The following is a 121,896-nucleotide window of genomic DNA, read 5'->3' as shown; positions in this document are numbered from 1 at the left end:
GACTCTGTGCCCCAGCCAGCTGCACCAGCGCAGGTGAAGGATGATCTCCAGAAACAGCCGTCATTATCATCGTAGCTGGTTAAGGGATCACCTGTAGCAGCGTTTGACATGGTGTCCTCCCTCCCACCACCACTTCTCTAACCCATGTTATTTTCATTAGCAAAATCCTTCTCCCCAGAATCTCCCTCTACTTTTTCCATTTTCAGGCACAGGTGGACACCACTCTTCCTTTCAGCTTCCCTGGATCAGAATCCCACTTAGGCCCAGTGGCAAAGTGTGGCAGAAAATACACTCCCCAAGAAGATGTCCACATGCTAATCCCTGGGTCCTGTGAGTACCTGTCAGGAGGCACAGGGGAATTAAGGTTGCTCATCATCTGACCTTAACATAGGGAGAGTAGCGTGGATCATCCACGCGGGTCCGATGCAATCACAAAGGTTCCTGGAAGAGACAGGCAGAAGAGGATGAGGAAGCGTTGTATGGTGAGAAGGACTCAAATCCCCGCTGGCTGCCTTTGAAGATGGAGGAAGGGGCCGCAAGCCCCTCGCAGCTGGAAAAGGCAAGTAAACGGATTCCCCCCTGGAACCTACTGAAAGAATGCGGTCCTGTCAGCACCTTGGTTTTCACCCAGTGAGACCCACATCGGACTTCCGACCTACAGGACTGTGAGATAATAAATGTGTTGTTTTCAGCCACTGAGTTTAATTTGTTGGAGCAGCAATAGGAAATGAATGCATGAGATTTGACTAATACATGACTTTTCTGAGTCTAAAAGACCCGGGGGTCTCCAGTGCTCTGTGGACACCTGAGATCACGTGGCTGCTGCGTCCAGCCGGCCCCCAAGATTGAAGCTGCACTCTCAGACGCAACCCACAGGGCCGTGACCACATCCCTCTCTGAGGCAGACTTGTGCAATCTGATGGCTGTAAGTCCGCTTCACCCCTAGAGGGCTCTCTTTTCTTTCCTATTAAAATAACAAAGCAAAGCAAACAGACTGAGCCCACGCTCTGCAGGAAGCCCAGAGCCCTCGGCACTATCTGCAAGTACCGTTCTGTGGGAGGGGTCTAGGCCGGGTGGCTCTCCTTTCTCCTGAGCCTCCACTGCTGCAGACCTTAGGCCTCTCCACCCCCAAGGAAACCCTCTGGCCTCTCACTCTTCAATCTCACCCCAAGCTTGACACCATCCTCTTCTGTTTTTTCTCTGAAGCACATCCACCCCATGTCACAGCACAGAGCAGGAGACAACTCCGAATTCAATGTCTAGCCTCCCTATTATAAAACCGTTGGCTGGACCCCACGCCTGGGGAATTTCGCCCTCCAGAGGTTTCTGTCTCTGTACCTGCCACGTTCACAAAGCTCCTCTCTGTCCGTAAAATCATCACAGCTGCCCTTTACCCGCATTCTTGGCCTCTCACTCTCTTCTCCGGAGCTGTGTCCCTCAGTTGAGAGGTCCTTCCCTTATGATTATTTGGAGTAAGTCAGCTCCCTCTTACTCTCTGCTTCCCAAGCAGGCTAAGTCCAGGGGCCTCCCTTTTGTGTCAAAAAAAAAGCCCACCAAGCACTACACCAAACCAGAGTTCTTGCACAGCAAAGGAAACCATTGGCCAAACAAAAACACAACCTACTGAGTCGGGGAAGATAGTCACCAGTGACACACCTCATAAGGGGTTAAGATTCAAAATATATAAGGAACTCACACAATTTTACACCAAAAAAACAAAGTTCATTTTTAAAAATGGGCAAAGGATCTAAATAGACATTTCTCCAAAAGGACATACAGATGGCCAATAGCTGTATGAAAAGATGCTCAATATCACTAACCATCAGGGAAATGCAAATTAAAATCACCACGAGGTATCACCTCACACCAGTTAGAATGGCTGTCGTCAGTAAATCAAGAAACAACAAGTGCTGGTGAGGGTGTGGAGAAAGGGGAACCCTTGTGCACTTTTGGTGAGATTGAAAATCGGTGCAGCCACTATGGAAAAAATATGGAGGTTCCTCAAAAATTAAAAAATAGACCTACCATATGATCAAGCAATTCCACTTCTGTGTATTTATCTGAAGAAACCTGAAACACTAATTGGAAAAGACATGCACCCCTATGTTTATTTCAGCGTTATTACAATAGGCAGGATGTGGAAGTAACCTAAGTGTCCATCAACAGACAAACGGATAAAGAAGATGTGGCACATATACGTAAACAATGGAATATTACTTAGCCATAAAAATGAATGAAGTCTTGCCATTTGTGACAATATAGAGGGGCCTAGAGAGTATTATACTAAGTAACTTAAGTTAGACAGAGAAAGACAAATAACATATGATTTCACTTATGTGTGGCATCTAAAACAAACAAACAAAGAAGCAAAACAGAAACAAATTTACACAGAGAACATGTTGATAGTTTACAGATGGTGGCAGGGGAATGGGAGAAAAAGGAGAAGGGATTGAGATGTACATGTTGCCGGCCATAAAAACAGTCACAGGGAGGAAGTACAGCGCAGGGAACACAGGGAATGATGCTGCAACAACTGCACATGGGGTCGGATGGCCACCGGATCTACCGGGTGACCACTTCACAAGGTGTACAAATGTCTAATCACTACATTGTGCACCTGAAACTAATATAACATTGTATATCAACTGTAATTGAAAAATTAAATTTTTTTAAAAGGCCTTCCAAGGCATTTTCTTAGAGAAGTCACAAATCCAAGAGGGGGATTTTTTGACCTCCCTAGATAATATCATCCATAGAACCTGGAAACCGGAACCCCTGCCCTAAGCTTCTTTTTTTTGAGGTCCCCACATACCAGAAACACACAAACAGTGAGATACTGCTGTGCATCTGTTAGAACAGCTAAAAACAAAACCCAGCAATGCCAAACCTGGTCAGAATTTTGGGAGTTGGTGGAACTGTTCTGTTGTCTTGGCCATAGTGGTAGTTATACATTTATACCCATTTGTCAGTAAAACCCAGAAGAGTGGCCTTTGCTCTATGTAAATTTACAAATAAAAAGGATGCATGGGTGCCTCCTTCACCTGGGGTCTGGCTTTCTGCACTGGCACCATTCAACCCACAACTCTGACCACTTTGGTAACTAACTCCATTTAGGCCACAGAGAATGTGTTTCCCTTCTCTAGTCCCGTGTCCTCAGACAAAAGATAACTGAGTCTGAACTCCGTCAGCGTCGGTGGGCTATGTGGCTCTAAACCTTGGAACACGGGGAGGATTGGAACTTCGGAAATGAGAGAAAAGACAGCTTGTTGAGTTTATCCCGTCACCAGCTCAGATAGTAGAAAAAGCAGGCACGTCATGCTGAGCATGGTTGGGCTAGTGTTCCGCTTCAGGGTTCTGGGGGTGAGGTGGAGTTAATAGCAACAGTTGCAACAACAGCTGAGAAACATTTGTTTCTTAAACAATGTGAAGTGCTCTTTAAAGCATAGACAATGGTGCCTCGGTCCTCATCATTTGTTCATTCTGACGAGTGGCGAGCCAGCGACGATGGATGAAGCACGTTCTCTTGCAGGGTGGCTCGTGACTCCTAGAAGTTTTGGCAAAACTGACAAGTGGTGAGCAAGCGCCAAGTGCTGAATCTTTTTTTTCTCACTAAAACGCGATGAGTACCAGGCTGGACAAGTTCTGAAGCTGTCGAGTACTGAGGTACCACTATGTGTGTATATAATATACACTATATATGGTGTATCTATATACATACCAGTACATATATCTGTATATAGAGAAACATGTGTGAAGGATAATGCCAATTCTTCACATCGACTACTAGAATTGTCAATAACTTTTTTGTAACAGTGGTTTATAAAATTTAACAAAACTTTCAAAGAAGTGAGTTAATATTTTCAGGTTCACTTATATTATTTTTATTTAAAACTGATATTTGATAATTACATAGTCCCTTTTATTTTAATAAGAACTTTGAATGTTTTAGAAAAAGAACTCTTGAAAATATACATGGACATAATTTAAATTTTTTATGGTTTTCATTTAATTTACATTTTGATACAAATAACATTTACATTTGTTCACTTTGAATTGTTACATTATATTTTCAAGCCTTCAGATAAGCTCTGTCCAGTAGAAACATAATTACAAGCCATGTGTGCAATTTTAATTTTCCCAGTAGTCACATCAAAGAGTAAAAACTCCCTGGCTGGGTGGTTCAGTTAGTTGGAGCACCGTCCAGCACACCAAAATGTTGTGGGTTCAAATCTCGGTCAGGGCACATACCTAGGTTTCAGGTTCGACCCCATGTTGGAGCGTGCACAGAGATCACCAATCAATGTTTGTGTCTCACATCAGCGTCTCTCTTCCTCGCTCTGTCTTCTCCCCTTTCTCTCTCTCTAAAATCAATAAACATATCCTCGGCTGAGGATTTTTTAAAAAAAGATAAAGATTCAGCTTTTTTACAAAAAAAAGAAGAAAGGTGAAATTAAATTTGAAAATGTATTTTATTTAACTGACTATACCCCAAATATTACCATTTTAATATGTAATCAATATGGAAAATTATTGAGATATTTGGCATTCTTTTTTTCATACCAAGTCTGGAAATCTGTGCATATTTCACACTTACAGCACATCTGAACTTGGAGCAGCCACAGTTCAGCTGCTCAATAGCCCCATGGGCCTGCTGGCTCCCACTCAGATAGCTCAGGTCTAGGTCACTGGAAACAGGACAAGTCAGTGGGGTGACAGGAGCTTGGGAAGGGGGCTTCCATTTGTCCTACTGCCTGGGCCCGACCTACCTACTTCCCACTGGATGGCCACAGATCTTCCCTCTTCCTGTGTCTGGGCTGTCGGCAGTTCTTAAATCCTGTTTTATGGGCACCTGGCGGCTTGCTGGCAGCTGGCCAGGCTACATCTGCTGTGGAGCTGTCACTCTTGACTCTGATAGCCTAGCACCTGAGGTCATTGTGTTTGAAGAGAAGGCCCAAGGGCCAAGGATGTTTCTCTGAAATCGATACCTCTGTGCAACATCCTGGCTGTCAAAATACTGGGAGTGCTTGCTGCCAGCCTCCTGCTGGGGGCTCTGAAACCCGCAGGACCCAGGGCGTGGGCTGTGGGCTGTGTGCTGGGGTCCCCTCAGAGCCCCCCTTTCCCAGGAGACTGAGTGCCATTTGAGCCCTGCTCCAGTCTGTCAGTGATCTCAGCAAATGGGTCAATTGTGTCTCTATTAGCAGCAGCTCTGTCTTCCCACCAGGACTTATTTATTTTACAGATAGATATCTATTTCCTCTTCACGGCTTGTTAATGTATCAAAGTGACATTGATGAGGCCTGACAGGGTGATTAGTTGTGTATGTGGGAGGCAGGAGAGCAGAGGAGTGAAGGGAGGGTGCTTTGAAAACATAAGGACTTGGGTGCAAATCCTGCCCCTCTACCTAGCTCTGAGTTGGCACAAGTCTCTTAACTTCTTTGAGCCTGTCCTCTTGTCCGTACATTGGGAGCAGTAACATCTACTGTAGGGGTTTCGGGAGGATTAAGTAAGATCTGCATGCAAGCTCTTGGCTTCCACTAAGCAGCCAATGCATACTAGCCATTACTGTTCTTTTTCTCACTCTGCCTCAGCTCTGGTTAATTGTTTATGTCCCACTGGATGGATGAAGAAATCCCTAAAGAAGGTTAAATTAATAGACCGCTGGGTTGGGATCTGAAATCTCCCTGTGGATTCAGCAGACATTTGCTGAGGCGAGGCCCTACTCTGTGCCCAGGCCCTGTTCTGGACGCCGACGGCTGGACAGGGAGGCAGGAAATCAGGGCCTGCCTTGGTGTCCTTACTGCGCAGTGGGGAAGCAGACCTCTAAGCACACACTGGCAGCCCAGTGGGTGAGGGCTGTGATGGGGAGTGCACAGAGGCTGCCAAAAAGGCCAGGAGCCCCAGGAAAGACACTCAGAAAAGGCCCACCTTGGCACTGGAGGAAGAAGGCTGGATGGGCATGTCAGGTGGTAATGTGCCATCAGCCGTGTACCCAGTAGGCACTCAACAAGTACTTGTACAGAGAGCGATACTACCCCAAAGTGCCGTGGACATTTTACTCACAGTTCGATGATAGGCATTAACCAACCCGTGTTTGTTCAGCCAAGACAGGGACCTTGTGCCAATTCCGATTCCATTTCAGAGGCATTGTCTGGAAGGGAATAATAATAATAATAATAATAATAATAATAATAATACACAGGTGGGGCTGAGCTGGACCCCTGGACTGATCAGTCAGGGCCCAACATGTGACAGAATTCACCGGCACGTTTTAAATGAAAAGATGTTAATAAGAGGACTGCATACAGAGTGTGAGCACGGTTAAGGGAACCACCAAGGGATGCTGAAGCACCCAGGAAGTAGACGCAGTGGAAAGCCCGGGGACACAGATGTGGCAGCGACCCAGCTTCAGCCTGGAAGATGAGGAAAGCCCTCTCAGGAGTGGCAGAGCAGCAAGGTGGAAGGAACCCGGGACCCTCCCTGCATGACCTCTTAGAGTTGAGTCACCTCACCGGACTGGACTGTCCACCTATCCCTGTACAGTGAGGTGAGAGAGAAATAAGCAGCTGTCTGCTTAAGCCACTGGGTTTTGGAGTCTCTGTTACAATAACCTAGTCTGCACCCCAAAGCATTCGAAGTCTTGTGTGGTTGAAACAGAGAGAGGGAGAGAATGTTAGCAGATGAGGGTCTAGATCCCATGAGGCCTGGTGGCCATGGCAGGAGCTTGGATTTTTTTCTAAGAAGGATGGCTATGTGACCTGATTTGCATTTTAAGAAGAACACTCTGACTGTTACCAGGGGAACGGGCATGGTGAACAAAAATAGACATAACTTTTCCCCCACATGAGATATTGGTGGGTTACATTAGGAGAGAAACTCACGTGTTATTAAGCGACTCACCACTTCGGTGCCTGTGCACATGGCCTGGGCCTGTCGCCGAGGTTAGTCTCAGGGAGGGGGGTTGGGACCCAAAGGGACCCAACAGTTGCAGTCGGTCCGGCTCCAAACAGACAGAAAACGCACTTGCTCTGCCCATCCTGGTACGGCACCTGTATGGGCTAGGCAGTGTGGTAGAAACTGAGGGAGAAGTAACAAGACAGACCATGTCACTGCCCTCATGTTGCTGCTATTCTTGTCACTGGGAGATCCAAAAAAAGTGTGTTTTTCTTTAGTTCTTCCAACCTTCCCCACGGGCCCCTCCTGGCTCTGCTGGGAATTGAGGACACTTAAATGTGACAAATAATAAGATCCAAGTCTCTTCCCAGTTAAAGGCTCGAGCTCTCAGAATTCTCATCTCTTGCCCAAAACAGCTTATGGATGCACATCAGGGTTTATTGCAGGAGCCAGGTTGGGGAAGGGCCTTATGCTGTGGGACCCCTTAAGCCTGGCTGCTGCTCCTGTTGAACAAAATGACCTCCTTCCAGAGGCCTAAATGGGTAAAGCGCAAAGCCCCTGTCCCCGCTACATACGCGTGTGCGCACACTTTTCAGTTTGCCCTGGGACATTGTCTTAGACTCTGGACTTAGAGAAGGAAGGCCACCACCCAGAGGCCTCCCTGTCAGCCGCCATCCCCTTCTTTTCTCCTTCACCCCCCTCTCTTTTCCTCTCTCACCGGAGCATGCTCGGGCCCTCCTCCTGCTGGATTTGGCCTCTTCTCCCCACTTCTGTGGCCATAATGGAAAAACAACTACCAGGTAGGGCTGACTGACTTACAAATCCATTTGTAGTATCAGTATGTCCTCTGAAATATTTGTAACATATCTATACTAAAAAAGTATTTGTTTCAAAAACAAAAAGAAACTGAGCAAACAACTAGAACAGGAACAGAATCACTGAAATGGAGATCACATGGAGGGCTATCAACAGGGAGGGGGAGGAGGGAAGAATGGGGGGAAAGGTACAGAGAATAAGTAGCATAATAGTAGATAAAAAATAGACAGAGGGAGGTTAAGAATAGTATAGGAAATGTAGATGCCAAAGAACTTGTATATATGACCCATGGGCATGAACTAAGGTGGGGGAATGCCGGAGGGAAGGGGGGGGCATGCAGGGTGGAGGGGGAGAAGGGGGAGAAAAAATGGAACAAGTATAATAGCATAATCAGTAAAATATACTTAAAATTATTTGTTTCTTAGCTGAAATTCAATTTTAACTGGTGTCCTACATTTTATCTGACAACCTTACTTCTGACGAACTTGCTTATGGGGGAATGGAATGAAAAGCATAACCATTTAGTATTTTCAAAACATTATGCCCACTATAGAGGCTTAGCCCCTGCTGGTTTCTTGGTCAGCAGACTTAGGGGGGCTTCGGAAAAAAGAATGCGGTCCCCCTACCTCCCCAGTAAGGCCTATTGCCAGTCCCTGGGAAGAACCCAGCATGTGGGCCGTGTTGGGGGCAGAGGGGGTGGGGAGGAACCCACTCTGGCTTCCTGCCCTTCCTCCCCCCCCCCCCCCCATTCACACCAGGCAGGCCTCCCCGGGATGTGGGTAGCCCCATCCTGCTGGCAAAGCGATTGCTTACCTAGAACTTTTATGAGGACGTTTTTATTGAGCTGTAATTGAAAAGGAAAAAAACTCCAAGACATTCCAGACTTTTCTCATAAGCCTGCTTCGGCATTTGTGTGTGTGTGCCCGCGCTTCACAGACTGGGGCCAGACCACACCAGAGTTTTCATTGAAAAAATGAAGAGGTTTTTGTGTGTGAGAGAGACATTCAACTTTTTTCTCTTCGCCCCTAAATTAACCATCAGAATAAAGATGAGCTGGGAGTCTGGAGAGCTTGTAAAACCTCTTTTCATTAAGCAAGTATTCCAGTGTTTGGAGAACCAGGGCTTTATGTAAGGGGCTCCATTTGTCATCATAGCCTCATATCCTAATGTGAGTTTACAGCCGTATTGAAGAAACCTGTAATGGAATGCAGAGCCTCTTATGTATGTAAAACTGCTTGGCAAAAGTTTATAAATCATACACATCTATTTTAAAAGACATGGAAGTGAATCCAGATGATGGCCTTTCAGAACCTGGCTGGTTGCGAGTGCCCTGTGGCGCCCCGTTGCTGTCCTGGGAAGCTGCAGGGAAAGACGGGTCTCCACTGGGGTCTGTGTGACCAGTCCTCCCAGCGCCCACCTCCAGAAAGGACGCAGCTCCAGATCGTCCTTCCCAAGCCCCTGGTTGTCTAAGCAGAAAGGAAAGAAATTCAAATTTTCTTGAGCACCTATTATGTGCCAGGCACTGGGCTGTTCTTCTATGTCCATTCTCACGACAGACCCGGGCAACGCTGTCATCTGTCCCATTTTTGCACTGGAGAAATGTGAGGGTCAGGAGAGTTAACCATCTGCTGGGCCCACGCAGCCGTGCAAAGGAGGGAATCTGAATGACACGCTGACCCTGTGTGTCCACGACTCTTGTTCTTCCTGCCACTCCATTCCCACCCCCGGCAGCTCTGCTTGGTGGTGGTGATAGTGCACTGTGCTATGACCTCCTTGGCTGGAGATGTATTGCTACTTCCCAGGAGGGACAAGGATGGACGGAGAGGGACATCGGTCAGGCCAGGCACTTCTGTGTGGTGGCCACTTCTGAGACAGACCTGAACTCACTGACTGGTCGTTGTCCTGCCAAAGGGTCTCATTCTTGTCAGGTGATGCCTGTGGTCTGGCTGAAATTTGCAAGATAAACAGATGAGGTTTTTCAGGTGCTAAAAGATAACACAATCACACGACCTCAGAGATTCATTGTAAAACTGGATGACAAGGAGCCTCCTGGGAAATGGGATATCTCCCAAGATACATTGTGACTCCAGTGAGCAGGCTGACGTGAGGTCTCATCAGGCCCAGGCTGCCCCTCAGGCCAGCGCTCTGGCTCTGTGGGGACTCGGCTCTCCTCCTCGGCTTTGACATTCCTATCTCTGCCAGCTGGCTCTTCACGCTCACCCTCCTTGAGATTTCTGCTTCTGTGGCTCCTGCTTCCTGACTTCTCTCCGGGTACCTCCCCACCCATCCTGCTACCTCCAACTTTGTTTCTCACTCAAACTCTCTAAGACAGAGGACCTCACCAGGTCAGCAGTCTTGTCTAGGAAAAAGCAGAGTCAATGGCAACACTTCATTTCAGACTTCCTCATGGGCCTCTGGCCACCTGTGGGTCAGGAAATTCAACACTTGAGACCACATTTGGCTGCAGGTAGCAGAGACCTGAAAAATAGTGACTTGGATGAGGTAGGCATTTCTCTCTCTCTCATGTCAAGAAAGTGAGGAGGCAGAGGCAGTCCAGGCCTGGCAGGGAGCCCAGCCAATGTCATTCACACTCCAGGCCACACCATGAGGGGTCCAAGGACACATCACTTCCCCTTTAAAACACTCATCAGAAGGTTCACATAACTATATCTTATTGGTTAGAACATAGTCACTTACTTGATCACATTTACCTGCAAGGGAGGCTGGGAGAGGTTCTACTGTAACTGGGTGCATTGTCAAGTGTTCTTTACCAAAGTAATAGGGGAAGACGCACACCGGGAGCAAGTTGAAGTCTGAACCCAGGCGCCCATCCTGGTGCAGCCATCTGGGGCCAGGAGAGCAGAGCCACATGGCTGAGAGCCTATGACACCAGGAATCCCTAAGAGCAGTGAGCTGGCACGATGGGGCCCTTACCAGGGTGCCACAGAGTGAAAATCTGGATCTGTGAGATGCGGTCTAAAAGGAACCAGAAGGTCCCCTCACGCCACTCCCAAGTTGCCCCTCAGTAGTCCTGCCTACAAGTTCATCATTTAAGGGAAGCAGTGCCTTTCCCAGCACCCCTTTTAAAGCACTCACGTAACCCTGGGAAAATTTGCCTGTCCTCGGTTCTGTATACTTGTGTGTATATTTTCTCAGGTCTGCCTAATCAGCAACCCTCTTTCCTGGTCACTGCTAAAGTCAGGATGGCCCTAGAGGTCAGAAGCACCAAGCTAGACCCCTGGGAGGCTTGAAAGCTAGTCTGACCAGGTCCCAGTTGAGGACCCCAGGAGGCCCTTGGTCGGCCCAGATGGTACAGGAGGCCACGCCAGAATGACTGTACAGCCATGTAAACGGGGAGCATTCTGAGGGAGGGAGGGCACATGGTGGACTGATGGAAGGTTCTGAGGTAGCAGCTGAGGAGCAGGAATTCTCAGAGGAGGGGAAATTCTAGCGGTTCCCAAGGAGAGAGTGACCAAATGTCAAATGGCTCAGGAAGCGTAAACCTGGGGAATAACCCGGAAAGAGCAGAGTGATCTGAAAAAAGGAGAATGGTGGCAGCTGGTTCCTCCTGCCAGCCAGGGCGGGCAATACCTGGGTACACAGGGGTGGGTGTGATATTTCCCTATGAGTTTTCCTCAAACCAGGGTTCCCCAAGATCCCAGTGGCTGCAGAGTCCGTACTGTGTCTGCTCACCCCAGCCTGGATGTGGGAGGAGACGGTGGTCAAGGGCAAGCTGGGAGCTAGAGGTCAGCAGACCTACAGGGGTCTCCTGGTGCCCAGGAGTCTGTTGGCCTGGAAGGTAGGGTGGCTGGGGCTTAGGAGAGCGCTTGGGAGAGAGGTGAGGAGCTGGGCATTCCCTTTCTGGTAGCCTCTCTACCCTGCTCACCTCAAGAACTTTGCCTCTAACATTTTCCTTAGGCCCCTAACCCTCTCCCAGGCTCCAGGAAGGCTCTGAGCAGACAGAAGCCAGGGCTCTATTGTCACCTTCATTCCTCTGTGGATGTGGAACCTCATCACCATGCACTCAGCCTGGGTGTGGACGGAGGCAGCTGCTCTGTTCTTTTCTCATCCACCCATCCCTCCAAAAGGTTCACTGAGTGACTGAAAGCCAGGGCTTTTAATTAGAACTGGCTCTTCCACTGTTCTGGTTATCTACTGACATGTAACAAACTACCCCCAAATTTAGTGACTTAAAAATGAGAGCATTTTCTTAGATCCCGTGGATTCCTGGGTCCTTAATTCAGGCAGGCTGCACGGGCGGGTCTTCCATTTCACACGGCACTGACAGAGGTCACTCGCTGGTATTCGGCTGGCAGATGTGTTGGTCTGGAGGAGCCAAAAAAAGGGTCGCTCAGATGTCTTGTGCCTTGGCAGGGAGGCTGGAAGGGTGGACTCAGAGGAGACTGTCAGCCAGTTGCCTCCCCAAGGCCTCTCTAGCACGGCGGTTTGGGGGCAGCCAGGCTCCTACCTGTAGCTCGGGGCTCCAGAGAGAGTGTTCCGAAGACCGCAGTAGACGCTGCAAGGCACCCTGTGAGCCAGCTTCAGAAGTCCCTGAATGCCGTGTCTGTGGCAAAATCTGATGGCAAGCAAGTCACTAAGGCCTACTCAGAATGGAGACTCAGGAAGTGTTTATGAAACAGACTTGCTGACCGAGCCTGTGGTATGATTCTATCACTTCTAAGTAACCTTGAGAAAGTTTATTTAAACTCCTTGAGCCCCGGTTTTCTTACAAAAGAATTTGTAAAATGGGAATGTTAATAATAGTATCTACCTCTTATGCTTATGAGAATTAAATGATTATTTATGTCTCATATCAACACCTGCTATGGAAAAGCAGTGATCATCACCAACGCTCATGAGCACCAACATTTGCCGTTTCCTCTTCCTGGGCCCCTGCTGGACCACCTTTCCCAGCCTCCCCTGTAGTTAGGTGTGGCCATGTGACTGAGTTCTAGGTCATGGAACTAAAAGAGAAGTGATATACCTGGCCTCTTATATCCCTTCCGTGTTCACTGCCCCCACATTACACCAACCTGTATTGTGAGAGAGAAGTAAAGTTGTGTTTCTCAGAGCCATGAGCCTACCGTGCCTATGCACTGGTACATAATAAACTCCCAGTTAAAGCCGGCTGCTCTCTGGCCTAATCCCTCTGCACCTGCGTTCCCACCCGTACAGTGAGGGGATAAGATTAAATGAAATAATGTGTCATCTGAGGTACTGGCTTAGCTTCCCTTCCATCACAGACATTTCATCTAAACACTATAAGCTGGGTCATCATTACCTTTTTCTTGAAGCAATATTATCCACAATGAAACCTTTTGAAGGCTTAAATTCACATGTCAAAAGGATAACATGTGAATTTGCAATATTTTAGATGCCAGTTCTAATGCTACCATTTTAATTCAGAATACTTCCTAAAATACACAATGATGAATTCGATTAGGGTGTTTCTAATTTTAAACACTGGTCAATTTATTTTTGTTTTTTAAATTAGGAAATATTTTTAAAATATAAAAAAGGTAAAACACTTATTTTCCCAAAACTCAATATGGTCAAATCTTAACATTCTGCTGAATTTGTGTTTTTCTAAAGAAATGACACATTATGGATGAAACTGAAAAAAAAGAATGAGAAATGCTGCATCTAAAGCACTTCATATAGGGCCTGGCAGAGGTGAAGCAGTTGGTAATTGTTGGTAATTTTTCTACAACTTTATTTTAAACAAGTTCACACTTACAGGGACTTATAAGACAGGGGAGATGCTCGGTGCGCACCCATCACCCAGCTCCCTCGGATGTCCAGTGCTCACGGGACCACAGCGCATGCGCCAGAGGGCAAGCCCTGCTGCCACGCTGTTCCCTGAACCGCAGACTCACTTCAGGTTGCATTGGTCTCTCTGCTTATGTCCTTTTTCTGCTCCGGAATCCCGTCCAGGATACCATGCTGCATTTAGGTGAGCTGGTTTTTAATTTTTCATTTATTCAGCACACTGACAGTGCTACCAGCTTTTAGTCCGAAAGCTGGGTTAGTCCAAGAGTACAAGTCCAAGGCTCTGAGTAGCAGGCGATGCCAGGGGGCCCGATACTGTGTACTGACGATAGCCACAGATCTCACTTCTGAAAGCTTGCCACGTGTTGTACAAAGAACCTTCTATGTTCTGCCATGTAACCTTTACAACAACCCTATAGACAGCTACTGTTACTCCCATGATGCAGTTGGGGAAATGGAGGTGCGGAGAGGCTGAGGGCAGAGGGAGGGTTTGAATCTAGGTAATCTGGCCCCAAAGTCATGCTCCTAACAATACCCCACTCACGAGGCTGCTCCAGAAAAGAGGGCAAGTAGACTTCCTGGGGCAAGTGTAGCAGGCAGGAAAACCTTCCTGGTAGACATACCCATCTGGAGTTCAATCTCTGTTTTGTGGGGTACTCTCAAAAATGTCTGACTCTCCCCCACCTGCTTTCTCAGGGACTTCCCTGTTTCGTTCCCCTGCAGCCCTAGATTCTGAGCCTCAGCCTCAGAGCCCCAGGGAAGTGGCCTGTTGAAACTCAAGTCCCAGGGTGTGGCTCAGCCTTTGGGTGCCTCACCCCAGCCGGCAGAGGCTGGTGGCCCACACTCACAGGCCCAGATGCTGATTTACAGGTTGGCTTCTGGAGCCACTATTCTGGGCCCTGCTGACAGTGCATGAGCAAGAAATAGCAACAAGGGCTGAGCTGTCAGGCAGAAGGGGGATCCAAGAGAATTGGGGGTGGGCAGATTGAGCCACTCAGTGGGGACTAGCTTTGTCTGCTTGGGAGATTTACAGTTCTCAACAACCAGAGGACAAACTGAAAATGGTTTTCAATTCCTGGATTGGAGAGGGAACCTGCTCTGTTGGGAGCAGCAGCCGCAGACCTCCTGCCATCGTCCAGCTTTGGAAAAGGCTCAGAGAGCACCTGTGGCAGCCAACAGCCAGATGGAGGGATCAGGGCCAACCAAGTGCTGCAGGGAGGGGAGCACAGGAGCTGCCTGGGCAGCACCGGCTCCGTGAGCCAGAGCCCAGAGATCCCAAATCCAGGCCGCAGCATTCCAGCCCCATTTCATCTTATCTGCATCTCAGTTTGTTCATCTGTAAAATGGGGATACTAATCCTTCCATCCCAAACCAGACGGCCTGTGTTTGTGCAGCTTGTGGATTGCAGGAGGAGGGAATGGGGGCTAAACCACCTCCTGCCCTCAGCTCGCTCTGTCCCTTGATCGCCTGGACTTGGAGCTCTGTCTGCTTGGGAGGAGGAGGCGCCTTTTTCCTGACCAAGCCCAGGAGGGCTTCTGCCCGAAAGGCCTCTTTACTCAGAGGGGGGCACCTTTTTAGTTTCAACAAAGGAAAAGCACTTTCTCTCTGGAAATAGACCAGGTGGCAAGGAAGGGGAAAATGTCCTTCAGTCCCCAAGAGAGGACAGAGCTGGCCCCAGAGAGCCTTGGTGAGGAGTCAGGGCAGGCGGATGGGTGGGGCAGGTTGCTGTCAAAGGGAGCCCAAGGGAACAAGATGAGCTGGGAAGAGAGTGTCAAGGTAACCAAATGATGAGATGCACGCAGAGGGAGCTGGAAGAGAACAGACACCCTCTGGAGGAAGGCCAGTCCTGGGCCAGCTGGGATCCACTCCCCTGGTGGCCTCTGTAGAGAGGACCAAGTGGCAGTGGTGCCATCCTATGGCTGCTGTCCTCAGAAACATGGGGCTGTGCCTGATGCAATGTCATAACCAGGGAGTGTGGGAGCCATGGGGAAGGGACACCGAGCCCAGGAAAAGCCTGGTCAGAGACAGCAGTGGGAAGAGAACCACAAGGCACCAGGCGATTTTAATTCAGAGTGAATATCCTAAGAGGTCGATGGACATTTTGGTAGCCCGGGGAGGAGCACTTCTCTCAGACTGGGGGTGTCTAGGAGAGCTTCCCAGGAGAGAGAACTAAACTGAAACTTCAAGGAGACCACAGTGAAGGGCAGTGAGAGTGGTGCACTCAGGGGGTGCAGCCGGAGCATATGCAAATCACCAGAGGTCAGAGAGTGTGGTGCTCGTGGACCTGCTGCCTCTTGATTACGTGGTGTGCGTGAGAGCAGGACTGCAAGAACTACAACGGGAGATACGAGGAGTTCTCAGATAATGAAGCATAATTATACTTTGTGAAGATGTTTGTACTTCAGGGGCTGCAAGGAGAGGAGGGGTGTGATCAGATTTTCACTTTAGAATGCTCAGTAGAGAAGGGAGGGGCCAGGCAGGAGACAGAGATAGTTGTAGGAGTCCAGGCGAGAGGTGAGCTTAGCTTGAACTTGAGTAGTCAACAAACATGAAGTTAAGTGAGGAGATCCAAGCTGTATTTAGAAAGAGGAATCAAAGGCTAATTGGATGAGAGGCAGGAGTCCAGGGAGATGCCCATCGCTGATGTGGGCAACAGTGGCTGTCACACTAGGAAGAGAAGTGGATCTGGGTGGGGAAGGGTGATGAAAAGCTCAGCAGAATTTGAAGTTCAAGGGCAGTATTCAAATGGAGGTGGCTGGTGGGGTACAGAAGCTTTGAGCTCAGAAGAGAGAACTGGGCCAGCTTTAGGGGTTGGGGAGTCACCAGACTCGAGGTGTGAACTGAGGCTGTGGGAGCAAGAGAGTCCCCCAGGAAGGCAGGGGCCCTAAGGGAGAGAAAAGGCAGAGGACAGAACCTGACAAACCTTGACCTTTATGGGTCAGCTGGAGGAGGCAAGGGCTGAAAAGGGGCAACCAGAGAAGAAGAAAAGGCACCTCATTCAATCCTTGTAATACCTTGTACTACATGCAGGCGAGGAACCTGCAGGCTTTTATATAGTTTTATTAGGGCACAAGTACAAAGAAACTCAGAACTAAATGTTTCACTCCATCATATAACCTTCACCTGGGATTTCCTATCCCCTTGTTTAATGCCTCTGTGTTCTAGGTGTCTGTAGTTTCAGGCAGGCCTTCTGAAAGGAGAGTGTAAACAAAAAGGTTGACTGGATTCAAGAGGCACTATATTTGTGCACAGAGTTTTCATTGTCCTTTTTTGATAGGGTGGCCTGGAGAGGACAGTGATGCACCAAACTCTGGTCATCGTCCAGGCAACGTGGCATCGCCCGAGGGTGGTGGTATGAGGACGACAAGATGAAGAAAGGCCAGCTAATTCTGAGCGCTTGTACCCCCCACCCCTTCCTCTTGCACCAGGGGTGGGGTCACTGACTGGCTCGGCGGGGTCACTGACTGGCTCTCACGTGTCCTCCCCGCTCATGCAGCCTTGACAGGGACTTGGGCCCCTCCTCCAGGCACCGCCACACTGAGGCAGAGCTGGCCAGCTTTCTGGGATATCATGGCCTCCCCTGGAGTGAGCCACCACCCCACAAACCACCAGAAGGTCTCGTGTTTTTATGATGATGAATCTTTTATTATAGAGACAGACAACTCTTTTGCATAAAGAATCTCTGGATTGGGTCAGGGAAATCCACCCGCTAAAGGTTGCCCCCAGCTCTCCCTGCCTCTGCCTCAGCTAAGCCCATTTGCTATGTACATCTCAGGGTGACTGGAAACGGCAGAGGCTGCCGTCCCCAGGGCCAGGCTGGTTGGGTTGGGCCATGCTGGCCAGAGGGTCAGGGCTCCCGGCTGTCCACCAGGTCAGCGTCGCTCCGTCTCCCGCCTGAGGCGGTTGTCCAGAACTTGGAGCTGCCGGAGGAAGCCCGAGTTGGGGCAGATGTCACGGTGGGCCTGCACCGTCTGGATGGCCTCCACCAGCGTCAGGTTCTCGTAGATCATGAGGAAGGCCAGGACGACCGTGGCCGAGCGGCTCACCCCCATGGCGCAGTGTACCAGCACGCGGCCTGCAGAGAGACAGACCCAGCCTGGCGTCAACTAGCTGCCCTCGTGCCACCCACCCATCTGGGCAGCAGAGACACTTCTGGATTTCCTTCAGCACCCCCATCACGGTCCTGGAACACAGACACAGTGTTCACTGCCGGCTGGGGCCAAGGAGGCCCAGAGAGGACCTGGCTCAAGGTCACACAGCAAGTGAGCAGCTGGGTCAAGGTGCTTCCTCCGGCATCCCCTGCAACTCTGGTGAGTCGGTGGGAGTGAGACGAGCACAGTACTCCTGGAATCCCCTGGTCTGTGGCAGATTCCAGGGGCTGTGTCACTTCCCCTGAGTTCTGCCCTCTCCCGGTCCCCGCAGGCCTATGTCAAAGCTTCATTTTAGAGGAGCCAGCTCAAGAGGCTTTCCTAGGTCCTGTACCCTCTGCCCAACCCCAGGTCTCTCACTGAGGGATGTGGTTACACCGATGACCACTCTGGACCTTGCTTATGTCTGTGGTTGTTGGTTTCCACAGTGTCTCTGAAGGAGATGCTAAGTGGCAGTGGCTATTTGCCCCATGGGGAGGGAGGGTTGTTGGAGAGGCTTGTGGCTCAGGACACTCCACCTATCAGTGCTACTGGAAAGATGGAGAGCCCGAGACCCCACCCCCAACCCTCACACCTCCACCCTGGTCCCTTCCCCAGCAGCTCACCTTGGGGAACGCTGAGGGCAGTTCGGATGTATCGAGCAACAGGCAGAAAGTAGACACTGAGGTTGAAGAAGGGGTTGTCTTCTGCCTCAATGCCGTAGTACTCCAGGGGCATCCCGTGGTAGAACTTGGCACCTGTGTCCACCTGAAACTTGCCCGCAGCAACATTCACAACGTGGGTGATGCCCAGCTGGGTCAGCTTGCTCCTGTCCCGGGCTGCGTGCCTGGGGAGTGGGCACCAGGTGGTGGGAATTGGGAGGTGGGGACAGAGCTCCCTGGCTCAGTCCTGGCTGGGCCGGAACTTGTCGCCTCCCCTCCTCTGCCGCCTCTCCCAAGGGCAGAGACTGGAACCAGGGAGCCGGCCTGGGGGGAAGGGACTCCTCTAGTCAGAGGTCAAGAGTCCCTTCCACTCAGGCTGACTTTTCTGGAGAGCGATGCGCCTGCAGGCATCAAAAGCCTTAAAAATGTAGATAGACTTTGTCCAGCAAATCTCCTTCTAGCCACTTAAAGAATCTGAACGGTGCCCACAGATACCTGTAAATTGGATCTAATGATATTTAAGATGGTGAAAACTTGGGGGGAAATTACTACATGTCCTCCAGTAGAAGACTATGTGCAGGTAAACGAAATGCTATGCGAGCGCTGAAACGTGGTGTTGGATAGAGGTGAACAAGGAGAGCCATTTGCGCTCTGTTAAGAACCTGTGAAAAATGCAGAATGCAAACCAGAATGGTGTTCAAGGAGGTTTTAAAAACACACGGTTTGATTCCACTTAAAAAGCTTTTTATATGAAGCAGAATACAAAATGGGATTATAAAGTGATACCGCTTTTGTGAAACAACGTGAAAAGCAGTTACATATGTGTGTGCGTGCACTTTTTAAAAGTCAACGAGGATTCTGTTACCGGTTACCTGAGGGGGGACAGCCTGTCTGCCGTGTTGGTACCACGATACTGATCCCTAGTCTCTAAATATTAAGGGAAATTTCTAAAATCCACATATATTGGTCCATATGTTCTAAATTTTAAGAAAAAGTTTAAGAAAAAATGCCTCCATCTTGCTGCCTGTATACACCCTAGAGAAACTCGCCTGCGTGTGACCAGGACACACATACTGGAATGTCTCTGGCATCACGGCTCCCGAAAGTGGGACATCTCGCGTGTTTGTGTGCGATCAGATGGACAGACTGTGGGGTGTCTGCGCAGTCGAATAGTTGCAGCAATAAAGAAAGGAATGACCTTTCGCTGCATATAGTAACATGGGTGAATCTCATAATTCTTAGTGAATTATGCCAGGCACAAAGCACACACAACATGGTTCCATTCACCTGACTTTGACAGACAGACAAAACTAACTACGTTGCCAGGTGTATGGCGAGAGTTCGGAAGGGGGAAGGGGCGTTGCAGGCACAAGAAGTGCCCTGTGTCTTGACCTGGGTGGTGAAACTGTTCGTATAAGCTCTATGTGCTTTTTTCATGAGGGTTCTACTTCCACAGTTAAAAGAATAATTTCTGTAAAAGGGAAGAAACACGTGGAAAGAGATCCTGGGAGGCAAAGAGGGTGTCACCTGTGCCCACAGAGAGCTCTGGGAGAGAGGCTCCCCTCCCACTCCCCACCCTCCCACAAGGGTCGCACTCACGCATCTCCCAGGAAGAGGTTGGGCCAGACCTCGTTGACGTGGCTCAGTGTGGTGGCCCGACGGGCCCACAGCAAGCGCTGCAGCGAGGACAGCGTCGGCGGCTGGTAGGGGGACACTGGGCCTGTCCTGTGGATCTTGGGCCTCCGGAGATCCTGCTTTTGCAGGGAGTCCATCCTAGAACAGGGTGGACACCGCCATGGCTGCAGGCATGCTCCCAGAAGGTGGGTCCACCTGACCCACAGGCCCAGGAGTGGTGCAGAACCCAGGTGGCAGTGGGATGAGGTGGGAAGGGCCTCAGCTAGTTTGTATGAGGTTATTAACCAGCTCAGCTGCGGCTGAGGCCTTGACCCTTTCCCAAGGAACAATCAACCCCTTGTTGCTCTCTCTCCTGCCTTCTCCAGAGGCTCCTGAAGTCAGAAACTGGCCAAGGGGTCCTTGGAATTCCTCGTCTGTGGCAATGAGTCAGTGCAGACCCAACCCCTTAAGTTGCAGGTCACTTAAGACTTTGTAGCACGGAGACCTCAGATGGCCGTGGCTCCTCACAATGGGGGCGGCTCATCTCAAGCCCCCTCCTCTGCTCCTTCCAGGGCTGGCCCTCAGGTCCCCACACCCTCTCATTTTCAGGTGCTTGGAGAGCAGAGCCCCACCCTGGAGTGAGGAGCCTGGGCTATGAATGACATAGCATTCCCATCCTGGGTGAGCTAATGCCTTTTAGGGGCCTAGCGCCTCACCTGTGGCACTAGGAGGAGCTGAAGCTCAGGGGGAAATTTTTTAAGTGATACCCCAAACCGCATGGCTGATATGTAGCAAACCTGTGGTTTCAATCCAGTTCTGTGGTCCTGCAGTTCAGTCCCCAAGCCTCCCAGTTACCATCCTTGGGGACTCCAGAGAGCGGCCACTAACCCACCACCCAGCTCCTCAGACTCCTCAGAGGAGCCTGATGTTGCTGTTACATGTGTGCCTGAAAGTCCTGGGCCTTCCCTCCTTACCCCCTCGACTCAGGCCAGCGCTGCAGGTCAGGTCTCACCAAGGTGGGGTGGGCGGTCTCAGGAGTCTGCTGGGTGAGGGATCTCAGGGGCACCAGAACTTGGGTCTGGTGCCGTGCTGGGAAGGAGTGCCTATCTTGGCTAACAGTCCTTGGCCCCCTCAGCCAGTATCTAGGGAGGGCACAAACTGGAAAAAACATCTTTTCTCTTTGGTAGGCGGTGCCAGGACCGGAAAGAGAAACAGGCACCCAGGAGGCCACTGGCTTGGCCAAGCTCACACAGCGGGCAGCCGGCGGGCAGGGCGGAAGTGAAGAGCCAGCGTTCCCCCTCATCCTGCACTGTGATCTCTCAGGGCAGGCTGAGTGGCCTGCCCCCTACCTAGGGCATGGTCTAGGGCCAGGAGTAGGGGAGTAGGGACAGGGACAGGACTAGCACTGGAGCGGAATGGGGCTGGGGTGGTTCCGCCCAGAACACAAATGCTGTGAAGCGGCTAGAATTCCAGGTCCTCCTCTTGGATCCCATGGGGGTGGGGCCTGAGAGCAGACCTAGGCCTCTATGGAGGGAAGCACAGCCCTGCCAAACCACAGGCTTTCTCTCTGCGGAACAGCTCTTTGGGGTTAAAGGCTCTTGGGACTAGAACTCCCCATGGAGTTGGGAGGCTGCCACCTGAATTGGTGGGAAGAGAACTTTGGAGAGAAGGAGGAGAGTCCGGCCACCATCTATTCTGTGGCCTCGAGCAAGGCTTTGCTCCTGTCTTGGCCACATTTCTCTTCTCGTGTTAAAATACCCTGGTCTCGCTTGACTTGAGGAGTCTCTGGCTGTCTGACCTGAGAATAAGAGAGGAGTGGCTGGGTATGCAGCAACTACAGGGTAGACAGCCCTGTAGTGTGTTAGGGTGGAGTAAGCCCCCAGGCCCCAGGGTCACCCAAAGCCACACTGGTCTGGAGCCACCAGCTGGTGCTCAAGCCTCAAGCAGAGCAGATGGGACTTTAGGAAGCCTGGCAAGCGTGGGCTCAGTCTTTTGGGCTTGGCATGGGGTAAGGCTGCCCCCCAGTGGTCAATAGGTGCCTTGCAGGCTTCAGTTGAGAGAGCTGGACCTGTCTCCTCCCCGGAGGCTCCTGGGCAGAAGAGGAGATAGCAGAGGGATCAAGGATTGAGGGCTCCTAAACCGGGGGCTCCTAAACCACGGGCTCCTAGAGGACCTATGCCCAGGTTTGAAAGATGGCGCTTTTCCATTGGATTAAGGAGTACTACTTGTCAGGTCCCATCTGAGCCTCCTTCCTGATGCTCATGGATGCAGCCCCCACCTGCTGCTCCATCCCACTTTTGCCAACTGAGTCAGGCCCAGACCCTTGCCCTCAGACTCATCCTTCAATCTCCATGCACACCCAAGGAAGGAGAGTTGGTGGCTGCTGCAGCTCCCCTGGTTTCAGCCACCCCACACACCTGGACTGTCAGGGACCCTGCCCAACACTTCCTCCCACAACTCCTCGGCCACCTGAGGGCCCAACCTTTAGCCCGGACAGGTCTGGCTTGGCTTTTCTCCCCATTCACTCTAGCCCTCATTCGGCCTCCTTCTTGCATCTCCCTCTAAGCTGAATAGCTGCCTCTGTAGGCAGCAGCTTGCCTGCTGTTGTGCTGCTGCGTTGCTGCTGTGGACAAGTTCAGACACTTGTTTTCTGTCTCTGTATCTCTCCTCCTCTCTGTGTCGCTCTCCTGGCTGCCTCTGCCTCCAACCCTCTCATGGGAGCTCCTGCTGCTCCAAGCCTCCCAGCACACCCTGCATGCCGGTGGGCTCAGGCCAAGGCAGAGGCCTTCTTGGAGGGGGTGGCTGTTTGCCACCCACCTCCTCAGCCCCAGAAGATACTCCCTCGGCCTTCCCTGCTGCTCAATCCCTCTGCCTCCTCCTCTCCAGGCAGATCAGATGGGACTGTGAGCACAGGACGGAGATCTTTGGTCCAGAGATCTCTTGGCTCCAGATGGGGCCATAGATCTCTGAGGAGTCTGGCGAAGGAAGCCTTGGGGAGGGAGGCAGGCAGGCCCACTGCCCATGATGACCTGCCAGTGGGTGTGTTACTTGGCATGTGGACCTTGCAGGAGGGCAGACCTGGGCAGAGTTCTTAGGTCTGGTGTTTGTAGTTTGTACCTGTGTGATTCTCTTCAGCCAGCATCCTCGGTGGGGCCGTGGTGAGAATCCCATGAGGTCATTAGTGTAAGGCACTTCCCACAAGGTCTGCCTCACGGCAGATGCCCAATAAACGCACATCTTACAATACTGTTATTATTGCTACTATTATTATCATTACCTATTCAAGCCTCAGCCATATTCTGTGTAAAGGGTGACTTTCCCAAGGGACAGTGAAGTTTGGTCTTTATGTCTGTGTTTCCTGATGTTCCTTTCTCTGCCTGGTGATGATGATTATTATACTCACAACTCACTAAAGATGTACTAGGTACTAGACAGAGCTAAGTGCTTCCATTTTCTCATTGAATTCTTATAGTACCCTTATGAGGCAGGTAATATTATCCTCATTTTACAGATAAGGAAACTGATACTCAGAGAGATTAAGCAACATACCCAAGGTCACACAGCCAGTAAGTGTGGGAGCCAAGATTGAAGCTCAGGTCTTTCTGACTCTACTATACTTTGTGCTCCTGTCTCTGATCTAGTCCATCCCCCAGTCCAGTCCCATGCCCTCCCTGCCCCCAACACAATACACACAGGCACAGGTGCCCTGGCCCTCACTGCCCAGCAAGCTCTGTGTCCCCCTGAAATAGGGGCACTCACCCACCTGTGGGGGTATCTGGCCCAGGCTGCGGTCTTCTCTGACAGGCACTTTGTGCTGCCGACTTCCAGCCGCTTGTCTCCGCACACTTGATGCTGTTTCTATTTTTTGATTTGAGTTTAATTATAAAGCATGATGTGCTGCTCCCCTCTTCTGGCCTCCACCTGCTACTCCCCACTCACACACTGACCCCATGGCATGGTCAGGGCCATACTCAGCCGGGCACCTGGCCCTGCTCCGGCCGAGGCGGCCCGGTGGAGGGGGGTGGGGCCTGCGGTGTGCACGGATGTGCATGTTGATCGCAGGGCTATCTTAAAAGCTCCCTTGGCCTTCGAGGGTGGTGAGGAGAAAGGGCAGAAAGTTAAAGCTGGAAGGAACTTCCATGGAGGAGGACAGGGAGGAGACCAGCCAAAATCACACACAAACTGGCGGCACTGCCGACATCGGAAGCCAGGTCCGAGGGCTTTAGTTTGGGGCTCAGGATTCTAGGACTGGCCCAGGATTCAGACCTAGAAGACCTAGGCTGCGGGAAGTGTGGGAAGACAGACAAAGGTGTAAGTGGGGTTCAGAGCAGGTCTTCAGGCCAGCCCTGGCCGGCAGTCAGGAGCTGTGTGTCCAGAAGCCACTCTGCCCTCTGTCAAGGTCCTCCTTCCCCCAGGAGGCTTTCCTTGCCCGGGTCCCACTCTCCCTTGAGGCCAGTGAGATGGTTTTTAAGGTTTCTAAGGTTAACTGTTATTATTTTGAGACCTTGTATTTGGGCCTACTAAGAACCTTCCCTGCTCTGCAGAGCCCCTCCCCATGTACCCAAGCTTCAGTACTCTTTCCCACTCCCACTCCCACTCCCAGATGACATGCGCACAGAGACATGCATCCCTGCAGCCATCCCTATGAGGGTCTTGGAAGTCCGAGCTCCGGGCAGTAAGGCTCAGCCCCTGCTGGGGCTCCCTGAGCCCCGTGGAGAACAGGTGGGAGGGGCCATGGCCAAGGGCTATCATGCACAATCACAATCCCCCCCTCTCCTCCCATGTTCTCCCCACCCCCATCCAAGGGACCTTGGGGTCCCTGGCCAAGAAGCCTCAGGGCTTGGCTGAGAGGGCAGCCCATTCCCACCTATGGAGACTGAAGACAGTGGCTGGGAGGAAGTGCAGGCAGCTGGAGGAAGTGGACGGAGTAGCAGGCCATAGGGTGGACCCCACACTGGGCTCTTACCAACTTCTGGGTATCCACGTGGGCCAGAGCCTCCAGCAGCACCAGCAGGGCCAGTGCCAGGGTGGCAAAGCAGTAGACCCCTGTGGCGGGAAGTGAGGACCAGGTCTGGGGGAGAGATGAGCTCCATGTCACAGGCAGGTAAACCAAGGCCCAGACTGACTGGGGCCATATCACAGTGACAGGGCAGGAGCTGCCATCTAAACCTGCTTCTGCTTTGAGTCCTCTGGGTAAAGCCAAGAAGTGCTGGGAGAGATGAGGAGCCAGGCTGGGGGCCCGGGGCTCACAGAGAGAGATGACCTCCCCCCACAGCCCCTCACCGTTCCGAGTGCCAGCCCCCACCTGCTGTGTGTGGCTGCACGGACTGTGCACTGCGCACTCCTGGAGGCCCGGTGACACAGATGGTTTGGGGGATGACACCCTCAGGAATGTGAAGTGCTGTAGCCCAAATGACTCCCTCCAAGCCAGCTGCCTGACAGGAAAGAAGCTGAGGTTCAAGGTCAGGATTTTTAAGAGCCTCAGGCTGAGGAAGTAGGGTGACTAGGCATGATCAGAGATCTGCTGGTCTGCCAGGTTCCTGAAACCTGTTGAGAGGAAAGAGAGCAGGGCAGGAACATGCCTTCCTGCCCTCCTCTTGGTTCCCCATACCAGCAGGGGTCCCTACAGTTTCCCACCAGCTGAGCCCCAAACTTAGTCCCAACTCCAGCCATAACCCTAATTTTCTTCCATTGCACTCACCCCCAAATTCTAAACCTAGCCCTTCTTCCTGCCCTAATCACCATCCCCAAGGTGCTCCTCCTCCTCATGAGGGTAGGGGGCGTGGGGGGTGGAATTGCTAATGTGCTCCCCCTTGGTTGGGCTGGCTAGGCAGTTTGAGACCAAAGCAGCTTTTTTGGGTTGGTGGGTGAGGGAGGATTCAGGCCATGCCCTGGGAAGTTCTTGGCAGGAGGAGAAATCTGTCGCTCTCCCAGCTGCTAGGAGAGCCTAGGCCAGTCACCCACTCACTTCTGACAGCCCCTCCGAGCTAGTGGGTGGTGTGTGGCACAGCAAAGTTGAGGGAGGGAGCAGTGTGGGTAGCAGGAGTAGAGACGTAGACAGCAGCTCTGGAGGCCTAACCCTCCAGCTGACGGCCCTTGTCGGGGTGGATGTGAGTGTGAAGAAGGCAGGCTGTTGAGGCCAGCCGGGGACAGACCCTGCCAGGGTGTGGTGGGAGAAGGGCAGTAGGTACTCTGCAGCTCCCTCGCAATCCTGGTGCCATTCCAGCAAGAGACACCCTCGCCTCCTCCCAACGGAGCTGGAGGAAAACACAGGGCTGCTGCCAGAGAAATTAAAGCAGCACCTCGGCGAGCACTGGAGGGCCTGAGCAGCAGTGCTGCTGCTGGGGGAGCCCAACTCCTTCCACTGGGCAGCTGGGGACCCTGCAGCCTCCGGCAGAAGGGAAGCGGCTTGGGAGAGGAGGTGATAGGGATCGGTTCCCCTTGTGCCATCGCTCCAAAGGCACTGGACACAGACCAAGAAGGCAGGGTACACGGGAACAGGAAGGAGCCTGGAGAGGCTTCAGGAAGACTTTAGGTCGTAAAGGGGTCCCTGGAACCGGAGGGCGAGGCAGGTTAGGGAGGGTCCTTCTGCTGATCTCTGAGATCAGATTGGGTGGGGGCAGGTAGGGAGCGGGGTGCTGCGTCTGAGGCAGAGAATGGATTGGTGTGACGACAGGGAACTTCACATCAGCAGGGCTGTGTGAGGCGGTCATGGCTGGTGGCAGGAACACCTGTCCTTCACCACGTGAGAATGGTGTGGCCAGGCTGACATAGGAATTGACTAAACTCAGAGCTGCACCCCACTTTTTCCTCAGGGCTGAAGGAAGGCGTGCAGAGGTGTGGGGAGATTCAGACAGTCACAGGCACCAGGACTGCCTGGGCCACCACCGTGGTGGGGTCAGGTGAGCTGCCCCATAGGCTTTTGATCAAGGAGGCAGGGCAGGTCAGCCTCAGAGCCAGGTAGGAGGGTCTCTCTGCTTCCATTTTGTGTTCCTCTTTCCTAGTCTTTCCATCCTCTCTGGGGTCTGGAGAGTCTGGGTAGGCTGGGAGAGAGGGGGATCCAGAGACATCTTGGCTGGGCCCTGATAAGTCCTTGGGGTGGTGAAGGGAGCCCAGCAGTTTGGAGAGTGAGCCACGTCCAGCCAGACACAGCCCTGGCAACTGACCTCTGAGCTGGTCCCACCCCATGTTCCCTACCAGCCCTCACCTGATCTTTCACTTCCAGCCCTCCCTGGCCCCCCCTCCATGTTCCCTGCCCAGCTCTCACATGACCTCTCACTTCTAACTGCACCCAGCCTTGCCCCCTTGTCCCCTCATACCCGACCTGGCCCTCACCTGGCCCCTCAGCTCTGGCCTGCACCTCGCAGCTTCTGGTCCAGTTGGCAGAGCTGGTGAAGAAAGCCTCGGTTGGGGAAGACCCATCGGTGCTGCCTCACGGTGACCACCGCCTGGCGTAGGGACATCTGCTGGCGCAGCATGAGGTAGGCCAGGACCAGTGTGGCAGAGCGGCTTACACCTACCACGCAGTGCACCAGCACCTTGGCTGAAGAAGACATCCTGGTGAAAGACCCTTTCCCACCAGCAGGCCCACCCAGGTGCTGGGGTGGGGACCCGAGTTCCTTTCCCTGCTCTGCCTTAGGTTTACTCCATGACAAACCCCGGACATATCATTCAAGCTTCATATCAAAGCTTTATGTCTTGATCTGTCAAATGGGTAAACCAACACCTATTTTGCCTGCCCTTGAGATGGGGTCTAAAGTCCTTAGCATAGCTTACGAGAGAGACCCTCCATGAAGTGGCCCCTGCTGATCCTGCAGCTTTATCTCAGGCTGTCCTAAATCAGCCTTCAGCTCTGGGAAGACAGGATAATCTTCAGTTTCTTGAAGCTGTCATGGTCTCTGACCTCTGGCCTTAGCACATGCTTTTCCAACTCCTTGCAAACCTTTTTCCCTCCCCTTGGTCTGACTAACATCGACTTCTCATCGTCAGGTTTCAGCTGAGAGGTGACTTCCTCACACAGGCTTTCCTGACCACTCATGGCATCACCTGAGTAACAGAGCAGCTCATCCTTTGCGCCCGCGGCCCAGTGACCACTGCCGTAGAGGGAAGTCGCCCCACTGCCTTGATCCTCTGAATGGAGCACCCCAGCCCTGTGCCCCCATAGCTCTTCACATCTGCCCACTTCGATGAGTGGCACTCATTCTTTACATTTTTGACTGCCTTCCCCCCCGAAAATACAATAAGCTCCGCAAGGGCAGGCACCCTGCCTTATCTAAGTGTAAATTCCTAGCATCTAGCTCAGTGCCTGACACAGAGAAGATAAGAAATAGCTGGTGAGTGACTGGGTGAAGAGCAAATGAATGTCAAAGTGCTTTGGGTATGAAGAAGTGCCTTGAGCCATACATGGTCTTGTCTCTCCCATTACACTGATGAGAAACTGGAGTCCAAAGAGGGAGGCTGGCTTGCCCAGGTTCAAGGACCGAGGGACACAGCTCTCACCCAGAACAAACACATAATAGGGGCTCAGCTTTCCCCAGGTCACTTATTGTCCCCTGGGCATTAGTTTTGTTTTGTTTTGTTTTCCACTTAATAGTACTTTGGGGCAGAAACCAGACAACTAGCTACCAAATGGCCAATTCCCAAGGCCGAGTCATGCAGAGAAAAAACTGTTTTGCTGTTTGGGAGGCCTGGCTTTCAGCCCCAGGGCTGCTCCTAACTCGTGGCCTGGCCTTGTATTCTGAGCCTCAGTTTCCCCATATGTGCAGCACTGTGGTTGGATAAATGACTGAAGCACTGAGCAGAGGGCTTTAAAAAACCTGACGGCTTTTTAAAAACTAGGGATGTTTGGGGTCCACCCTTGGGGCCTTCGGCGGAGGCCCTCCAGACAGAGGACCCAGTGGGGCTCTCTCCGTGGAGCACACCACGCCCTTCCCAGCCCCCTTCCCCAGGCTGTTTTCCTTGCCTCTCTCCCGGGCTCCAGGGGGCCCTTCTTTCACCTCAGCAGCTTGTTTCCTGAGCCTGTTTCTTCTACTGCTCACTACTTCCATCTCTGTGACTTTCTGGATGAACTTTCTCTTATAGTTTTAGAAAACAAGCAAGCAAACAAACAAACTAGGGATAGGAGGGCACTGATGTTTGAAGGGAAACTAGACATCCCCTCAGGATGGAATGTAAGATCAGACCCCAAGTCCTACCCCCGGGTGTGTTGAGTGCACGGTGAATGAAGTCGGCTGCAGAAGAGAAGTAGGTGCTGATGTCGAATTCAGGAAGGTCGTGGGCTGGCACTCCCAGATAGCTCACACTGCTGCCGTAGAAGTCAGGGCCGCCCTGGCAGTAGAGGCCCCCGTGGGCAGCGTTCAGCACGTGGGTGATGCCCAGCTTCCATAGCTCAAAGCGGTTATTTGCTGTGGCCCTGGGGAACCAGGGAAAGGGGCCGGATGCTGGTTGAGCCTTGGGGTCCAGCAAGGGGGTTTTCCCAGGTTCCCTGGCTCCCTACTTCAGAAGGATGGAGCCACTATGGTCCAAAGGGAGCCGGAAGGAACCTAGTAAGTGTGAGCTGAGATCCACAGCTCCCAGTGCCACCCTCAGAGCTTTCTGGTGGGATAGTTGGTATTATGGGAAGTATCTTGAGCCCCTCTTTGCTTCCTGAGGTCATTGCCCCTGCCTTGGCTAGAACAGGAAGGAGAGGATTGCCTCACCCCTGGGACCTGGCTGCCCCTCCTTTCCTTCCTGCCCCACGCCTTCCCACACATTTCCCACCTCTCCTGGCCACTACCTCATACCTACTTCTACTCTGAAACTGTTTAGAGGTGACATCCTTCCTGATTCACCTTTAGTCAGCCTTCCTCACTCATTCTGTGTCCAGAGGAGAGAGGCTGGGACCAGGAAGGGAAGTTCTCTGTCCAATACATTTCATACCCTTAATCACCATTCCTCAGGCGCCCGCCCACCAAACTCCTTAGTTGTCCTGATTTATTTGCCAGCAGACTTCTAGGTCCCCTCTTTCTGGCTGGCAAAGTCTCTGCTCCCCCTGGTGGCCACATATGGTCACTACACTGTCCCCAGGATACAGGGGTCCTGGAGAAAGTCCCTGACCTAGGATGCTCATTGCATAACTATTTCTCTGTGTTCCCTTCCCACCTCTATCTCTGGTAAAGAGCCCAAGAACTGTTTCTTGTTCTTCCCACCCCCACATTCTTTGGGCCAGCTACCACTCACGCGTCTCCTATGTAAAGGTTGGGCCAAACTTCATCCACTCGGCTGCAAGAAGAAATTTTCCCTGCCCTCAGAAGTTCCTCCAGTTCCAGGACACTGGGACAAGGAGTGGCTTCAGTATGTCCCCTCAGGTCTGGGAGCGAGGCCTCAGCCATGGGCCAGCCCACCCACTCCTCTGTCTCTGCAGTCACTTGTCTCTGCCTCTCCAGTGTCATTTCTCCTTCCCAGAGATTGGCAGAGACAGGTGGAATAGAAGGAAGTGACTCAGCAAGTCACAGGGGCCTCCAGATAGAACAGGACATTTGCTTCCCTCCAGGTCACCCTCCCAACCCCAGCCTCCGTGACCACATGGAATCAGACATACCTCTGCAAACCACTTTACCTCTTCACCTTTGTTTCTTCAGCCACAAATTAAGGATAATTATACCTGCCTCAAAGAATTGTGAGAATTAAATGAAACAAAGGATATTCTGTCTCTAACACATAGTATATGTTTAAGAAACATTTTTTAATAGGTTTAGAGGCCTGAATAGGCTATCTGATTCTTAGGACTGAGTTAAAGTAGAGATCCAGGGTGGAGAGGAGGCAGTTGACTCCAAGGATGAATGATAGAAAAAATTCAGCAGGTCTGGGTGGGAACCTTTGGCTGTTGGATGAGTCTCTAGATTTTTAGGGCTCAGAGGAAGTTTCCTGAGTTGTAGAGTCAGAGAACTATGGAGGACCTCATCTAAAGGGTGCTCACAGGGCTAATGGGTGAAGGTTTGAACAATGATTCTGTAATGAAGATCACTGATTTCTTGAAAGAGAAGGCTGAAATGGGCCATGTACGTCAACAGGGAAGAAGGGAGGTGAATGTCACCCCAGACTTTCTCAAGATCCTAACAGCCTGTTACCAGTAACATTTTGGGGTTGGGAGGGAGATTCCCCTAATTACAAGGACTTTTGTCTCCACAATAGAAACTGGGAAAGGACTATATCTGCCCTTCTGCCAGAGTTAGTTATTGGCTGAACAGCTGAGATGTCTTGCCACTCTCAGATGACTTTGTAAAGGCCCTGGTGGGGCTGGGAGAAGTACCAGCTGCAGTGGGAAGCCTCCCTGCTGCCCCTGGCCTTGAGTCCAGCTTGAGGGTAAAGTTCACCAGGACATCCCTTGTAAGCATGTCCACCCCAGAACCTGTCCCCACCCCCATCAGAGCCACTGAAGTCTGCCTTGCACTGCTTGGGGATGCAAGGCCAAGGGAGAGGCTGGAGCCTAGATCTCAGGTGGTTTGGGAGTTGGTTTATAGCAATGCTGGCACAGGTTGGGGAGTTCCTGTAGGGTAGTATAGTGGAGTGGGAAGAGCATGGGTTCTAAAGTTAAACAGATTTGACTGACTTTGGCACAAGGATTAAGTGAAATATTTATTTTTATGTCATTTGGACTGAGAGTAAAGGGGCAATAAATGGCAACAATGATCATTGTGAACTGGTTCCTGGAGAGCAGCTGGCTCCCTCCAGAGGAATTAGGGTAAATTCCCTTTGTTCTCAAACCCCATTTACCATTCCCGTCGACCTCGCCTCATATCCCCGAGCCTTCTTCTTGGTCCTCATCATCTCGCTTTGGGCTTGACGCATGCGCTCTTGATTTTTTTTTTTTTTTTTTTGACGTCGTCTCGCTCTCCACCCGAGGCACGCGTATCTTCCGGCTTTGGCACCGCCCCCCACCCTTAGAGCTCCGCCTCCCGCCAGCGGGGCCCCGCCTCCCGAAGCAGTTCCGGTTTGAATTGAGAGCAGTTGCCTCATCTGCGGACACTTGGGCAGGAGCAATGCCTGCGCGCAGCCGCCACCGTCCGCGCCTCCACTCCAGGTCTCCTCCCCGGGCTCCGCCCCCGCCGCTCGAGGCAGTGGACTCCGGCGGGGCTCGGAGGGCCCCGGACTCCGACGGCGGCTCGGAAGCCGACTCGGAGGTGGGTCTGGGCAGTCCTCCTCGGACGGCGGAGGTGAGTGGGAGCTGAGGCTGAGGAGAGGTGAATTTGGGAGGCACCTGCAGCCAGGGGTGAGTTGGGTGTCAGAGATGAAGCCTAGGGCTGCCGAGGATAGGTTCCGGAGGGGCCACGGGAGACGGTTGAGGGAGCCCGGAGAGGCAGCTCTAGAATGGAATCTGAGGGAAATGGAGGTTGTTGAGCGAGGGCCCGAGGGGGAGTGGCGACGGCCGGAGACTGAGGGGTAAGTAGAGGTTCGGGGTAAGAGGGAGTGGGAGACTGGGGCAGACGTAGGCTCGAAAAGACAAGGGCTTGGAGGTTTTTGAAAGCAGGGTAGCGAGAGGAGATTGAAGGGGTCCCGCCGGAACGTGGAGCCGGAGGAAGAGATGCTCTGGGATTTGGCAGTGGGGAGGAAGGATCGGAGGAGCGGGAGCAGGGCCGAGGTTACCGCGAGGCGAGAGACAGAACCGGGTTGGGACGCGCGAGATAGCTGACCAAAGTGGGGCGGTGGTAATTAGAGGAAGGATTTGGGTTTGACTGGAAGAGGAAGGGGTCTCGGGTGGGAAGCAGTCTTGCCCAAAGGGCCAGGAAAAAAAGAATTGGAATTAAAAAGAAAAGGAGCCCTTGGGGACCTAATTTAGGGCTTGGGCATCATCACAGGTGTCTTTCAAAGCATCGAAGATCACTAAGGTAATATACTTGGATTGTGGGGCTTTCTCGTTTGTGGGCAGTGGATCCTCTTAAAACCTAGGGGGAAGGAGCCGTGTTTTGCGGAAAGGACTAGGGAAATTGTGAAAAGGGAAATGATGTTAGGAAACATAGTGAAAGGCGTGATTCTGAAAATAAAGATACCATTTAGATTTCTTTTAACAGCCTGTTTCTTTTTTCTTTGTTATGTCTTCTTAAAATTTAAGTTTATATTAAATACCAGAGAATTTTACATCTTCAAAGAATGTTTAATGCATTACCTTTACATTTAAAAATAGAGCTTGGAATAAAAATGCGGACACCTAGATTTTATAGATAGTCAGCATTGAGTGGCTCCAATTCAACAGCTTGAATCACACGTACTTAACCACAGGGCGAAAATCTGGTCGATGCAGGTGTCCGGGCACATAAAACTGTATGGGAAATCACCGCAGTCCGGGGCCTACCGGATCTTCCTCTTACTCGCAACTCCAGGGTTGGAGTTATCTCTTGAAAATTGGAGGGGTACTCTTGGCAGATTTGCAGGACCAATATTAATGCAATTTTGCAGGTATTATATGAATAATATTTTTAGTAACGTGATCTAGAAAAACAAGAATAGAGGATGCTTGTAGTTGGGTGTTAACGGAACTAGGATAGATGGACACACAGTTTTTTATAGAAGAAATGGTACCAAAGCCGTAATTGTGCCAGAAAAATAATGATTGTAATATTTCCATTTGCTTTAATATAAATAAGTTAACTTCCTTTTGTAGTTATTAACTTATAAGGTTACTTTATGAAATCTTTGACTTTAGCCACATCTCATGTTGTTTTACCTTTACAACTTCTATCTGATAATAAGTTTTGCAAAGCTGTTGACCATTCAAAACAAACTTCCCATCAAGTATTTCTACTCTAAATCGGTATTAACCTGTTTATTCTTTGTGAGATAATTTACCGATTGCAACACACTTTTAGTTTATATGTATAGAGTATATATGTCATACTTTCAAATGCTTAGTGGACTAGTAATTATCTCCTTAAAAGAGAGATGAATTCTTTGCTTTCAGCTGTTGTCAAAAGATTAACTCCCTTTTCTTTAATTGGTCTTTAATTGAAGAAGTTTCCGTAGTATTTCTGTTGTTTATGTTTCAGTTTACCCTCAGCGACTAAGATCCTGTAGAGGATCTACATAGTACTTAGTTCTGAATAAATCTTGGCGTGTAAAAGTTTAGGTAACATCTATTGCACAGATGGGAAACACAAGGCCTGAAGGCTGAATCTGGCCCTCCACCTTGTTTTATCTGGCCTGGCACCTTGTTTCTACCTGGCAGCAGTGCCAGCTCCTTGCCCCTAGTTAAGGAGCAGTTACATTTATACAATCCTAAAATGACATTTGGCCCTTGAAGGCAACTGAGAGTCTGATGCCCCCCAGCGAAAATGAGTTTGACACCCCTGGTCTGTTGAGTAGCATCTTAATGTTATAGCAAAATTAAAGAAAGAAACCGTTAGATGAAGTTGTACAATTAATGTATCTCATCATGCCTAATAGTTATTTTGTTTTTGTTTCCCTTTGATGGTTCTCAAAATCACTTAGTTGTAAAGAAAGTCAGTTTAATGGTAGAGCACTTTCTCTAAGGCAAGAAAATCTCTTACTCCAGAAGAAGCCATCAGGACTGCAAGCGCAGAACATTCAGGTGTATTTAGATGAATCAGTTTTGATTTCAGTGGCACATATTCTGTTCTTCAAAGAGTCATCCAGACTGAAGCATTTTTATTTTGCTAATCACTAGAAGTTCAGTGCTTTTTCAAAACTTTGCCATAGTTTTGCTCATTTAGAGACATTGTCACAGTTTTTCTGAGAATTGAAATTTGGACATTGTTTATGAGAACTGTTGAATCAGATATTGTAATGAATATTGTTATTTTTTTTAATAAGAGTGACCATATTAACCAGCTATTCCTTTAAAATTCTTGTCCACAGGCCTGATATAATGTTTGGTTTTAATTGTAGGGCATACCTAGCACAGCCGTTAAGTTATGGATAAAAATGTTTCTGCCTTCATTTTTTTATACAGTGGTATATTGATAGTGAAAGTTGAATTCACTTTTTAAATTAAAAGCTCCTGTAGCTTTGGTTCTTTTTGTACATCAGACTGACTTATCTGAGATATGAATACAAATCTGTATCCTGCTAAATTACCAATGAAGTTCTTTGTAAAGATTGTGGCATTAGTGGGAGAGTACAGGATGAGCTGAGTGCAATTCTTTTCATGAATGTAGGTTACAGGGAGGGACTACACTGTCGTGCCCAGATTAAACGTTTTAGTTTTTGCAGAAATTGGGGGCATTGAGATTTGTTTTCATTTTCTCTTGAGTGCTTGTATTTGCTTATAAATAAGATGTTACCTATTTATATAATGCTGTACCTTTGTGTTTTAAAATTTTTGCTTGCATGTGGTTTTGGAAACTTTTGAAATCTAGTTTTGTTTTCTTTTTTCTTTAAGGATATGATGTAAGATATTGAGTTATAATAGTTGGACAAGAACAGAAAGAGCCCTTTGACTAAGGGTAATCATGACAGTGATTCTTACTTTAGGTCTTCGAGGTTCTCTTGGCTTTGAGAAATCAAGAAGTTAACTAAAAATAGGAGAGCGTGGTCAGGCTCTCTTGACTTGGAGAACAATTCAGTGTTTACATGCCACCTCTGGTTAATTTGCTTCTAAATATGTGGCAATGGATTTGTGACAGACCCATGGTATAAATACTCCTGTGCTCCCTCCTCTCGTTCACATAGCACCATCACTGGATCTTAAGCTGAGTCTGCACTTCATGCTTCCATATTGAAATGCTCTGTTAATTTACCACACATTGGGTCCTCCCAGTAATGTAATTACTTCAGTACGGAATGTAACATAATGTGAGTCTGTCCTGGCTTTTGCAGAGGATGGCAGCAACTAAGAAAACTTGGTTATATTGATTTCATTATAAAACAGTGTTTTATGATATGTACCTCAATAGAATGTTGTGGAGTCAATGACCTATCTTTGCATTTGCCTTAAATTTTTATTGTGGATTTTTTGTAAAGCTTTTGAGTTATGGCAAAGACAAAAAAAGTGGTAATATGTCTATAGACCCTTTTTCTGTTTTCTTAAAATTCTAGGTGGGAAATTCTAGAAGGAGGTGAGAATCATGCTAAGTAACAGTCTTCCTTTAAGTTAAACTGTATCACAGTTATTAGAAATGCCAGCGAATTGGTTTTAGCTTGGAAACTTTGAGACTAAGTTAAATCAATATCATTTTCATTAACAAACTATTGGCATGAAAGTCAAAGGCTGCCAAAACCATACATTAAATTTTGGGTCCAAATCCAATATATTTTCACAATATCGTAATGGAATTTGAAATCTTAAGCCAATTTCTCATTTTCCAATATGTTGATTTGATTTGGAGTATATCATATTTAAAAATAATGATCTTACCCTGACCACTGTGGCTCAGTTGGTTGGGTGTCATCCTACAAAGCAAAAAGGGCATGTGACTGGGTTGTGGGTTTGGTCCCCAGTTGGGGTACATACGAGAGGCAACCCTGATCGATGTTTCACTCCTTCTCTTCCTCTCTCCCTTTTCCTCTCTCTAAAATAAATAAATATAATCTCTAAAATATAAAAATAAAAAATAAATTAAAATAATGATTTTTTTTTACCAATGAATATGTTAAAGTTAGCCTGCCCAAATATTATTTTAGTGATTAGAATAAGAATTGTAATTTTATATGCTTGGCGTCTTTACTGATGTGCTTTGGCATGCAGGCAGGTCAAGCCTTTCATTAAGTTTACCACTAAATCTTGATTATATAAAAACTTTTATTTAATTATAAAACTTATAATTTCATTATAAAACAGTGTTTTATGATATGTACCTCAATAGAATGTACCTCAATATAAACTGGATGGTGTTACTTATTAGATTATTATTCATGGAGTTGGGATAGTTCTAGATGTGTTATAGAATTAAGTGCAATGTGATAGTTGTGTATCATTTAGTTTAAGGCAAGTTGGAGCCAGAAAGGGTTTGTGCTCATTAAAAAAATATATTAAAAAATAAATAATACATTGAGTGCATGGTCCCTGCAGCAAAAAATACCCCAGAACTTAGGTGCAGAATGATGATATAAGTGAGGAGGCTATTTGATTTCTTCAAATGTGCTGTCCCAAATTCTGCTCAGAAGTAGAATATAGTAGAACAGTAAAAAATCACAGGTACAGTGTCAAAAATGGGGGGTAGGAATTGGTTCACTGTTTGAAATTATTGTGTAATTATAGCAGATTTCATAGATGTTTTAGAAAAAAATGACCTGTGCTCACTAAGAAAAAATAAGCAATTTTTGATAATGATCAGGAGAAAAGAATAGTTTGTGTTTGCTCTCTGAAAATATTTTAATTTAGGATTAAAAATTAGTGTTTTAATTTTTAATCCTAAAAAGAGAATGAGTGTTTTGTGTATATGCACATACCATCAGGTGAAACTACAAGAAAAATCCGGTGTATTTAAATCACTACAATCACCACCTGAACATGGACATTGGCTCTGTAAACCTTTACATAGAGTAAAGTTTTCATTTTGTTGATATATCCTCTGAATTCTAAAGATTGCCTAATGATAAATTAGAAACCATTTAGTCTTGTGTGTGTTTGCATAATTAAGCTAATAGAATAGTTTGTGTCTTTCCACTTACTGATTCTTGTCACATTAGGAAATTTCCCCAATCTCCTCCAAAATTCTTAAAGTGCTTTTAGGTATCAATAATAATCAGTTACATATGACATACTTTTTAAAAATGTTGGTGAGTGCAGTGCTCCTGTTGAATTTGATATTAAATGATATGAGAAACTCATATAAATGAGAAACTCATGTTCATGTGTAGAATTCTGCATTAGTTAACTGAAATCACTATTGTCTTGCTATTCTGTTTCTCAGTTAATGTTACTTGATTACATCGTTGTTTTGCTGAAAGTTAATTCCACCCTGAGCAAAGCTGTATGAGATTTAAAAGTGGTTTTCAAATGCCTGTATTTATTAACCCAAAGGTTTCCAGAATTAAGAGTAGGTGTAACTATTAGTTGACAGATGATACTCATAATGATTGAATTTCAGGCCTGCAACACTAGCAGAAAGGAGTTAATATGTGATGGCAATACTAGCTTACATTTATTGAGCAGTTTCTATTTGCCAAGGATTATTATAAATGCATTACATGTATATTCCGTGTAATCTTCACAATAAGCCTATGGTATAGGGACTAGTATTCTCTTCATTTTACAGATAAAAATACTGAGGCCCAATGAGGTTAAGTAACTGCTGCAAGGTCACATAACAAGTGATAAATCCACAGTTTGAACTTAGGCAGTTTGATTCCAGAGCCAGCATTGTTAATTACTGTGCTTTCTGGATTTTATATCAGATTCTGTTGTGGAATAGCTGTCTGAAGGTTATTTAACTCTTTAGTCTTAATTTCTTCAGATATAAATTAAAGAATTGTACCAGATCCTCCCATGTTGCTTACAATTCTAACATTTAGAATTTTGTTATTCTAATTTGCAAAGTATGATGTGTTCAATGTCTCTGATTAGTTTGTTTATAATCTCTTAAAGTATAAAGGTTAAGTCATTTTCCAAAGTCACACTGTTTTATGGCAGAGGGAAGTGAATCTATAATCACACCTACTGTTGAATTTACTGATCTTGCTAGTTGCCTCACTATTTCTTATCTCTTATTTAGTGTGTATATCCAAACAGGGGTTAATAATTGAATTTAATTGATTTTCTTAATTTTCTATTCCTATCTGTTTATTTTTTAAAGTGGCATTTTTAAAAATTATGTTTTTTTAAACTATTACAGTTGACCCAGCTTTCCCCCTATACCCCTATCTACCCAGCAACCCCACTCCCTCAGGCAATCCTCACACCACTGTTCATGGGTCATGTGTTTAAGTTCTTTTGCTACTACTCCATTTCCTATGCTGTACTTTACATCCCCATGGCTATTCTTTAACTATGTACCTATTTGTACTTCTTAATCCCCTCATCTCTTCACTCATTCCTCCACATCCCTTCCCATCTGGCAACATCAAACACTCTCCATGTCCATGATTCTGTCTCTGTTCTATGCTTAGTCTGTTTCTTTGATTCAATTGTTGATAGGTATGTATTTACTGCCATTTTATTATTCATAGTTTTGATCTTTTTATTTTTAAAAAAATATTTTATTTATTTTTATAGAGAGGGGAAGGGAAGGAGAAAGGGGGAGAAACATCAGTGTGTGGTTGCCTCTCCTGTGCCCCATTCTGGGGACGCCCCAAGCTGGGTTATCAAGGTGCATCCTCTGTGTGTTCTGAGTACACCCGCCTCTTATAGTTGAGCCTTAACTGCTTGCTGTTGGCACATCAATGGAAGGGATTAACCCAGGCTAGTTGGCTGCAAGGACTGGCTATAACCACTGATCACCAATTTCTGCTGTCTGGGTAGGATCACCTGTGTAGGGGCCAGGTACTGGTGCTCTAATATGGTCTGTAGCTATCCACTGGGTGCACTGGCCCTAGGGTTTCCCTGGTGGTGCAGGCCAGGGTCAGCCCCCACCTGCGTTCTGCCCAGAGTCACATTTTCTGAGCTATAAATCAATCTGAGATGGCTGCTAGTTGTATTGGACTTGGAGATTCCCAGGTGAAGCCAACCTGTGAGTCCAGACTGATTGCTGCTAGTTTTGGGCCTGGGTCTACTTAGCAAGAGGTGCAGGGGTTGGGGCCTCACTACGGCCGGCTGTAGCTTGTCTGAGAGGATGTAAGAAGTTGTAAAGCAGGAGCCAAGACCAGCCATTCATATGGAAAAATCACCGTTAACAGCGTGGGTGGGCCTGTAAATTGGGTGGCACTGAATTTCAGGGGATTTTCAGGGTGAGGCAAACAGTGTTAGCTAGGTTGATGGAGTCTCAGATATGGTACCTTCCTGCTGACTGTGTGGCAAGAGCGTTCAGAAAAGGGACAGTGGCCTCTGCCTGCCTTTCTTTCTGAGAGAAAGCTGTCCCCTGCTCTCCTCTTGATACCAGACACCTCAGTTATTTCCTGTATGCCTCTGGTGCCTTTCAAGATCTACTCTGGTGCTGGAGCTCAGAGGGAGTGAGTCTGAGTAGGTGAGTCCATGTGTGGATTCTTTAAGAGGAACTGCTTGGGACTCCAGAAGTTTCTTACACAGACTCAATATCCACTGGTTTTTATAGCCAGAAGTAATGGGGACTTATCTTCCTGGCACTGGAACCCTGGGTAGGGGTTCTAGTGTTGGGCTGGGACTCCTCCCCCTGGGATATCTCTCCCAAATTTTGTTTTTAAATGTTGAGCATCCAAAAATTCATGGTTTTTTATATTTGAAGAATTTCATAATTAAACACAACCAAACTGTACATTTTACAATCACATTCTATTAGTAAATAGTTAAAAGCTACTGACTTGTTTTGCATCATAGGGCACAAACAGAATCAAGGCAATGAAATGATGGCAAATTCAGTGGTAAACTTTTTACCCTTGTTTAGTCTGTTCTTTGACTAAATAAACATTATAGTATCATTTGTGGGCAAAAAAAGGGAGGAGGAGAGAAAGAAATTGTAAAAATGGTGTAACTCGTTAGCTTGCAACAACATTTAAAATTGTCTATGCAATGAACAATTCTGTAAACCCAATACCTTGTTTACAGGATGCATAGTTACTGGTTTCAGCTTTAAGGCACAACAGTTAAGCATTAACACAGCCGTGAGAGCAGAAATAGAGAGCCACTTGATGGCATTACAAAAATTATTACCTATTGATCATTAGCAAACCATCATCATTCACTAATAAAAAGAGTATCTGAAAGCAGGATGTCAAACCCCAGCTTAAAGTGTTTTTTTGTTTTTTTTCTTTTTCTTTTTTTGGCAGAGAAAATGAACAGAACAGTATGTAGTATCAGTGCTAAATGGGGTTTTCCTTTTTTCCTACAAGAAACTAAAAGGAATTCTTTTTAAACTGGGGAACTGGTTTTCCTGAGAACCATGCTCTTGGATTTAGGACAGGAATAGAAAACAAAAGAACATGGCCAAATGCTGCTCCTTTTTCCCAGAGATAGAAAGCAACTTTTAAGTCATCCTCCATTTCTTTTGTCTTTTCAATTTTTTTAAATGATGGAAGAATAAACAATGAAGAGAGGCTTAGGAACCTATGTGGGACAGTTTTAAGCGCTATAACATCTGAATCATAGAGGTGCCAGAAAGAGAACAAGAGCAAGAAATTGAAAACATATTTGAACAAATAAAGGAGGAAAACTTCCTCAGTCTGGCCAAGGAAATAGACTTCCAGAATGTCTAGGAAGCTCAGAGAGTCCCAAAGAATTGGACCCAAGGAAGCACACACCAAGGCACATCATTATTAAGTAGCCCAAGATTAAAGTGGCAAGGAGAGAATATTACAAGCATCAAGAGAAAAAGAGAGAATTATCTACGAAGGAGTTCCCATGAGATTATCAGCTGATTTCTCCAAAGAAACCTTGCAGGCAAGAAGGAGTTGGAAAGTATTTGAAGTCATTAAAGGCAAGGACCTACATGCAAGATTACTCTATCCAGCAAAGCTATCATTTACAATGGAAGGGCAGATAAAGTGCTTCCCATATAAGGTAAAGTTAAAGGAGTTCATCATTACCAAGCCCTTATATGAAATGTTAAAGGGACTTATTTAAGAAATAGAAGAAGATTAGAAACTATGAACAGGAAAATGACAACAAATTCATAACTATCAACAACTGAACCTAAAAAAAAAACAAGTAAGCAAATAACTACAACAGGAACAGAACCAGAGAAATGGAAATCATATGCAGGGTTTTCAGTGGGGGGGGAGGGGAAGAATGGGGGAAAGGTACAGGGAATAAGAAGCATAATTGGTAGGCATAAAATGGATGGGGGAGGTTAATAATAGCATAGGAAACTGAGAAACCAAAGAACTTATATGTACAACCCATGGACATGAACTAAGGGGTAGGGGCATGCTGGAGGGTGGGTAGGTGCAGGGTGGAGGGGGACAAAGTGGAGAAAAATGGGAAAACTGTAACAGCATAATCAATAAAACATACTTTTTATTAAAAAGTATAAATAAGCCCTGGCTGGCATAGCTCAGTGGATTGAGCGCCAACTGGGAACCAAAGTGTCCCAGGGTCGATTCCCAGCCAGAGTACATGCCTGGGTTGCAGGCCATAACCCCCAGCAACCACACATTGATGTTTCTCTCTCTCTCTCTCTATCTCCCTCCCTTCCCTCTCTAAAAATAAATAAATAAAATCTTTTAAAAAATCTTTAAAAAAAAAGTATAAATAGTAGGTACAAAATAGACAGAAGGAGGTTAGGAATAGTATGGGAAATGGAGAAGCCAAAGAACTTATATGTACAACCCACGGCCATGAACTAAGGTGGGGGAATGCTGGTGGGGGAGGACATGCAGGGCAGAGGAGAATAAAGAGGAGAAAAAAAATGGGACAACTATAATAGCATAATCACTAAAATATGTATTTTTAAAAATCTGTAAAGAAGAAAGTTCAACCTGTGAGTCTTCAAAATAAGATAAAAAGCCTATTTAAAGTTCAGGGCCCATCTTGGGTGGCAGTTGGGCTGCAAATCACAGCTGTGGCCTCAGTTTTATAACATGAAGAAACAGTGCAATACTTTCATTTATAATCCTAAATCGGCATCATAACGTGATCTCAAATTCCATAACACCACAGTAAGGTAGGAGGACATCAAGGCATATTAGAGAGCGTATACCTTCAGAACATTTTGCTCCCTGATTTATTTTTAAGATTTTTATGTATTTATTTTTAGAGAGAGGAGAAGGGAAGGAGAAAGAAAGAGAAACATCAATGTGTGGTTGCCTCTCGCATGCCCTCTACCAGGGACTTGGCCAGCAACCCAGGCATATGCCCTGACTGGGAATTGAACCCGCAGCCCTGTGCTTCTCATTCTGTCACTTAATCCACCGAGCCACACCAGCCAGGGCTTTCTCCCAAATTTTTATCCACCACACATGGGTATGGGACCAGCCTGTTATGCATCTCTGCCCCTTCTATCAGTCTGGATGGCTGTGGTTTCTTTTATTCCATAGTCAGACTTGTATTCAACTCATTTTCTGATGGTTCTCCATGATGGTTGTTCTATAATTTAGTTGTGATTTTGATGTTTTGCGAGAAGGTGAGCCATGTATTTCTATGCTGCCATCTTGATCAGAAGTCCCCATATCTATTTAAGTGTGATGTACTTCAGTGAAAAATAAAATGTGTTCATTTTCTTAAAAAGGACTTTTCCCTTCTGTTTATTAAGCATTATATGCTCATTGTATAACATTTAGAAATTTTAGAAATATTTAATTTAGGGAGTGAGAGAGTCCACTGGAGGACTAGCTATTAATAGTTTGATTACTTTATTTATTTGAAAATATGCACATGTGCTATTTTTAGGACATTTTCCTCTTTTAAAAAACAAACCTTACTTTTTATTTTGAAATAATTCTAGATTCACAGGAAGTTACAAAGATAGAGCAGAAGGATCTCATGCACCTTTTACCCAGTTTCCTGCAATGGTTGCATCTTACATAATTACAGTACAGCATCAAGTCCAGGAAATTGACATTTGTTTAATTTGTGCGTCTAGTTGTGTATCATTTTATCATTAGTCGACTTGTGTAACTATTGCCCCGATCAAGATACAGAATTATTTTACCACTATAAAGATGTTTCTTGGCCTACCCCTTTATTGTTGCCCTCCTACACCCCAACATACACTGTATCTTACCCCTGACAACTCTTATCTGTTTTCCATCTATAGAATTTTGTCATTTCGAAGATGTTATATAAATGGAATCATACCACATATGACCTTTTGATATTGGCTTTTTTCACTCAGCATGATGCCCATGAAGCCCACCTAAGTTATTGTGTGTATCTATAGTTCATTCATTTTTTATTGCCGAGTAGTATTCCATCCTATGAAAGCACCACAGTTTGTTTAACTCCTCACATATTATGGGACATTTTGGTCTTTTACACCTTCCAGCTATTACAAATAATGCTGTTGTGAACATTTGTAGAGAGGTTTTTGTGTGCTCATACATTTTTATTTCTCTGGGATAATGCCCAAGAGTACAATTGCTAGGTTGTACAGTAGTATATGTTTCATTTTTTAAGAAATTGTCAACCTCTGTCCAGAATGGATATACAATTTTACTTTCCCACCCGCAGTGTGTGAGAGATCCAGTTTCTCCACATTCTTGCTGTCATTCATATTGTCATATTTATTTTAGCTGTTCTAATAGGTGTGTAGTGATACCTCAGCATAATCTTAAATTTGCATTTCCCTAGTAGCTAATGTTGTTGAGCATTTTTTTCATGTGTTTATCTGCCACTCATATATCCTCTTCGGTGACATGCCTCTTTATGTCTTTTGCCCATTTGCTAATTGGATTTGTGTTTTTTTTACTGTTGAATTTGGGTAATTTTTTATACGTTCTAGATATATATTGTTTCCCAGGTTTGCAAATATTTTCTCCCAGTCTGTAGCTTGTCTTTGCATTCTCTTGACAGGGTCTTTTGTAGAGTAAAAGTTTTTAATTTTGTTGAAGTCTAATTTATCATTTTTATTGTTTTGTATTGTGCTTTTGAGTATCAGGTTTAGATCTTCACCCTAGGTCCTGAAGATTTTCTTCTATGTTATTGTCTAAAAGTTTTGTAGTTTTACACCCTGGCTGGTGTGGCTCAGTGGCTTGAGTGCTGGACTGCAAACCAATGGGTCGCTAGTTCGATTCCCAGTCAAGGCACATGCCCGGGTTGCAGGCCAGGTGCCTAGTAGGGGGTGTTCAAGAGGCAGTTACATATTGATGCTTCTCTCCCTCCCTTCCCCTCTCTAAAAACAAATAAGTAAAATCTCTAAAAATAAATAAAAGTTTTATAGTTTTATACTTTACATTTAAATTTATGATATATTTTTAATGAAATTATGCATAAGATGTGAGATTTGGTTAAGGTTGTTTTTGTTTTTTGGGGTTTTGTTTTGTTTTTTTGTTTTTGCCTATGGATATCAAGTTGCTCTGACACTGTTTTTCAACTACCAAACATTGAATTATTTTTTCAATTTTGTCAAAAATCAGTTGGCCATACTCTCGCAGGGCTATTTCTTAGTATTCTATTCTGTTCAGTTCATCTCTGAGTCTGTCCTTCTACCAGTATCACATAGTCTTGATTGCTTCAGTTAAATCTTGAAATTGTGTAGAGTGATTTCCTCCACTATATTCTTGTTCAGAACTGATTTAACTATTCAGATTTCTTTACCTTTCTATATAGGTTTTTGGACAGTCTTGTCTATATTGTTGGCATTTTTATAATAATTACGTTAAACTTATGTATAAATTTGAGGAGATTGACATTTTTACCATGTCGAGTTGGATAATCCATGAATATCTCCATTTATTTAGGCCTTCTTTGATTTCTTTCATCAGCATGTTCAATATATAGATCCTATACATGTTTTAGATTTATCTAGATATTTCTTCTTTGTGATTATAAGTGGTATTATATGTTAAATTTCTTTGTCCATGTATTTATTGCTAACATACAGAAATACAATTGAATTTTGTATGTTGCTTTTGTAATCTTACTGAACTCATATATTAGTTTTAGGATGTTTGGGGTTTTCTTTTTGTAGATTCCTTGGATTTTCTATTGTAGACTGTCATGTCACCTGCAAATAGGAAAATTTTTATTTCCTCATTCCCAATGTGTACGCTTTTTATTTCCTTCCTTACCTTATTGTTCTGGCCAGAACTTCAGTCCTATGTTGAATAGCAATATGGATAGTGGACATCCTTGCCTTTCTTGATCCTTAGGGGAAAGCATTCAGTTTTTCACCATTACATATGATGTTAACTATAGGTTTTTATAGATATTCTTTACCAAATTGAGAATTTCCCCTCTATTCCTAGTTTTCTGAAAGTTTTTTTTAATCTTATTTTATTTTAAAGATTATTTACTTATTTTAGAGGGGCAGGGAAGAAGAGAGAGAAACATCAATGTGTGGTGGCCTCTTGCACACCCCCTACTGGGTAATTGGCCTGCAACTCAGGCATGTGCCCCAAATGGGGAATCACACCAGTGACCCTTTGGCTTGCAGGCCAGCACTCAGTCCACTGAGCCACACCAGCCGGGGCTGAAAAGTTTTTTTAAAATCATGAATGAGTGCTCATGATAAATTTTTTGTCAGATGGTTTTTCTGCATGAACTGATACAATCTTGTGCTTTTTCTTCTTTAGCTGCTTTACATAGTGGACTATTACATTGTTTGATTTTTTATATTGAACCAGTCTTGCATCCTTGGGATAAACCCCACGTACTCATGGTGTTTATATACATAAATATATATTTACATATTGCCGAATTTTATTTGCTAATAGTTTGTTAAGGATTTTTCATCTATATTCATGGATGATATTAGTCACTCATATTGTAACTTTCTACAGGTGCCCCCTCCTTAGTGCCAAGTAGAGGTTCAGGTTTTCTAGTTTAGTAGCTAAGACGGTGTGGGGGGACCTCATTATTATTCCCCTTAGTGGAGGAAGTGGGAAGGGGGGATGTGCTTGGCCTCCTCACTACTGGGCACCAGTGGGCATTGGTGTTAGCTCTGATTCTCCACTAGGACTTGTCTGACCACACCTTAGCAAGGAGTGGGGAGGGGGAGCCTCATCAGTGCTGAGTGGGATCCAGGTTCCCCTTATGCTCTACACTAATACCATGTTAAGAAATGGGGAGGGACTTGTTACTGCTAGGCAATTATGACCAACTGGCTCCCTACTTGGCTTTCTGTTATATCATCAGGTGGCAAGGGAAGGGATGGCCTAGTTGCAACTTGACACAGTTAGAAATCTAGGCTTTCCACTCAGCCTCTGCTAGTGGAGGTGGGGCCATAGTTTTTTCTATAATATTTGACTGGAATAGAGCAGTTATTGTTTAAAAGGTTTTTCTTGCTAGGCTGCCTCTTTTCTGGTCCTTTGGGTGGGGAAAACAGGCTTTTTAGGGACTTTATGTGAGCACCTATTGTCATTTCCAGGTTTCTGGCTTTTCCAGTATCCACTCTGGGATATTCGTGCAAAATAAACAAAAACATGCAGACAGCCCTGGCTGGAGTGGCTCAGTTGGTTAGGCATTGTCCCGAAAACCAAAAGGTCATGGGTTTGGTTTCTGGTCAGGGTATGTGCCTAGGTTGAGGGTTTTGGTCGCCAGTCAGGGCACATATGACAATCGATGTTTCTCTTTCACGTTGATGTTTCTCTTTCTCTCTTTATCCCTCCTTTCCCCCACTCTCTCTTTAAAAAAAAAACCCACCCTGACAACTCACCGTTGTGTTCTTTTTCTTCTGTTCCAAGGTGCCTAGCTAGTCTGCCTTCCTGTCTTCACATTTCAGTCATCTTAATGTTTGTTTTATACATGATGCTCAGGGTGTAACAGGGAAAAACATGTTTACTCCTTTTTCACAAGCAGATGTTCACATAATGCTCTTTTTAAAAATGTACCTGTTGGAAAGTTTGAGTTCAAACAGTTGTGTCCTTTCATCTACTGTAGTATTCCCTTCATCCTATGTCTCCACTTTTTAGAAGCTGTTTCCTTTATTCAGCTTGTCATTACTTTTCATTCTAGCTCCAAACTTCATTATTTATTTTAAACTCTTCTAACAATTATTCTTGTATCTCTATCTCTATACACAGTTTCACCCCTTCCTTAAGACTTAGCTCAAATGCCTTTTTCAAGTTCCCTTCTCTGATCATACCAACTGGTTATAACTTTTTTCCTCCAACACCCTGAACTTTCCAGGTTTTTAAACAAACTACAAAAGTAAAGGTTTTATTAGTGTTGTTTTGAAGATTGAGTAAGCTAATGTATATAAGAACTAGCAGCTGTAATATTGTTTAACTTTTTAAAACTTTCTTTAGTATCCCTTTCTAGACTAAAATCATTGCGGATAGGATCTGTTTCAGATTCATCTAAGTAAATGTCACATTGTCTAGTGCAATATGCTTCACATTATAAGTGCAATGAATATTTAATAGGTAAATAAATTTACCATGAGGGCATCTTAAGACTCTCTGTCACTGGGGAATGCCTTAGTGCCTGACATCTGTATATCACAGACAGTAAATGTGTGAGCCTGAACAGTGCAAACCTCTGATTCAAAAAGCCTTCACTAGTAGGCAGTTTCATTGATATAATCTTTGTCTGATATAAGAAGACTGTTGATAAATTCCTTTGCTGATCATTAGAAAATATGTAATATATGTGAGATTCATTCCCTACAGTAGCACAGGATCCCTTAGCTCATGTGAGGTGATATGGTGTAGCGTAGAAGAACATGGACTTTGAGATGAGATTGCCTGGGTTGAAAACTTGTCTGTACTAGTTACTAGTACAAGTTCATCTTGGGCAAGTTACTTAACCCATCTGTGTCAGGTATCTGTAAAGTAAGGAAGATAATACCTGCTTAATACAGTTTTTGTAAGGATATTTGAGCATACAAGTAAAACACATAGCATAGTTCCTGGCACTTTGTAAATGTTTTAAGTGTTAGCTAATCTAATTGTTACTTGTTGTCATTTCCTGAAAATGCACTGAACATAGTTCAGAATGTAAGGAGTGTGTGAATTAGGATATGTACAGTATTCTTTTAAAGGAACAGCAGTCTGCAAATATCAAATATCTTATACCTACACATCCTGCTTCCTGTATTCCTGCATCAAGAGGTATTGATTGTATAGCTGGTAATCCTTATTATCTCATTGTGCTTGTCATACAAAAGTTAAATGAGTCCTTTTGGAATTTTTCAGCTCAGAAAAGATTGATTAGTTCACCCCAAGGAAGAATATGTACTCTTGTCTTCCTTGGAAGGATACGATAACAAATTTATTAGTTCCAGTTGAATATGCTTTCCCTTTTAGTGCAGTTAACTCTTCCTACCTGATATAACCTTTGTTTTGTCTTCATGAGCAAATTAAAATGACTATCATTTCCTTTGTCACTTTTAATCTTACGTTTGTTTTTATTCTTTTCATTTTAAAATTATTTTAGTTGCAAATTTATTCTTGTTTTAATTTTCCTGTTTGTCCCTAGTTGAAAATCCTATGTCAGTCCTCCAAATAGGATTTTTTAAGAATATTTTTTAAAAATGTAAAATGCTTTCAAAACAGGTGACATTCAATATTGTATTAGCCTCAGGTGTACAACATAGTGGTTAGACATTTATATAAATTAAAGAAGTGATTTCCCCTAATAAGTCTAGTGCTTCTAGTACCATACATAGTTACGGTGCTTTAGTTATTGCCATATTATTGACTATATTCCCTGTGCTGTATTTTACATCCCTGTAGCTATTTTGTAACTGCCAATTTTAAATTCTTTTTTTTTAGTGCCGTTCCAATCAGATGTTCTCTGCTATTTTGTCTTCCAAATGGCTGATTTGCTCCTCTGCTCCATCTAATCAGATGTTGATTCCTTCTAGCATATCCTTCATTTCAGATACTATATTCTCCATTTCTGACTAGTTCTTTTTTTCATGGTTTCTGTTTTTTTTTATGTTTACTGTTTGATTAAGTTCTCACTGAGTGTATATATTTGTCCCCTAAGTTCCTTGAGCATTCTTAAAACCTTTGTTTTGAACTTGGTTAGTTTGCCTTCCTTCATTTAGTTTACTTCTTTTTTGGGACATTTCTTCTGTCCTTTGATTTGGGGCATGTTTCTTCGTCTCCCCATTTTGGCTGTCTCTTTGTATTTGCTTCCGTGTATTAGGTAGATCTACTACGTCTTAGTAGCATGACCTTATATAGGAGATGTTCTGTGGGACTCAGTCATGCAATTTCCCTGATCACCTGAGCTAGGTGTTCCAGGAATGCCCCTTATGTGAGCCCCTCTGTTGTAGCTTAGTCTTGATTGCTTTTGGACCGTCCATGTGTGGGGTTGACCCTTCAGCTGGCTGTGAAGACTGACCTTGACCACAGTGTTCGAGTTGCTGTGCAGAGCTGACCCTATGGAACGGAATTTTCCCCAGCTGGTTCTGGTGCCTGTCAAGATCTATCTTTGGGTGTACCACTTATGAAGCTAATCGGGTTGTGCTCTGATGTGATCTGAAGCCAGGCACTGGGTGTGTTGGTTCTGGTGCCTCTTGGGAGGGACTCCAGTGTATTTCAATGTCAGATACTGCCTGTGACTAGCCGTGGGCTGCATGTTAGGAGCTATTGTACAAAGTGATCTACTGTTGGTGGCTGCCTCTCCTGGTCCTGGGTGTGCATGGGAGGGGCTAAGCTATGTATCAAATTTGTCTTCCACTGTCCTGAACCTGGGTCTGGGTAGCAAAAGGCCCAAGGCACCACGAGATCCACCTCCATCTGCCAGCTTCCTATTAGGCTCAGGCTCTGAACAAGCCTCTAGTGGTATGTGAGTTGCATGAGGCAGGTCCTTGTGAGTCACCAGGTAGAGGTGAGTGGCGGTTACCAGGCTGATACAGGTTCAAACTCCACATCAGAGCCTTAGGTCATACCAAAGCCAGCTGTCTCCTGCCTGGGGACTTTGCAGTGGGGTGGGGTCTCAGGGAGTTGTCCAGGTGGGGCCAGTAGAGTTTATCAGGTTAAAACAGATTAAGATATGGCTCTAGGGAGGGAGGGCTCTCCACAAGACCAGTGGCAGTGGTTGGGGCAGTGGAACAAATATGGCCCTTGCCTGAAAGCCACACAATTTAATCTCTACCTGTGTGTTTCTGATATTCCCAGGGTCTGCCCTGACCTCTTTGAGATCTTTCCAAGAAGCTCTGCAGTGGTCCCAGGCTGTCTGCAGCCAGCTGGTTCCTCTCCAGGGTGCCAGTTTGGCAAGGCAGGGCCACTGGGAGTCTGGAGGGTGGGGCTAGCGCATCACCATGGGCTGATGCCTAACAGAGCCGAGTGCTCAACTCCAGAAATATGGCATCTCTGGGTGATGTGGAAGAGGGATTGCTTTCCTTCATTTTGTTTACTTTTTCTGGGCATTTCTTCTGTCATTTGATTTGGGGCATGTCCCTCCAGCCCTCTTCCTGAAGGCACTCAACTCAGTTTTTCCCTCTATGACTCCAGTCCACTCTGAGCTACCGTCCCTCTGCTGGACTCAGAGTGAGTGAGAACAAGATTTTGTGCCCTGGCCCTTTAAAAAAGTGCTTGGGTTTTTAGCAGTCTTCCATCTCACCCTGGCAGATGGAATCTCTGCTGATTTTCACAGCCAGATGTTACGTGAACTCCTCTTTCTGGCACTAGTGTTCCAGGCTGGGGTGTACAGTGTGGAACTGAGACTCCTTGCTTCTCGGGGGGACCTTTGCAGCTGAGATATCCCTCCAGATTCTCAGCCACCGCACATGAATATAGCGCCAGTCCTTTTAGTTTCTCCATCCTTGCTGTCACAGCAAGGCTGTCACAGTCTTGCTGTGACTTCTTTTATATATCATTAGTTGTAAGACTTCTGTTCAGCTATACAGGTTGATTGTTCTATAACTTAGTTGTAAACCTTAGTTTCTTCCTGGAGGAGGTGAGTGAAACTTTCACCTACTCTGCTGCTATCTTAGATCTCCTATTTTAACTTAATTTTATTTTATTTTTGTTTTTCCATTACAGTTTACACTTAATATTTTGTATTAGTTTCAGGTGTACAGCATAGTGGACAATTACATATATTAAAATATTGACTATATTCCCTATGCTGTACTTTACATCCCTGTGACTATTTCATTACTACTAATTTGTACTTAATTCCTTCACCTTTCTCACCCAGCCTCCTAACCCCCTCCCCCGGTAACCATCAGTCTATTTTCTGTATCTATGAGTATTTTGCTTGTTCATTTCTTTTTTCTTCAAATTCTACATATATGTGAAATCGTTTGATATTTATCTTTCTTTGATGTTTTTTACTTAACACCCTCTACATCCTTCCATGCTGTCACAAATGGTAAGATGTTCTTTTTTATGGCATCCTCTTTTTCTATATATATATATATATATATATATATAAAGATTTTAAAGATTTTATTTATTTTTAGAGAGGGAAGGGAGGGAGAGAGAGAGAGAGAGAAACATCAATGTGTGGTTGCTGGGGGTCATGGCCTGCAACCCAGGCATGTACGCTGGCTGGGAATCGAACCTGCGACACTTTGGTTCGCAGCCCGCGCTCAATCCACTGAGCTACGCCAGCCGGGGCTGGCATCCTCTTTAAAAAAAAAAAAATTATCTTCACTCGAGGACATTTTTCATTGCTTTTAGAGAGAGAGGAACGGAGAGAGAAACATTAATGTGAGAGAGAAACATCAATTGATTGCCTCCTGTACACCCTGTACCAGAGATCATGTGGGCCCAGATTGGGAATCGAACCCAGAACCTAAGTGTGTGCCCTAGCTGGGAATTGAACCCACAATGTTTTGGTTATGGTACAGTGCTCTAACCAGCTGAGCCACAACTGGCCAGGGTCTGTTCTATTTTTAATAATCCTGTTTGGAAGGGGATTGGGAAACTGAGTTACTAAATTATTTTGGTTGTCACTTCCTTTTTTATACAATATTTAATAATGCTTACTGAGGACTTATTATTTGCTAATCACATAGGCCTTAGTGATCTTCTTAGTAATCCCTATTGTCTTCTCTAAAAATAAAACAAAATATTCTGACAAAAACTCAGTCCTCATTATGCCTTATGTGCTAGACACTTTTTTCCTCTATACCTTCTTATTTTCTTTTTTCTCTCCCCCTTTTTTTATTTTTAGTGTGGTATTTGTTTATTTCTTATTTTTGATACTGTTGAACATATTTAATAGATGAAATGACCAGATCATAGCCCTTGTTTTAAGTTATTAATGGGATTTTTTAGTACTCAAGTCTTTTTTCACTGACACAATATGCTATGTTGATAAAAAATTAGCTGTAGAACTTACTGCAATAAATCTTGTCATTTATTCCAAAGGTTATGCAAGAACATACATATTTAATGAGAAGAGAGGATAAAAACCATAATCTGCTTAATTAATTTCCCAGAAAATGCAAGGAAACAACAGAATTACTTTGCCTTGCCTATAATTGAACCAGAATGTGGACTTTATGAGAGAACTTGAAGCCTTTAATTGGGGTACTTCACTGGCTTTGAAAGATGGCAACCTGAAGGGCCTTTACTGGTGTATTCAATCAGTGTTCACTTGCAAGAAACAAACTACTCCAGGCTCTGGGGTGGGCTGCTAGGGATGACTTGTAGAACAAGATTCAAACTGGTGTGTCAGAGGAGTGCTACTTTGCCACAGTCTGCAGAGGTATTAGGGTGTTAGAAGGCCAACGTAAAACTATTAGTTTAAGAACATACCATTTCAGCCCTATGTGGGTAGCTCAGTTGGTTAGTCATTCTGTTACACCAAGGTTGCAGGTTCAGTCCTGGGTCAGGACACAGACAACAATCAACCAGTGAATGTATAAATAAGTGGAACAACAAATTGATCTCTCTCTCTCTCTTTTTTTCTCTCTTTCTCTCTTCTCTCTTTTCCACTCCCCCTCCCTCTCCCTCTCTCTAGAAATCAATTTAAAAAACACCAACAAAAACCAAACAATCCAATTCAAAAATGGGCAAAGGACTTGAATCGACATTTCTCTAAAGACATACAAATGTCCAATAAATATGTGAAAAGATGCTCAGTATCCCTAATCATTATGGAAATCAAATCAAAACCACAATGAGATACCACTTCATACAAGTTAGAATAACTATTATTAAAAAAACAACAATAAAGAAAAAAACTAACAGGATGTTGACAAGAATGTGGAAAACTTAGAACACTTGTGCATTGCTTATGGGACTGAGTATAAAATGGTGTAGCTGCTTTGAAAATGGTGTGGTGATTCTTGAAAAAAATTAAACAGTTGCTAAATGACCCAGCAATTTCACTTATGGTTATATACTCAAAAGAAGTGAAAGCAGGATTCGAAGTAACCCAAATGCCCACTGATGGATGAGTGGATAAACAAAACATGATGTATACAATGTAATATTATTCTGCCTTAAAAAGGAAGGAAATTCTCTCCCATGCTAGAACTTGATGTACCTTGAAGATACTGTGCTAAGGGAAACAAGCCAGGCACAAAAGGACAAGTATTGCATGATTCTACTTATTTGAGGAATCTAGAATAGTCAAATTCATAAAGATAAAGTGCAGTAGTGGTTGCCAGGAATTGGAGCGAAGGTACAATGGGGAATTATTGTTTAATGAACACAAAGTTTCCATTTGAGCTGATGAAAAAGTTCTGGTAATGGATGGTGGGTGGTGGTGGTTGCAATGTGAATGTACTTAATACCACTGAACTATATTTTTAAACATGGTTAAAATAATAAGATTTGCTCTGTATAGTTTAATATACACACAAAAAGAACACATTTATCTGTAATACAGGTATAGGAAGCCAGTACTGCTTCTCTATAACTATAACTGATTCCTAACACTTAGAAAGTTATGACTTAAAATGGAGAATTGCATGTGTGCACACACACAACCAGGATTTTCACAACCTCTTGAATCACCAAAACCTTAGTAAAATGACCACAACTTCACTTCACTTTCATGTTCCACATCTCATTTTGGAAAATCTAGCTGGCTGAACTTAATTCATATTTAGAACTCTTCTTGCAAGGGATCCTATGGAATAATTTTTAGTTTCCAACCTCTGTAGTAGCAGAAAACAATTAGAGGGAGATTGAAATGAGTGCTAAGTGCCAAGTCATCATATTAGTCACAGATTCAGAGTCAATAGTGATTCATAGCTGTCATAGCTAATACTTCTTTAAGTCATGCCATCATTTCCAGTAGTGGTGAGATTGTCCTGGTCAGTGGTGGGTCAGTCAACAGAGGTAGCAAATAGCTTCAACAAGGAGAATAGGAAAGGGTTTGTTGATAGTCATTATCTCCTTGCGCAGTTCTGAGCTTATTGTGCTTAGTTCGTTAAACCTGGCATACAGTACTTACAGTTTTAATATGGTAGAACACAACTTGAGTTATTTATATTATTATGAAGAGATTTGGGTTCCTCTAATGGGATTCACTATAGGCACATTAATTAAAGGGCATACCATATTTAATGCCATAATGTTAAGGAATACCATGTTTAAAGTTCTTATATTTATGGTAACCTTTTTCGTTTTATTAAGTATGAAGATAAGAACATCATAGGAAATATACTGATCTCTTTTGCTCTCAGGCTGCTGAAATCTCTAATTAGTATGAACTAAATTTGGAACCAAAGAAAGAAATTTGCTAGTAAATAAAAGAGTTGATGTGCTCAAAACTGCATTTTTAAAAATCTCTTTAAAAAATTTCTAGCCATGGTCCACCCAGTAGATAAGATATCTTTTGTTCAGCTTTGTACGGAACAATCAGCTGCTTTTGTTTATTCATTATCTATGACTTGGAACTGAGTTGGATTAATGATTCTGCCTGAGTACACTGTACTCTCAGTGCTTTGATAAAATAGTATCAACCTTTTATAATTAAGTAATTTCTTAGTTGCTTATATTTCAGAATAAACTTTTAAAAATTTTATCTCAAATTGAAATGTTTTCTTTATATATACAAATTCACATTTGGGACAAGTACCAAGCTTTATGTGTAATGCTTTGAAATGTGGATCAAAGTTTTGTGACGTACGTCAGAGTTGTCCTTGATACAGTTTCCCACTTCTAGAAATTTAACCTAAGGCACTGTAGTACTATTTGTAAGAGTAATAAAATTCTGAACAATTGCCAACAGTGGGGAGATGGACAAATTTTATTATTGTATAGCCATGCAATGGAATGTCCTCAGAGGATAATTTAATACCATTAGACAAGATTCATGCAGTAATGTTAAGTTAAATGATACAGAATTATTTATGGTATGATTTCTGATATAGAACATTCTGTGAAAATTTATATATAACAAATTAAAAGCAATAATTCTTGGGTAATTTAAAAATTTTTAAATGTTCTTCAATGAATATATATTGCTTCTATGTACTTTTCTTTTTATTATAGAAATATGTTGAAAGAGTTATACAGTGCAGAAGTTTGTAGATTAAAAATCATAAAAGTTCATTAGTCCCCTATGCAGACAGATGAAGTCCAGTTTATCAATTTGCTCTTTTGATAGAGCTTGCTTTTGTGTCATGTAAGAAATCTTTATCTAACCTACGGTCAGAAGGATTTTCTCCTATGTTTTCTTCTAGAAGTTTTCTATTTTTAGGTTTTACATTAGGTCTATTTTGAGTTAATTTTTATGTGATGAGAGGTATAGATTGATACTTTTAACATATGGATATCCGTTTGTCCCAGTACCATTTGATAAAAAGGATATCCTTTCTCCATTGAATTACTTTTGCACATTTGTAGAAAATGAGACATTCATATACATGTAGGTCCATTTCTTGATTCTCTGTTCTCTTCTATTGATTTGTTTATCTTAGCCAGTACTGCTTTATGTTGATTAGGGTAGTGTGATAAAGTTCTAAAATGCCCTCCATGGGAGGAGTCTGTGAATGTGGTAGACAGTCACTCCTGTGATTAGGTTATATTTTCTTCCACAGTTGACTAAGAAAGGGAGATTGTCCTCACTGGACTTGACCGAATCAAGCAAGCCCTTAAAAAGGACTGGGCTTTTCCTGGAGAAAGAGATTCCGAGTACATGGAATATTCAACACAGGAGAAGTTGCTGGTTTTTGGAATAAAAGGAAGAAATATGGGTGGTCAGTATTTGTTGCAGTACTGTATAAGATAGCGTTAGGGTGGTCAGTGACATGGGCTGTGAAAGAATCCACAAAGAGAAGAAAGTGCAGAGAATCTAGTTTTTATTCACTCTCCAAGAAAGGAAAGGGGCATGGTGTGGAGGGATACACTAGCATTGAGGGGTGGGAGCTTTGAGGTTTTGTTGGATTACAATTGGATTAAAAAAGAGTGGAGGGTTGCTGTTGTGAGGCCCCTGGGCAGTAGAGGGTTGTTACCAGGCTGCAGTTTGTTCCAGTGTTATCTTCTGCCCATGGCTGTAGGGATTGGTCAGTTCTGTTCTTGCTTTCCAGTAATTTCCAGCCCTGGGGATAAGCTCAGAAGAGTACGATGGCAGTCATGTTTTTAACAAGGTCACAGGCCTGCTCAGCAAATGGTGCCAGGATAGCAATGGCTCTGGCTTCACGCTTTCAGATAGCTGTATGACAAATCTTGAAATCAGCTGTCTAATTTTGTTCTTTTTCAAAGTTGTTTTGGGTATTCTGGGTCCTTTGCATTTCCATATGAACTTTGGAAATATAGCCATGTGCTACAAAATGACAGTTTTGGTCAACAATGGACTCCACATACCACTGTAGTCCCATAACGTTATAACGAAGCTGAAAAATTCCTATTGCCTAGTGACATCGTAGCTGTTATAATGTTGTAGCACAACAGTTGTGAGGTGGTGTAAACACATCCACCTCACTGCTAGTCATATGAAAGTATAGCACATACAACTATGTTACTGAGATTATATACTAACTATACTTTTAATCATTATATTACTTATAAAAAAAGTTTACTGCAAAACAGTATGCCATGTTAAACCTCGTATATTTCGTGTTGATTGCTTCACTTTCTTTCATGCATGATTTAATCTCGTGTTTTATAAATTTAGTGTGGCATAAATATGCAATGTTTATAAAGTCTATAGTACTGTACAGTACTGCAGTGTCCTAGGTCTTCACATTCATTCACCATTCACTCACTCACTGACTCACCGAGAGCAACTTCCAGTCCTTCAGGCTCCATTCATAATTAAGTGCCCTATACAAGTGTCCAATTTTTTAGTCTTTTATATCATATTTTCTCTATGTTTAGATACACAAATACATACAGTTGTGTTATGGTTGCCTGAAGTATTCCGTACAGGTTTTAGCCTAGGAGGAATAGGCTATGCCATGTAACGTAGATGTGTAGTAGGCTGTACCATCTAGGATTATGTAAACACATTCTGATGTTTGCACAATGAAATTGCCTAATGATACATTTCTCAGAATGTGTCCCATTGTTAAATAACACATGACTGTAAGTTTATCAATAGCAACAAAAAGCCTGTTGGGATTTTGATTGGAATTGCACTGAATTGGTAGGTAAAATTTGGGAAGAATTGACATCTTAGTAGTATTGAGTCTTCTGAACCACTCATCTCTCATTATAGATTTCTAATTTCTTTTAGCAGTATTTTATTATGATTTTTAGTATGAAGGTCTTTCCCATATTTAGTCAGATTTATCCTTGAGTATTTCATATATTTGATGCTATTGTTAATGGTAGTGTTTACAAATTTTATTTTTGATTGTTTATTGCTACTATACAGAAACACAGTTGGTTTTTGTATGTTGATCTTATATCCAGCAATCTTGCTAAAATAACTTACTACTCAAGTAGCTTTTTTGGTTTAGATTTCATTGAACATTTTACGTGAATGATCATATTGTCTGCAAATAACAGTTTTACTTCTTCCTTTCTAATCTGTCTGCCTCTTATTTCTTTTTCTTGCCTTTCTGCTGGCCAGGACGTCCAGTGTTTTATAGAAATGGTGAGAGCAGACAGTCTTACCTTGTTTCTGATATTAGGGGGGAAGCATTCAGTCTTTCATCATTAAGAATGAATGTTAGCTATAGGTTTTTCAAAGATATCATACTGTACCTTTATGAAGTTTATGAAGTTTCTCTCTATGCCTAGATTGGTGAGAGTTTTTATCAGGAGTAAATAATGGATTTTGTCAAATGTTTTTTTGCGTGTGTATGTCTTTTGAAATGATCATATGATATCCTAGTTTTAGCTTATTAATAAGGTGAACTGTAATTTTCAAGAGGTAAACTAACTGCATTTGTGGGATAAACACCTCTTGGTTATGATGTATTATCTTTTAAAAATATCGTTGGTTTTTATTTGCTAAGATTTGCTTAAAATTTTTGCATCTGTGTACTTCAGGGGATATCAGGCAATAGTTTTCTTTTTTATTGTTTTTTTGTAATACTTTTTAATTATATTTTATTGATTATGCTATTACAGTTATCCTGATTTTTTCCCCCTTTGCCCCCCTCCACTGAACGCCCCCACTCCCTCAGGCAGTGCCCCCATTCTTGTTCATGTCCATGGGTCATGCATATAAGTTCTTTGGCTACTCCATTTCCTCTACTGTACTTTGCATCCCCATGGCTATTCTGCAACTAACTATTTGTACTTCCTAATCCCCTCAACTTCACCCCTCCCCTACAATCCTCTCCTATCTGGCAACCATCAAAATGCTCTCATATCCATGATTCTGTCTCTGTTCTTGTTTGTTTAGTTTGTTTTGTAGATTCAATTGTTGATAGACATGTATTTTTGCCATTTTATTGTTCATAGTTTTGATCTTATTTTTCTTAAATAAGTCCCTTAATATTTCATATAATAATGGTTTGATAATGATAACTGCTTTAGTTTTATCTTGTCTGGGAAGCATTTTATCTGCCCTTCCATTCTAAATGATATCTTTGCTGGGTAGAGCAATCTTGGCTGTTGGTCTCTGCTTTTCATAATTGAATATTTGTTGCCAGTCCCTTCTTGCTTGCAAAGTTTCTTTTGAGAAATCAGCTGACAGTCTTATGGGAACTCCCCTGTAGGGAGGTAACTTCTTTTCTTTTGCTGCTTTTAAGATTCTCTCTTTATCTTTAACCTTTGGCATTTTAATTATGGTGTGTCTTGGAGTGGTCCTCTTTACATCTGTTTGGGTCTCTCTGTGATCCTGGACTTGCATGTTTATGTCCTTCACCAAATTAGGGAAGTTTTCTTTCATTATTTTTTCAAATAGATTTCCAATATCTTGCTCTTTCTCTTCTCTTTCTGACACTCCTATGATGTGAATGTTGGACCTCTTGAAGTTGTCCCAGAGGCTGCTTATACTATCCTCATTTTTTTGGATTCCTTTTTCTTCTTGTTCTGATTTCTTGTTTTTTGCACCTTATGTTCCAAATCATTGACTTGATTCTTAGCTTCATCTACTCCACTGTTGTTTCCCTGTAAATTGTTATTTATTTCAATTAATGTCTAACTGTATCTTTTTTATGCTGCTGAGATCCCCACTATGTCCCTTGGTTATCCTTATAACCAAGTACTTTGAACTCTGCATCTGATAGGTTGCTTATATCCATTTTGTTTAGCTCTTTTTCTGGAGTTTTGATCTCTTCTTTCATTTGGGCCATGTTTCTTTGACTCCTCATTTTGGCAGCCTCCCTGTGTTTGTCTCTGTGTATTAGATAGAACAGCTTTGACTCAGTGTTTTGGTAGTGTGGCCTACAGTTGTAGGTGTCCTTTCAGGCCCAGTGGTACAGCCTCCCCTATCACCTAAGTTGGGTACTCAAGGTGTGTCTTTCTTGGGGGCTGAGTACATCCTCCGCTTGTAGTTGAGCCTTGGTTGCTGTTGGCAGATCAATGGGAGGGGTTTACCCCAGCCAGTCAGCTGTAAGGATTGGCTGTGAGCACTTCACCACCAACCTCTGCCCTCCATGGAGGATTTAGCTGTGCAGGGACAGGGTAGTGGTGCTCCTACATGGTCTATAGCTGTCCACTGAGGGCACTGGCCTTGGGGTTTCCCTGATGGTGGCAAGCCAAGGTCAGCCCCCACATGTGTTTTGCTTGGGGCCATCCTGCCTGAGCTATAAAGCAATCTGAGATGGCTGTTACCTGTGCTGGGTTTGGAGATTCCCAGGCAAAGCCAAGCTATGAATCTAGGCTGGCTGCTGCTAGAGCTGGGCTGGGCCTGGGGCTCACTTAGTCCAGCTGTTGCTTGTTTGAGAGGATTTTGGAAGTTGTTCCGCATGAGCCAAGACCAACCATTCATGTAGAAAAGCAGCTTGGGTGGGACCGAGTCTGTGGGGACCTCCAAGGAGGGTCAAACAGTGTTAGCCAGGTTGATGGAGTCCTCAGGTATGGCCCAGTTTGCCAGCTTGGTGGCTCTGTTGGGGGAAGGTTTAGAAAAGGGACAATGGCCTCTGCTTGCCTTGAGCCAGACACTTCAATTTTTCCCAGTATGCCACTGCTACCCCAGTGCTGGAGCTCAGAGGGAGTGAGTCTGAGTAGATGAGTCCGTGTGTGGGTTCTTCAAGAGGAACTGCTTGGGGCTCCAGAAGTTTCTTCCACCTACTTAATCCCCACTGGTTTTTGCATCCAGAAGTTGTGGGTACTTATCTTCCTGGTACTGGAACCCTGGGCTAGGGGGCCTGGTGTAGGTCTGGGACTCCTCACTCCTGAGATTTCCTCTTCCAATTTTTATCCACCGCACTGGGTGTGGGATCAGCATGTTCTGTGTCTGCACCCCTTCTACCAATCTGGGTAGATGTGGTTTCTTTAATTCTGTCATCGTTCGACTTCCATTCAACTTGACTTCTGACGGTTCTGAGTGATGGTTGTTCTGTATTTTAGTTGTAATTTTTATGTGGTTGTGCGAATAAGTGAACTGTGTCTGCCCACGCTGCCATCTTGATTGGAAATCTAGTTTTATTTTCTTTGGTGTCTTAGTCTGGCTTTGGTATTAGGGTAATGCTGGCCTCATGGAATGAATTAAAAAATACTCCTCCTTTTCTGAAGAGTGTTATTTTAAGTCTATTTCCCCCAAATTCTGTGCTATTATTGACGTGTATTTTACTGATGTATTTTTTCATATAGCTACCCTTACAGAGGTCTTTAGTGCTTTGCGTCTAGATTCCTATTTTCATATGGTAACAATTTCATTTTGCCTAAAGAACTTCCTTTAACATTTCTGGTAGTGCAGCTTTGCTTGTGATAAAACTGGCTTTTATGAGTCTAAAAATATTTGTTTTACCTTTGTTTTTGAAAGATATTCCTCCAGACATAGAAAACGGTTGACTGTTTTTTTCTCACTACTTGAAAGATGTTTCGCTGTTCACTAGCTGCCATTATTCCTAGTGAAAAATCTACTGTCATTCTTTTCTTTCTTCCTATGTACATAATGTTTATTTTTTCTTTTTGTTTTTAAGATTTTCTCATTGTCACTGGTTTTGAGCAATTTGATTATTATATGGCCTGGTGTAGTTTTTTTCTTTGTGTTTGGAGTTTATTATGCTTTTTAGGTATATGTGTTCATAGTTTTCACTAAATTTGGAAAATGTTATTGTTATTTCAAATGTTTTTCTGTCCTCTCCCTCTTATTTTTGGGGGACTACAAGTACACCTCTTCTAGGCTCTTTGAAGTGGTCCCACCTATCACTGATGTTCTTTTGATTTTTTTATTATGGTAAAATAAACAAAACAAATCTGTTTTAACCATTTTTAAGTTCAGTGGCATTAAGTACATTCATATTGTGCAGTTATCACAGCCATCCTATTTTAGAACTTTTTCATTATCCCAAATGGAAACTCTGTACCATTAAATAATAACTCGCCATTGTTTCCTACCTCCAGTCCCTGGAAACCACCATTTTACTTCCTGTAACTGTGAATTTAACTACCCTTAAGTACCTCATCTATGTGAATCATACAATATTTGTCCTTTGTATCTGGCTTATTTCAGTTAAGGTACTTCAAGGTTCCTTTTAAAGGCAGAAAAATATTCTCTTAATTTTTTAAAAATCTCTTCTTGGGTTTCATTTGTACTATTTCTATTGTTATGTCTTCAATTTTATTATTCTTCTGCAATGTCTAATCAAATATTAATCCTATTGAGTGTGTATTTCATTACATATATTGTCACTTAATCTGCAGAATTTCCTTCTTTGGTCTGTTATCTGCTTTAATTTATATTGATTTTCTACTCATCATATATAAATTTTTCTACTTCATGCCTGATCATCTTTTTTTTTTTTATCCTCACCTGAGGACATTTTTTCATTGCTTTTAGAGAGAGAGGAAGGGAGAGAGAAACATTAATGCAAGAAGGAAGCATCTATTGGTTGCCTCCTGTACTTGCGTGGACCAAGGATGAAACCCACAACCCAGGAATGTGCCCTGACCAGGAATTGAACCCACAACCTTTTGTTTACAGTGTTCCAACTGAGTCACGCTGGCCAGGGCCATGCCTGATGATCTTTGATTGGATGCCAGACATTATGAATTTTACCTGTTGGGTGCTGAGTACTTTTTATTCTTACTAATGTTCTTGTTGTGGAGTGTAGTTATGTTTCTTAAAAACAAGGTGATCCTTTTGAGTCTTGTTTTTAAAATTTTTTCTGCTGTACTAGAGATGTGGTGAGTCTAGGTCAGGGTTTCTTAATATCAGAACTACAACATTTTGGGTCAGATAATTCTTTTTTGTGAGGGGCTGTCCTGTGCTTGGTAGAATGTTTAACAGCATCCCTAGCCTCTACTCTTTAGATGACCCCCCCCGAAGTTGTGTCTCCAGAACTTGCAGTATGTTTTTTGGCAAGCCGCCCCCCACTTATTGAGAATTACTGTTTTAGGGTTAATTTTGCCTTAGCACTATGACAAGATCTTCCTATATACTTTACCCAGTGCCCCGTGAATCATGAAAAATTTTTTTCAGTCTGTTTGCTGTAGGCACTTTTATTGGCCTTGTGGGGGTACTATGCCCTGTTCTCTGTAATCTTTCTGGATGGTTCTTTTTTCTTTCATTCTTGTTTGATTTCCTCACATATATGCACTGGTCAGCATTCAGCTGCATATTCAAGGGAGACATTCTGCAGATCTCTGGAGTTCCATCTTAGTCTGTTCAGGCTGCTATAAAAAAATACCATGGGTTGCTTGAAAACCACACATTTATTTCTCATAGTTCTGGAGGCTGAGTCCAAGATCAAAATGCCAGCAGATTTTGTGTCTAGTGAAGTCCCACTTCCTGGCTTATAAATGGTCCTCTTCTCTCTTCACAGGGCTGAAGGGGTGAGAACTTTCTGGGGTATCTCTAATAGGGGCACTGATTCCATTCATAAGGGTTCTGCCCTCATGACTTAGTCACCTCCTAATACCACCCCACTGGGGGTGAGAATTTCAACGTGAATTTGCGGGGGAGGGACACAGACATTCAATCCATAACAAGTTCTCTGTGCATCTTTCTCCTCTCTAGTATTCTATCCCATGAACACTAGCCACCTTGATCTCTTCAGACTCTCAGCTCTATCTTCTCAATTTAGCGAGTGGCCGGGCCTCATACTGTTTCTGGCAGGTGCCACTCACGGCCTAAAAACTCTCAAGGTAGAAGGGCTCACCAGCACCTGTCTCTCAGGGATCTCCTTTGTTGTCTGATGGCCAGGGTCTTGAAATTGTTCCCCACCTTCATATGTTTTGTCTGTTTTTTGGTCGTTTCAAATGGGAGGGTAAATCTGGTTCCTCTTGGTACATTTTGGTTAGAAGCAGAAATCTCCTTAACTGATAATTGGTTCATATTAATTATTGGTTAAAGCAGAAAGTGTTCTTAAACATTTACTAACCTAATTTCTTCATTTTGTGGATTTGCTGTCATGTTCTGTTTCAAAGTCTCCTGTTCCCTGTAGTTTTTATGGCACAACATAAGTATTAAGTTGGCCCTAAAACCTGACAATTTTTAATATACCTCTTCAATGCAGGTTTTCATGGTGTTCGCTAAATGTGGGCCCCTAACTATATGTAGTAGCCTTCAATTAAAGGACATGCCCTAACCTGATGAAGCACAACTGTGGAATGCATCATGTTTTGAGGGCATGGCCACAGCAGGCTCACAGACTTCCAGGAGACTTCCTGTATGATAATTCATTTTCTAGCAGTTGAAACACTACCATCAAAGCCTGTTTGTTAGTCTGATTGAGAGCGTAAATAACTGGTGATACAAGACAGAAAAAATAATGAAGTAGAAGATTGTTTTGAGCAGTCTCTGATACAAACTGTACTGGAGAATAATGCAACAAGGATGGGCGTGACTTGGAATCCATCTGTGGTAAGCTGTTGGAGAAAGGGGAAAGGTAGCAAAATAGAAATAAAATGACAGAAGTTGGGCCTTGTTTTGTATGAGATAAACTTCTCAAATTTGCCGCATCGTAACTGCTGCAGAGTTTGTAGCTTGTGTTTGTTGGATATTCAAGGATGAAGTAATTTATTCAGAGCATACCTTAGGGAAAAGATATGTCCTGTCTGTAGCGGGTAGTATGAAACCATCTGGCTATGTAGATGAACTAAAGAATAGTGAAATCCGATGTTAATGGAATCATATGTTTATATAATTAATGATATACATCAATGTGTATAAATTCCATGTGTTAAAGTGAATAAATCATAATTCTTTGGATTTTAAGGTGGTGGTTATATGCTATACCTAAAAAAAGAGTTGAGTAAGAGTTTTTTTGGAGTTCTCCAGTATAAGAATTAGACAGCCTTTTAAAACATGCAGATAACTTAAAGATGGGTGTGCTGTTAATTTTCTGAGACTGAAAAGTTATTGTTTATTGATAATATTAAACACTCTGTTTGGAAACAATATATGATTTAAGGCTTCCAAGAACTAGGAAGCTTTTTAGTAATTAAGAAATAAATATTTAATGAGCGTATTTCTTGTTTGCCAAATATTTTTGATGGTGTAAGTGGTGCTCACATAGTTAAGTATCTGCCTTTTTCAAGTGATTATGTCTTAATGGCAAGAGTTTGTGTGAATAGGGAGAGAATGAAGAACAGTAGCAGCTTTTTACTTTTCCTCAGCCTAAGGAAGCATAGCAGCTTTTTCATAGCCCAAAATGCAAGTTATAAGAGAATGGTAAACACCAAAATCAGTAATTATTACATCTGGGAGGAGAGGAAGGAGATGCTATCAGGGAAAGACATTCACTTGTATTGATGTTTTGTTTTGGTTTTAAAAGCAAACGTTTTAAATAAAATTTAATATATAGAGAGAAAAGTGTAGAATAGAGCATAAGTATCTAGCATGATGAATTTTCACAAAATGAACATACCTGTAAACTAATACCCAGGCTGAGAAACAGAACATTTGTATTGGATCTGTTTAATTTTTTTCAGATAGTGTAGTGGGCACGTGGGTGTTTGTTGTATACGTCTTTATTCTTTTTTGAAATAGTTTAAAGGTTGCCTATATATTTTATAAAAATTATCTCAGAAGGGAATATGATTTTGAGAGATCTGGAAAAATGTCAGAAAACCAATAGGCTTTAGTAGTTGAGAAAGTACGTTAGGGAAATAGTTTTTTTTACATGTAGGCCTTTGTCTCCTGTGTATCTGATAAAGTTTATAAACCTGATACTGGCCCAAGTAACTGAAAGTTTCAAAGTGGAAAAAGAACATAAATAGCGTTGTGTGGGGTCAAAGTAGTAAAAATTATTTCTACTTTTTGTAATACTACATTATTAGCCTTTTATAATTTGCAGTATAAAACTGGGTCCTCATATTTATGGGTACATTGAGATGACAGTTTTGTTTTAAAATTTTTATAACTAAAATCTCAATGATTGTTTAAGAAGGAAATTATTTAGTTTTATAATGAAATATTCAAAGTACAGAGAGAACTGGGCTAATAAGATATTTGTAGATCTTTATATCTAGTTTAAAAGCTTTATGTCTGTTAGAAATTGTTATTTGTATAGTCCATTGAAATATGCTTAATATAGGGGTTTTCTGAAATTATCTGTCTGCCTTTGTGGTATTGTTTTTTTTTTCTTTTGGGGGGCAGATACTTATTCCACAAACATGAAGATTTCTGAAATTTTATTTTTACATATAACAAATCTTTCTATGTATATCTCATTTTATGAAAAATATTAAAATGGATTTTTTCCCCATTGTTTTCAACATTAGGCTTTATCTAATTAAGTTATAGCTGCTAGCTATTGTGTGGAAGAGCCATTTGGAAGAGTGTTTTTTTTTTTTTTTTTAAGATTTTATTTATTTATTTTTAGAGAGGGAAGGGAGGGAGATAGAGAGAGACAGAGAGAGAGAGACATCAATGTGTGGTTGCTAGGGGTTCTGGCCTGCAACCCAGGAATGTACCCTGGCTGGGAATTGAACCTGGGACACTTTGGTTCCCAGCCTGCGCTCAATCCACTGAGCTACGCCAGCCAGGGCTTTGGAAGAGTGTTTTGTAAAAACATTTAGTTATTAGCCTCCTTTCTGCCACTGGTGTTATATGCATAAAATTATTAGAATGTTAATCTATTGAGAACTCACTACTAAATAATAATTGTTTTTTACTCTCTTCTAGAAGCCAATAGGGCAGCATAGGTAAATTACAGTTTCCGGTGTGTTTATGTTTATTTGGTCTTCACAGGAGTTGTTGGGACACACTGAAATTTTTGTTTTGTTTTCCTGTCTTCCCTTGATAGACAGTGCAGGAGGAAATGGCTGGTCCTAATCAACTCTGCATTCGCCGCTGGACTACCAAGCACGTAGCTGTGTGGCTGAAGGATGAAGGCTTCTTTGAATATGTGGACATATTGTGCAACAAGCACCGGCTTGATGGAATCACATTGCTAACATTGACTGAATATGATCTCCGGTCTCCTCCTCTGGAAATCAAAATCTTAGGGGACATTAAACGGTTAATGCTTTCTGTCCGAAAATTGCAGAAAATACATATTGATGTTTTAGAAGAGATGGGATACAACAGTGACAGTCCCATGAGTCCCATGACCCCTTTCATCAGTGCTCTTCAGAACGCAGAGTGGCTGTGCAATGGGGAGCCTTCGCATGACTGTGATGGACCCATTGCTGATTTGAATTCTGATCAATACCAGTACATGAATGGTAAAAACAAACATTCTGTTCGAAGACTGGACCCAGAGTACTGGAAGACCATATTAAGTTGTATATATGTTTTTATAGTATTTGGATTTACATCTTTCGTTATGGTTATAGTCCATGAGCGAGTGCCTGACATGCAGACCTACCCACCACTCCCAGATATATTCTTAGACAGGTAAGTTTTGTTTTCAGTTGCCAAATTTGTGGAAGATTGCTATAACAGCAATGATAAGAGCATATTTATGATAACTGTTGTTTATTATTGTTGTTTTGCTTGATATACACTTTCCATTTGCTTTATCTAATAGTATAGAAAGATATGCTCTGAAATTGCCTCTTTCTCTTCGAACAAATTAGACCTTAACCCTAGGTGAGTGGAAAAGACCACTATTAAATTTATTTTTCTATAATTACAGCTCCATAATATATATGGTACTTAAGATTTTAAAGGGGTTTTCCAGAATGTTGTTTGTAATAAATGGAATTTGGTTACTTTAATGATTGGGGTTCTACTCTTCCAAAAATTTGGGGAGTTCCCTGTATCACCAATAAATTGGAATTATCACAAATAGTACAAACTGATTCACTGATAGTATTCTGTTGTTTATATGAAATTCTGAATGCATTAAAAAAGAATAGTCTGTATATTTGGAAAATAAGACTAGAACAAACCTCAAAATGTTAGTTTTTATATTTATGATTTTAAAAATTCTTTTTAAAGCTTGTAGTGCTTTTTTGGTTTATTTTATAAAGTGTTTTGCCCTTCTGAAAGTGCCTTATGGTATATGGGGTTTTTTTTATTGTATGTTTTTCCATTACTATTTATCCCCCTTATATCCTCTTCCACATCCATAATTATATATTTTAATCAAATAGATTAAAATGTCCACATTAAGATGGCAAAATGACATACATATCACATTTTATCCCCTCTCAAACCCCAACTGAAAGCATAGTCAAGAGGTTCTTAATGTTTGTTTGCTTTACATTGTAAGCTCACAAGAATCAGGCAGATAGGAGAGGAGAATATAGCTGCACATTTTTGGAAGTTTGAAAGCAGATGGATGAGTGGCAACTAGCAGACCTAAAATAACCTAATTCTAAAACAGCAGTCAGGAAAACCGAGAACCAACCCAGTCTATGTTTCAGATTTCTCAAAGCTCTGGATATTGGAGGTGAAAGGGTGGTGCTAAAATAAGGAGCATCAGATGAAAGCTGTTTAAGAAGCTGGTAGATCCTCTATCTCCTTCCCTCTTCTATACAGTGTTCCCATCTGTAAACAAAGACCCCAAGGAAGTAAGGAAGATGTGGATAGCTAGGAATGAGTACTCTAGGCAGAGGAAACAGCAAAGTGCAACAATCCAGAATTGGTAGTGCACTTTAGCATGTTTAAGGAACACCAACTGAAGGATGGGATAACAACAGTTGCCGATGAGGTGTTGAGAGAAGACCAGAATCTAGATTGTGTTAGAGACTGTTGTAAGGACTTACAGATTTCATTTTGAGTGAAAAGGGAAGCCACTGGGAAATATTTAAGAGAAGAGTAGAGTGAACTAACTTCCATTTTAGTGGTTTCCTCTAGTTGTATTAAGAATAGCCTGGAGGTGGGAGTGAGGTGGGAAAATGGATTAGGTAAATTATTGAATTCACCTAGACAAAGATGAGGTGCATTGGATGAGGTTAGCAGTGGTAGAGATGGTGTGAGTCAATCTTTCTCTCTAGATAGATAGATACATTTCTGTGTGTGTGTGTGTGTGTGTGTGTATAACTTTTGAAGGTATAGCCAAAAAGATTTGCTGATGTATTAATATGTAAAGTATAAGTGAAAGAGAGAAGTCAGGAATTATCCCATGATTTTTGACTTGAACACCTGGAAGGATGGAGTTGCCCTTTACAGAAATGGAGAGACTGTAACAGGGATATACAACCACGAGCCGCATGCAGCCCAAAATGGCTGTGAAGGTGGCCCAACAGAAAATCGTAAATTTACTTAAAACATTATGAGATTTTTGTGTGTGTGATTATGTGTTGCAGTGTATTTAACATGTGGCCCAAGATAACTCTTCTTAGTGTGACCCAGAAACGGCAAAAGTTTGGACACCCTGCAAGGAGCTGACATGGAGAAAAATTAAGGGTTTGATTTTAGAGCTGTCAGGTTTGACCTATCTTTTATACCAAATAACTTAAGAGTTGGAAAGACAAGTTAGAATTTGGGGAGATTTCAGCTGAGTTGGAGGGTTTACCAGCATAGGTAAAGCCATGATGTTAGATAAGGTCTCCTAGGAAGTGAGAGGGAAAATTAAAGGGAAGATTGAAGAGTGAGCCCAAGACCATTATAACATTTAGAGATCAGAGAAGTAAGGTAAAACTAGCAAAGAAGACTGAGAATGTCAGAGCAGAAAGAGTGTTATGTATCCTGGAATACAAGTTAAAAAAGCAGTTTAAGAAAGCAGGAATACTTTTTTTTTCTTTTTTTTTTTTTTTTGTTGTAGGTGCTAGTGGTGTCATTGTGGTGTTTTTTTTTTCTGGTGGTGCGGTGGTGGGGCTGGTGCTGGTGGTGGTGAGAAAGCAGGAATAACTAATAGTTAGCTCTGTCAAGTGTTGCTGAGGGGCCAAGTATGATGAGGGTAGTGGACCACTGGATTTATCAACGTGTTGTCATCAGTAACCTTGACAAAAGTTAATAAGGGCACAAGCCTGACTTTAATAGATTCAAGAGAGAATGTGAGACTTACTGGAATGTACCTAAAAGTATATCTCCATAAATATGAAACAACATATGTGCAAAGTTATTTATTATGACATTACTTGTAATAAGTATAAATATTGTAAATATTCTAAATGCTTATCTATGGAAAACGAGCAGAATATACTAAGTTATATCTATACAATAGAGTAAGGTATAATCAGAAAAAGAATAAGGAAGATTTCTGTGAATGGGTACAAAAGATTTGCAGGAAAGCCCTGACTTGTGTGGCTCAGTTGGTTGGGCATCACTCCACAAAGCGAAAGGTCACGGTTTGAGTCCTGGTCAGGGCATATGCCTGGATTGCAGACATGGTCCCCCATCGGGCACATGTGGGAGGCACTGATTGATGTTTCTCTCTCATGTCAATGTTTCTCTCCCTCTCTTTCTCCATACCTTGTCTTCTTTCTAAAAAAATAAATAAAATCTTAAAAAAAAAGATTTGCAGGAATAACTCAGTAGCAGTGAGCATCATTAGCATCCATATCGTGGTTTCTAAATACCAATACCTACTGAAAGTAACCCCAGACCAAGGCTCTTTAGAGAAATGGCTGATTTTTAAGTCTGGGGCAAAGAAAATGAAAAATGAGCCTGAATCAGATCTTGTGCCATAAAGCAAGGAAGTACACAAAACCAATGGAAACATATCAAAAGGACATAGGAACTGGTATGAAGGGGCTCCCACTGATCAAATTAGGACAATTGGAACATTAAAAAGCATAGTTATGGTAATGAATTACAATATACAGGGGTTGGCAAGGGTAGGTTTACAGTTGTGATATAAATAAATAATACTAAATAATACAAGAATAAACTGTTTCATGTACTCACAACTGTAAACCTACTTTTGCCTACTTCTGTATTGAATAAGAAAAAGAATCAGTGATCTATAGTGAGAAACAAAACCAGCAAAGAGTGGTGGGGTGAGATGGAAAGTTCTTCAAGAATAATATCAACAAATAACTATGGCTGGCCTGACTATTTTGCTATCTCCATTATAATAATTGATTCAGGCAAGTGGATGCTAACATCCATTAGGTGAAAGGCCATTGGGAATCAGGATAGTTACATGACCTGAAAGTAGCAACTCACATAATACTTAATTACAGGGGTTATAAGGTACCTTTACCACGGCAAGACCTGATGTGTCATTTTAACCAAATAGTCAAAGGTAATATCATGGTGGGACAAACTGATAACTATATGCACTGAACATGGTGTTCACAAATCACCTATGTAATGATCTTGCCAAAAAATGTATTCTAATGTAATCCTGAGAAAATTATCAGACAAATCCAGAACATGGAACATTTTATAAGACAGCTAGCTGATTTAGACTCTCCAAAAATGTCAGTGTCATGGCAGACAAAAGCCAGGCAGAGGGAACTGAAAGGGAAATTGAAGAGACACAACCAAGAGTAATGCATGAACTTTAATTAGATCCTATGTTAAAAAAAATAAATACTGCTGAAAAGGATATTTTTGGAACAATTTGAAAAATTTGAATATGGACCACATATTAATATAACACCAAATCATTGTTACAGTTTCCTGGGTATAGTGTAGTGGGTTGTGAAGAGGACACCCTTGTTCTTAGGAGATACATGATAAAGTATTCGGGGAGAAAATATTATAATGTCTGCAATTACTTAGGGAGTATATATGCATGTGGGTATTTATAGAAAGAGGGAAATAGAGCAAATATGAACAATGTTAATTATTATAAACAATTAGATTTAAGTGAAGAATATTATAAAGTATTTATTCTTTCAGCTTCTCTTTTGGTATGATCAGAATTTTTCAGAGTAAAAAATGGGCAAAAAAATATGAAGAGAGATAAAGAGAATGGGAAGAAAGAAATTGGAAACAATCAGGTCTTAGAGGTTTTCCTTTAAGGGAAGTAGAGAAAAATGAAGCTGGAGCATGGGGAGAGGAGGAAAGGGTTTGGAATTACCAGGGTTTTGTTTTAGGTGGGCCATATTATAGCATGTTTGTTGAATTGAGGATAGGAATGACCCAATTTGGGGGGTGATGTTAGAGGAGAGGGTGCATTGTTGGAGTCATGTGCTTGAGTATATGAAAAGGGATGGGATCCACTGGGTTGGAGAGGCTGGTCTTAGGCATAGGGACTGTTCATCTGTAACAGAGGGGAAGGTAGAAAAGATGGAAGCAGAGGTACAATGTTGCTGGATATGATCGTGGAACCTTAAAAAATGCTCTCCTGGTTGTTTTTCTTTTCTTTGTGAACAGAGAGTTAGAATGGAGAGAAGTGTGGTGGTTTGAGACGAGGTGTAAAACAGTCATCTAGGAGAGTGAATAGACTTGTATGATACAATGGCAGCACTAAAGGCCTCCTTCTGGTTAGTAGTCATGTTGGCATTGTGTGTATTGCCAGCCTTACTCAACTGCACAGATACAGGAAAGGAATAGTAGATAATTGGATTTAAGCAGAATTGGAAGTTTTGTTAGGCAGTGTACAATGAAGAAAAAAGAAGCAAAGGAGCGATTACAGTGACCTACTATGGTTCAGTTGAGTAAGGAGGGACGTAAAGATAGGAGGTAGATGAAGGACAGTGAATTATTGTAAAATCAATGGCTTTTAGGTCTCAGAATTATTGAAGTTGGAGTACCAGAAGGCATAAGCTGGAGAGACAAGTGGTGTTGGTTGGTGTTAGTATGGGATTCTTGAAATTGACATTATAAAGAATAATCTTGATGATGACGAGATCCAGGTTATAAACATGGGTGTGAGTCACTGAAGTAGAGTAAAAGACAAGGTCATAGGAGAAGTTAAAAGGGAAGCGAGTAAAAAGAACACAAATTACAACAGCAGTATTTTGGAAAAAATTACAGTGAAGTAAAAACTAAAATATTCAAGAAATGAGAAAATGGATACTGAGGGTCTATAGATGACTATAACAAGGCATAATGGGAGAAAAGAAGGAAAATCGTCTGGAAGAGTAATATGGATTTTAAAGTGTACAGTTCAGTGGTTTTAGTGTATTTACAAAGTTGCGCGTCCATCACCACTAATTCCAAAACATTGTCATTGCCCTCCAAAGAAACTCATAGCCATTATCAGTCACATCCCATTCCCTTCTGTCTCTACACCCTGGCAACTACCAATCTGCTTTCTGTTTCCATGGATTTGCCTGTTCTGAACAGTTCCTACAAATGGAGTCATACAGTATGTGTGTTTCTGGCTTCTTTTAGTTAGCATGATGTTTTTAAGATTCATCCACAGAGTAGTATGCATCAGTATTTTGTTCCTTCTAATTACAGAATGATATTTCACTGTATGAAGATGCTACAATTTGTTGATGAATGTTTGAGTTGTATCTAATTTTGGGATACTATTAATGCTGCTATAAACATTAGCGTACAAAGCTTTGCATAGACACGTTTTCAATTCACAATGGGGATTTGAAAACAAATTTTGCCTAACTCAATTGTGCCACCACTACACAGCTCCATGCTCTTAAGTATCTAAACTTTCTTTATTCATGGGAGAATGGTAGCAGGGGCTGTCAGGGTTCTTCCTATATCCTCTCAGATCTGGTTTCCATTTTCTTGCTCACTGGTACTCCAACATGAAGCAAATGTGTGTCTTTGCTGGAGAGCTGCTCTTGGGCTGCTGTAACATACTTTGCCTGCTTGAAAAGGGAGCCAGGCATGCTTGGAAATTTACATCTCTCCAGCAGCAGCTCTTAACCAGTGACGGATGAGGTGGGGTGCAAATACTGCATTTATCTTTGTCCTAATTGGGACAACTTTTAGGTCAGACCTATACTGTCTCCCAAATGCCCCATAAAAGTGAGCCAAAGTTATCCTTGCCTGAGGTTCCCACAGGGTTGTGCTGGATGTCTCACCCTTGCCTTGCTTCCTTGTGTTTCTGATCTCATTTCCCCCCGCCCTATGGTTTTCCTTTGGGAACACTCGTAATGACATTCACACTGATCTTCCTTTCAGAGTGTGCTTCTGAAAACAAATTTTTGTGTGTGAAAAGGAAAGGAAGTGTTTATTTAAAGCTATACAGACTTAAAGCAGTGACCCAGTGTCTTCGTTAAAATCTTAAAGTCTTTTAGGATACCCACAGATACACACAGTCCTTCCTTCTCCCTCTGCCCTAATCTGGGGTACTGTATCTCAGGAAAAGAAGCAGAAGTCCGTGATTCAGCTCCTGGCACCATCAGCTGTGTTGCCTACAGGGATCTCCAGTTAATCCAAAGCCATGTGGTACCTTCTCATGGCCCACCAGCAAGAGTCCTTTCACCTCCAGGCAAAGTTTCCAGGCAAAGTTTCTCCTGCCTCCTAAGCCACGTGGCAAAAGGGAGCACCCCAAAGCCACATGGTTCTCTCCCTCACCAAAGCTGCACAGTCTGGGTTTAAATCCCCGCGCCAACCCTCCTCTGCACTTCCATTTCTGACTCCTCTTACAATCGGTTTGCTTCTAAAATTTACTTGACACAATTTCAAGAGCTTCAGCACAACATAAAATTAGAAGGAGACAGGGATGCTTCTAGAGACGGGCCCACTTACAACAATGAAGGGATAGCTGATAACCGTAACAGCAAAGGAGGAAATAGAAGCACTATAAAAAGAAAACATAAATAATGGAAAAAACCACATTGATCTGGGGCTTAACTCATCTTTATTTCTCAGTAGTCCTTGAGGTCATTATTGTGTTCAAGGTAATAATCAGTGTTCACAATGATGACTTTGAATTACCAAAGAAGATTAAATTCTATCCAGGAAAAAAGGCATATTATGCATTTTATAAGCTTTGTGTTGTTAGTATGAGATATTGAGTACATATTTGACAGTGTCCTCACAACACTCCACTAAAATGACAGTAAAAGGGAGGGGGAGTTCCTATAAACCTATGAAGGCAAAAGTTGTGATAATAATAAAAATTGGAAAGTGGAAAGTGTGTGTCTGTTGTAAGATTGGGAGTGGGACTAGCAGTGCCCAAGAGGTGAGTTTATTTGTACTATGAAACTCTAGAAAAACTCTCGAAACAGGAGGCACCAAGCATCTCTCAAGAACAGATACAGATAGGAGCTAAATACAGGAGATTTGGTTGAAAGTCAATCTAAGAAGCTTTTAGACCTGCTGGCCTCCAACAGAAGACAGGTAGGATATTTTCCCAAGTAGCTGAATGTCAGGCACTGTGGACTTAGAGACATGAGGTCCACATGAGAACAAAGGTGCCTGTTTTTCAGTATGTTTTCAAAAGGATTAACTGTACATCTATGTACTGGTCATTGAGACTCCCAGCTTCTTTCCCATCTGTACTTTCGCCTAGCCCCATCCCCCAGACAGAACAGTCTTCTTGGAAAACCTGCACAAGAGAAGAGAATTGTAGATACTGTGGTAGGGAAGATAGCCCTATCTCATTAACCAGACCTCAGTTCAATTACTCTATAGTAAAACCTACGACTTGATAAGCTCAGTCCATGAACATAGAACGTGAATTTTTTTGTTTGTTTTTAAGTACTTCACTGTCAGATGTAAATGGTCAGTCAAGAATCACCAGACGTTTGAGGAAAACAGACCAATGCAAACAGAAAAAGCAAACTGGGAGTACAAAATTGGGAGCAAAAGAACACTTCAAAACAAATAATTATTCATATTCTCACAGATAACAGATGTTGCATTCTATGAGACAGTAAAAGTAGCCTGTAAAAAAGGAAAATTCAGAGGAAAAGGTTTTTGGAAAATAAAAAATGAAAGTAGAAATTTAAAACCAGCAGGTGGCTCAGTGGATTGATGCTGACCTGTGAACTGGAAGGTCGACAGTTCAATTCCCAGTCAGGGCACAGGCCTGGGTTGCAGGCCAGGTCCCCAGTCAGGGGTGTACAAGAGGCAACTGATCAATGTATCTCTCACACATTGATGTTTCTCTCCCTCTCTTTCTCTCTCCCTTCCCCTCTCTCTAAAACTAAATAAATAAAATCTTTAAAAATTAAAATAAAACCATCAGGATAATTGGAACATGGCTTTGATTAAATTGCCCAGCATGTAAAACAAATGAAAAATAGAGGAGAAAAGTAAGGTTAATCCACTTGGCCCAACAGTGAACAAGTAGGGGTTCTATAAAGAATACATAGAGAAAATGAGGGGGGCAATACTAAGATACGATACAAGGAAATTTTCCATAACCAAAGGACATGACTTTTCATATTAAAAGGGCGCACTGAGCACCCAGTATAAGATGAAAAATTTCAGAATAGTGGGTATAACAGGATCCTAAAAAGCTTCTTAAGAGATAAAACTGGTAACATACAAAGGTTGGAAATCCAAATAGCATCAAACTTGTTAGCAAAGGTAGAAACTGGAAGACAGTGGAACAATGTTTCTAACATTCTGAGAGAAAATAATGTCTAACTTAGAATTCTCAGTCCAGGCAAACTACCAGTTAGGTATAAGTCTAGACTCAAGGGTATTTTTAAATTTGCAAGTCTCAGAATGTTTACTCTCCAACCCCACATCTATTAGAATTGCTAAATTGAAAAAGCAAAGATTGATAATAGCAAGGCCTGGCAAGGATTCAGAGCAACTGATACTGTCATACATTTCTGGTAGAAATGCAAAATGATACAACTGCTTTGAAAACAATTTGATAGTTTCTTAGGAAGTTAAACATACACTTAAAGTAGGAAACATAGTAGGAAACATACACTCAACAGTTTTACTCGTAGGTATTTACCCAAGAAGAATGAAAACATGTCCATGCCAAGACCTGTATGTGGTCTTTATTCACAGTCACCCAAAACTGAAAATAGCCCAAAATATTCATCAACCAGTGAAATAAAGAAATAAAGGAATGAATAAAGAATTATAATTACATGTAAAAACATAGATGAATCTGAAATGTGTTATGCTGAATGAGTACAGTCAGACACAAGAGGAATCCGGATACATACTGTGTGAGTACATTTATGTGCCATCCTGGAAAAGGCAGACCTCTAAGGGTCGAATCAGATTGGTGGTTGCCCAAGGGCTGAAAGTGAGGAGGGGTAGCTGTTGACTACAGAGGGGCACAAGGAAACTTTTTGGACTAATGAAAATGTTCTGTATCTTTAATGTGTGGCAGTTACATGACTGAATGTTTGTCAAAACGCATTGAACTGTATAGCTAAAAAGGGCAAATTTTTCTGTTTGTAAATTAAACCTCAAAAAATCTGACACTAAAAATAAGTTTATCCTCCAGCCTTTCTTTCTTAGAAAACACTGGAGAATACACACCATCAAAACTAAGGGGTAGTAAACTGAGAAAGAGCCCTGGCTGGTGTGGCTCGGTGGATTGAGCGCTGGCTTGTGAACCAAAGGGTTGCTGGTTCTTTTCCCAGTCAGAGCACACGCCTGGGTATAGGTTAGAGCGCCCTGGTAGCGGGTGTGTGAGAGGCAACCACACATTGATGTTTCTCTCCCTCTCTTTCTCCCTCCCTTCCCTCTCTCCAAAAGTCAATAAATAAATAATCTTAAAAAATTAAAATTACATGAGAGGAGTCTTTTTTTTCCCAAAGTAATAGGTAAAATATAAGTTTTTTAAAGAAGATGATAGACTCTCCTCAGTTACTCTTTTTTTTTTTTTTTTAATTTTGTTCATTTATTTTTAGAGAGGGAAGGGAGGGAGGGAGAGAGAGAGAGAGAAACATCAATGTGCGGTTGCTGGGGGTCATGGCCTGCAACCTAGGCATGTGCCCTAACTGAGAATCGAACCTGTGATGCCTGGTTCGCAGCCCGAGCTCAATCCACTGAGCCACGCCAGCCAGGGCTATCTCCTCAGTTATTCTGAATAAGATTTGGGGTAGACTGTTCATATCTTTAAGATTTCATATTTTCTTTTAAAAATACCTTTATTTCCTTAGTTATAAAATTAACATGCCATTGAATAAAAATTTTTAGTGGAAAGTACAAAGATTAACAATAAAACCATCAATAATCCCACTCCCCCAGAGTTGACCTATTTGGACTAATCCATTTCCATCTCCTTTCTCCCTCTTACCTTCCCTTTCTCCACCCTTCTTCCTTCTCCTTCCCTTCCCTTCTTTCTGCCTTTTTTCCTCTTTCTTCCTTTTCTTTCTTTCCTTTGTTTTCTTTGTTTTCTTTCTTTCTCTCCCTCCCACACCCTCATTCTTTTCAAAATAAGAAATATGCCATGTCTTTTACTAGTGGGTAACCACAAGAGCTGTGCATTTGGTGAGGAAAGAAATCAGTAGAAAAGAGAAAGAGCAAATATAAAGCAAAGGGAGACAGGAAGATATAAAGGAGTAAAACAAAACCAAATATAGTAGTCCCCTCTTAGCCAGGGTTTCACTTTCCACAGTTTGTGGTCACCCATGGTCTGAAAATATTAGGTAGAAAACTACAGATATAATTCATAAGTTTCAAATTGTGCGCCATTCTGAGTAGTGGGTTTGAAACCTTTCACTGTCCTGCTTCATTCCGCCCGGGGCGTGAATCATCTCTTTGTCCAGCCTATCCATGCCATGTATGCTACCTGCCCATTAGTCACTTGGTAGCCATCTCAGTTATATGATTGACTGCCATGGTATCACAGTGCTTGAGTTCAGGTAACCTTTATTGGACTTAATAATGTCTCATTTACCTCACTTCATCCCATAGGCATTTTATCATCTCCCATTGTCACAAGAAGGGAGAGTGCAGTATAAGAAGATATTGCATTAGAGAGAGACAATATTCATACAACTGTCATTATAGTATATTGTTATAATTGTTATATTTTATTAGTTATTATTCTCTTACTGTGCCTAATTTATAAATTAAACTATCACAGGTATGTATAGGAAAAAAATAACATATATAGCGTTTGGTACGATCCATGGTTTTAGGCATCCACTGGGAGTCTTGAAACTGTACCCACAGGTAAGGGGGACATCTGTATGCTGTTGGGTTGGCCAAAAAGTTCGGGCTTTTTTTTTGTTTTTTGTTTTTCTTTTTTTCTGTAGTACCACTTAGTTGTCTTTAACTTCATTTGAAACAATTTAGTTAGATTGTATTGTGTCAGCTGTCCTGTAAGTATGTATTTTTAAAAAAAAACTTATCAGCACTGTTCTGGGAACCAAAAGGTTGCTGATTTGATTCCCACTCAGGGCACATGCCTGGGTTGCAGGCCAGGCTCCTAGGTGGGGGCGTGTGAGAGGCAACCAACTAATCAATGTTTCTCTCCCACTCTTTCTCCCTTCCTTCCCCTCTCTCTAAAAATAGATAATTAAAGTCATTTAAAAAACTTATCAAAATTGGTGCATTTTTTAAGCCATTTTAATATTGAAGGTAGAGGAAAATATACATTTTTGGCATATTATGCTTTATTATTTTAAAAAAGGTAAAAATGCAACTGAAATGCAAAAAAAAAGATTTGTACAGTATGTGGAGAAGGTGGTTTGACAGTGTGACTGTCAAAGGTGGTTTACAAGGTTTCATGCCATGATTTCTCGCTGGATGATTCGCATGGCATGGATGATGCTCCGCACTTGGGTAGACCAGTTGAAGTTGCTGGCAGTTAAATCGAGACATTAATTAAGAACAATCAACATTATGCCACATGGGAGATACCTGACATGCTCAAAATATCCAAATCAACAAACTTATTGGTGAAAATGAAAAATGTGTCTTTTATTTCATGGAAAAAACCATACGGACTTTTTGGCCGACGCAATAAATAAAGAAGGGTCAGGGTCAAGCCCTCTTGTCTGGGTTTTGAAATGAGACCATCATGCAAACAAGGAGCCTTTTTCCTAGCATCTGTGGTGGGCAGTCCTGTATCCAGGTCTACAGTGCTGCTGGGAGGGAAGATGGGATTGTTACTTTTTAACAGAACCGTGACTGGCAATCACTGACAACAGAGATTCTGGTAAGCAGGGGGTACTTTATGAAACAGTCCCCCTAACCTCAGGTTCTCCAGACGTCATCTCTGAAAAGAGATAAAAGTTATAGAGAGCAACTTTAAGTTCATCATTCGAAGGGAATCTTACGGAAAAGAGGGGTGTCATTTATGTCCAAATACTTCTTGTCAGCCTCAAATGTAAATTTTTTCTGTTCCAGTGTTCCTAGAATCCCATGGGCCTTTGCCATGACAGAAGTGTGTGGTGTCATTCTGTGCTACATTTGGATCCTGGTTCTTCTTCTTCACAAACACAGGTACTTCACTTAACTCCATCAAAAGACTGCAAGTGTTTTGACTGTCTTGTGTAAAGTCATCAAACCTGTTTTTCCCTGTGTGGTTTCCTTGTTAATTTCCTTCTCTAGTCGTTGTGACATTATAGTTTGTTTTTTTTTTTATTCTTTCATTTTAGTTGGCAATTTTCTTTTACATTATAGTTATTGACATAGGAACATGTTTTGGTTTTAATCAACAAAAGAGTCAGCTGGAGGTAATATCTTCATATTTTGTAATATTCTGGAAGCATTTTGCAGGTAACTATCAGAGATGTTTAGACATGGGCCAACCATTGACAATCTAGCTGTTAATCTTTCTTTGGAAACATTGAAAATGTCACTTCTGTAGAAGAATAGAAACTCCTCCAAGGACAGTCTCTGGTCTAATGTTCGGTTGGAAAAAATGGTTCTGTGCTTGGTGGAGGCCCATTTAAAAAGGGATTATTTTGTGTGAATCATGCATGCCTAATCAGTATGGTTTACTTTAGGTGGTAGAGGAAATTGCTGAATGGGAAAAGTGCTTCTTTAGCACTTTCACCAAGAAATATAGAGGGAAGGATTTTTTTTCTCATTAAAAAAAAGAAGAGAAGTTCAAGGGGAGGCTTATATACTGCCTTAATGAGGGGGAACTACTCGATGTAAGTAAAAATGAGGCATAGTGAACAAAAAAAAATAAAGAACTAGAAAGTTTGTGGATCTGCTATTCATTGTCTTCGATCGCTGAAGAGGAATAGGCACACTTTCTTGAATTTGTGATCCTTTCTTCTCACAAGGGAGTGCTTGAGGGAAACCGCAGTGACGGGCTTTAGATCCTAAGCTTTAAAAGTGAAAAAAGGTTGATGATTGCTATTCATGTCACACTTTTGGGCCATATTGCACTTCATTCTCTCCCATTTTGTAGCAATATTGCTTAAAACTGGAGGTAGTTTAAAATCATGTGTATCTGCCCTGGCTGGTGTGGCTCAGTGGACTGAGTGCCAGCCTGTGAACTGAAAGGTCACTGGTTCAATTTCTGGCCAGGGCACATGCTTGGGATGTGGGCCAGGTCCCTGGTTGGGGGCGTGTGAGAGACAACTGCTGGATGTTATCTCTCACGCATTGATGTTTCTCTTCCTCTCTTTCTCTCTCCCTTCTCCTGTCTCTAAAAATAAATATATACAATCTTTCAAAACAAAACACCTGTATTTCTGCAGCTTTCTGGTTTAATTTTGTCTTCTAAAACCCTGTGGATTTAAATATATCCACTCTTCAAAACAAGAAAGACATTACTTTATAGGAAACCTTTGTAGATTTAGCAAAACATAGCAGTGGCCAGTTAAGTGCAAATTTTGATGTTTAGTCAGAGAAAGTATTTCTCAAAATGGGATCTTCTGTGCCACTTTCATTAGAATCACATGGCTCTTGTTAAAATGCAGAATCCTAGGCTGCATCTCAGGTGTACACACTGAAGTTTGAAGCATACTAACTTTGTGTTCAGTGCTTTTTTTAAGGGTGGGAGTAGCATTTTGAAAATGTATAAAGCATAGTCCTTGAATTTAAGAATCTTATAGTCTGTTTCAGTTTAAGACACTTAAAAAATAATAATATAACAATACAAGAGATGTTACAATGCACTTTAAAATTTTTTGTTAGAGATATACTTAATATAAAACAATATTAAAAGCAACTCAATATTTTATAGCTTAAGTTTAACTTAGGTTAAATAACATTTTGTAGATAGGCACTGTCATTAAGAAATTTACAGTGATATTAATGAGCAAAAAATTTCCTAGAACCACGTGTTCAACTTTACCTCTCATTAAGTAAATAACTTACAAGCAATATATGAGTAATTGGACTAACAGTAAGCCTAGAGTCAGGCTAGGTACTAGTCTTCGCTTTTATGTGACTCTTTTGCTTTCTCTTAGCCATGTTTTCTTATTAATGAAGTGATGGTCTTAGGTCTGCACTGTCAAAGATGGCAGGTGGTAGCCACATGTGGCCATTTAAATTTAAATTAGTAAAACAAATAAAATTAATATTCAGTTCCTCAGCTGTATTAGTCACATTTCAAGTGCTCAAGAGCCACACGTAGATAACTTACTGGACAGTGCACTTACAGAACATTTTCATCACTGCAGAAAGTTCTTCTGGACAGTGATCATCTCTAAGATTTCTGTCCTCTTCCAGGAGTCCAGCAGTTTTCCTGCTTGCTCTCTCTCTTTAAGGAAACATCTGATGTCTGGGATTTGCTTTGTTTGTTTTCTGATCTTTCTCCCTTTTTGGTCACTCTGTTCACAGGTCAATACTTCTGCGAAGGCTCTGTAGCCTGATGGGCACTGTGTTCTTGCTTCGCTGCTTTACCATGTTTGTGACCTCCCTCTCCGTGCCAGGACAACACCTGCAGTGCACTGGAAAGGTACCCTGCTGCCTTCTTATCGTTCTTTCCTCTTGCTCTTGGTGGGTTGATGGCACCACATATGCAGCAGGGCTAAGATTTCGCTTTTATTATTAAAATGTGCTGTCTAGTATTTTCAGTATCTGTAATAAACCTCTAGAAATATTAACTTTGGTAAAAACGTTAAGCCAGAATCTACCTTACTTGATCCATTGATGTGCTATTAAGCTATAGAAAAAATGTTTCTTTGCATTAACCATTTTCTCTTTCTTACTATCTTCAGCATCCTTGGTTCTTCATATCATATGACTGGTCCCCTCACTGTCCTCATCAGTCCTTTTTTAAAAGTGTTGCAGTTTGATTACATTACATTTGAAATATAGTACCCACTACTCTAAACTTTACTCTTTCTGAGATATACTAAGTAATAGCTGATTTTTTGTTTTTGTTTTATACTTTGTAGTTTGTTTTGGTATACTGTAGACATCTCTTCTGGTTAAATTGAGAGAGAAGAGATTCTGTAGATGGGAATAAAAAACCTGGGTTTTGAATAACTTAAAAAAAAACCCTGAAAATCACTACTTTATATATAAAATTGGCTGTTGTGACTCATTAAGTTTGGACAAAAGAATTTATTATCCTTCTTTTCTAAGCATCCATGCTTTAGTTGTGTTCCCATATATTCAAATGTATATATTAACACCTTTGTTATTTTAATGTTATTTGTAAAGTGTAAAACAAAATTAAGTGTCAGTTCTTCTACTGCAATATAAATAGCTGAAATGCCAACAAGGGAAGATTAAGCGGCCAAAGGAGATCAAGAGCTAAAAATATAGCTCTGAGCTAAAGGGTGACAAACTTTCTCCAGGTATTAGGAGACTGCCCAGTAAGAAAGGTGGAAGTGAAACTGGAAAAGTCTGCATTCATGCTGTCTGTCACTACCAGAACCGATAAGTAGAGGCAAGGACTGAATCCTATTTATTTTATTTTTTTAAGATTGTATTTATTTTTTAGAGAGGGGGAAGGGAGGCAGGAAGAGAGGGAGAGAAACAGTGATGTGTGAGAGACATATCGGTCAGTTGCATGACCTCAACTGGGGACCTGGCCCACAACCTAGACATGTGCCCTGACTGGGAATCAAACCGGTAACCTTTCAGTTCGAGGGTCAGCACTACATCCACTGAGCCACACCAGCCAGGGCCAAGGATGGAATTTTTATGGATGCTTTATTCAGATAGCTGGTGACCTGAGAAGATGGCAGGTTATGTACCCTAAAAGACTGTATTACATTTCATTTTAAGTCAACCTTTAAAAAAAAAAGATCTTATTTATATTTCTAGAGATGGAGAGGGGGCAAGAAAGAGAGGAAGAGAAACATCAATGTGTGAGAGAAATATTAATTGGTTGCCTCTCACATGCTCCCAACTGGGAACCTGGCCTGTAATCCAGGTGTGTGCCCTGATTGGGAATTGAACTGGCAACCTTTTAGTTCATAGGCTAGAGCTCAAGCCAACCTTTTTATAAAGAAAAGAAAAGTGTAGGTAAGGGGTGTGGAATTCAAGGAAAAGGTTAATCAGATAAAAGCTGCAGTCCTGGCAATTTTCCTGGCATCCTTTCATCTGTTGACCAGTGACTCTTTATCTGTGTCCTGGGCTGCTGACTTTTTCCCTAGAGCACAATTGCTCAGATACCATCTTAATTGCTTGCAGTCCTCCTGGGCCACAAAGGTCGAATTGCTGGTGGGTCTCCTAGAGTCAGGGTGGGTCCATCCAGTTATACATTCCAGTTCCTGGAACAATAGCTTTCTACATACATTAATTACTAAGCTCATTAACTATAACTTAAAACTAAAAATTTTCCAACTCGAGTTCCCCCATCATTTCCCCACTGTCAGTTTAAACTATCTTAGTTCTAGGTCAGTTTCATATGGAAGTAATCATTTTGCTATTGAGCCTGTATCTTCGCATTAGAAAGTCTGGTAGTGGGGTTAGGAATATACCTGATTGCAGATCCCCATAAGGGGGCACATTGTGTGCAACAACAAACTATGATACTGAAAAAGATGAAAAGAAGGAAGACAACAAATGCCTCTCTAAGGCCAGTAATTCTAGGCAGCCAGGAGGTTAGTTTAGACAAATCAATACCAAACAGTCCCTCTCTTTGTTTTATCCTAGACACTACTTCATTTATTTGCTTTACTTTATGCTCTGTGAGCTGTGAATCATCAGTCAGGTTGAAACAGCAGAGTCCTTTAAATTTTTCACATCCATGATTATGTCTTAAAAGGAGGTAGTCTGTAGCTGCACGGTTTTCTAATACGCTTCTCTAACTTGTCCTGGTTCTTGACTGATGGCGCTCAAGACTGAGAGGTGGCATTCAAGGCTTTTACCATTGCTTAGGCTAATTGACTTATTCCTACATTCAAAAAAGGTTACCATCAAAGGCATTGCAAATATAGTCAAAGATACATTCAGTGGGGCTAAAAAAGGTGTAAATAAATCACTGTTACAATCAGATGCAAGGAACAGTTTCCATTGAGCCCAGGTGGTATGTGCCCTCTGAGGCCTAAACATTGTCAGTCTTCCTAGAGACCATGGTCCCCTAGAACTGTTTGCTGGAACATAGGAATAAATAGTCCTTCCACATATTAGGAACCATCCTACAGGCAATTGGATGTCACTAAAAGCATAAAATACATTAGTGGTGGTGGTGTGATTCACATTCACGTCTGCTGAAAACATAAAACAGTTTTTAGTACAGTTGACAGAAGTTGCACACTCTTCAGCTAGGGCTACATTAGTAACTTTTTAGGTAAACATTTCCCTGTCCTTTAGAGTTACCACAGGTCCCCAATTCTAAATGTTGGAGTAGGTTATGTTTTCACTGATATGCTTAAATAAAGTATAATTTCAATGGCTTTCTAGGGGAGCACAAACACCTAGACATGAAGTGAAAATTTGTTTTGCAAGACAAAAATCAGAGATGTTTTTTGCTAAATATATCCAAGTATTTTCATCTTGTTTGGAAGGAATAAGTTCTCCATAACATGGGGTTAAACAAAAAATGAGAAGACTAGAAGTCGTTGTTTTCTTTTTTCTTTTTTTTTAAATGGAACTCTTTTTTTAAAGATTTTATTTATTTATTTTTAGAGAGAGAAGGGAAGGAGATAGAGACAGAGAGAGAGAGAGAAACGTCAACGTGCGGTTGCTGGGGGTTATGGCCTACAACCCAGGCATGTACCCTAGCTGGGAATCGAACCTGCGACACTTTGGTTCGCAGCCCTAGTTCAATCCACTGACATATGCCAGCCGGGGTAGAAGTCATTGTTTTCAAAAGATAACTTTCAGATCTTATGTATTCAGATATGTATTTTTTAAAGATTTTATTTATTTTTTAGAGAGAGGGGGAGGGAGGGAGAAAGAGAGGGAGAGAAATATCAATGTGTGGTTGCCTCTCGCACACCCACTACTGGGGACCTACTGGCAAACCAGGCATGTGCCCTGACTGGGAATCAAACCGGCAACCCTTTGGTTTGCAAGCCGGGACTCAATCCACTGAGCCACATGGAGCCTGGGCCAACTTTCATGTCTTCCTGTGGTTCAGTGGTCTTTGTTCTTCCAGTGCTTTCTTTACTCTGGTGTTATGAATCCAATGTTTTATTCCTGCCAACTTGACCATGGTTGAGGTGGTAAGGAGTGCATTCCAAGGTCCGATCTACTTTTCTTCTAGTTGGCTCTCTGGAGATCTGTCTTCCAAGCCTTGAGGATCACCTTATCTCTAGGCTCAAAGGAATGCAGCAGACCTTTGGGGGAAAGGTCTCTGATACAAGCAAGGTCATTAATCACAGCGAAGTTCTGAATAGATGTTGTACATAGTTCTTTACCTTCACTTCTTGATCTACATATATACGTCCCACCCCAGTGTAGCCTGAAATGGTCTCCCATACACAATTTTATAAGCCCTCAACTGAATCCCACCTCAAGGGACCACCCTAATCCTGAGTGAGACAATAGGTAAAATTTGTTCCCAATGGAGATGAGTTTCTTGACACAGTTTGGCTATATTTTTCTTCAGTTGTGATTCATCTTCTTTCCCTTCCCAGAAGCCTCGGGTCTCCATGCTGTGTGAAGTCTACACTTGATTCCTAAAAAGTTACTAATTTCTCATGTAATTTCTGAAACAAAAGCAGGTCCATTATTGCTGTGGATGCTGGGTAGGCCAAAACAAGGAATTATTTCCCTCAATAAGGCTTTCATTACCTCCGAGGATTTCTCAGTTCTAGTAGGATAGGCCTCTACCCATCCTGAAAAGGTGTCAACCAAAACTCACAAGTATTTCCACCATTAGGCCCTTGGCATCTGGGTAAAGTCTATTTGCCAGTCTTCAAACTGGCACTGTCCTTGGTATTTTTTCCCATCTTTCTTTTGATGGCAATCTGTCTTGGGGTTGTTCTTTTGCCACACAACACATCTAGCAATTACTTTTTGTATGGCTTTAGAAATTCTAGGACCCATGAGTCACGGTTTAATATAGGTAGTTAATGAATCCCTTCCACAGTGAGTGGCTTCATGACTGGCTCTACTAAATGTTCAGGAGGCAGTATAATGCCTTTCTTATTTTTTCTCCCCCTATTTTTGGAATCTTCATTAAAACTCCAGCTCTTACCTTTCTCTAAGTCTGCAGTCAAATACTCAGGGTCAAATTGTGACAAGTCTAAGACAGGTACCAAAGGCATTATGTGTTCCTTTTTTTTTTAAGGTTTTATTTATTACTTTTAGAGAGAGAAGAAGTAAGGGAGAAAGAGAGGGAGAGAAACATCAATGTGTGGTTGCCTCTTACGCAACCCCCACCAGGGACCCAGCCTGAAACCCAGGCATGTGCCCTGACCGGGAATTGAATTGGTGACCCTTTGGTTTGCAGGCTGGCACTCAATCCACTAAGCCATATCAGCCAGGGCTATAAGTATTCCTTTAACAGACTCTTTTGCCGCTTGATCAGCCAGATTGTTTCCTTTAACTATTTTAGTGTCCTCTTTCTGATGCCCAGGGCAGTGCATAACTGCCACCAATACAGGTATCTGAGCAATTTCTGATAATTTTAAATTTTCTGCTACATGATTAATTTCCTTTTTTATTGAGGGCTACTAATCCTCTTTCCTTCCAGATGGAAAACCATGTGCATGCAAAATTAGGAGAGTGTACCTTCGGTCGATATACACATTCACTCTCTTTTGGTGTGACAATTCTAGTGCCCTCATTAGTGCAATCAGTTCAGCTTTCTGAGCAGAGGTTCCCCGCAGTAAAGCCTTGACCTCTCCTGTTCCTTTAGGAGTCACAGCTGCATACCCAGCCTCTCTGTTTCCTTTGTCCATATAACCACTTCCATTTGCATATAGAGTCCAGTCCGCCTCTTCTAGAGGATGGTCCTGGAAGTCAATTCTGCTAGAATACACTTCATCAATTATTTCAGCACAGTCATGCATTAGCATGGCCTTGTCAGTCTCTGGGAGAAGGGAGGCAGGATTTAACTTACAGTTTTGAGGGAGACATTGGGATTGTCGAGAAGGATGGCTCAGTATCTGCCCATTCTTCCAGCAGTGAACCACAAATTTCTTTTTTGCTTCAGCAGGCTCAGCACTTGTGGGGTGCATAAATGGTGACAGGCTGTCACAGGGAAAACATTTCAGCTTCCTGTAAAAGCTCACAGGTAGCTGCCATAGCTCTCAAGCAGGCTGGCCATGCCTAGACAGCATGAACTAAGTTTCTTTGACAAGTATGCCATGGGTTGCAGAATGTCACTCAATATTTGGGTGACGACTCCTAGGGCAATGCCCTACCTTTCATGAACACATAATTAAAAGGGCTTTAGTAGGTTTGGAAGCCCCAAGGCTGGTGCAGAAGCCAAGTGCACCTTCAGGGACTCAAAAGCCTGAATGCACTCCCTTGGGCATCTTAAAGGGTTATCTTATGGTTCTTTCAGAGCTTCATACAATGATTTAGCATCCAAATGCAGCAGTAGCCCACCATTCCCAGGAACCCTTTTAATTGTTCCCCGGTATTGGGAACTCATGTGAATTATGGCTTCTTTTCTGTTTCCAGTAAGACTCCTTTTGTCAGGTTCAAGCAGGAGCCCATAAAACCTTACTGCCTGGTGGCAAATCTGGGCCTTCTGTGCTGATATTTTATTGCCACAAGATGCCAGGTGGTTCAAGGTAGCCATAGTATTAGTTCTAGGAGAGGAAGGCCTTTTTTATCAGGGTCCCATTCCAGCTCACTTAATGGTGTTGCCTTAGTAGGGTCAAGAACCCCATCTGGATTTTCTTGGTGCCGTATCCAAGCCTCTTCATTTGCTTTATCTAACACCAGTCTTTGCTTATCCCTCCGTAAGCAAAATATTTAGTAAGACCTGTATGTCTGCCCAGTTGGGATGGTGGGTAGCAAAAACTGACACAACTAAGTCAGTCGTTTTAGTAGCATCATCCCTGTAAGAATGATGTGAGCTTTTCCAGTTTAACAGATCCAAGGTAGGAAACGGAGTATGTGCCCAGTAATATCCAAAGGGCCACTCCCACTGGAGTCTTTGCAAAGGGTATTGCCCTGCCCCAGTAGGGGCTTGTCTTCCTACAAATTTGGTTCCCTGACAGGTTCAGGACAGACAGACCAGTTCAGGCTCACCTCCTCCAGCTCCCTCAGCTGAGTAAGGAGAACCCCCCTCCACCCAGGGCTGGAAGGGCCATGGGAACCTCGACTATGCTGGTAGCAGCCATAACACCTAGATCTTCCTGGTCCCTCTCGTCTGAGCTTCTGCCATCTGCTACAGGCAAATTACCTTTTCTCTGAACCATTCATCTATTTCCTTTTAATTCTGCATCTTTATTATGTAAAGTTATAAAAGCTTGTACAGAAGGTATTTCATCCCACTTTCCTGATCTTTGACAAAACAACTCTAATTGCAGTTTGGTGTAGTAATTGAAAGACCCATTCAGCAGCCAGTGCTTTCCTGAGTCTAGATTATACATAAGCCAAGCACTATTACAATAAAAAATCATTTTCTTTATAATCACAGACTTATAAGCATATAGGTCGACCAATCTACCCAAACTCTCCCCAGATAGCTGTTTTCCATGAAGGCTGTTCTCCACTTTCTACCAGAGAGAGCTCTGTAATGTCACTCAAACCAAACCAGAAGGCACCTTAATTCCTGACAACCCATCTAAGATGTGACCTGGGAATGTAACCTTGAACCAGAAGGCACAGCAATTCAACTGAAAAGTGAAGGCGACAGGGAGTGCTGAGAGTCAGAGGAGAGTTCCCAAGTTTAATCACTTAGCAGCTGCCAGGGAGTCTCCAAATCTGCACCTAGGGACCCCCCAGCCCAGGCAGCCAATTGGGACTCCTTGCCGATTACCAAGACTTACAGTAGAGTCTCAAACTCTTTACCAGAGAGGAGTAACCAGAATACGAAACTGGAAAAGTTGGTGTTCGCACTGTCCGTGACTCCCAGAACCAGTAAGTAGAGACAAGGACTGAATCTCTGTGGGTGCTTTATTCAGATGGCCAGCAATCTGAGAAGACGGCGGGTTGTATACCCTAAAAAACCATCTTACATTTCATCTCAAGTCAACCTTCTTTATAAGGAAAAGAAAAGTGTAGGTAAGGGGTGTGGAATTCAAGGAAAAGGTTAATCAGATAAAAGCTGCAGTCCTGGCAATTTTCCTGGCATCCTTTCATCTGTTGGCCAGTGACTCTTTATCTGTGTCCTGGGCTGCTGACTTCTTCCCTAGAGCACAATGGCTCAGATACCATCTTAATTGCTTGCAGTCCTCCTGGGCCACAAAGGTCGAATTGCTGGTGGGTTTCCTGGAGTCAGGGTGGGTCCAGTTATACATTCCAGTTCCTGGAACAATAGCTTTCTACATGCATTAATTACTAAGCTTATTAACTATAACTGAAAATTAAAAATGTTTGCCCTGACTAGTATGACTCAGTTGGTGTTGTCCCATAAAGTGAAAGGTCACCAGTAACCTTTGAAACCAGTGAAAGTTTGATTCCCAATCAGGACATATGCCTGGGTTGCAGGTTTGGTCCCTGGTTGGGGTTTGTACAGAAGGCAACCAACCAATCATTGTTTCTCTCTCACATTGATGTTTCTCTTCCTCTCTTTCTCCCTCCTTTCCCCCCTCTATAAAAATAAATAAATAAAATCTTTAAAAAAAACTAAAAATTTTCCATCTTTTGAGTTCCCCCATCAGAAGACTTATAAGATATTTAGGATTTAGTGTAAAAGAAATATCTTATTTTTAAGGTAAAAGCTGTTTTTGTTTTCAAAAAGGGAAAGTTATTTTTATAATGTTATATAAGTTCATTACTTTAAAAATTCAAATTTTCTAGAAATATATAAATTAGAAAGTTAAAGCTCACATAATTTCTTCTCCTTTCACTCTGCTCCATAAATAATGCTGTTAATAGTCATGTGTGTAGTTATACCTGCTGCTTTTAAGTGTGATTACACGTTCAAACAAGTTTATTTGGATGCATACTTTTTTTTTCAAAGGTTGGAAATTTTTTTAAGTTTTATTTATTTATTTTTAGAGAGGGAAGGGAGGGAGATAGAGAGAAACATCAATGTGTGGTTGCTGGGGTCATGGCCTGCAACCCAGGCATGTGTCCTGACTGGGAATCGAACCTGCGATGCTTTGGTTCGCAGACCGCGCTCAATCCACTGAGCTACGCCAGCCAGGGCTGGATGCATACTTTTTTAAAAAAAAAGATAGAATCATATTACATAGTTTTTTAGCTTATATTTTTTTAACAGTATGTTTACTTTTCTGAAGAAATATGTATAGCTGTATTTCGTCTTTTCAATAGCTGTAGAGTATTCCATTATGTGATTTAATAGTCTCCAATGTACATTTAGGATGTTTCCAAATCTTATGATTTATAAACAATGCTGTCATAAACATCCTTGTACATTTCTGCTTTCTCACTGTCTAATCATCTCCTTAAGGTAAGTTTTTGGAAGTGGAATTATGAAATCAAAGAACACACCCATTGAACAGAGAGGGGAGGGAATTTCAGGGGAAAAGGGGAAGGGTCTACAGGAACAAGTATAAAGGACACAGGGACAATAACTGGGGGGGTGGAAATGGGAGGGAGGTGGGGAACACTGGGGGGTGGGCTGGGATGGGAGTAAAAGACAGAAAACTGTACTTGAACAACAATTAAAATAAAAAGTTTAAAAAATGCATTAAAAAAAAAGAACACACCCATTGAAAATTGTGATAAGTATTCGAATGCTGGCTAGAGAAGACTGGTTTTCACTATTACCAACACCGTATGCGTGCACGTCGGGTTTTCCGCCCCGTGCCAGCACTGTTATCAGTCTTTTGAGTCCCTGCCAGCCTTTCTGATTAATGAAAGGCAACATCTGAGACTTTTATAGTCTCATTTTATAGTAAATCTTTAATCTATTGGATTTAGTTTTGTTCATGGTGTGAGGTGGGGCTGGAACAGTTTCCCCAAATAGTATGCTAATTGATTAGAAGAGATTGAAAAGAAGGAAAATGTAAGCTTATTACACTGAAAAGAGAATCCTGTAACCAAAGAATTTAATTGTGGGTTAGCCACAAAATATGTGCATAGGGCCACAATGTATGCTACAAAAATAAATGAGATACCATCCCTCTACAGTCCTTTTTCCTTCTCTAATGACTGTTTCTCATTAGCAGTTAGTTATATATGGAGCTTTCTATTCAAATCTGCCCTAAATGCTGTTAATTGCTTTGAATTATAAGATAACCTATTTATTGACCTATATTATTTGCAGCAGTCATTAAAAATAGAAAGTGAAAGTGATAATAACTGGCAATCAAATCCCTAACAGTGAACTCCATAGGACATGTTCATTGTAAAAAATTAATTGCTTGAAATCTCATTTCCAGAAGTAGGAGGGTTGGGGACTGAACCAAGAACATGCCTGTTTTTGAAATTAATCAATGGAAAGAAATACTTAAAGCCAATTTTTACATGTTGTCTTATCAAAGTATCTTATTTTTCCTATTGTGTTGTTAGAACTTTACTTTTCTGGAAGAATATTTGAGATATTTAAGATCGGAAAGTACAGGGAGACTTGAGTAATTAAACAATAATTGCTTCCTTTTTTTTTTACTGGTATTGTTTCTTATTGGTGGCTGAGACTTCCCTAGCAGTCTGTTCTTCACTACCTGACTTTTCTACTTTCATGAGAGTAACATCTCTAACCATATTCTCATTAGAGGTCATGGAAGAACCAAACTGAGTACTTTAGTACCTTCTCTTCTCTTTTCTCTGATAAATTCTTCTTCCTCTCCTGCCCTCAGCTAAAGCAGAAAGGGAAAGCTGGGTAGCGTATAATCAGCAGATGAGGGTTTCCAATGAAATTGTGATATCTAATGAGAATGCTTCGTTAACAAACAAGGGGGTAGCCTACTTCACACGCGGCAGAGCCAAACACTGAGTTTTGCAGTGGAGAAATTGAAGCCATGAAGATGAGAAGCTACTGCTTTAATTAAACCTGAACTCCCTAATGGCTTTTGATCAAGATTTTTAAATTTATTTATTTATTTAGAGAGGGAAGGGAGGGAGAAAGAGAGAGAGAGAGAAACATCATTGTGCGGTTGCTGGGGGTCACGGCCTGCAACCCAGGCATGTACCCTGACTGGGAATCGAACCTGCGACACTTTGGTTCGCAGCTGATCAAGATTTTTAAAGGCAGAGATTGAGGGTTAGGAATTTAGAGTATGAGGGTGAGACTGATTGGTTAGTTCTTGTGCAAGCTTCAGTGGTTTTCTTTAGCTGATTAATTTAGTTCTTTACATCATCTTATTTGGTGCCTTTGTCACTGTGATTGGGTGATCTATCTGGTTAAGGAACTAAGATTCTGCAAAATATCTCATAATTGTAAGTCAGTGACATCATTAAAGTAAAAAGCAGAAACTAAACATCTCAGGACCTTGTTTTTGCTTAAGCTATCATTGTTTTGTGCTTAGCTGCTGCATTTTTCTATTATCTCAAGCAAAATGTATTTCAACATTTTTTCTGGAAGTTCCTTTATAGGCAGGCCTTCAGGGCATGACTAACATACTTTAAAATCTTTGACCGTAAGTAACTAACATTTTCTTAAATTTTGACTAAATCCTATGTGACAACAAAAGTGGTCAAAGCATTTAGTTAAAGCCTAAACCTGTCTCTCTAGACTCTGGTGTAATACCTAAACGTGTTTACTGTGTGCTGCCTGTTGCAGCTTCTTTCATTTGTTAGCCGTTGCAGAATATCCAAGAAATAAGAGTTTGGGAAGTGGGCTCCCTGGGCTCATATCCTGGTTATGTTACTAGCTGTGTGCCCTCTCTAAGCCAGTTCCCTGACCCACACAATTGAATTACTTCATAAGATTGTTGTAGAAATTCAGTGCAATAATATGTAAAGCACTTAGTAGCATGCCTTCCAACAGTAAATGCACATAAAATTTTAGCAATTTTTTGTATTGTTATTATATGTTAAATGCCTTTGTGTGTGTGTGCATGTGACCATTGCTCAAACTCTTCCTAAAAATGGATTGCTTTTTTAAGCTTATGTATGGGAGCTGGGATTAGATTTGGCTGCTAATAACAGGGAATTCAAGATAGCTGTGGTTTAATAAACAAACAATAGCTTATTCTCTTATAAGACAAGTATGAAAAGTAGGTACTCCAGGTCAGATATGGTAACTTGAAGGAGTCACCCAAAATTCATGAGTTTTCTGTCTTTCTGCTCTCCTAACACTTGACTTGCATCCTCAAGACCACATTGTGGTCAAAGATGGCTGCTGGGGCTTCAACTCTCACATCTGGTTTGTAGGTTAGAAGAAGGAAAGGTAGAAAAGACTTCCTCTGAGCTGTTGTCTCCTTCTTTTATAAAGTCTTCCCAGAAATCTTTTGCACTGTCTCTAATGTCTTACTGTACAGAACTTAGTCACATAGCCACACCCAGTTACAAGGGATGCTGGGAAATGCAATGTTTTGGTTGAGTTCATTGCCACTTCAAATAAATACCAGTTAGAAAGGGAGGATGGATATTGATTGGTAGCTATTATCTCTGGCATAGCCTATTTCTTATTGGCAAGAACAGCCAAGCAAGTATTACTCTATTATTGGATTAAAAACTTAGAAACATTTTTGTGTAGTAATGACCTCTCTTATTACAAAGAAACTCCTGGTAGAGAATTTTGAGTTACATTGATTTTATGTAATTACCAAACTATTTCTGAGTATAGCCAAGACTTGAGCACTCATTGTAGATATCTGGAGTTAATTAGACTGAGAGTCTGGTTGCTTTTGCTTAGACATTATTTCTAAGTCACTCAGCATTTGAATTTCAACGGAAATAGATGTCCAGAAGCTCTCACCTCCCTAGGCATTTGAACACTAATTCACAACTTTCTTTATAGATATATGGCAGTGTATGGGAGAAACTACGCCGGGCTTTTGCCATTTGGAGTGGCTTTGGTATGACCCTAACTGGTGTTCACACTTGCGGAGATTACATGTTCAGTGGCCACACAGTCGTCCTAACTATGCTGAATTTCTTTGTCACTGAATGTAAGTATCTATTTAGTGCTTATATATGTATTAGATGACTAGCTGCAGAGGAGGCTGTGGGAAGGATGTCAAGTTCTATGAAGCATGTGTCTGAGAAGCATTGGAAGGAATGTGGTTTTAAAATATTCTTTCTGTTCTTTTCCCAGATACACCAAGGAGCTGGAATTTCTTGCACACTTTATCCTGGGTTCTCAACCTCTTTGGAATCTTCTTCATTTTGGCTGCCCATGAACATTATTCCATTGATGTATTTATTGCCTTTTATATCACAACAAGACTCTTTTTATATTACCATACTCTAGCTAATACCAGAGCATATCAGCAGAGTAGGAGAGCAAGAATTTGGTTTCCTATGTTTTCTTTTTTTGAATGTAATGTTAATGGTACAGTACCTAATGAATATTGTTGGCCGTTTTCAAAACCAACAATAATGAAAAGACTAATTGGTTGAAGATTATCTTTGTTATGGGTTCATGATTAAATATACAGTAGTTGTTGAAAGTGAATAACTTTGCTTTCTCCCCCCTAGGTTGTTTGCGGATGCCTTGCTTTTTGGCTTATATGTTGACAAAGTAAAGGTCCCTATTCTGAGCAAGGCTGTGATTATAGAAAGCAAGAAGGAACAATGAAGAGTCCTTACATATCTGTTTGAATGGAAAACCTAAGTAGATGTTTTTTCCCCTTCTGTTTAGGCAGAAGTAATGTTGTGATTGAAGTCAGGCTGTTACCACTACCTGTTGAGTATTTGCTTATTGAATTTAGCAAATCAAGTTAAGCAGTTTGCTGGTTATTTAATTTCCAGTAGGACTGGAAATTTGGGTTTTTTAATTTCCAGTAGGACTCCAGGCAAGAAATAATATTTTTTGAAGTTGTTTATTATCTTCAAAGGAGAAACCCCTACCAAGTGAATAGTACTTGTTCTTTGAATTAATCTGTGTCTTTTTAACAATGCAACTCTGGAAGGCAGTCGGTTTTACTAACATAATTTTTGCCTTCTGACATCTTTTAAAAAAGTATATTGAACATACCAGGATGCCTGAAGCAAGAAGAGAAAGGGGCCATACATGAGGTGACAGAGTCCTGTATATTACTGGCATTTTTCACCAAAGATGCACTGAAAGATGCCCGTACTGTTCTGAGGGTTCTGTACGACTACACCTTCATGGGGGGAGATGGCCGCATCCATAAATGTAGAACTGCCTGAATTTTAGTGATGGAACAACTTTGTGCTGTAGCCATTAGTTAGATGACAGCCTGGTTTTGTGCTTTTTAATGATGTTATTTGTTATTTAATGAGAAAAACTGTGGAGTGTTTTACCAGATGTTAGATACAGTTCTTATGTCCTTAAGTATGGAGATATGCATGCAAAAAATACTTTTTTCTCTTTGTGAAAAGAAATGTATAGCAGGTTGCAGGCATGGGATAACTTTTTGATTTTTGAAATTTCTGATTCTTGGCCATCAGAAGTAAGCAGTCACAGACATTCAGATATAAAAAGGTTTTATTGTTTTTTAATTTTAAAATGTAATTGTGTGCATACATTCTTTCTACTTAGTCTTAGTTTGGCAGTCAGGAAATGATATAACTTAGTTGCCATTTACAACACTAGAAATTTAGTACCTCCTGTAATTTGATCTCTAATAATAACTGTCACTTCACTTTTAATGGTTTTATAGAGCAGTTATAACAGTAGGATGGTTGTGGAATTAGAATTTGAAACCCAGATGATGAGCTTAGCCACCTGGAATATTAATTGTGTGGTTTTTACATTCCATTTTAAAACAAGGAGTTAGAAAAGGTGCTGGCATATTGAGGTCTAAAATTAGGCCACTTATCAGGAGCCTGCTCCTTATGTGGGTGAAATATTTTATTTTTGCACTTTGAGTTATATTTCCACCGTTGTATAAGCTACAGAGGAGCCTAAATGGATTGGGCAGGAAAGGAATATTACGCGAACAAATTTTAGCCAGTGCTGAATGACCCCCAGTTTGAGTCTTCTCTGAACATTATTTTTTATTTCTCCATTGAGAAATGGCGCAAGGCAATTCATTTTATTATGCTTTTAAATCTCATACTTCAGAATCTTATAATATCTTAAATTGTTGATTCTATTACATGCTAGAGACAAAATGCCAATATTTCATCTAAGGAAATTGCATAATGATGGAGGAGTTTAATCCTTGATGTCAAAAGATCTGGCACTATCATTTTTTCCAAATGATAACACAGGACCAAATTTAGCTAGGGAGGTCCCTAATGTTGGCTTTTGGGAAAACGTTTAAAAAAAATCTCTCTGTCAAAGTTAAGAATGTTAAGTAGCTGCTTAATGTTACTTTTCCTGCCATCAGCCTTCTTTTTCCTTCATATGGATTCTGTTCTATAGAACAAAATAGAAAAAATAAATTGCAAGTAATTTGCAGAACTATTGACATTGAGAGTTCTTAACAGCAAACTGCAGTGAGGATCATAAAACAACTTCAGAACGTTGCATTTATCAAATCTGTTTTGAGGAAAAGGTAAGCTAGACCTATAATTTATTGCTATAACTTTTACAAGGCAGTGTTTACATCCATCCATCATCTCCAAGTCTCTTTCTCGGAAAACTTTGAGAGAATTTTTTTGTTTCTTTTTTTCTTAATGTGAAACCTGTATTTTGGTTGCTTTCTGTTTATACAGAAATTTCCAGATTTTTGTCTTTGTATTTTTTTCTCATTAAAATCTAGACTACAGTGAAAGTACTGTTTACATTTACATGTTGGGTGTGAGTGTGGCTAGGTAGAAAAGCTATGTGACTTGTACTAGGTTCTTGTACTTTTTTTTTACCTGACTAGGTTCTATAGTTGCAGACTTGTGAGCGAGAGGCTTACATCATTAAATACTGAGACCAGTATAGAAGGAACCAAGAAAGATTTTTGTGCCCAGACTGGGAATCAAACTGGCGACCCTTTGGTTTGTAGGCTGGCGCTCAATCCACTGAGCCACACCAGCCAGGTGGAACCAAGAAAGATCTTGGTTTGGGATACAAACTGGATGTTATATTAAGAGTCTGATGCATTTTCAATGTTCCTGGGTACAACATGGCTGGCTTCCTTTCCTTTCCTCTTTCTCTCACTCCTTCCCTCTCTCTCTCTCGCCCTCCTCCCCTCCCTGTCTCTCCTGCCTTCCCTCCCTCCCTTCTCTCTCTTTTTCATTCTTTGAGTCCATTCTGGGCAGTGTTGCTGAAAGGAAATTGAAATTTGTGGGGAGCAGGATGTTTTGAGGGCAAGTTTGCTATTACCACCAAGCACTTTAGGAAGAATATTTTTTTGCATTGCTGTAGAATTTTTGACATGCCTATTCTCCTCATAGTTCTCTGTGGCCAGAATTGCTAGGGTAAAAATGCATGTGCTGGGTCAGTGTATTATTGGTATCCTTTTAAATCAGAAAACAATGAGCTTAACCTTAGAATCAGTCCGTTACTAAGTATGGACTGTTCACAAGAAAAACCCACTGACTGAGAGACCTGTTCATAGTGTAACTGTTGCTGCCAGTGGTGTTCTTCTCTGCCCCGTATCTGCCTGATTGTTGTTACTTAGAATTCCAAAAACCCCATAATTCATAAATGGAGAACAGAGGAGCCAAATGCTTTCATGACTGGTATGAAACGGTCTGTTTTGGTGACATCTCTTTGGAAAGTGCTGTTTATATATTCAAAGATATATTCATAACACTAACCTGCTTTGACTGGATTCAACAAAAGGCAGTTCATCATTAGTTTTATAGTAAGCTTTTTTTTAAGGATTCTAATTCCAAAATGTTTGAGAAAATTAACCATAGTCTTGTTTTAAATACTCTGATCTAATAAGTTTAATTCTTTGATAGTCTTTTTGTAGACTTAAGTTATTCCTTACCAAAAGTAATTATAGTAATAGTTCTTTAAGGTATTCAGGCATTAGGACAAGAAGACTCCCTTTAGAATAGTTCAACAGCTTTTTTAAACAGTATTGGTTTCATTTAGATAGTTGCAAAGTCAACAAAGCATGTCAGTTTTGATGCCAACTTTACTTGGCTTTTAAGACAGTTTGCATTTGTAAAAAGTTTAGCCCAATTACCCCTCTACCTCTATAGAGGAGAATTGTTGGTAACATCAAAAGTCAGGCTGCTTCAGGTGACCAGTGAGAAAGGAAAAGAGGTTGAGATTCTTTTTCTCCTCTCTGTCTTTGAATGACTGAAATTACCATGGAAGTAAGTTTTGGTCCCCTTCTTGCCTACCCCTCACTACCCAGCAAATGCCACCAATTTCAAGTAACTAAAATGTGGCCTGTTACTTTGCATCAAGATCAATAAAAATATCTGTGAAATTTATAAGCCATAATTCAGCTACCAGTAAAGTTGGTTTTTAGAATATGTTCCACCCTAAATTAACCAAAGGACTTTTTATGCAGAGTACTCCATGTTTGAGCATAAAGAAGCTTTGTGCCTGATATGGAGACAGAAGGAGGACTATGTTAATTTCATTGCTATTTCAAGTCTGTTTCAATCTGAACTGCTGGGTTGTCTGAACATAACCAAGCAGTGTTATGAGTAATGTCATCTTAAAAATGCTTAATCTTAATAATTTTTTATTCAGATAATCTATGGATTGTTAGGACAATTGAAGTATTTCTGATATGAAACAAAAAGTAAGTGGAAACTGGTACATAATGAGGGAAGCAAAATTAGTTTGAATTAAAGTGGGCATGTTTTGTTTCAAGAATTCTACCTAATTGTCACCCTTTCCACAGAGAAACTAGTATTACTTGAAGATGTGAAAGTTCCTGTGGTAGCCATACCTTAAAGCACAGTATTGTATATAAGTAAATAACTTGATTCTAAATTAAATTCAGATTTAACTAATATATATTATTTTATATCTTTGTTGTATTAAAATGTTTTAAGACACTAAAATAAAACATTTGAAAGTTTGATTACTGTCTCTTATTTGTCTCTGTACTATTGATGCAGCAAGCCTGTTTTTTTTTTATAGTAAATTTATATTTTTGCAAGTGTCTGGGCCCTGCAACTTTAAATCCTAATATAGCATCTAGTCCCTAGCATTTTCTAAGTCTTAGTTGTCCACTAGATAAGCCGTTTTCCATTTCCCCTTTTCTGTAAACTAGGAGAGAAAAGTAATCTTCCCGAGGGTATCAGAGGGAGAGAAGGAAAGCAAATAACTACTTCCTGGGCACATTAAATTTTGTGTTTGTTTTTATTTAATGTAAATGTAGATTATGTAGGAAGATGCCATCATCTATCAGGTCAGCTTTGGAGATAATGCTGAACAGAAAAAGAAAGGAATCAGTTGTTAGGGGTAGCCCAGAATCACGGAGTAGCTGGAACACTAAGCATTGTCACAGGTGCAGGACCTTAATCTACCTGAGCTTAATCCATGATTGAACTTGTCCTCATGATGACTACTAACTGTAGCCTCTCTGGTGCTGGTGCCAGCTGGTCCTCTCTCAGGAACTCTGAAAAAGAGAAGTCCAGAACAGACTGCGAGGCTGTTTGGTGCAATAGAAAATACACTGGGTTGAGACTCTGAGGACCCAGGTATGAGTTACATGTCTGCCACTGAGTAAATTGGGCCATTTCTTCCAGACCCACTTAATCTTATGTGTGAAATGAGGGGGGTGGGAGTGCCTACCTCATAGGTTGTATTAAGGGCCAAATTATGAAAGTACTGTGTGTAGCCTTACTGGCCCAGTGCCTGGTACATATTGCTGAAATAGTAGTTGAATTTAGGTCAATAAAATAGGGCCTATGTCTCCAGGGAATTAATAGTCTAGCTGGGAAGATGACTTAAAAAAGGTAGCTTACAGCATTCACTGGTGGAATAGACCAGTAGTTTTAAAACTGTTTGGCTGAACATCTTCAGGGGTAGGGAAAGAGAGTTGGAGCTGGTATCATTTTCTTCCAGAGCTGGTGTTTTACATATTTGGCTTTCCTAAGTAGGCTTTCCCTTTGGGGGAAAAAATGGCTGAGGATAAGGGAATGAAATGTTTAAAAACAACTGAGACAATAGATAAATTTATTGTCTTCACGCCAGCTTGAGAAAGGAAGGGCTCACTGGGGACCAAGGATCCAAAAAGAATTCAGTAAGTCTGTGAAACTTGAACTGAGCCCTCCCTGAAGGGTAGGTAGTTCATGAGGACCTCATGAAGAGCTTAGAGAGCTCTAATTGTCATGCAGAACTTTGGATTTATCATGTATGTATTAGGGAACTGTTGGCAGGGTATGTGTTTGATTTTGTTGTAAATGGAGCACTGGGAATGCCTGTTGCCATGGTCTAAATTGTGGAGACAGGCATAGGTAGTTCTGTAAAACAGGAATTGGTAAAGGGCAGAAGTGTAAGTCAAAAGAGAGTGGTGAGGTGAGGGAAAGTGCACAAAGATCCCTGGAGATGAGGGGAAGGCCAGAGACCCCAAGATCAAGGAACCAGGACTGGGCATAGCTTGTATAGGAGACCTTTGCCCCCAGTCAAAGATCAGACAAATAAATGAGGTGCCAGTTGCTACTCAGTGGTATAATATGAAGTTAAGATGTATAACATACCTTGCATCCAGAATTGTCTCGTGGTTGTGCACCTAACCCACCTGTTGGAGTACGGGGCTGCCAGACATGAAGTGGGGTGGGAGCCGGCTCTGGTGGAGGCCTGGGGAGGGTGCTGGGGTCACACAATGCCTCCGAGGAGCTCAGTTACCACCCTCAGCTGTAACATTGAATAAGACCAGGCGATAGCTGTAATAGCATGACATTTAAATGCCTTATGTTCTCAGCTCACAGGGCTCCCTGGGAGAGCCAGAAATACAAAACCACCATGACCTACCTACCTGTTCATATTCCAGCCTTAAGAGCTCTGGATCCCACTCTTGAGAGAATACCTGTACCTAATGGTTTTTTGATACAGGCTAATCAGCAGCCTTCATCAGTAAGACGTCAAAGTAAATGAAATTTGATCCTATTTTTCCAGAAAGGCTGATTTTGGAGGCTTAACTGGAGAGCATTTTGGCAATAGTGATGCAATTGGAGGGACTTGGCATGTGGTTGAAATCTTACATGCAGAAATTTGATGAGCCTAACTGTCCGGGCAAGAGTCTAGGTTTTCCTGACTGTTGATTCCACAGTGGTGCCTGTTAGTCTTACTATCTTTTTAAAAAGTTATTAAGTAAATAATTTATTAACATGGCAACAAACTATATATACTGAAAGCTCTTTTCCTCCTACCCCTGTGCCCCAGCCTTAGTTCTCCTTCCAAGAGGCAACCATTCAATGGGTGTGTTTTTCCAGAGGTCTTCTATGCATATGCAAACAAGTATGGATTTTTAAAATTATTTTTACATACTTTGCAGAATTTATAGCATACACACACACATATGGTTTGCACCTTGCTTACTTCACTTAGCATGCCTTCCTTTCCAACAGCATCCCGGAGGTGAGTATGTTGGGTGCACTGCACATGGTAGTGTGGGAGAACACAGCCGTGGGAATCACAGGGCGTCTCATTTGATACGTGCTGGGAAGGACTATTGTTTACAATTTGGATTTGGATTAGGTAGTTTGGGGAATATTTTTAAGGAAGTGTGAATTTGCTCTGAAATGGATGCTTTCAGAATGCTGGGGCAATTTTATGATTGTGTATCTTAATAAATCTTAGCACTAAGGCAGGAGAAATGAATTGAGGCTAATGTTACAATTGATAAAGAAACAGCACTCACTTGTATTAGCCAGGAGAGAGGCATATTTGGTCATTTTGTGGTTTCAATAATGTTCATGTTTTTGTCTGTGTTCAGAAGCTATTACCGAGAGAGGGGTGGAGGGAGAAAGACGAGGGCATGGGGGGACAGAGGGTGATGGAAGGAGACTTGACTTGGGGTGGCGAACACCCAATACAATATACAGATGATGTATTTATAGAACCATACACCTGAAACCAATATGATTTTATTAACCTTTGTCACCTCAATACATTCCATTTTTAAAAACTCATAAAAAATTATTACTGAGCAGTCTTGTTTTTTTGTTGGTGTTCTGTGAATTTTATGTTCAACAGAAAAACAGTAAGGCCCCGCCATGAGCACCAGGTCCGCCCCTGAGAACACGAAGTTCTAGTGATGGTCCCGGCCAGCTCTCTGAGGCCAAGCTGCTTCCGTCTTCCTCCCGTGATACATGTTAGTGTTCTCTCCATACAAGTATGTAAAGAGTGAGGTTTGCTTCATTCTTTTTAACAACAGCATGATACTCCGTTGCTACTCATTCCCGGAAACTCGGTCATTTAGATTGTTTACTCTTCAAACAATGTTTCAATAAGTATAATGTTACTTTGCATGTGTGCAAGTTTCTCTGTGGAATAAATTGCTAAAAGTGAAGTTGTTGGGTCCAAGGTTTTGTGCATTTAAAATTTTGTTAGATATTGTCAGATTAACTTCAATAGAAGTTTTATCAATTTATTCTTCCACTAGCAATGTATGAGTTTTCCTGTTAATCTTCACCATTGCCAACATAAAGTATACTGAATTTTCTAATTTTTGCCAGTCTGATAGGTTATTAGATAATATCTTAGTTCCCTTTCTACATAAGTAAGCTGCAGAAGTATTTTTTTAATCCTCACCCAAGGACATGCTTATTGAGTTTAGAGAGAGGGGAAGAGGGGAAAGAGGCAGGGAAAGCAACATTGATTGGTTGCCTCTTGTACACGCTTCAACCATCTTGTTTGTGCCCCAACAGGGACCAAACCCACTAACTAGTTATGTGCCCTGACCGGGAATTGAACCTGCAACCTTTTGAATTACCAGCAACACTCCAACCAAGTGAGCTACACTGGCCAGGGCAAGTAATTTTTTTTTCAATCCCTGTGTGTTTGTTTTATTTTTCATCCTCACTCAAGGACATGCCCATGACTTTAGAGGAGGGGGAAGGGAGGAAGAGAAACATTGATGTGAGAAACATCAATTGCATCTTCCACTTGCCTGACTGGGGACTGAACCCACAACCCAGGCACACACCTGACCACCTGACCAGAAATTGAACCTCCAACATTTTGGTCCACAAGACAACACTCCAACCAGCAAGTATTTTTAAATAGTAATATATGAACAAATGGTGGAATGGTAACAACTTAATTGGCATGCAAATCTTTCTGGAGGTTTAACTGAATTGTGGACTATATCGTACATTTTTTTAAAAAACATATGGCTAAGATGTTGAATGGGAAAAGGAAGATAATTTAACAGATCAAGGAATGTCTCTTCCATTTTATTTACAGCATAATCTTTAACTTGGCCATCTCTTGCTGTTGGAGAGTAGTGGTTTTTTTTCTCCTGTCTTCCCAGAGGATTTGAAAGAAGCTAAGTCCTGTCTAGTCGAAGGGAGAGCCTGGAGGACTCAGTTGCTCTCACTGTTTAAAATTCTATAAAGCATGTTAATACCAGTTTGCCACCGGTAGCTACTTTGACTCTGCCCTCACCTGTGAGACATTCCAAGGACCCAAATTTACCCGTCCCAGATTTAGGGCTCCATTGTAGATGTGTAGGACTTGAGGTTTGAAAGATGTTTTGAAGGAATATTTAGCAAACTTTTATTGAGCACCTGCTACAGCCAGGCACTATTTAAGCCCTGGTGCGTCAGTGGTAAGCAAAACGAAGTCTCCGCCCTCAGGAGGCTTACTTTCTGGACAATAAATATATGAGAAGGAAAAAAGCATCCCTGACAGATCTCAGTTAGTCGGCCTAGTTACAGTGGGGTTCCCCTGCTGCACATAAAGGTTACAGAATATCAACTTCAGATGAAGACTTCAGATGATGGACCATGAAGGACCATCTTCACTCGTGATCAGGCCTGAAGGTACTGCGAGGCAAAGATACACCTACACACCTCTCTACCAACCAATACCTGTAACTAAGACACTGAATTGCCCCAACTTTCTGAAAACACCCAATCCAGAATAGCACCCCACTTCCCTCTTGAATCCTCTGTAAAAATCACCTAACACAAGCCCAAATCCTGTGCAAGCCCATTTTAACACCCTCATACTGAGATCCCCCGCGCTTCTCCTCGGGGTTTAGTTTTTCTTGCTGCAGAAAGTTCAATTTACAAAACTGAGCAATGTGTGCTCCTGGTGATCTTTGGTGGGTGGAACTGACTCTAGGTAGCTGTGAGTGCTACCACATGCACACACACACAGATAAAAGGATAGAGAGTGACAGGGAGCACCTGCCACCTGACAGTGCTAGAAGACCCTCTGGAGAGGCGACAGTTGCGCAGAGGCCTGAAGGAAATGAGGAAGGAACCGTGTGGATATCTAGGGGTTGAGGGAATAGCAGTGCAGGCTTGGCATGTTCCACAATTAGGAGGTGACTTGGGCATAAGCGAGCAAGGGCAAGTGTGATTGGAAGCCAACTCAGGTCTCCAATCATGCAGGCCTCAAAGGTCCTGATAACTAGGTTTTTGGGTCTCAGGAGTCTTGCAGCCTGTCAACTTGTCCTCTCCGGGATCTCTAAGTTCTCATGCAGTGGAAAGCCCAGTCTAGGGCGGAAAAACAACTAGATTTTGCTTTAATTGTTATAGGAAGTCAGTGAAAGCTTTTGGTTTTGTGTAGGGGAGTGACATTTCCATCCCACATCTCCACTGTAGCCAGTGTGACACTGTCCTTAGGCTAAGGCAGAGAAGGCCTTATCTCCCCACCTCCTTCTGTGCGGAGCAACTGGCCTGGCCTTGGAGTCTGTTTTCCCTGAAAGTGTGAGCAAGATCTTCTGGGTTCTTATTAGGAGCCTGGAAGAATGAAGGCTGCACAAGGAAATGAAAACTGCAGCAGAGCCAAAGAGAATGCATCATGACCTCAAATGCTGTGGTGGAACGAGGCAGCAGTGGATGTAATAGGAAACAGGATTTTTTTTCATAATTTTAATTCACTTGATTAAAAAATCCACAGGCTGGCAATGGAGAGTTAGGGAGAGCTGTTTTTGGTTGAAGTTGGCCTTTGCAGATGGGCACCAGCAGAGGGTGCTGTAAACTCCAGCAGCCTGCTTGCTTCTAGTCACTAAGGCACGTAGGAAATTGCTGTCTTGAAAAAAGTAAAGTGCACGCATCAGAATCACCTGGCCTGTTAAAACATAACTCTAGCCCCTACCTGCTGAGTTTGAGTCTGTGGATAGGAGGAATTTTTCATTTCTGACAGGCTCCCAGGTGATGCTGATACTCCAGTCAGACTGCTTCTCTATTTGGAGGTGACCAGAACCACCTGAGTTGCCTTTCAACTTGTCTGAGGCGCCTTCCCCTAAGACAGGGGTGTCAAACTCATTTTCACTGGGGGCCACATCAGCCTTTCGGTTGCCTTCAAAGGGCCAAAAGTAATTTTCAGGATTGTATAAACGTAACTGCTCCTTAACAGTTAAGCGAGAGCTCAGCGCAGCCTCAGGGTAGAAACAAGGTGCTGGGTGGATAAAACAAGGTGGGGGGCAGGATTCAGCCCGAGGGCCTTGTGTTTGCCACCTGTGCCCTAGGGGCACTTCAGAATGGGGTGGAGTGAGAACGCAGGGGTTCACAAGCTCCCTGGTTCCCTCCTCGCTCCTCAGGTGGTTGTGAAAGTTCTCTGCATTGAAGCTCTGTGCAAATGACTGCCTAAGCCTTGTGCTTAGCTTTTTTATCCATTTCATCTTTTAATTTTGGTTTCCAACTGTACATTACTAGTATACTGATATACATTGATTTTTGAATGTTGATCTTTTATCCTGTGACATTGCCAAACTCATGTATTCATTCTAGAAGTTCTTTTGTAGATTCCTTAGGATTTTTTTAGTTGTAGGCAATCTTGTTCACCATCTGTGAATAAGGACAATTTTATCCTTCCCCCACTCCACCTTGAACTCTTGTTTCTCTGGTGACTAGAACTAGATCTGCTGACTGTATTCTGTAAAGATATTTAGGAGCTGATAACACACCAATTCACACAGCACTTGATGGCATTCTGAACCCTAGTGATCACCAAGAACACTAGCATGGGAACATGTAGACAAAAACATCTGAAATGGGTGCTGGCCAGGTAGTTTGGTTGGTTACAGAGTTGTTCCAGCACACCAAGGTTTTGGGTTCGATCTCTAGTCAAGGCACATATAAGAATCAACCAATGAATGCATAAATGAGTGGAATGAGAAGCTGATTTCTCTCTCTCTGTTTGTCTCTGTCCCTCTCCCTCTAAAATCAGTTTTTTTAAAAAAATCTGAAATGATGATAAGGGCATTGGCCCAAAGATGAGAGAGACTTAGCTTTGATGAAATATTTTGTTCTCATTGGGGCAGCCATCCCAGCTGAGCCCAGTCCCCAGCTGACCCCATCAGCTGATGGAGCTGTGCAAGCGAGCTCAAGGGAGACCAGGAAAAGTACAGTCTAGTCAGTGTGCAGCATCATAAACATGAATTCTCTTAAGCCACTAAGTTTCAGTATGGTTGATTAGGTGGCAGTAGGTAACAAATATACCTAATATTTTATTTCTAAATCCCCTTCCCACAGTCTCTATTTTGAAGGGCCTGGCTTTTCTTCTCTAAGAGGTCAGAGTATGGTTTCACAGCCTTCTTGGCTAATACCCAGTTGCACACTGTCCTGAAGTCTGTTTTCATGAGGCTGGTCTTGACTCTGAGGCTATTGCACTTTAAATGCAGTCTCACTAGTGAGTCACTAGTGCATTTTCACTTTGCCTGAAATTAAATGGACCAGCACATAGGCTTTTGAGAATTTTTAATTAAGAAATCACAAAGTTAGACATCTGCTTGTGGCCAAGATGGAGTAACAGGGACCAGATTTACCTCCCCCCCCCACACTTTACTGATGCCCCCAGTTTGTTGCCATCGTGCTAAATACGATACTTCAGGCATCCAGTACTGAGCACAGCCATCCGAGCTCCCCGTGACCCGGATTTCACATGTTCATCGTGTTATGCTTGCACTCTCATGGAGGCAGGAGAACCTGGGCAGGGACTGTCTGGAGCAGGATGTGATCTGGCCTCGGCTGACCCCTCTGGTCTGGCCTCTCGAGGTAACCTTTCTTTCTGCTACCTCCTCCCCTAACATCCCATCTGGTGTCACTTCCATTCTCGCCATATTACTTGCAGTTTGCTGAACATGCCACGCTGTGTCATGCCTGGCATCTTTCCTCATGTGCTGCCCTAGCCCTCCTTATCTGCTGCACAAACACATCGTCCATTTCTAAGAAGCCGTTCAACTCCAAGGCTCTCCTGACGCTCTCAGGTTGAACTGACTCCTTCGTGGCTCCACTGTGCTGGTTTGTTTAGTAACCCTCGCACCAACAGCACTTCACAAGACTCGTCTGTGTTCCTCTCCCTTTCTTGGCAGTGAGGTGGTTGATATTTAATTCGTCTCCGTTATGAATGCTTGTTACGTGCTAGTTGCGTAACAAGCATTCGTAGAAGAAAGTGCGCGGGGAAGAAATGTGTGTCACCAAATCTGAAAGAACGGGGTGCCCGCCTGGCCGGAAGAAGAGCCCATGCAAAACCTGATTGGTCCTTCGGGGGGTGAGTGCAGTGGCTGGATTTTATGCTCACAGAGCCACTGCAGCATTAATTGGAACTTTACTACTTTCGAAGGAATGACAAGGTGGATAGTGTGTATTATACCATTTATAAACACAGAGTTTGTCCAACTATGATCCTGTGAAATAGACAACAGTAAGCATTTCAAATAACTAAACACCTGACAGGTAACCCTTTCCATATAAACAACTGATGGATTGAATTAGAAAATATTCTCATCTGTTCATTAAAACATTTCCCTTAAGACCTATACTGAGTGGCATTTTATTAGCATAAGTCTACTAGATTCCTGAAGGTAATACAACTGAATTTCTTCTAATATCTGTTATGATTCAGTCAAAGCACCTCTTGTCAATGCATTCATTGGTTAATTATTTTTTAAAATATATTTTATTGATTATGCTATTACAGTTGTCCCATTTTCCCCCTTCACTCCCCTCCACCCTGCCTACCCCCTCCCACCCACATCCCCCCCCTTTAGTTCATGTCCATGTGTCATAAGTTCTTTAGCTTCTACATTTCCCATACTATTCTTGCCCTCTCCCTGTCTATTTTCTACCTACTGTCTATGCTACTTATTCTCTATATCTTTTCCCCTCTCTTCTCCTCCCACTTCCCTGTTGCTAACCCTTCATGTGATCTCCATTTCTATGGTTCTGTTCTTGTTCTATTTGTTTGCTTAGTTTGCTTTTATTTTAGGTATGGTTGTTACTAACTGTGAGTTTGATGTCTTTTTTTACTGTTCATTTTTTTTATCTTCTTTTTCTTAGAAGAAAAAGACTCCTTTAACTTGGCCTTATCTGAGAAGCACTTTATCTCCCCTTCCATTCTAAATGAAAGCTTTGCTGGATAGAGCAATCTGGTATATAAGTCCTTACCTTTCATGACTTGGAATACTTCTTTCCAGCCCCTTCTTGCCTGCAAGGTCTCTTTTGAGAAATCAGCTGACAGTCTGATGGGAACTCCTTTGTAGGTAACTGCCCCCTTATCTCTTGCTGCTTCTAGAATTCTCTCCTTCATTTTTACCTTAGGTAATGTAATTATGATGTGCCTTGGTGTGTTCCTCCTTGGGTCCAACCTCTTTGGGACTCTCTGAGCTTCCTGGACTTCCTGGAAGTCTATTTCCCTTGCCAGATTGGGGAAGTTCTCCTTTATTATTTGTTCAAATAACTTTTCCACTTGTTGTTTTTCCTCTTCTCCTTCTGATACCCCTATAATTCGGATGTTGGAACGTTTAAAGATGTCCTGGAAGTTCCTAAGCCTCTCCTCATTTATTTGAATTCTTGTTTCTTCATTCTTTTCTGTTTGGTTGTTCCTTTCTTCCTTCTGGTCCCTTCCATTGATTTGAAACCCAGTTTTCTTTTCATCACTATTGGTTCCCTGAGCATTTTCCTTCATTTCTCTTATCGTAGCCTGCATTTGTTCTTCTAATTTGTGACCAAAGTCAACCAATTCTGTGAGCATCCTGATCACCAGTGCTTTGAACTGTGCATCTGATAGGTTGGCCATCTCTCAGTCGCTTAAAAAAACTGGCTCTGGGGCTTTTAACTCTGTTTGAACCATCTTTTTTATTTTATTTGATTTTTTTTCCTTTTTGGTCTAGTTGCGCCTGTTACGTATGAGGGGCAGAGCCTTAGGTGTTCACCGGAGTGGGGCACCTCAATCGCTAGGTCGTGATGTTGTATGTAGGGGCGGGGTCCAAGAGGGAACAATGGCACCTACTCCGCTCTCTCTAGGACTTCAGTCCCCTTTGCCGCTTCCCACAAGCAAACTGGGCCCTTCTGGTGCTGGCTCCCGGGCAGGTGGGCTTGTGTACTTTCTTGGACTCTGTCGGTTTCCCCAAGGAGCCTCCTGTGAGGCTGAGAGAATCTCCCGGCCTCAACTCCCACAGGTGTTTTCAGTGGGTGCCTTCAGGCTTTGTTTCCCGGTGCTGGGTCCCTGGGTTGCTTGGTCTGTGTCGCTGCCCGTTTTTGCTTAGTTTGTGAGTGAATGTGCAGCTGTGGACAGCCAGCTGCCTTGTGCGCCTCACTAAGTCTGCTTGTTGCCTCCCGCGCCCAGGGTCTGCCACGGGTTTGTCAGCTGCCCCTGTGCTTCTGGGGTCCGCCAACTGCCGTCTGCACCCTGCATGCCCACGTCTGCCAGCCACCGCTTTTTCCTGCTGGGACCCCTCAACCCCTCTCCATAGGCCTCCGACTCCACCCCTCTTTACCAGTCTGGATGAATGGTAGTCAGACTTCTGTTCGGTTCATTTCTCTCTGTTCTGGTTGTTTTTTGTTTGTAAATTTTTGTTGTCCTTAGTTTTGGTTGCATGAAGAGGCACAGTGCAACCACCTATGCCTCCATCTTGGCCAGAAGTCTGGTTAATTCTTATACGTGCCCTGACTGCACATATAAGAATCATATGTTAATCTGAATTAAGGTACTTGAAGTTCTTGGCACTGCAGACACCAGAATGATTCATTCAAATGGTGTGTCTTTTTAGCTTATTTTGTAAAATTGCTGGAAACTCAGAGAAAACTAATGCTGTTTGGGAGGAGATGAAGAAGGTGTTCCTGGTACACTGTGGCCTCTAGACTTGAACCTCATGAGTTTGGTGGCTTTCTACTTGTTGGGAAGCTGTAACAACAGCCCTGACTTTTGACAGGCACCCCTCCCAAACTTGCCCTCCTCAAAAAAAAGCAAAAAAAAAAAAAAAAAACAACCACACAAAAAACGTTTCTGTACACATACTCTTACCCATAGAGCTTTCCTGTGGTAGAGGGGCCTTGAATGAAGACAAACACAGATGGGTCATGAAGGGTGATCCTGTTAGAAAAAAGAGTGTTAAGCCCAGGCCTCATAGCTCAGTTGGTTAGAGCATCATCCTGATACACCAAGGTGGCAGGTTCGGCCTGCACTCAGGGCACATACAAGAATTAACCAATGAATGCATAAATATGTGGAACAACAAATCCTCCACCCTTTCTCTACAAATCAATAAATTTTTTAAAAGGAGGTTTCACCTCGGGAGGACACCTTGCTACACATGAACACACTGGCCTACTGGGAGAGTGAAGGGGTCATTAGTGTGCTGCTGGTCAGACTCCTGAAATGAAGGAGAAGGCAGTAAATACTCTGAACAAAGCAGAGAGCCCTTGTTCTGGATGTTCTAATTGCATCCTCTCATTTTTTTTTCTAGTTGCACTGAACTTAGGTGTAAGGCTTTCACTACTAAAACAGCTCTTCCTACTAAAAGAAGGCATATAGTGCCAACCTCTGCAAAGGGGTCTGGGGACACACCTTTGGTATTGATGGCCCTTCTCTAGGCACTTATTTTAGAAATAATGGTTCTTTTACAAATGGGGATGCAAAAAATCCCCAGGATTTATTTACAAAAAAAATTGTGTATTTAGCCCTGGCTGGTATGGCTCAGTGGATTGAACACTGGCCTGCAAACCAAAGGGTCAGCGGTTTGATTCCTAGTCAGGGCACATGCCTGGGTTGCAGGCCAGGTCCCCAGTGGGGGGCGCATGAGAGGCAACCACACATTGATGTTTCTCTTCCTTTCTTTCTCCCACCCTTCCCCTCTGTCTAAAATTTAATAAGTAAATTTTTTTTAAATTGTGTATTTATTCTCACATGTTTAAAATTTAATCACCTTCAAAGTGCCCTCCCCTTGGTGCAATACACCTACTGACATGTTTTTTCCACTGCTCAAAACAGTTTTTGAACTCATCGATTCTGATACTTGTTGGTGCTTCTGCTGTTTTTTGTTTCACCTCTTCCACATCAGCAAAATGTTTCCCTTTGAGGACTTTTTTTCAGCAGGGAAACAAAAAAAGTCACTTGGAGTGAGACTGGGTGAATAGAGAGGTTGGAGCATGGGGGTTGTGCCGTTTTTGGTCAAAAACCGCTGAACACTCAGTGAGCTGCGGGCAGGTATGCTCGTAAATCACCCACCATGAGACAGGCAAATGCATTGAAAGGATCTTCAAAAAAATTCACTGAAGCCGAGTGCAGCCTCTCCCAACAACACCAGCTGGCACACTGATGCAGTTGGGTTCCTAGAACACTCACCTAGCAGAGGAAGCCTGTACTACAAGGGGCCCACCCTCCAGAAGATAATTCCATTTTTTTTCTGGGTCCCCCCCTCATATTTAAATATTATGTATATATGCACATATGTATATATAATATATTTTATAAATATTTTATATTTTATGTATATATTATACATTTTAAATATTTACATTTCTGGTACCACTGGCTGACTCTCCTGGTTGGCTCTTCTGCCCCTCTTCTCTGAGATACGCCTTTCCTTCTGCAAATAGCTGTTATATGTACACCTTCAAGAGTTTATATCCCACAAGGGAATGTAGGAAAACACAAATGACTGTAAATGATCATAGTCATTCTGTTTATTAAGCACCTGCTGTATGCACTGTGCTTTAAATGTAATAGTTAATTTTATTCCTGCAAGCCTTGCAAGACAGTGGCATCATCCCCCATACTATAGCTTATCGAGAAACTGCCTTGAGGTTATACTGCTCGTAAGTGACAGAGTTGGGATTCAAACCTGAGCCACTGTCTTCCAGAATTCATGAGCTTCCCTACTGTACCAAGAGGCTTCTCAGACTGTAAAAGTCAGGCACCATAAAAGTGATGCGAGGCTCCAAGAAGGAGCTGGAGCTGAGGAGGCTTAAGAAACACATTTGAGATAGGTGTGCTAGTTCACATCCTCTGAGCAGCTGATGCCAAGATGGAATCAAATGTACAAGAGGTTTATTGAGGGATATGCCCATATTGGACAAAGGAGAAAAAGCAGGAGAAGCCTCAGATTTTGATACAGGAAGGAGGTGAGATGGGGTACAGAGATCCTCAAATGGTAATGAAGTTCTAAGAAAGTGTTGGCCAGGCAAAGGGCCTTCCTCAAGCTGAATTCACCTGTTAGAGTCCCAGGTTTTACGGGGATGGACCTGCATGGGTATTCCCGCCATGCTCAGTCATCTGCTGGGGACACCCACACGGCTTCACTGGACCCAACGGCGCAGCAGCCAGCACGGTGAGTCTGGCATACTTCGCACAGCAGCAGATATGAACAGTGCATTTTCATGGCTGCCATGATAGGCTTAGAAAAACTGGTTGAATTTCAGGGGTAGCTATATTGAGAATGACATTTGAGATGGCACACTTTCTATGGAGCACAAGTCTCAGGTTCCATCTTGAAAAAATTGGGAACGTATTGCATTCTCCTTTCAGAGGTTCATCATGCGCAATAATTCAAAGCTCTGAGAAGCTCCACTTAAAGAATTGTGTTAACCTTGGTTTAATCCAATAGTTTCCAAATAGATTTGATTATAGACCTCCTTCTATACATGTTAATTGTATTAGTGCCCTGTGTAATTAGTATTCAATATGAAATTCTGTGCTTAGAAAGTTAGGTTTCAGCCCGGTTGTGGGGGGCTGTAACCTGCATTTAACCTGGTGCACAGGGTGCTTTATGGAGGGCTCTGAAGAGGGGAGTCATGCACCCAGAGCTGCACTGTCTGGCAGGGAGGGACATGCTGTGGAGGTTGGAGCAAGAGGCTGTCCCTCAAATCTAACCACTGATTACTTACAGTCATAATCAGCCCCAGGATTGCCCCCAGTCTCCAGATATTTGCATGGGAATCATTTGAAATCCAGCTGCTTTAGTTCCAACCAAGGACTAGGAGAACTTAAATTGCTGGGAGGGATGGTAGGTCACCCAGTATCAAATTGACTGACCTCCTACAGCAAGAAATAATGGCCCATTGTCCATCTGGCTTCCTCATCAGCTTCCCTCTGTACTGAGTGTCCAGGAGGCTGCCAGCCAAGCTGCCCTCGTGACTCTTCGGGGCCTCAGAACTCTCCCTCACCCGCCTCCACGGACTCCCACGCCAGCCGCACAGACACAGGGCAGCCTCACAGCGGATGCGGGCAGCCGTGGGATGTGAGTCATGAGACGTCCTCAGCAGCACCCGGCGACAAGTCTGGGGAAGTCAGCTTTCCTCTCCCTTTTTTCTTCACTGTGGAGGCTTATGCCCTCTCCACAAATTTACTGGGAAAATTTTTGAAAATCTCTGTTAATAGGCCATGACAAGAATGGTTCAAAGCAGTAGACTCTTTGAACGTCCCATAAATGAGATTAGTCACTGGCAATGGGGAAGGCTTCGCAAGGGGGAGGCCGTGGGAGTCGTGGTAAAGAGCGCACGCCCTGGACTCAGGCAGAACTGGGTTTGCCCTTCTGCACCACTTAAAACACCAGCTGCTCAACCTGGGCCAGTCGCCTAATCTTTGTAGGCTCATGTTTCCTGTTATCCGTGACAGGTATGACAGGACCTTTACAGCACCCGTTTCACAGGGTTGTTACCAGAATTACATGAAGCACTGGAAGTCTGCAGCGCAGTGCCTGGCGCGAAGGAAGTGGCTGACTTATTTATTAGCCACGATTATTGTGATGGTGCTTGTTGTTATGGTGTCCTCGCTATTACATGTTGGACAGGCGAGTGGGCAGGGGTAGAGCTGAGTAAGAAATGGTTCTTCTCACTGTTCAGAGTTTGACAGGGAAAGTGGAAGGCCTTTTTATATATATAATCTTTGTTATATATTTTCCCATTACCATTTAGTCCCCTTATACCTTCCTCCCCGCAGCAATCACCTTTTGTGAAGGCCTTTTTTTAAGCACGATATGTAGGTAAATTTTATTTTAAAAAATCATAAGTAAATACTAAATTCCAGTTCATGATGTGCATGCGGAAGTATTTAGGGGGGAGTGTACTGATAACTGCAACTGACTTAGAAACACATCAAAAAAGTGAGATGGATTGATGAATGGAGAAAGAGATAAACATGGGGTAAAGCAAATATAGCAAAGTGGTCATTGTTGAACCTAGGTAGAAATAGATTCCATGAGTGTTCATTATACAATTCTTTCAACTTTCCTATAGGTTTGGAAACTTTCATAAAATCTTAATAAAATATGAAATAAATGTCATAAAGTAACAAATGTCATAGGAGTTCAGAGGAAGGAAAATGAACCTGCAGCTGGTAAGCCAGAAGCAACTGGCTGAGAATATGTTTGAGATGTGCTTTAAAAGGGTTTGGAGGGCTCAGCTCAAAACGGCGGGGGCAGGGAAGCATTCTAGGTGGGATGCAAGGCAGACTCGAAGGCAGTGACACTAAATCACTGCCTGTGAGGTAGGAATAGCCTGTGACCTGACTGAGCACAGGTGGAGGTGGGAAACTTGGCCGTGAGGGAAGGCAGGGGAGGACCATGGTCCATCTTCCTTACCTCAGGGACCTTATCCTGCGAGTAATGGGAGACCCTGGATTTTCATGAGTGGAGCTTTTCTGCATTTCCCCCGTCACCTTGGGCTAAGTTTTCCCAGAGAGGAAGGTGTGAGCTTTTCCAAGGAACAAAACAGTGTTTCACCAGTGCTCTTATTGGAACTCTGAGGAAGATTACAGATTGCTGATTAGATGATATGCAGTCTCTGCATCAACCCAGAATCACTGCAAGTGATATCCATCGACAAGAACTGCATGAATTTGCCCTTAATTTGTGTCCTGTTAAGCTGTAACGCCACTATATACTTTAATCATCACATATTAAGTACTAAATCAGAATGGAGTTCACTCTGCATGTGACTCGAAGAGCTTCATAATCTCCTCCTTTTCCCTACCCAGTGCTGCGGGTCAACAGTCCATCGGTGGTTTTCATGCTTTAGTGTGCCTAAGAATGACAGCCAGCATTGCATGTGCAAAACTGGGTACATTGTCCTTTAGGCATAATTTCAGGGATTTTTCACTGGTACTGGCTTAACTTCTGAACCCAGTTAACCCTAGGATGTTCTTCACACCCAGACATGGGTCCTAACTCCCTGAAATACTTCTAAGTCCCTTCATTCATCTCTGCTTCCCTTCGTTTTCCTCCCAGCACTGTCTGTGCTTCCTCCTTCCTGGTTGGTCCTCCCACTCCTGCTCCCCCTGCACCTCCTCCTGTGGTGCCTCTAGAACCTTGTTCCGTTGAAGACATACCACCCTAAGTCCTCAGTTTCACCACGAATGCTCTTTCACTCTCCTCGCCTTAGCCCAAAACTACTTTTTTCTATGAATATTGGATCCCAGGGAAGACTGTTCATTCTCCCACTCCCTCCCCAGCCTTAAGGCCGGACCTGGGGATGGGAACTGTGGCTACTTCCCTCACTCCTCCACCTGCCTATAAAATCACCTCCTTTGAGGTTCAGGCCCTCAGTTCTGCCATCCTCTACTTGCCCTCCTTTATGACCAGTTTCCTGGTCATTCTACTGTGTTTCCTGAGGACTTTGGCACCTGGCTCAGTTTGCAGTCTACCTGTTGTCCTAGCGACCTCAGTATCCCTGGGAACCACCTGTGTCTGTCCCACCATCGTGTGTTGGATGTATAGGAGGCAGCCCCCACAGCCTCGCCTTACCTGTGGTTTCTGACCACCTCAGCTCCAGGGAACTTTACTTCTATTTCAGCCTTCCATGGCTCCTCACCACCTAGAATGCTCCACTGCTAAGTCTTACATTCTAGCACCTCACATTCTAATCATATCCACAGCTTATAGCCACCCCCCATCTCAATGTGTATTTGATTTGCATGAAGATTCCCAGGCCCTAGTCTCAGTATTGCTCTTAGACCTAGGCAAGAGAGTTACAGTGCTCTACTCTGACTCTTCTCAGATTGTGCCTATTCCCACAGGGCAAGGAGGTCTGCAGGGCCAAGGGAACATACCCACCAAAGCCATGCCTGCCCTCTCTGTATCTGGACCAAACTCTGGATGTGCAATACCTGTCTTCCCTTTTGAAGCCGTTCTGAGCCTGCTTTGAGGGCCTACAGGGACTTGTTCTCTGGAGCCCTTTTCCCAAGCATGGATTGAACAGCCAGTGACACACACCTAAGCCCATGGGGTATCCGAGGAGCATGTGTATGCGAGGGGAGGAGGCAGCTTGGATGTGTTGGCTGGCGTGCACACCTGACATCGTGGGACAGAGTTTGGGAAAGGGAGAAAAGGAATGTACACCTAGGTCTGGCTCTCCCCATGTGACCTCATCTTGCACAGATAGGTATAGGACTCATACAAGGACTTTCAAATTTTTCCTGGCTACATTTCAGAACTGCTGTGGACTCCTCTGTAAGTCCTGTTTCCCTCCTTTCTTGCCAGAGGTATCTTTAACAAGTTATCCTCTGCCTCTCATCCTGTGAGTATCACACGTGTGTATGTGTGTGGGGGACAGACAGCTTGTCTCTTCTGTTCATAGGTCTTCAGATCAAGAGGAGTTATACTGCTGTTGCTGCACTTACGCAGCTATGCCTGGAAAGCCTCGAGCTGATGCTGTAAAGGCTGGAGGTTTGGGGAGGGAGTTAGTGCATTTTTCATGTAAGGGAGATGTAAATAATGTGACCAGAATATCAACTATGGTGATTTAAAATAAATTCACAAATTCTTTGACATGTCTTTCAAAAGGTAGAGCCTAATTCCTCTCCTCTTAAGTGTGGGCTGGTTTGAGCAACTCACTTCTAACAAAGAGAATAAGGCAGAAATGTTTTCTGAGGCTGGAACATGTCAGACATGATGGCTTCAGTCTCTCTCTTGGAGCACCTGGTCTGGGAGAGGCCGGCTGTGGATCCCACCCTATGGAGGGATCCACATGGGGAGGCACCAAGGCTTCTTGCCAAGAGCCAGATGAGGGAGCCACCCTGGACGTGGATCCTTCGGCACTGCCGACCCTTCGGAGACTACGGCCCGAGCCAGCATCTTGACTGAAACCTCATGGGAGGTCCTGACCCAGAACCACCCAGCTAAGACATCCCCAACTTTTGCCATCCAGAAATTTTTGGATAATAAAATATTGGTAGTTTTAAGCTATTAAGTTATAGCCACTGTCTTACCTCACTTGACCGCTCCTCAGGATGTGACACTGCTGAGCATGTCCTCCTTCCCCCACTGCTCTCCCCTTTTGGCTTCCAGGAGAATACATCCTCTTGTGTTTTCTTTCTCGGTCAGTTTTCTTCATTGGCTCCTCTGCTGCTTGCCCCCAAACACCTTTTTTTAAAAGAATTTTTAAAAAAATTTATTTTATTTTATTAAGAGAGAGAGAGAAACATTAATGTGTGGTTGCCTCTCATGTGGTCCCCACTGGGGACCTGGCCTGCAACCCAGGCATGTGCCCTGACTGGGAATTGAACCGGTGACCTTTTGGTTTGCAGCCCACGCTCAATCCATTGAGCTATACCAGCCTGGGTGGTTTCTACTACTTTTTTTTTTTCCTACACCATCTCTCATTGAGTTTAATCATACCCATGAGTAACAATTAAAACTAAAATTTTCATGCCAGTGTCTCTTACCCAGACCTTTTTCTCTTGTGCTTCACAACTGCTTATTGGACAACTCCATTTAGATTTGGCCTCTGGCTCCTCATACTTATCTGAAATTGAATCATCCTCTTTTTTCAAAAACATTTTTTTATCCTCACCTCAGGACATTTTTTTTTTCACTGCTTTTAGAGAGAGAGAGAGAGGGAAAGAAAGAGAGAAATATTGATGCAAGAGAGAAGGATCAGTTGCTTGCTTCCCATATGTGCCAGACCAGGGAATGAACCTGAAACCTAGGTATATGCTCTGACCGGAAATTGAACTTACAACTTTTCAGTTACAGGACAATGGAGCAATCAAATGAGCCACGCTGGCCAGGGCTGAGTTATCCTCTTTACCCTCGTACCTGTTCCTCCTCCTGTGTCTCTTCCCACAGTGAGCGGAACATTTGTCCTCCCAGTTGTTCAATTTAAAAGTGTTGCTCAAAGAAAGAAAAAAACCTAAGCCAAAAAAAAAAAAGAAAGAAAAAGAAAAAAACGTGTTGCTCCCAGCCACGCTAGACTCACTTGTTACTTTCAAGCCCTTTAGGATTTGATTCCAGCCAACATCTTTAGATTAATCTCTCAACTTTTTCTATAGTTTTTTCCAGCTTAACTACTTGTGGTTTCCAAACAATTCTTGCCACTTAAGTCTTGGTATGGCTTTGTACATGTCTTTTTCTAGAATTTTGCCCTTCCAGCCTTGACCTATTGTTGGCTTTTTAATTTGGATAAGTCCTACTTTCAAACTTCAGTGCGTTTCCTCATTCTGACTGTGACCACAGTTCTGTGTGCTTACAATTAGCATTGTACTTGCAACTCCTAAATTCTCCATCCTTTGTTGTGGGACAATTCTGCAGAGTGTTTCTGCAGGTCTTGTGAGAGTTTTGATCTCAAACTGTTTTAGGAGCTAGAGGTAGTGTCTCCCTCTAGGGCAGAGGGCAGATTTTATTCCCTGAGAAGTATACTCGTGTCTCTTTGTGAGTCAAAAGTTGGGCAGGTTTGTTAGCAGCTCCTTAAAAGGCAGAGTTTCCTAAAGTCAGGATTCCTTGGCTGTGACTCAAACACATGGTATGTATAACTTCTGCCTAGGGTGGTCTGCATCACCCTTGTGGAACACAGAGGGCAAGAGGAGCTGATTTGAACATGTAGCGTATGCTCTCTGCTGTGCCACAAGTAATAAAGTCCTTTGTCTCTGAACTTCCAGATTCACATCTTCTGCCAGAATTTATGAACCTGTGAAATCACGGCAGACTAACTTGCTAGCATGCAAGTAGGGTAAAAGCTTGGTCCTTTCCCAGGTTTCGACACCACACACACTTGACTGTCAGTGCCTTGAGAGCAGGCACTGCATCTGAATGGACTTAGCTTCCCCTATGGGTGACACAGCTAATGCTGCCTGGTCTAGAGCACAGGCAGAAAACACAAGGCCTGCAGGCTGGACCGGCCCTCCACCTTGTTTTATCCAGCCTGGCACCTTGTTTCTACCAGGCAGCAGTGCCCAGCTCTCCCTTAACTGTTAAGGAAAGTTACACTTATGTAGTCCTAAAATTATATTCAGCCCTTTGAAAGCAACCGAGATACTGATGTGGCCCCTGGCAAAAATGAGTTTGACACCCCTGGTAAAGGGCTTTGGATGTAACTACTCATGTATGTGTATTTACCGAATCCAGCTTTGAAATAGTTTGCTATGACTCTTCTGATTTTAGGAATTATACACATTCCTTGAGTTTGTAGAGTGTGAAGCCTCACATCAGTATTTTGTGGCAAAATGGTATCCTCTGGGGATTAAAAATGCTGCAGATACAGTAGTTGCCCCATCAACCTAAGAACATCCAAACCTGTAGAGAATTTTTATGAGTTTATTTGAGCAAAAACTGATGACAATTGCCAGAAAGCAAGATCTCAATGCTCTGGAGAGTAAGTGTTTTGCAATTTCTTTTAGACATTTGAAATTACGAGTGGACCTTGGCTGGTGTGGCTCAGTGGATTGAGTGCTGGCCTGTGAACTGAAAGGTTGCCGGTTCAATTCCTGGTCAGGGCACATGCCTGGGTTGCAGGCCAGGTCCCCAGTTGAAGATGTGTGAGACAACTGATTGATGTTTCTCTTGCACATGGATGTTTCTTTCCTTCTCTTCCTTCCTTCCTCCCTTCCCCTCTCTGAAAATAAAGAAATAAAATAAAATAAATTAAGGATGGAATTTAAGGAAGATTATATGACGTTGGGAGAAAGCACAGCAAGTATTGGAGCACAGGATAGTTAATGAGATTATGTGCTCTCTTGAGAGTGGTTACCTCTCTTGAGGGGTAGGCATTACTTTTGGCACTTCAAAGGTGTGTTAACCTAGAAAAACAAAAACAATGAACAAGGCTTGCTAGGGAAGTTATATGCCTGGCACATGACTACCCACCATGATCTGCTGTTAGGAATTTATGATCAGATCACCCTGTGAGGTTACTTTGCATA

At 42.7% G+C, this 121,896-nt stretch overlaps 2 protein-coding genes and 1 long non-coding RNA gene across 6 annotated transcripts; 1 reads left to right on the top strand and 2 right to left on the bottom strand.

Moving 5' to 3' along the window:
* Positions 1 to 5,941: 5,941 nt before the first annotated feature.
* Positions 5,942 to 11,026, bottom strand: LOC118500467. Its single transcript, XR_004903026.1, has 3 exons — positions 10,050 to 11,026; positions 9,585 to 9,649; positions 5,942 to 6,148 (listed from the first exon to the last, which is right to left on the bottom strand). It is a non-coding gene; the product is annotated as an uncharacterized LOC118500467 (long non-coding RNA).
* Positions 11,027 to 17,109: 6,083 nt separating this feature from the next.
* DUSP13 (dual specificity phosphatase 13) lies at positions 17,110 to 31,629 on the bottom strand. Of its 4 annotated transcripts, XM_028513021.2 has the most exons (9): positions 30,098 to 31,629; positions 29,074 to 29,291; positions 27,215 to 27,267; positions 24,846 to 24,950; positions 23,643 to 23,737; positions 20,854 to 21,021; positions 19,865 to 20,038; positions 18,230 to 18,450; positions 17,110 to 17,551 (listed from the first exon to the last, which is right to left on the bottom strand). In XM_028513021.2, the coding sequence occupies exons 1-9, from the start codon at positions 30,307 to 30,309 to the stop codon at positions 17,349 to 17,351; spliced, it is 1,449 nt and encodes a 482-aa protein (XP_028368822.2). In that variant the 5' UTR covers positions 30,310 to 31,629; the 3' UTR covers positions 17,110 to 17,348. The 4 variants fall into 4 exon arrangements, 3 of the variants coding, with proteins under 3 accessions (XP_028368822.2, XP_035882658.1, XP_028368823.1); XR_004903385.1 differs by lacking the exons at positions 17,110 to 17,551; positions 18,230 to 18,450; positions 20,854 to 21,021 and having other exon boundaries at positions 19,938 to 20,038; positions 24,747 to 24,950; positions 27,215 to 27,422; XM_036026765.1 differs by lacking the exons at positions 20,854 to 21,021; positions 23,643 to 23,737; positions 27,215 to 27,267; positions 29,074 to 29,291 and having other exon boundaries at positions 30,098 to 31,626.
* Positions 31,630 to 31,845: 216 nt separating this feature from the next.
* SAMD8 (sterile alpha motif domain containing 8) lies at positions 31,846 to 100,181 on the top strand. The gene is made up of 6 exons (XM_028511669.2): positions 31,846 to 32,073; positions 67,156 to 67,748; positions 80,391 to 80,486; positions 82,785 to 82,902; positions 95,344 to 95,494; positions 95,641 to 100,181. Exons 1-6 carry the CDS (start codon positions 31,900 to 31,902, stop codon positions 95,943 to 95,945), a joined length of 1,437 nt encoding a protein of 478 aa, XP_028367470.1. The 5' UTR covers positions 31,846 to 31,899; the 3' UTR covers positions 95,946 to 100,181.
* Positions 100,182 to 121,896: the final 21,715 nt, after the last annotated feature.

The sequence above is a fragment of the Phyllostomus discolor genome, chromosome 5, assembly GCF_004126475.2.
Source record: "Phyllostomus discolor isolate MPI-MPIP mPhyDis1 chromosome 5, mPhyDis1.pri.v3, whole genome shotgun sequence".
In the NCBI taxonomy this organism is placed as follows: Eukaryota; Metazoa; Chordata; class Mammalia; order Chiroptera; family Phyllostomidae; genus Phyllostomus; species Phyllostomus discolor.
Note: the sequence above shows the minus strand (reverse complement) of the source record. Positions and strands in the feature narration are given on the sequence as shown.

Bases quoted from the DNA above. Each gene is read 5' to 3' on its own strand.
- DUSP13 (XM_028513021.2), bottom strand. From the start codon at position 30,309: ATGACACTGGAGAGGCAGAGACAAGTGACTGCAGAGACAGAGGAGTGG. The intron at 24,951-27,214 runs GTGAGGGCCAGG...TCTCTCCCCCAG, and splicing joins GGCCAGAGCTGAGGGGCCAG to ACCTGGTCCTCACTTCCCGC. The intron at 23,738-24,845 runs GTAAGAGCCCAG...ATCAAAAAATAG, and splicing joins ACGTGGATACCCAGAAGTTG to AAACAGCATCAAGTGTGCGG.
- SAMD8 (XM_028511669.2), top strand. From the start codon at position 31,900: ATGCCTGCGCGCAGCCGCCACCGTCCGCGCCTCCACTCCAGGTCTCCT. The intron at 67,749-80,390 runs GTAAGTTTTGTT...TTTCTGTTCCAG, and splicing joins CCAGATATATTCTTAGACAG to TGTTCCTAGAATCCCATGGG. The intron at 80,487-82,784 runs GTACTTCACTTA...CTCTGTTCACAG, and splicing joins CTTCTTCTTCACAAACACAG to GTCAATACTTCTGCGAAGGC.